Source organism: Aquarana catesbeiana, linkage group LG06 (assembly GCF_042186555.1).
Source record: "Aquarana catesbeiana isolate 2022-GZ linkage group LG06, ASM4218655v1, whole genome shotgun sequence".
NCBI lineage: Eukaryota > Metazoa > Chordata > Amphibia > Anura > Ranidae > Aquarana > Aquarana catesbeiana.
Genome location: NC_133329.1, coordinates 125350606 through 125482714, shown reverse-complemented (window position 1 = coordinate 125482714; position 132109 = coordinate 125350606). Strand labels below are relative to the sequence as shown.

The following is a 132109-nucleotide window of genomic DNA, read 5'->3' as shown; positions in this document are numbered from 1 at the left end:
GGCAAAATTGCTAGCAACAATCGCTCTTAAAGTGACACTAAACTCTGGTTCAGCCCCGGGAAGGATTTACCCACTTCCTGACCAGGCCATTTTTTGCAGTACGGCACTGCGTCACTTTAACTGACCATTGCGCGGTTGTGCGACGCTGTACCCAAACAAATTTGACGTCCTTTTTTTCCCACAAATAGAGCTTTCTTTTGGTGGTATTTGATCACCTATGTGGTTTTTATTTTTTTTGCTATAAAACAAAAAAAAGACCGACAATTTAAAAAACAATATTTTTTACTTTTTGCTATAATAAATATACAAAAAAAAATGTAAAAAAAATTTCTTCATCAGTTTAGGCCAATATGTATTCTTCTACACATTTTTGGTAAAAAAAAAAAAAAAAAAATCGCAATAAGCTTATATTGATTGGCTTGCACAAAAGTTATAGCGTCTGCAAAATATATATATTTATGGCATTTTTATTATTTTTTTTTTTTTTTTACTAGTAATGGCGGAGATCAGCGGTTTTTAGCAGGACTGCGACATTGCAGCGGACAGATCGGACACTTTTGACACTTTTTTGGGACCAGTAACATTTATACCGCGATCAGAGCGCTAAAAATGGCCACTGATTACGCTATAAATGTCACTGGCAGGGAAGCTGTTAACACTAGGGGGTGACCAAGGGGTTAAATGTGTTCCCTAGGGAGGTGTTTCTAACTGTGGGGAGAGTGGACTGAAAGAAAAAACGGATTCCGTTTACATCCGTTTTTTTGCCCACTTCTGTTTTTTAAATAGAACAAAAATGCACATTTGTTCTGTTTCAAGAAAAAATGACCTGCACTGGAATGCATTGCTGTCCGTTTTTCATCCATCTGTTTTTCATCTATCTACAGAGGGATGAAAAACGGATAGACAGAATTCCCATGGGAAAAAAAAAAAAGAATTTTGGGTTGAAAACAGAAGAGTAAGGCCCCTTTCACACGAACGGACCGTTCAGGTCTGCCTGTCAGTTTTGTTGGCGGACCTGAACGGGCGCTCCATGCTAGTCTATGGAGCGACGGATGTCAGCAGTGACATGTCCGCTGACATCCGACCCAGTCCGATCCACCAGACGGATCAGACGCCCTATGATCTTATCCGTCCCTGGCGGATCGGATCGGGTGAGATCTGACGAAAACGGAAAACATGCTATCCGTTTTCGTTCGATCTCTCCATAGCGACCAGCGGCGCTTGACAAGCCCCTCCCCGCTCAGTGAGCAGAGAGGGACCTGTCATCCACCGGGTCAGCGGAGATCAACGGAGATCAACGGAGAGATCTCCCGCTGAGCTGGCGGACAGAGGCGGACTCCGTGGCAGCGGATCCGCCCTGTGTGAATGAGGGGAAATCTTCCAATGGGGACACTAGTTGGGGGCCCCAGTAACACCCAAGGATTCTTTCACTTGGGAGGAAATTCCTCTCACTTCCTGTTTTCGCTATGGGACAGGAAGTTAAAGCGGAGTTCCAGCTTGTTTTTTTTTTTTCAACTAATCTGATACATAACGGATTTATTAATAAATGTAGGTTTTCTAATTTGTTTTCTTTATAAAAAACTCACTCTGCTCTTCTCAGCGACCATGCTCCCATCTTTAGTGTGGGCATCTGAAGCCCATTCGTTGTTTCTTCCGGGATACGGCACTGCTGGCTACCTAGCACACACCTCCCGATGTCGCGCAAGCACATATTGTACGAGTGGTGCTACAAACGGCGGATGCCCATTGACTCCTGGGATTGATGACACTCATATCCCGAAAGCCAATGGGCGGGCGGACATGACATACCGTGGTGAGGTACAGCTGAAGTGACATTTTCGTCTTAAAAAATAAGGTACTTACATTGAATGAAAAGAAGAAGAGTCCAAGGAGACATTTTAAAGGGATCACGAACGTTAGGGCGCAAAATTTAAAAAGAAGGTGAAACTCTGCTTTAAGGCAATTCTTCCCAATGGGACACAGATGGCAAAAAAAGCTGACAAGAGTTATAACCCTCCCCAACTCTATCCAACATGAAAAAAAAGTTTTGCCTTTAGTTCTAAAGGCAGGTTTTTTTTTTTAATCTTAATGAATTCTATGCATTAAGGTAAAAAACCTTCTGCATGCAGCTCCCCCCCATACCCCCTATATTCTTAGCTAAAGCCCGATCTCGATTCAGCGCTGTACACAAGAGCAGTGGCTCTTTCAGCTCTCTCCCTCCTAAGTGGCAGTAGTGGGAGCTATTGGCTCCTGCCAGTAAGGTGAGAGTAGGGGGCAGGGCCGAGCTGCTCTTTGTTTGTTAATGGACACTCAGCAGGGGGGAGGAGTCAGAAGTGCTGGAGGGGACCCAGAGATGATGAGGATCCAGGCTGCTCTGTGCAAAACCACTGTACAGAGTAGGTAAACATACCCCCTAACATTTTGAGATGGGAATGAGGGGCACGCCCCCTGTCACACCCCCTTAAAGGATAATTAACCAAAAAAAATTTAATTAAATCCACAAGGGCTTTTTTTTAACCACTACTATTCCTTTATATTGGCTTTTAAAATGTACAAATGCAGCAATTTAGAAACTGGAGGAAAGGTTTAGCACTGATAAACACTTTTTAAAAGATAATAAGTGCATTTTATATGAAACTATATAGATCAGATCAAAATGAGGGACAGATGAGGAGGAAAGAGGAACAGAGGGACAAATCAGGGACAGTCCCTCCAAATCAGGGACAGCTCTGGACCCCCTGCATGTTACACAGACCCCCACACAGCGCTGGATCCACTGCATGTTACGTAGACCCCCCACAGCTCTGGACCCCCTGCATGTTACACAGACCCCCCACACAGCTCTGGACCCCCTGCATATTACACAGACCACCCAACACACACACAGCTCTGGACCCCCTGCATATTACACAGACCCCCCCCCACACACACAGCTTTGGACCCCCTGCATGTCACATAGACACCCCCCCACAGCTCTGGGCCCCCTGCATGCTACACAGACCCCCCCTAGCCCCTCTCTACCTTAATCACCTAGCAACCAATCACCTGAGAGAGGAGAGAGTACTTTCTTTTCCCACACCTCTCGGCCGGCTCTGGGTGTCACCTGGGTAGTGGTATGTTCCACACCCGGTCCGGGCTCCCACAGCTTGCCTCTCCTGTCCTGGCTCTCCCTGCCTGTCACCACGCCACTGCACTGCCTGATCCCGCCCCTCTGTCACCGCTTCACTCCCGGGGGGCGGCTTGACAGCCCCCACAGTGTGTGGCACCCAGGGCAGACCGCCCCGCCCCCCAGTTGGTACGCCACTGGTTATAACCCCTATCAATTTTGTGTCCCATTAGGATAATTTCCCTTCAAGTGGTTGCAAAGGCCTTCTGTTGTTCTACTCCCCCCACACAACCCCCCCCCCCCCGAAATACTCACCTGAGCCCCCTCTCAATCCATCAATGTGCACAAGAGCCTTGGCTGTCCTGGGATTCCGTCTCCTCATGCCATTGGCTCCCACTGCTGTCAATCACAGCCAGTGAGCCAATGAGGAGAGAGCAGGGGCAGGACCGAGTCACTGGTCAAGGGGGAGGAGCCAGGAGTGACGGCGGGGGACCTGGGAAGAGGAAGTTTTGGGCTGCTCTGTGCAAAACTATGGCACAGAGCAAGTAAGTATAACATGTTTGTTATTTTTTTTCTAAAGTGGAACCTTTAATATCATTTTCACTTCCTTTCCCACAGCCAAAACAGAAAGTTAGAGGAAATCCCTCCAAATCAGGGGAATACCTGGTTTTTAACCAGGGTGACCAGAGCTAGAGACCTCATTTGAAGATTTCCCCTTTATTTCTGTTCCAATGACAACCCAAATTTTGGGGTTTTCTTTTACTTTCACTTTCAGTGATAATGGTAAACAGGAAAAATAGAGAGAGTGAATCTTCCCAACAGGGGGCACATACATAGTTACATAGTTAGTAAGGTTGAATAAAGACACCAGTCCATCCAGTTCAACCTGAGTAAGTATGGGTGCATGTCTACAATCATCCCTATTTTATTTTAAGGTACCCATATAGCGCCGCCAATTCACACAGCACTCCACACATACATGGTACACCCACATCGGCCCCTACCCTCAAGGAGACCACAATCATATACTAGGGCCAGTTTTGAACAGAAGTCAATTAACCTACCAGCATGTCTTTGGAGTGTGGGAGGAAACCGGAGTACCCAGAGGAAACCCATGCAGGCACAGGGAGAACATGCAAACTGCAAGCAGGTAATGTCATGGTTGGGATTCGTCCCAGCAACCCTTTTTACTGCTAGGCGAGAGTGCTACCCACTATACCACTGTGCTGCACTACAACAGCAATGAAAAACCTTACAGATGTTCTAATACCTCTCCACTCTGTCCAAAACTAAAAAAAAAATGTTTACTAGAAACAAGGAAACACTTGGGGAAAGAGGGGAATGCTGCACACCCCGAATATTGTCAAAAAAAAGGGAAATTTTCCCCCAAATGGGAAGGGGTTTTCTAGGCAGCAATGCGATAGAAGAATGATATCATAGGATAATGGGATTGCTGAACTTTATTAAGATATAGGTACAAGAATGACAGTAAAGTAAAAATATGAGCAATGATACAGGAAATATATAAACAGCATAACCGCACATGGGAAACTAAACACATTTGTACAAAATATTCAAGCGCTCGGGTAGATCCTGACGCGTTTCGACCCCATCGGGTCTTCTTCAGAGACTATGTATGCGCTGTGGGGAAATTGCATGTATAAAGACACATCAATATAACCGTACATGAACAGTTATGAATAATTAATGTAAAAACTGATAAACATCTTGAGGCATAGTTACCAATCACATGTGTGTAGCCATTTCTCCTGAACCTGAGGTCCTCTAAAATTCCCACTACTCGGTACCGGCAGGGGTCCCCGGCTAGCCGACACATCACCGGAGGGAGCTGAGCACAACTGCGAGACTTGCGGAGCGTTACAATTGTGGAAAAATTCCCTGAGATCGGTGAGGGGCATGACGGCGAGCAAGCAGCACCTACAATCAGGACATCAAGTAAGAGCACTGTCAGTGCTTGTTGAGAAAGCATAGATAGAGAATGTAAAATATATATAGGGATTGATAAATATGGTATGTGTAATTTTAGTTGGATTTAGCTGTTATATCTGATAGTAGCAACCAGCGGTTGAAAGATATTTATGGTAATATAAAAGTAAATAAGAATAATAAATAAGAATAGTTCAAAATAAAGAGGTGTCCAAAAGTACCTATATATCAGTGAGCATGTTAATGGAACTGAGTAGGTGAAATGGAAAGAGGGATAGATGAGAAGAAAAAACTTCTCACTCACTGTCATTTCCTCTTTTACCATTTTCCGCTGACTGTTACCGCTTCCTTGTTTCCTTTTTATCTTCTTCCTTTTTTTTCTTCCTTTTTCTTTTACTGTCCTATTTCTATCCTCCCTCTCCTCTTTTTCTTTTTCTCTATCATTTTCCCCCCTCCCCCTTCTCTCTCACCTCCCTACCCCCCCCCCCCCCCCTTTTTTTTTTTCCCTTTCCCCTCACTTGTTGGGTTTCCTTTTTCCCAGCTTCCTTTCTGTATCCTTCTTTTCAAGTTTTTTCTTCTCATCTATCCCTCTTTCCATTTCACCTACTCAGTTTCATATTTATCAATCCCTATATATATTTTATATTCTCTATCCATGCTTTCTCAACAAGCACTGACAGTGCTGTTACTTGATGTAACTAGGGTAACTAGGCCTCAAGATGTTTATCAGTTTTTACATTAATTATTCATAACTGTTCATGTACGGTTATATTGATGTGTCTTTATACATGCAATTTCCCCACAGCGCATACATATTCTCTGAAGAAGACCCGATGGGGTCGAAACGCGTCAGGATCTACCCGAGCGCTTGAATATTTTGTACAAATGTGTTTAGTTTTCCATGTGCGGTTATGCTGTTTATATAGTTCCTGTATCACAGTTAATATTTTTACTTTACTGTCATTCTTGTAACTATGTCTTAATAAAGTTCAGCAATCCCATATCCTATGATATCATTCTTCTATCGCTTTGCTGCCTAGAAAACCCCTTCCCATTTGGGGGAAAATTTCTCTTTTTAAAAAAAAAAAAAAAAAAATGTTTTGCCTTTAGTTATACTTTAAAAGAGAAGTATGGGTTTTCTTTTTTTTCAGAATCATACTGACCTAGGTGGATGCAGCATCGCCCCTTGATGCTGCATCTGTCCCCTGCCAGCTCTAAGACTGAGAACCGAGCGATTAAAGATGGCCAATTGCTTGGTTCTCAGAGCTCTGTGAGCTGAGAGCTGGTGACTGTCAGCCACCAGCGGCTCTCTGCTCTGCACCACCCCCCTCCTGACACTCACTGGAGCTCTGGGCAGTAGAGGGCATGAGAGCGGCCGGCATAGGCTGTCAGCGACTCGCATAAGGTTGCGGTCTTTCCCGAGCCTGGACCGGTTCTGTGACGTCAGCCGACAGTGGTAATCAGCACGCTGTCTGCTGCAAACAGGTCACAGGAATGCAGAACGAACTGCACTTCTGTGATCGACAGAAGTACAGCCAAACGAGCTTTAGCTGTACTTCTCCTTTAAACATGCAAACGGGCTTTTTCCCACAACTTTCCCATAAATACTAACATTTGAAACTATGCAGTCATTTAGACAATGGATATACAATTTAGAAAATCATACAAATTATCTTTTCTAAATAGTATATTATACAGATCTCTACATTAGAACTACAATGGATCCTGCTAATGTGCGGCAACCCTTGCTGCCCCTTCTGGAAAGCAATCCGCAGTGGATCGCTTTTCAGATGGTGTTTTTCCCATTTTAACCCTAAAAAGGCTGAATCACCATGCTACAATGCATGCAGTTGCAGGGAGGTCAAGATATGGCCCCATACTTAAATGGGTTGCGTTCAGTAGCGACTTGCAGTTTAGCTGTTGCCATGGTTTAACTTTTTCCTGTGACCATGAAGCAAAACATTGCAGGCCATGGCATGTGTGCAGTCCTTCTTCAGGTACATGGTCGTAGGGTAAAAACTGCAGCTCATCAACCTGCTTTTACCACCCCCTGGCTGTTCGTGTGAATGAGCCCCAAGAGGGATAGCTGTATAAGATAAGTTAGTTTTGGTACCAGAATAGGGACTGAAGTTCTACTTGTCTGGGAGCCATGTGTTAATGTCCATCTTGTGACCACGATGTAAGGGCATAGTCATACTTTTGCAGTGCATCAACGTGTGTCAAAATGCATTACCGCATTGCATTTTTGTATGCTGCCATTCATTTTAAATGATACGTTAACACACGTTAACACAGAAATAAAGTCCTACAACTTTTAACCTCTTCTTCTCCTGAGAAAATTACAAAATCCAGCTCTCACTGTAAATTCCCAGTGAAACACCTCTCCAGGCTGTGAGAATTTGCAGCTAACAAATCCCGGATGACACCCCCACATGTAGCAATAACTCTCGGTGGAGCTGCTGGTTTAAGTGGGCTTGTTACCTTCACTGTCAATACCTCTGTTTCACCGACACCGGATCTAGGGTTCCATTGAGTTTACCTCTGGACGATATAAGCACCAAACATTTGAGTAGGTTTTCCAATGCTTTAATAAAACGAACAAGGGAAGTAGCAGGAAAGAGGTAGTAGGAAAGCTGCTGGAAAGCTCAAATACCTTTCTGTTGTATTTCTTCAGAACATTCCTTGTAATTCCTTGTAATCTTTGCCCGCCTGGCTAGACATCTCTCACTTGCCTAGCAGCCAGTACGTAGCACGAACAAAAGTCTCTGCCACAGACTTATCTTGAATAAAACCCGTACGATCCTCTGCCACAGGATGTATTGGTTTGTGATGAACGTTAGATATAGTACTTGAACCTTTAAGCCAACCCGGCAATACTATACTGTAAGATTACTTCGGAATGCGTCCTCCAACCGAGTCACCAGGCTCCTCTCCAGACCAGCACTCTGCATGATCCTTCCATAAAGGGTCCTCCCCTGGGATCTTCTCGGTTGTCCAGCTTCTTCACTCGGGATAGACAGCTCAGGACCATTCCTCCGCTGCTGTGGTAGGCCCCAGACAGGCTTCTGGGCCCACCCACACGCCGCAGCGTTGCGGGCCTCTGGAACGGAGGACCACGAGGTGGTATTCCTAATGCATACCTGTCGGCCAGGAGGGCCAGAAGGTGGCTGAAAACGAACCCTAAAACATGGTGTCTGTCCCATAAATATCCTCTCCCAGAATGGAACTCGGAGGACCACCACCACCTAGTTGTCTCCGGGACAGAGGAGCACTCATTCGCTTCAACACGTTGCTTTTCCAACACCTGCCGATGGTGACAACGACACCCACCGGCACAATGTGGAACTTCATGCAACGTCAGCCAAGCTGGAACAGAGGCAAATCTAACTTCCTATAACAAGTGACCCTCTAAATGTACCTATCAGCGGTAGATAAAAATCTACCAGTGCTACACATATGTACAACAACCCAAAAACCACCTGCATAACAGTGCACCACTATCAGTGAATCCCTGTTGGTCAGCTGGCTTGGGGGAGTGCATGCTTGCGTGCACGGGAGTGTATGTGGTTGTGCACATGTATCACGGTATATGTGCAGATGTGCATGCATGCCCAGAATCGGCATTGGCACAGGACAGACTATTTAAGGGATGCTCCAACAGTGCTGACTGGTCTTCAGCTGTATCCTGTGCCCTGACTGTGTCCTGTATATGATTCTTGATAACGACCCAGTTTGCCCCTGACCTGATCTTGTATTCTGCTTTTACTATCGCTTACCAGTTCCTGACCTCGGCTCCGCCTGCTTACTACTGACCTTGGCTTTCTGTGTGACTACGCTTCTGCCTCTGATTTGGCTCCACGCTATTATGGTGTGCCTGCTCTGGCTGCATCCTACATCAGGTCTAGTCATTCCTGTGTGTTGCTGGGAGCGTCAATGGACTCTGCCTTCTGAATCTGCAGTGCAATTGAAGAGTTCCCCTATATCCTCAGTAGAATCTTCTCACGTGTTGCTGTTCCTGACCAGATGTCCTGCTGGATCTTCTGAGCCTCCATCTCCAGCCGAAGGTTCTGTCATCTACCAGCACTTGTATTCCTCCTGTCCCTTGTCACTATCTGTCTCACTTCCAGTGGTGGTTTAGTCAAAGATACAAGAGGCCAACCTTGTCATTTCAGTCTCCTATCAGGTATGTGACAACCACAAGGCGCAGGTTTTAAGTGGTTTTAAAGGATGAAGGTTTTTTTTACCTTCATGCATTCAATGCATCCAGCGAATGGTGGTCCTTGATGGCACTTCCCAACTTAGCTATGTTCCACTTCTACACTGCGGGCCTTTTTATGTACTAGGCCTCCAGCCGTGGCACACCAGCTCAGAGACAACCCATCACCTATAGTGCAACCACTACCATTTTCCACCTAAACCATGTTAACTGGAATACACCAGAGGGCACATACCAGCAATGAGTCCCCCACACTTCCATCTCGTAGGTTATCTTGCCACCATCAAAGACCACCGCCGCCACAGCTAAGAAGGGTGACTCCTTACCCTTGAGAGCCCCTCCACACTCTCAAAGCCCGCTGAAACCCATCCTGCAACTCCAGGGACCACAAATCAATACCCACCGCAGACAGTTGAACACCGTCCCTCCTGAAATAAAGCCCGGTATGCCTCTCCAATTTCCTATGGCGAATAACCAAACACCCATTACGAATCACAAAATGGCCCACATTTTATTCACTTTAAAACAGGCTTTGTTGATTCTGTCAAATGACCTTGCCAATCGCCAGGTTGTCCTGGCCACAATGTCAGACCACAAGACCAACATATCTGGGAAGGCTGTCCTCAGCCTAAGGAAGTCAAACTTGACTTCCTTGATGAGCTCCCACATGGACCAAACCCCCAGATCATTCCCACCGACATGGAGCACCAAAAACGTCCGGTGGTCTGCCCAGACGTGCAGGAAGATGCACTTCCGGCGCGACCCTACTCCACATCATACCCGGCCGGCCTAACCAATGAATACACGCCTTCCCCCTGGAAATCCTTGCTGCCTGCCATTAGGCCTAACGTCTACATGCCTGGCCCCCCAAAACACATATGAGTAGCCCATGATCCAGACGAGGCACAGCTGGTCTCCACCTGAAAGAAAGGAACAAAAACACCACGGGATAACTACAAGACAAACAACACCCCACTTGATAATCCGCGATATATGCATGCCTGCCAAACATCCCCCCCTTTTACTCTTGTTGTAACTCTACTCAGCCACCAAATGCGGGCAAATGTAGGTACAAAATCTCCTAGAGTCCCATCTACCAATCCGCTTAACAGCCGCATAGTCCAACCCACATCCCGCGGCCTCTGTTACTGCCCCAATATGGAAGGAGTGCGAAGCATACTGTGTGAAATCCAAACCCGTTGCTTTAAGGCATTTTCTAAAAGCTGACACAAACTGGAACTTGGACAGTGTAGACCCGTCCCTGTGCAATAAAAATGGCCCATCCGAAACCGGGCGAACTCCTAGGAACTCCCTTACAACCCCCACTGGGCACACAGGAGAGCCAGCCGTACTCCGACACCCTTACCACCCTGGTCCATCTTGGACCGGCATAGCAACAACCCAATGCTATCCCCACTGAAAACCACATCCTGATCCCATAAGCCCCCCGGAATCCTCTTAGATGGGCTGACTAGTTCACTAATCCTGAAGACTCCAAAAAAGGCCAGCGAAAATGCCACTTAAAACAAGGAAATCTCGTAAGCCAACGCACACAATGAACCCAACTGAAGAAAAATTGTCTGCAGGTTACTAAAGGACACAGCAGTGGGGCCACCTGGCTGTGCATCCACTCAGGGCCCCTGGTAGCGGCAGCTGGGACAATAGCTGATCCACATCAGCCATGGCAGGAGGACTACAGGTGACCCTAAAACTGCTCCTGTCCACAGCTTCCCCTGCAATGCTGCCCGGGTCACCCCCCGTCCCATTAAATAAACTAACCCCCTCCTCTCATTCCTTTTCCTCCAATCACACTACACCCCCACTTATACCCTATTCTCCTTAACCCCTTGTTGTCTCCCTTATCACTCCTGTCATGCCGGCCCTCTGCTAGCTCCTCTTCTCTCCTCTCACTCCAGGCCTCACTTTCTGGGTGCAAGGCAAAGTAACTCTGTTCTTTACAAGAAACTGCTACTTACAATGGGCCTACAGTGTTTTATGCATCTACACTCCCAATAGCTGCTCAGCGGTTTTCCCAAACACAGCTACAGTTTGTTTTTCTGCACTCTCTCCAAAGGATGGGGCCCTGAAGAATGTAAGTGTCAGAGATTGTTGTATGAAAGAAATCTTCCGCCTCATACAAGTAAACATTCTTTGTAATGTTCTGTTCCCGGTGACAGATTAGTAGTTAGTGGAAAGTGGAGGCAGATAAAAGAACTATGGCATGTGGTATCCCTTTCCTAAACACTCCTCTAGCACACCTTTTAGCTGCTGGTTCTCTTGGGGCCCCTGTATAAAATGAAACGTACCCACCTTCTTCCTGGGGTTCTTCTACATGAAAACACTTCTCATCACAGCAACAGAGACAGCACTGGGGCTCAAAGCAAGCACCTTAGGATTAAGCTGAGATGACATGCTGCTTTTGAGGTTTCTCTTGTGCGTGGAGAGGTCTTTCCTTAACCTCAGAAGTTCCAGTGGGTGATCTCTCCAGTTAGAAGACCAGAATTAGTGAGAGATGCAGACATTATCTCAGTACACGGCATATCACAAGAGGCCTATTCTCCTGAGTTGACTGTCGGAACCAACTTCCATTGTCTGTGCAATACTCCTTTTGTGATGGGGTCACTTTGGGCAGGAGGCTTGTGGAACCCAGAATCCCTTGGAGAGGTTGGGAAACCCTTGCTTCAGCTCCCCATACACCTCCTATGTCTAAGACATCCTGTGTATATTAGGGGCACAGGGTGACCAAAAAAATGTGGCTTGGATTACTTAAAATGAAACAGTAATATTTATCCACCATACCTCCCAGGAAATATACAAAGACTATTCTGGTTTATTTGATTCTGAACTATACGTGTTAATTGAAAGAGCTGATCACATTGACCTCTGTACAATGTAGGAGACGGTCCGTCTGCTACTAGGGGCTCCTGCTATTATGTGAAGATGTCCTGTGTTTATGTTTATGATAATGTGTGTTGTGTCTTCTGAGCTAAAAGACGGCAAGTCTGCTCTGAAAGGTCATACCTCTGAGTCACCTAGACTGTTTAAATTATTAGTTAATTAGCTATGTTAATTCTGTTTCTGGTTACAGGTTGCTAGGGTAATATGATCGGGGGGGGGGGATGTCCTCCTGATGTAAATATGTGTGTGAGTTTGTCCAATAAAGGATTCCATGTTGCAGTTTTGTAACTGAGCTAGTCTTGCCTGGTTCTTGCAATATATGTGCTGTAATATCTGATATCTGAAGGTTCAGACTGGAAGAGGCTGTATACCGACAGGAGCACTCAAGCGGAGTGCGACAGGATCCGTTACAGTGGTGGCAAGCAGTGGGATGCTTCCTGCAGTCTGGGACATCCAAACCTCCACCAGTATCCAAGGTCCGGATAGCAGAAGAGGAGAGATACAGATACCAGCTGCCATGGAGGAGGAATTCGGAAGGAGGTTGTGAGAGATGCAGATACAGCACAGAGGACCAGTATCAGAGCAGGTCCTGCTGGGATGGTTTGATTCTATCCGCTGCAAACTCTGGAATTAAACGCTATCCCGTGAGCAGCGCCACCAGGGAAAAATTCTCCCCTCCATCCAGGAAAGGTACTGGTCGCAGTATGGATTGCAGGTCCTGTTTTTGGGAGAAAAAACACACAAGGAGGAGACAGCTGAGTTAAGTAGGCTGGTCTGGGCAGAGATGCAGCTGGATGAGAGCTACAGAGCCCTCCGGTGGCATGTATTCCAAGCATGCCCTTGGATAGAAGGCTTTGGCTACGGCAGCCTGGGACTGTTGGATGTGAAGCTGTCAGGGGACCCTAACTTTGAAAGTGATTTGGTGTGGTGGTTGGACGAAATCATGGATTTTAGAAAAGAAATACTGAATGTCTCGGAAGTGCACTGGAAAATATAGAGTTTCTGGCCATGCAGGAATGGGAGCTAGAGATCGCCTACATACGGCTGCTAGACTCTGCTCAGCGCCAAGGCTGGGCTCCCTTTGCCTGGGACTATCAAGAAGTACCAGCCGACAGTCCTGAAATTTTGGCTGAAGTGTCAGCAATGGGGCATAGTAACAGTGTGCTTTGCCCATCTCCACCCATTGCTATGGAAGCGGAGGTCTTTTGGCGGATGCAGCAAGTGTTGACTGACCTTGATGAACCTGTTTCTGCACAGGATGAGCTTGGATGGAGAAATGCGTCTGTCCAACGGCAGTTTAAGGCCTTGGGAGAAGAGGAAGCTGTCCTCATTCCCCAGACATGGATCACAGAAAGCAGACAGCTAGCACTAAAGAACTACCTTATTTTGTTGCTACACTAAAAGTGGCCCACAGTCCCTGTCTGCAAAGGGCATCTACCTTGGGCATGGCTGAGCCAGCATCAGGCCTACCAAATCAGTGCCTGTCCATTAAGGGTGCACGGGTGCCACCCACTCTATCACTCCACCCCCCTATAAGTAGAATGGATAGATTCATGCATTGCAGGAATCTATCAATGGCCGCCGTGGCCACCAGCTATTCAGGCGTCTGGCCCCTTTTTGGACGCCGGGCGTCTGAATTACAGCAGTGGAGGTGTTTTTTGAAGCACCTGATTAGAGCCATAGGCTCTAATAGGCTTCAAAAAAGGTGGACTCAGAGCGCACATAATTGCGCTCGGAGCCCACCCAGGTGTGTTAGAAAAGCAAATTAATATTTACTTTTCTAACACTGAACCGCATCTCCACCAATCAGGAAGCGCGGGTCTAATACCCGTCATCTGATTGGCTGAAGGCACAGGCGATCCTATTGGACGCCTAGCAGAAGGCAAGAAGAGACACATGGGAAGCATGGAGGCCCCAGGAGCCGTCGCCTGACCTGCTGCCCGTCCCACAGCTTGTCGCCATCACCTGCTGCCTGCCCCGCCACCAAGATGGGGTAAATGCCGGTCAGACAGCGAGCGGCCAGGTGCGGGGGGGGGCACAGTGAGGCTGCATTTGATGGGGCACAGTGGCTGCATTTAATGGGCACAGAGGCTGCATATGGTGGGCAGAAAAGCAAAATACTCTTGCGCACGGGTGTGTAAGCTAAAGATCCCAAAGGTTCAGGAAGGACTATGGATTTCGGCCTTGCTGCTCTTAAGGATGGGATATCCTAATGCCAAAAATGAAAAAGAAGAAAAAAGAGCGCACCAGCCTAGTGCATTATCCTTTACAGATTTATTGATTAAAAACAAGATAAAATCTACTCACAAAGGTTGAAGGAACAAATCGCATTTGTAAATTGCCATAGCGGTAATAAATCCAGTGGTAGCAGTTTTCCAGGTCCCAGGAAGGAGGCGTACGGACTACTGCTGGCTAACGCGTTTCGAAGGTTACCCTTCTTCATCAGAGCCTTCAAGGCTCTGATGAAGAAGGGTAACCTTCGAAACGCGTTAGCCAGCAGTAGTCCGTACGCCTCCTTCCTGGGACCTGGAAAACTGCTACCACTGGATTTATTACCGCTATGGCAATTTACAAATGCGATTTGTTCCTTCAACCTTTGTGAGTGCATATGGTGGGCACATAGGCTGTATATGATGGGCTCAGTGGCTGCATTTGATGGGCACAGTGGCTGCATTTGATGGGGCACAGTGGCTGCATTTGATGGGGCACAGTGGCTGCATTTGATGGCCACAGTGAGGCTGCAATTGATGGGACACAGTGGCTACATTTGATGAGCACAGTGGCTGCATTTGATGGCCACAGTGAGGCTGCAATTGATTTTATTTTTTTTCAGTATTTTTCTGCATTTTTCAATTTGTTTGCGCTCCCCCAAAAATTTTGAGCACCAGCCACCACTGAGTATGGAGTGATACTCAGAAGAGAGGAAGTGATGTACAGGAGGATAAATTGAGTGATGTATATACCGGATGTATATATAGTCCCAAATTGCAATGTTCTGTTCACTCGGGCATCACATAAGTCCCCATCCCTATCCAAGTTTAATACCCCTCAGAGACATCACAGAGAGATCAGAGCAAGAGAGACTTCAGAGAGAGAGAGATCAGAGACAGAGATATCAGAGGAGAGAGGGAGAGACATCCGAGAGAGAGAGAGACATCAGAGAGAGAGAGGTACCAGAGAGAGAGACATCAGAGAGAGAAACATCAGAGAGAGACATCAGAGAAAGAGCGAGACATCAGAGAGAAAGAAAGACATCTGAGAGAGACACATCACAGAGAGAGAGAGGCACCAGAGAGAGAGACATCAGAGAGAGAGACATCTGAGAGAGAGACATCACAGAGAGAGAGAGGCACCAGATAGAGAGACATCAGAGAGAGAGGTATCACAGAGAGAGAGAGGCACCAGAGTGAGAGACATCAGAGAGAGAGGCACCAGAGAGAGAAATATCAGTGAGAGATATAAAAAAATAGAGACATCAGAGAGAGAGAGACATCAGAAAGAGAAAGACATCCAAGAGAGACATCAGAGAAAGAGCAAGACATCAGAGAGAAAGAAAGACATCCGAGAGAGAGACATCAGGGAGAGAGAGAGAGGGAATGACATCAGAGAGAGAGGGAGAGACGTCAGAGAGAGAGAGATCAGAGAAAGAGAGAGACATCAAAGAGAGACATCACAGAGAGAAAAGAGAGACATCAGAGAGAGAGAGAGACATCACAGAGAGATAAGAGAGACATCAGAGAGAGAGAGAGAGAGAGATCACAGAGAGATAAGAGAGACATCAGAGAGAGAGAGAGAGAGATCACAGAGAGATAAGAGAGACATCAGAGAGAGAGACATCACAGAGATCAGAGAGAGAGCAAGAGAGACATGAGAGAGAGAGAGAGAGAGAGAGAGAGAGACATCACAGACAGAGATATCAGAGGAGAGGGAGAGACATCAGAGAGAGAGAGAGAGGCATCAGAGAGAGATCAGAGAGAGTCATCAAAGAGAGAGACATCACAGAGAGATCAGAGAGAGAGAGCAAGATAGACATCAGAGAGAGAGAGAGGCACCAGAGAGAGAGAGAGACATCAGAGAGAGAGAAAAAATGTCCCAGATTTCTTCCATGTTTACAGAATGTGTCCCTCCTCCCATATAACACTTCCAAATCTTCAGCGTGTTCTCACAGTTTGTGGACATCTCAGGGCTTCCGGTGAATCCAGCCAAAAACAAAGGCTCTCAACATCTCGCTTCCTCCTGAGCTAGTCTCCTTTATCCAATCCAACTTCCCTTATCTCTTGGCACCCCAGACAATAGACTATCTAGGTATAAATATGGACCCCACCCTTACCTCCCCTATGTCAGGATGGAACTTTCCAACCCTCTTGTGGATAGATCATTAATGTGATAAAGATAACATTCTTCCTAAAGCCCTCTACTTTTTTTGGACCATACCTGTTCATGTACCTGCCTTTTTACCTATGACTCTTGCAGAACCAGATAATTTCCTTTATTTGGGTTTACACCCCCCCTTGGGTCCCTTGACTACTACTCGGGCAAATTAATGTTCCCCTTTAGCCTATCCTCTACAACCCACTGTTGCCCTAGGTTTAAATCAACCAAAATCCTTTACGTGGTAGACTTCACATGGTTTCACATACATCCACCACTTTTTGATTTCCTGCATCTTTCCCACCTGAGCTTCCTTTAAAGGACATCTTGACACACCCATATGAGAACATTTTTGTTACTTATAACTGAGACACTAGATTCTGGCCCTACAAAAACTTGACGATTTCCTATATACTAAAACATATGTGTCTACATTCCCCAGGGTCGCTCAAACTTATCTATACATTATACTCTACATTGAATGCTAGAGGCTCCCTTTCTTTTCTACGTTACCAATCGGGAAAGGGATCTTGCGGTGTCTTTGGATTGGGAAGACTGCTAACATGGGAATGCAGCCCATGTATGGTTCTAAACTCACATCATTTTGGTCCAGATCTTTTGGACTGCTTCAGTCCATTTATTATTCCCCAAAGATGCCCAGATGGCCCTTTTTCACCGAACTGATCCTGGGCTTCTTTTCATGTCAGCAAAAATTGGTAACCTACATATATTTAGCTGCAAAGCAAACTATAGCCGCTCTGTGCAACCTGTTGACCTGGGTCTGTGGAGGATTTCAATCCCTCCCACATTTCTCTCTTCTCCTATTCCCCCTTTCTTGTTCCCTCCTTCCATTGGTTTTCCTCTCATAGCTTAACGTTCCTGGTATCACCCGGTTTTTAACCACTTAAGGACCGAGCCTCTTTTTGAGATTTGTTGTTTAGAAGTTAAAAACAGTTTTTTTTGCTAGAAAATTACTTAGAACCCCCAAATATTTTACATTTTTTTCTAACACCCTAGAGAATAAAATGGCGGTCGTTGCAATACTTTCTGTCACACCGTATTTGCGCAACGGTCTTACAAGCGAACTTTTTTGGAAAAAATACACTTTTTTTATTAAAAAATAAGACAACAATAAACTTAGCCCAATTATTTTTTATATTGTAAAAGATAATGTTAAGCCTGATACCAAACATGTCACGCTTCAAAATTTCGCCCACTCGTGGAATGGCGACAAACGGTTACCCTTAAAAATCTCCATAGGCAACGTTTAAAAACTTCTACAGGTTGCATGTTTTCAGTTACAGAGGAGGTCTAGGGCTAGAATTATTTCTCTCAGTCTACTGATCGCGGTAATACCTCACATGTGTGGTTTGAACCCCGTGTTCATATGCAGGCGCTACTCACGTATGTGTTCGCTTCTGCATGTCTCGGCGGGACAGGGCGCATTTAAAAATAGTTTTTTTCCTTATTTTATTTACCTTTTATTTTTGCACTGCTCTTTTAAAAAAATGGTGCTCACTTTTTTTTGTAAACATCCCTTGTAATAGAAAAAAAGCATGACAGGACCTCTTAAATATGAGATCTGGGGTCAAAAAGACCTCAGATCTTATATTTACACTAAAATGCAATAAAAAAAAAAATTGTCATTTAAAAAATTTTTTTTAAAAATATGGCCCTTTAAGAGCTATGGGCGGAAGTGACGTTTTGACATCGCTTCCGCCCTGCAATGGTATGGAGACGGGTGGGGGTCATCTTCTCCTCAATCGTCTCCATAACCAGCATGTGAAAGGATCCGATCGCCTCCGCCGCTGTTGACGGCTCTGGTAAGCCGCAGAGGGCACCGGAGCGTGGCGGAAGGAAGGGCCTCTCTCCAGCTGCCGAGAAAAGTGATCTTGCGGCGAATCCACCACAGAGACCACTTTTATCTGAAAGCAGACCACCGGCCGAAGGAGAGGATACTTTGCTAGCTGCTGCCATAACAACGATATTGCTCTTCAAAGTTAGGACGTACATCGGCGTGCGGAGGTCCGTAAGTGGTTAAAGCACTTCCCTTAATGTATGACACACATGTATTGTGAACATGACCTTATGCACAGTTGTTTTTGACTGTTATTGTATCAAAAGTGTTGTGTCTCTTGCTCCTTCACCTATTTTGTTCAATTACATGTCTCTGATGTGTCCAGGTTTACTGATGATGTCACATGCCGATATTATGTGGTCTTCCCATTTCCCCCTTGTGCAGGCTTATCATTTAGGATGATTATAAAATAAAGCTTTGAGTGATAAAATAATGAGAAAATAAAGCTTTGAACTTTTTTTACTTTATATAGCCAGGTTTCTTTTCTCCATAGTCATCAAAGGTCATTACAGGATGTAGAACTCTTTGAGCAACAGATTTCATATCAGTGTGCAGCACCAACTTCCTCCTGTTTCAGGCAGCCAGATAGCTTTTGTACACATGATGTCACACACCAATCCTCAGTACAGCAGTATATATACACTGCTCAAAAAAATTAAAGGGACACTTTTTAATCAGAGTATAGCCAGAGTATAGCCAGAGTATAGCCCATCCATTAGGGGCGCAGGGGCACCGCCCCCCTAATTCATGCGTCTGGCCCCTAAGCTACATGCAGGGCACTGGACGCATGGATTCCAACGGGGAATCCATGCAGAGCACTGCACCCTGAGCCCACCCAGTTGTGCGTCAATAGCGAATTAATATTCGCTATTATCTTCTTGATTCTCCTCCCGGCCAATCAGGAAGCGGGTCTTAAGACCCGATTGGCCGAGAGGAGAAGCGATCGTATTGGCACCGAGGGAAGGAGGAGGGAAGCCGTCGAGGAGGAAGCTGCTGTGAAGCCGCCGAGCAGCAAGGAGCCGAAGCTGCCTAGATGGGGTAACTGTGGGGCTGGTGGAAGGGGAGTGGACAGACGAGCGAGCGATGGGGGGGAGGGGTTTTGACACTGAGCGACTGACCGACAGGTGGTGTCTTGTTTGCCGCCCCCCTTCAAAATATACAACACCAACCACCACTGGAGTATAGCCTCAAGTCGATTAAACTCCTGGGATATTGATCTGGTCAGTTATGTAGCAGAGGGGGTTGTTCATCAGTTTTAGCTGCTTTGGTGTTAATGAAATAACAACAGGTGCACTAGATGGGCAACAATGAGATGACCTCCAAAACAGGAATGATTTTACAGGTGGAGGCCACTGACAGTGTTTTTCCCTACTCATTTTTTTCTAACTGTTTTTCACTAGTTTTGCATTTGGCTAGGGTCAATGTCCCTACTGATAGCATTAAGGCAATACCTGGACCCTATAGAGGTTGCACAGGCAGTCCCACTCCTAAGGGGTGGCACATCAATAAATAACATTGCTAGAAGGTTTGCTGTGTCTCCTAGCAAAGTCTCAGAAGCATGGAGGAGATTCCAGGAGATACCGGTAGGCAGTTATTTTAGGAGAGCTGGACAGGGCCATAGAAGGTCCTTAACCTATCAGCAGTACCAGTATCTGCTCCTCTGTGCAATGAGGAACAGGATGAGCACTGTCAGAACCCTACAAAATGACCTCCAACACGCCAATGGTGTGAATGTCTCTGACCAAACAATCAGAAACATACTTCATGAGTTTGGCCTGAGGGCCCGATGTCCTCTAATGGGCCCTGTGCTCACTGCCCGACACCGTGGAGCTTGATTGGCATTTGCCACCGAACACATGAATTGGCAGGTCCACCACTGGCACCCTGTGCTTTTCACAGATGAGAGCAGGTTCACCCTGAGCACGTGACAGATATGAAAGGGTCTAGAGAAGCCATGGAGAATGTTATGCTGCCTGTAACATCGCTCAGTATGACCGGTTTGGTGGTGGGTTAGTGATGGTCTAGGGAGGTATATCCATGGAGGGACGCACAGACCTCTACAGGCAAGTCAATGGAATCCTGACTGCCATTAGGTATTGGGACGGAATCCTTGGACCCGTTGTCAGACCCTACGCTGGTCCAATGGGTAACTCCTGGTGCACGACAATGCCCAGCCTCATGTGGGGAGAGTGTGCAGCCAGTTCCTGGAGGATGAAGGAATTGATACTACTGAATGGCCCCTGTGCACGCCTAACCTAAATCCAATAGAACACCTCTGGGACATTATGTTTTGCGCCATCTGACGCTTCCAAGTTGCACCTCAGTCTGTTCAGGAGCTCAGTGATGCCCTGGTCCAGATCTGGGAGGAAATACCACAGGACACACAGGCATGCAATACAAGCATGTGAGGTCCATACAAACTATGGAGTACCATTTTGAGTTGCTGCAATGAAATTTAAGCAAAATGGACTAGCTTGCTGCATCATTTTTTCACTTTGATTTTCATAGTGTCTTTGAATTTAGCCATCTGTAGGTTGATAATTTTCATTTCCATCAAACGATGTGGCATCCTTTTGTTCCTAACACATTACCCAGTCCATATCAGTATAGATATCCAGCATGATATTTTTCCCCATTGAAATCTGATCTAAAGTGTTCCTTTAATTTTTTTAAGCAGTGTATTAATACTGTGTATGTACTAACAACAACATAGAAGAATGACAATTCCCTCAATAGGTCGAACAATCATTTAAATTAACACTGTGCAAGTGGAGGTGTTCCACAAATAATAAAGTTCTTATATCCAGTATCTAAAGTGCCTATTAGTCTTCATTCATATGTGCACAGTGAATTATTACTCCTCCATACGCCACTCCACAGTGCATGTAGGTAGTTTCCACTCCCACAGGTCACCAAACGAACCAGACAAATTTGCTTGTCATTTTACTGATCGGCAAACTGCACTTAAACTTTTATCCTCCTTAATGGCCCGAGGACTGTCACCTCCTCTGATACTTTCCTTCTCAGTCCAATTCCCCCATTGTAACTTCACCAGGGATCTGAAATAAAAAGAACTTGCATACCATAATCCTGTACCTCATTTTTATTAAAACTGACTCAGAATAAAATAACACTCACAAAAACAATAACAAATAGGCTCATCAAAATCTATAAAACCATCAGCATCAGAACTGCCAATGCCGGTAGATGCAGATGCAGCATCTCAACCAGTCTTTGATCGCATCACTTTTAGTTTGCCACTTCTGATAAGTGTCTGATGTCACTTCCGGTTGCCATGCAGCCAAGTCTGATGCATTTCGTCATTACGCCTTCGTCAAAGGGGAACGTCATGTTGGCCTGTGGGAGTGGAAGCTACTTATATGCACTGTGGTGTGACGCATGGAGGAGTAATAATTCATTGTACACTATGAATGAAAACTAATGGACACTTTATGATTCTGGATATATGAACTTTATTGTTTGTTGAACAACTTCACTTGCACTGGGGGATTTTTTGTGCTTGTTAATTTAAATTATTGCACTACCTTTTGAGGGAACTGTATTTTTAATATGTGGTTGTTAATATTATTGATTTAAAGGTGGCAGCAGTTGATTTTCTTTGAGTAGCATCTCACCCAGTCTTCGATTGCATCACTTCCGGTGTGTCATTTCTGGATCAGCGTCTAAAGAAGTTTGAGTTGATGTACTTTAAGCCTTTAGGCACAGGGTTTATAAGTTTATGGCAGTATATATATATATATATATATATATATATATATATACACCTTTGTGCTCTTTCTCCCCCCGGATTTGGTCTTGTCAAATTGCCAGACTACTTGTCACTATAGAGGTGCTTTTATGTAAGATTTTGGACCTAGAATCAAAATTATATACATACAATCTTCGTCTATATCCTCCGTAGCCTCCCTGGCGGTTTTCCCGAGTGTGGCTCGGGGTTAAAATTCAGTACCATTAGCGGTAACCCCGAGCCACACTCGGGATCGCATTGCAGGATCCTGGGGCGGCGTTACTTACCTTGTCCCCGGGATCCTGCGATGTCACCCGCAGTGTCCGAGGGCTCCGTCCTCCTCCGAAGCCTCTCCGTGCCAGGCTCCGTTCCCTGCGAGCAGCGCGACGCACGGGGGCGGAGCCTGGCGGCAAATTCAAAAAAATGTCAAAAGCATAACACATACAGTACTGTAATCTTACAGATTACAGTACTGTATGAAATGATTTCACATCCCTTTTGTACCCAGTGCTTTGTCCCATGCCCTGCATGCAATTTTACATGATATACACTGTTCTTTCTGCCTGGAAACTGGAGATTGTCCATAGCAACCAAAAAGTGTCCCTTTATGTCAAAAGTGGCTTTAGACCAGATAGAAAACAGCGATAGTAAATTAGAACACTTGCAGAATTGAGCGATAGTGAATTGTGGGGAAATTTATTTTATTACTATTTTTTTTTTTTTTTAATTATTTATTTTTATTTATTATATTATAATTTATGTTTTTGTGTTTCAAACTTTATCATACCCGGGATATCTACTAGACTCTGGTTTGGACAGATTTAAGTGTGTTATTGTTAAGATTTACAGACCTACAATATAAAACGCCAAATTTCCATGCAAAATAATGGTACCGCTTTCAGCACCTAAAATCCGAAATAATCATACCGCCAGGGAGGTTAAAAAGTAAACCCATGTTAAAGAAATGCAGCCCTCATCCATGAAAATCCAATACACTGCATCAAGTATATAGTGATGTATTACTGTAATTATGTTGGAGACTGTTGGCAGAAGTTGTTATTTATTGCTTGTGTAATAACGTACATGAGCTTTTTTTATACTTTTATATTCATTTTCAGCTTTACTTAATTAAATAAATACATACATTTTAATATGATGGATTGAATTATTGATATCATTAGGGTACGAAGCTAGTCCCATATTGTGTACTGGAGGTAATAATATTGGAGGAAGATTCCATAACCTCTAACATTCTGATGTACTTGATGTTTGGAAGCAGGTTCATTGGAACAAAGAGTGTAGGAGACTCTAAAAATTTACTTTGTCAAGCATGTATTCATTGTGTCACTTCTACATTCATATTCCCATCATCCCTCCACTGCCTCATTTGCCCACCAGAATTATGTGAACTACCTGAAGCACGTGACCCTTTCTCTTTCCTTTCACAATGCAGCACTCATTGCCTGAGAAACCAATAATTTCCGTGTTGTTATGTGGGGATGGAGCCTAAGAGCTTTGTAAGCTCTGACCAGCTAAGGCAGCGGCAGGCCTTTTTCTCAAGAAGGGGAGGTCAGCTAAGGTGGGCATCAATTCCAGAGCATATAGGCTATCCAGCATCTTGCTATCCAGTATTTTGTCATTAATAAACTACTGGTTCCTTTTAAGTTCGTTTATAATTTTTTTTCATACTTTCTGTTTTGTTCGTAGCTAAGAGCCATCTCATACTAGCAATCCTGTTGTGGGTGACAACTTGCCAGGATAGGACAGGATGCATCTAGATCGCTGTGTAGAGCAAAGTAAATACTCCCCTGCTTGCATCCATTGCTTTTTCGTTGAATAAGCAGTCCAATGCTCCATTGCATAGAAAAACCCTGCAGAATGTGGTTTTCTGTTCTGGGCAGCATTGGAGCAACCTGTGGAACCAGACTAGTATATACTCTGTTATACACATTGATAATGTTGCAGGCAAGTTGTTGCTTACAGGAGGATCACTGGTGTGATACCAGCCCTAATTTTTTTCATTTTTTGTTCCAAAAGTATTTTGTTCACAATTTCTGTATCTGTTTTGTTTGCTTTGGTCATACATGCCTTACAATGTAAATGTTCATTCAATATGTCTGATATTCATCAGTGGGGCCATGATAATCAATTTTACTTTAATCAAGTGTTGTCCTCATGAAGGACATTACAGGAAACAGAGATACCAAAGATTAAAATATCTGACTATTGGGTCATTCACTAGACAAGCCTTTCTCCAGGGTTTTAGGGCTCCTTCAAAAGGTTCTAGGGGTTCTTTGAGTAGTAGTGGATTAATCTTTAACCTAAACTGACTACCACTGTAAAGGGGCTTGTTTCACCTGTTTCATTTTATGATAATTATTAAAAATAATTATGTCATATAAAGCAGGGGGTGCTTTTAAATGATCTGCTCTGGGAGATGTTCCTATATCTTTGACATATTCACAACACTTATGTATCATAAACTGTAGATGCTAGCTGAAAATTATTTTATCGGGTAAATTTCCATTTTAAAAACATACAATATCAAGTTAATATTCATTCCTTGGAATGAGATCAACTATTATGCAACAGAAACTGAACCAGACAAGATTTAAAATATGCCTAGTCCAAGATTCTACAATCTTCAGGAATCTGAATGTGTTATACGTGTATGTTTGTATCATTACTTGGCACATGTGTACATGTTGTTTTTTTTTTCAGTTTTTCCGAAGAATTTTAAATGCTAAAAAAAACAAAATCTGCTTAGCATCTGTCTTTGGTAAGAAAGTTTACTGAAAAAATAGCTGTTACAAATGGCTTTGATATAATTTTTTTTTATTGAAGTAAAGTGCTTTTGCAATACAATTAACACTAAATAACCAGCAAAACAAGCATAAAACATTCTTCATGTTAGCTCTGACAAAACCTTTCTGTGATTTTCATTATAGTTTTCATCTGTTCTACAAAAAACTGCCCAGCATGCATATCTTTGTCAAAAAAAGAGAACTTGAAGCTTTCCCTTTCAGGGGCTTTTGCACACAAGCCGCTTGATCCTGTTAGGCAAAACTGGAGACATATCCCCCCCAGGCAGCCACTGTACTCGTAAATACTGTACAGAAGTTCTATTGTAGCACACTCCTAGATAGATGCTAGGATTAGGTAGTTTAGTGCTGTCTCACTGTGTTCAGTGGAGCCGTGTTTTTGTTTGCTAGGTGAATTTAGCTTCTGTCACTGTCACCAGTGTGGGTGTAATTGTTGTATTAGGTAAATTTAGCTGTGCTCACCATAATCAGTGCAACTAAGTGTGATTAGTTAGGTCTGCTCAGTGTTTCAGCTACTGCTAGTTTTGACTGTTTCCTCTGCTTTTCAAAGAACCGGAGGACTCTCTGAAACATAGGTTTGAATCAATGCAAATAGCAGCATGGATATTGAATAGCCAATCTCAGGGAGGGTGGCCATGAAGGCTGCTGGGAGTCTATATAAATACTCTGAGAGGTCTTTTCCTGCAGAGGATCAGTTTAACCTGGGGGGATGTTGCCATGTGCTTGTTGTTCATGAGGCCTCAGGTGGGCGACCTGAGGGCCTGGATGCTGAAGCTACAGAGAGCTGACTGAGAAAAACAACAAAAAGAATACCCCTATACTGGTTTTTGAGGAGAAGAATGACAGCGAGTGTGTGCCTGGCTGCGGGGCAATCCCCTGGGAACGAACCTAGGCTATTTTTTAGCTGCTCCTTAGGGAGTAAACTGCCTAAACGGAGGGAATATGGCTTCAGTTACACTGCATGGGCTCAGACGACCCATGTGCAAGAGCCCTATTAAAAGAGAATTAAAGAGAAACTCTGTTGCCTTATTTAAATATTCAGTCATTGAATAAAGATTAGAATAAATATTACAATATTAATAATATTTTTAATATATAAGTCAAGAAAAGTTTAACTCATAAGTTTAAACAACACCTTTCTTGCAATCCTGATATTTTATCAGAACAGGGAACTGAATTCTCTGTGAATATTGTGTAACACAGCCATTCTCAACCAGAGCTCCTCCAGAGGTTAAGAGTTCCTTAATCTTTGGCTGACTGAGCTCCAATCTGATGGTGCTTGAAAAATTCTGGGTCCAACCCCACTTGGTAGATCTTTTTAGCTGTATATAAGGGTGTCACTGTGACCACCTCTGTAAGGGCGGCAGTCATCCTACTGACCACCAATGCAAGGGGTTCTTCCCAATGACCCTCAATGAATTCATTATAGTATGGGTTCCCTGAGACCTGAAAATTAATTCAAGGGTTTCTCTGGGGTAAAAGTGTTGAGAAAGGCTGATCTAATACAATTAGTATATATTACTTATATTGCTGTATTTGTGGTACTCGATGAGAAGCATTCTTATTTAGCTTTTTGGATTTTTTTTCAGCTCAGTAAATATAACTGCCTGTTATTGACAACAGATAACAATAGCAGTCTATGGAATGCGTACACACAGCTTTCTGTTTTAAAAGATCCTCCATGCCTGTTGGTTTTTTGCTAAATGATCAGTAGCACCTGCTATAGCCAGCAACACTGATCGGGTGTGTTCTGATGGCAGGGAAGTCCCCCTTCAGAACACAATAGCGTGACAGGAGTGATTCCCCCATCCACATCAAGTGTGTGGACAGGGGAATCAGGTCATTTTATTTCGTTCAACTCGCTGGTTGAGTGGACAAAATAACAGAAAAACCACACAAAAGATTTTGAACCAAACCATAGCTAGAAATGCAGATGCAAATATGAGTTTTATAGTATGAATCACCAATTAGTAGTGTCAGTGAACAATAAAAGAAATTAGCATTTTCCTATGCGTCTCTAAAACAAAAAAAGGCAATTATCAAAGTTCTATAGCCACATAGTCCATGCTGAATTAAAAGTGTATCAGTCAAAAACAACAGCATTTGCGGTCTTAACAATAATCCACCAAGCACATGTTAAGAAAAAAAATTCCAGTTAGCATTTTCACAAAGAGGTTACTGCGGTGACCAAAAAATTTCAAGATGCAGGATGGAAAGTGTTTCTCAAAAGGAATTTCTAAAAGTGTATGTAATTTTCTTTTGGTAAAGTCCATTTGTTTCAAATGAAATACTTTCGAACGACATTTGTCAAAATGAATGTACAGAGAATGTTTATACAAATTCGCACAAACATTTGTTCAAAAATCAAAAAATGTAACTCTATGATGGGTCTCTATGATCTATAAAGAACTCCAGCTGAATCTAGAGTTTTCACATAGCAGTGAGCATTACATTTACAGCTAATTCCCCTTTGTGGATTTAAATATTAATAAATAAGTTTGAAAGGGGATATAAAATAGATACTAAGAGAGCTTGAAATTACCTTTTCACTGCTACAAAAAAGACTTATTGACCTATTGGTGCCCCAAAAGATGCATCTGCAGACACTTTTAGGAATGTTACATGATTATCTTTTTTACAAACTTTTTAATGCTAAAAAATACAATATGTTTATTGTTATTAAATACAAGCTCTTAACAAGAAATATATTAAGTATGTACACTAAAAATGATTGTATCAATACTGTAAGGAAGAAAGAGAACTCTAAATGGAAAAGATGTGAAAGTTTCATTATTACTTCCCCATGATGAGCTGTATTTAGAAGATGCACGTGTATGTAGGATGGCCCCACTTCTGCCCCAGTTGAGGTGCCAACATTAGTATTACGCTAAAAAACACCTCAATATTATACATGGACATGCGGTCCCAAACATGTTTATTATGGTTCCAACATCCCACAATGACATTTAGAGTGTAGAGAACAATAGGAACTTTTTCAATACTCAAAGACTAAAAAGTCAGAGGTCATGGGCACACAAGGTAGACCAAGGGGTTTGTTTATTAAAGCTAGAGAGGTCAAAATTAGTCACATTTCTGCAGAGAAACCAATCAGCTTCTAACCTCAGCTTGTTCAATTAATGGTAATAAAACATGGAAGCTGGTTTCTCTGCAGAATTGTGCCTAATTTTGCCATCTCTAGCTTTAGTAAATAAACCCCCAAGTCTGGGAGTGGAGAGGCTGCAACTGGCAGTTGACCCACTCTGTGCCCAGTGCCCCAAGAACTGACCACTAGAAGATTAGACAACACTGTCCATGTTATTTTTCCTGTATTAAAATTAGATTGCCTTTTTCTTGAAGGGAGCAGTCTGCATTATATGCAGTTCTGCAATTAGATTATACAGTACACCAATCAAGAGCCTCCAAGGATAAGTAAGATGCATCCTGATTTTTTGAGCTACAAAGAGTCTTGTGGCTCCTTTCAGCAGCTGCTGCCCTTCCAACCTTAATTTTGCTGCTGGAATTGGTCAAATGTCTGGAGGTGGCCAGATAAGTGAGAACAAAATAAGGCTAGGTTCACACAAAGGGGTTCATTTACTAAAACTGGAGGGTGCAAAATCTAGTGCTTCTGTGCATGGTGGCCAATCAGCTTCTAGCTTCAGCTTGTTCAATAAAGCTTTGACAATAAAACTTGAAAACTGATTGGTTTTTATGCAGTGCTGCACCAGATTTTGCTCTTTTCAGTTTTAGTAGGTCAGCCCCCTAATGTTATGTGAACTTGTGTTTTTGTGCACGTTTTTTGGTGTGTTTCTGCTCTACACACATGGGGCAGCCTATTCATTTTAATATGCTGCCCTACGCAGGACAAATTCGCCAAAGAAGCTCATATACCTTTTTGGACATTGACCTTAATTTGTGTTTTAACCACACATTATGACGCAGTATTTGCGCTTTTTGATGCACGTCTGCTTGCCATGTGTGGGCTGCTATTAAAGTGGAGTTCCACCCACTTTTACAACTCTTCAGCATCCCTCACTAAACTGTGCACTGTAAACGAATTGGATATTTTAAAAAAAATTTTCTCAGCACCTACTGTATATCTGTTGTATTCATTTTTCACTTCCTCCTCCCTGGCCGTGGCCCATCGCATCATTTCCGGTTTGCAATGCCTTCTGGGAAGGGGCGGCAACTTCCTCTGACACTGCCGTTGCTATGGAAACCTGACCTGAAACCTATTACACTACTTGTGCTGCACTGAGCATGTGCAAGATCTGCAAGGATGAGATCCAGGAAAAAATACAGTCTGGCTTCAGATGCCCACACTTAAGATGGTCACGGCCTGCTGTAATTTTATAAAATAACAAACTACTGCTATAAACTAACAAAACGGAATACATTAAGCTTGTGTATTATAGGGGTATTTTTATTTAAAAAGTATAATTTCGGCCGGAACACCACTTTAACAATTAACCACTTTCTGCCCGGCCTATAGATAAATGACGGCGGGGTGGTGGCTTTCCCAGCCTGACTGGACACCATATGATGTCCTGTCAGGATACGCCAAATGCGTCGCCGCAGGGCCACGCAGAAGATCGATCTGTCACCATCTGTGGTCATGACACTGCTGATGCCTGATAAGAATACCAGCTCACTTCTGGTACCATGTGACCGCCGTGACAAATCGCAGCAGGTCACATGACAGTTATACACAATTGATGGCTTCCTTTCATGCCATCCACTGTGTACACAGTTGCTAGCTGTGATTGGTCAATTTAATCACATGGTACAGACAGGGTCAATCACAGCCCATCTGTATTATGGGGTGGCAAAAATATGAATGCAAGCTACTCACTAGGGGTTGAACCTCTGGGGGAATCTAGGATGGAAAAGGACCTGGGGGTCCTAGTAGATGATAGGCTCAGCAATGGCATGCAATGCTGCTAACAAAGCAAACAGAATATTGGCATGCATTAAAAGGGGATTAACTCCAGAGATAAAGCGATAATTCTCCTGCTCTACAAGACTCTGGTCCGGCCGCACCTAGAGTATGCTGTCCAGTTCTGGGCACCAGTCCTCAGGAAGGATGTACTGGAAATGGAGCGAGTACAAAGAAGGGCAACAAAGCTAATAAAGGGTCTGGAGGATATTAGTTATGAGGAAAGGTTGCAAGAACTGAACTTATTCTCTCTGGAGAAGAGACGCTTAAGAGGGGATATAATTTCCATTTATAAATACCGTACTGGTGACCCCACAATAGGGATAAAACTTTTTTGCGGAAGGGAGTTTAACCACTTGATTCCCCGCCCAAAGTTAAATGACGTCCACAGGAGGGATCTCCCATCCTGGGTGGGCGTCATATGATGTCTTTGGCTTCCCGGCCGTCTAGGGGGCGCGCACGTGCCCGCTGCATCACTAGGGAGCCCATGCGCATGCCCGGCGCCCGTGATGTCCGCCGGGCACCCGCGATTGCTAGTAACAGAGCAGGGTAAACACACAGATCAACATCCTGTCAGGGAAGAGGAGACCGATCATGTGTTCCCAGTACAGTTAGAATCACTCCCTAGGTAACACATTTAACCCCTTGATTGCCCCCTAATGTTAACCCCTTCCCTGCCAGTGACATTTATACAGTAATCAGTGCATTTTTATAGCACTGATCGCTGTATAAATGTGAATGGTCCCAAAATAGTGTCAAAAGTGTCATATATGTCGGCCGCAATGTTACAGTCATGATAAAAATTTGCAGATCGCCGCCATTACTAGTAAAAAAATAATAATAAAAATGCCATTAATCTATCCCCATATCTGCCCATTTTGTAGACGCTATAACTTTTGCGCAAACCAATCAATGTTCGCTTATTGCGATTTTTTTTACCAAAAATATGTAGAAGAATACACATTGGCCTGAACTGAGGAAAAATTTATTTTTTTTTGTTTTACATTTATTATAGCAAAAAGTAAAAAATATTGTGTTTTTTTCAAGCTTGTCACTCTTCTTTTGTTTGGTAAAAATAAATACTGCGCTTACACTAATTGGCATAAGCTGCGACTAGAAAGTAGTAAACCATAAATCATATAAAAATCAAAAAGTCGCGCTAGAAACTGAGGGTGACAACAGGAGGTGTCAAAAAAATCTCATAAAAATATGAGGGTGAGTGATGATCACTGAGTGAATAATAAAAAATTTTGTGCTTATCAATGTAATTAAACACTGTGAAAATAAAAGATAAATCTGAAAATGGCAATTAGTTGATGGGACACAGATATTGACCACTATGTCCGAAAAGAGTAATCAATAATAAGTGACACAATCACTAACAGATGAATATCTCAAAATAACAAAAAAAGTGATAATGTGACACATCTATGGAAACTATACCATAATTCATATAAAAAAACAATACAGAGATGAAGAAAAATAAACCCAAAAAAAGTCCATAACTCAAATGAAAAAATAATGATTAAAGTCCATCCATGCTAGATGACATGCATGAAACCAAGTTTGTCTCCAAGTGCTCTGTGAAAATGGAACATAAACTTGCTGTGATGACAGTAGAGTGCGCAGATAGACCTCCACCTCTTAATAAAAATGCTGCCTCTTACCAGATGGAATTGGTCTCTTACTAACAGGAGACCTAAAAGGCGGATGGCTGCAACCCCAGCCAGGGATCTTTAAAACAGGCGCTTGGCGTCCAAATCCAGGGACTCTCTCCAACTCACATCAGCATAAATGGAAATATCCCAATGTAAAAAACAAAGTGCTCCACATAGCATAAAATCCAACGTTTTATTGAGTGTAAAAATAAAGGTTGCACTTACAAAACCATTGTAGTTAAAAAGCGTATATGCGAAAGCCGGCCGGCTCCAAAGTAACCCGTGTCTTCCGGGTATGTGAATAGCGGTGTCGTCGGGACGTAGCTCCTCCTCCCTACGCCGTTTCGTCACAACAGGACGTGGTCACGGGTTCTTTTGTTTATAGTGCAAGAAATAAAAGCCGCAGAGGTGATCAAATACCACCAAAAAAAGCTCATTTGGGTACAGTGTTGTATGACCGCGCAATTGTCATTCAAAGTGCGACAGCGCTGAAAAAAATTAAAATTGGCCTGGGCAGTAAGGGGGGTGAAAATGCCCTGTATTGAAGTGGTTAATATAGCACATGGCCACTCACTAAAATTAGGAGAAAAGAGGTTTAACCTTAAACTGTGTAGAGGGTTCTTTACTGTAAGAGCGGCAAGGATGTGGAATTCCCTTACACAGGCGGTGGTTTCAGCGGGGGGCATCAATGGTTTAAAAAAACTATTAGATAAGCACCCGAATGACCACAACATACAGGGATATATACAATGTAATACTGACATATAATCACACACATAGGTTGGACTTGATGGACTTATGTCTTTTTTCAACCTCACCTACTATGTAACTATGTGATTAGCTTTGACCAGTCACAGCTAATCACAACAAAACAGACTGAATGATTCAGTTTCATTCAGTACAATGCTTTCTTATAGCAACATAATTCACTGCTATAAGCTAACATAAAATACTGATCACTTCCACAGAGTAGTACAATGTTACTATGGTAACATTATATTGCTCTGGTTACAGCGTGTTAAAAAAAATGTAAAAAAACAAATAAGATAAAAATTTCATATAAAATAAAAACAACAAAAATATATAACTTTTTTTTTGTCGTACTGTCACCAGTCAGTCTCCCTGATCACTGTCACACCAGTTATATGATTACGCTGTACTGCACTGGTGACAGTATGTAAAAACAAAATTATGACTTTTTTTTTTCTTCTTTATTTTCAAAAAAATTTGGACAAAAAGTTACAACTTCAAAAAACCCATCATTCCTCTTACTAAATGCCTTGGACTGTCTACATTCCAAAAAGGGGTCATTTGGGGGTTATTTCTACTGGCCTGGTATTTTAGGGCCTCAAGAAATGAGATCAGTACGAATTTATTTATTTTTTTCACCAAATAAATGTAGCAGAATACATTTTGGGCTAAATTTATGAAGAACAATTATTTATTTGCAAAAATTTTTAACAGAAACAAAAAAAACCCTTTTTTTTCCACAATATTCAGTCTGTTTTCATTTATTTGGCAAAAAAATAAAAATCCCGGTGGTGATTAAATACCACCAAAAGAAAGCTCTATTTGTGTGAACAAAATGATAAAAAATTTAGTTTGGGTACAATGTTGTATGACCGCGCAATTTCCTATTCAAAAGGCGACAGCGTTAAAAGCTGAAAATTGTCCTGTGTAAGAAGGGAGTATAAATGCCCGGTATTGAAGAAGTTAACCACACAACATGACACAGTTTTTGCACTTCTTGATGCGGGTCTGCTTGCCATGTGTGGGGTGCTAGTAACAGTTATTGACATGCAATTTTTTTTTGTTTTTGTTTTATTAAAAATTAAAATTTGCTGATGTCTGCTCTCACCCTCGTGCCCTTGGAAGTGACCCACATGTACATAATGGTAAAAAAATGGTTCTATACCCAGGTTAGAGTTTTACCTTCCATATTTCCACTGAGATTTGATGATATGAAGGTCACTTTTTCCCACACTCACCAAGCATTCTTTGCAAAACAAATTTTAAGATTGTTTTGTGATTTGAAGAAAGAAAACAGCTAAGACTGCTCTTGGATACAGCAAGATATTAAATATGGGACAGACACTGACTTTGATTTACTAAAGGAGTAGAAGCCCAACTCCAGGGAAAGTATAAATAGCCCCTTGCAATCCTCCTTGTGTCCCCTGTGCTTCAGCCGTGGACTGTCTCTTGGTGTCCTCATGTCCAATGCAAGGCTATGGACCCTGCATTGGTGGTGATGATGTCAGAGGACCTGCAACATAGGCTGGAAGAGGCTGCGGGGCTGGTCTAGAAGCATGAAGGAAACCTGAGGGAGCAGAAGATTGCATATCTAAAACTTTCCAATACTTAAAGCGGGGTTCCACCCACATATATATTTTTTTTCTTTTAGGCATCCCCTCTGCTTGTATGTGTTAATATACATTAACGTATGTATATATTTAAATCACCTTCCCAGTGTATTTTTTTTTATAATTTACTTACCTTATTTTCGTGTTCCTGAGCGATTCCATCTTGATTGTGGGAATGTGAAGCCCTACCCAGCATGCACCTCCCGATCTTGCGCATGCGCATTGTAAGTCGGGCGTATCGCAGCGTGTCTCGTTGCCATCACAACGGGCGGTGATGGAGGAAGGTCCCACCCTGTTGTTATGGCAACGAAGATAACAATCATCTCCTAGATTGTAAGCTCTAACGAGCAGGACCCTCTGATTCCTCCTGTATTGAATTGTATTGTACTTGTACTGTCTGCCCTAATGTTGTAAAGCGCTGCGTAAACTGTCGGTGCTATATAAATCCTGTATAATAATAATAATAAGCAATCAATCTCCAGCATTTCGCATAATTTCCTGGTTTGAAAGAATGCATTGCTAGCCTTCAGCGCTGCCCACTGACTCCTGGGAAACGATGACACACATCTCCCAGGAGAACAGGCGCCGCAGAATATGACGTAAATCGATGCGGCCCAGAAGTGGCAGATTAGAAGGGACCCCATAGCAACAATGCTGACAGAGTAAGTACAAAAAAAAATGTTTCCCAAATGTTGTTGTTCATGCTGTATTAAGCTGCTGATTTATGTAAAGATTATATTATGGGTGGAACTCCGCTTTAAACAAGCATTTATCCACTGCAGTGTGGGGGTAGCCCCACTTCAAGAGAGCCTTTTTACTTTCCCTGGAGTTCAGCTTTAAATTAGGTAAAGCTATGTTCACTTTCAGTAACCAGTAATGTGCTTTTTTAATTTCCCTCAGGACTGGGTATTCCCATTTGAACACAGGTTCTCCCTTTTTACTAACATTCACTTTGCTAGGTGAATAGCCTTTACTTTTTTAGAAGGTCAACACCCCTGAGTCACATCCAGGGACAATAAGTTATTTGGCTAAATAAATAAACTAAGAACAAGGTGGTTAGGCTGGCCATACACGGTTCAAATTCCTGTTGAACCGGCTGAGATTCGAACCGTTAATAGGCAGGCTGAATGTACCAAGCCAATCAACTTGGGTACAATCAGCCACCCGTATTCTGTTGCGATTAGGCCAGTGTTTCTCAACTCCAGTCCTCAAGGCGCACCAACAGGTCATGTTTTCAGGATTTCCCTCAGATGAAACTGCTGTGGTAATTACTAAGGCAGTGAAAACTGATCAAATCACCTGTGCAAAATAGTGGAAATCCCGAAAACATGACCTGTTGGTGCGCCTTGAGGACTGGAGTTGAGAAACACTGGATTAGGCAATAGCGACTGCTAGTGATAATCACTGTCTTCTCCTGGCAGGGACGGCTTGCCCCCCCTTCCTGGGAAAACAATTGCTAATTCCCCTGTCAGCGCTGTCTGTGTTGATGGGGGAGTCGTGGTTGCAGGAAAGAAATTTGCACTGCGTATAGCCGGCCTAAAGGCCCCGTACACATGATACGAAAATTTGAATGGAAAAATTCGTAGACGAGCTGTCTGCCAATTTTTGAATTGTTAGTACGGTGCTTTCGACAGCCGATTTCGCTTTTTCGTCAGACAAAAGCTGGATGTGAAGACTATTTTTTGTTGGATGTGAACTCAACGACTGATTTTCGTTTCATTAGTACGGTAAATTTTCGTATGGTGAGTAACCTCTTCACTTTCGACATGTCACAAAAACTGACGCTCGGTCGTCCGAAAATCTAAGCGTATGTACGAGGCTTTAGTCTCAGATAACCACAATATGCTCCAGTAATTTCTTTAATTTAAGAAACATTAGCCAAAACTTGAGGTTATGACTTTATACAAACTGATCATCAGTTCTAAGCCCTCTCCCTTAACTTATCTGCTACCATTTACATTATGAAAGGAAGAATAAATGCGTCCATGATAATGAAATAAATAGGTTTTATTTACTAAAGGAATAGATGCTGGTCACTTAGCAAAGTGAATGTTCCATCTGCATAGTGCATGTTCATTTAACTTAGAAAATATTGCTGTCAAAATTTTAAAAAGATACGGCCGTGCAGGGATCCGCCCACCTGACTGCATCATTCATTCGCAGAGTTCTGTGCATCCTCTGTGCATCTTGCAGCCTCTGCGGCTGTCGGCTTGTAGGTCTCAATGAACTACCAGGGCGCTGTCTAGGTAGTTCATTTATGCTTCCTGTCAGTGTGTAGCTGCCTGCCCGTACAAGGTACGAACAGACAGCTAACACTGACAATCTGCATGAGTCCTGCATTGCACCAGCAATCTGCTGATAGTGGGAGCAATGCTTTACAGGCTTCCAATAAAAAAAAAGAATAAACGCACATTTTTTACCTACAAAAAGATGGACATTTGTTTTATTTTTTTTAAACGTGAACTTACCTTTTAAGTGAACGTTCACTTTGCAAAATCAACATCTGCTGTACCAAGTGAGCTCATTTTTTTTATTTAGTAAACCTCCCCCAATATTTATAATATCACAAAAAAAGGGCTGCCAAACAGATTTACCCAGCAACACTGATCTTGATGAAACTTGATATTTCTTAAACCCAGGCAGTAGAATTTGACCTGGTGAATTAGGAATTTAGCTTCACTTGATTGTCCCCTTAATCTAATAAGTAGAAATTCCCAAACATCTTTAACTGTTGCGTTAAGGTAATGCTATCTTCATGTATGAGTTGCCATCTTTATCTGCATCCATTTGCTGTATTAATAAGTGTTTAGTTTGCTGGTCTGGACCCAGGGCCTCTAAATCACAGAGAGGGAAAAAATAGGACAAATTCTCAAATGTGTCAAACTTTGTTGAAGGGCATTTTTGGCTAGTGAGCTTTTTGTTACTTGCGAGCTTTTCTTGAAAGAACTGAACATCATCCAGATGGCAGGGAAATATGAAGCCATTGAGAGGCACTTTATTTCCGTGCATGTTTTTCAGGTTTCTTAAATGCTCACATATGTCAAAAGTCAATGCCAAAGGAACACTTTCATGTGTTACTGCCAGGTCATTTTCAAGATAAGTGTCCACTGCTATGTTTAAAGCATCAAAAGATGTATCTGAAAAATCTTTAGATGGATGGTATTTTTCCTTTGTTGAATTTAGAAAGTTCTCCAACCAATATTGGGTTGAGGCAATGGAAAGTTCACATTTTTCGCTGTTGGTAATGGTTTTGTTGGTATTGTTATCTGTAACATTAATTAACTTCTTTGTTTGTAGATATTCTGCAATATTTTGGCAGTGACTTTCCCCCAACTTATATTCTCCCTCATTTTCAGACACGTCCATAACTGAATAGTCACTGTTTTGGAAAATAAGATCTTCTAAAGGTTTGTATCCTGGCTCAACCACAGAGCAGTTGGTTGATCCTGTGGTTTTATTTTGTTGAACTGCTTGGTCAAAACTCTGATATTCAGTAACTTGGCATACTGAAGTCAGATCACCTTGTTGAACTGCTTGATCAAAGCTTTGGTATCCGGACACCTGACACCCAGAATCTGGTTCACCTTCAAGAACTGCTCGGTCAAAACTTTTATATCCGGATATGTGGCAGCCATACTCTGGATCATTTACTTGGACAGCTTGATCAAAACCTTGATATTCAGATACTTGACAGATAGATGTTGGGTTAGAGTTGCTTTTATAGCATTGTAATGTAATTTCAGAAACCTGTTCAGGGTTTGGTCTTATGATTGATTGAAAATGGTAATAGTTCTGTGAAAAATAATTTTTTGTATTATAATAGAGAATACTTTTTGGAGTAAGAAGGCATTTGTGGCTGTTGCATTTGGAAAGCACTATGTTTGATAAATTGTCCAGACAAAAAGTTGTGGATGGATCAGTTATGAAATCTTTTCTTGCATACAGAAGATTGGCAAAGCTGTTATAGGCAAAACTTTCTAAATGGTCTCCTTTTGAATATAAACAGTTCTTCTTGACACTACCTGGAGAAGTGTATGGTATAGAGTCTCCTTCATTGTCAGGCCATTGGTCAAAGTATGAGGTATTGAGCCTATCTATGTCTAAAAAATCAATTGGAGAATCCTCAGAGCCATAACTGCTATATCCTGATTCCCGATATGCTGAGACATTTGAATTGCACCTTTGTGTTTCCTTTTTGCCAAAACTGTCCATCCAGCCTGAACCACCAAATAAGGTTCCTGTGTTAAAATTTCCAAATGTGTCCACCTTTATGCCTGATGAATCACAAAGTATATCAAAAAACATCCTGGCAATAGACAGGTCTCCAGGTTCCATTAGGTGATCCTCAACCATATATTCCATTTTGTCTTCTTGAACTGGGTTTTCACTTTCCTTTATGAGGTACATTTTAACACATCTCTCAATATCTTCATCCTCAGGTTCAAAAAAAATGGTTTTATAGCAATGACCGCCACAGATATTGACATAGTCTTTGTCATTTTGCTGCTGGGTGAGCTTGTCACATCTGGACTTGTGGGCTTTGAAGATTCTGCTTATAAAACTTGCACTGAGAAGAGAAGGAGGTGTGTTAATCTATCAAAAAAATGTAATTAAACTTTAGGGGTATTAAAATATTTAGGGTGTAACATGGTTACAAACATACCCCCCAACACCCCCAAACTGATCCCACCCCCCGCCCTGAGAGTATGTGAAGGTTCTTCTCCCCTGTGACAGTTGTCAATTTTAGTTTTGCTCAGTACACACAGCATGTCCTTCATGTCATTTATTTCTAAATTAATGAGTCACAAGTTCCATTTGCTACTGTTACAGATAGACTCAATAGTACATACAGTAATCACCAAATTCAAAGGGGTTTATTTACTAAAGGCAAATAGGCTGTGCACTTTGCAAGGTGCAGCTCTGCTAACTTCCATCATCCAATCATGTGCAAGCAAAAATGCTGTTTTTTAAATTTTTCTTGCACGTGATTGGGTACCATTTGCAAAGTGAAGATTTACCTCATTTACTAAGCTCTGGAGCAACTACACTTGCAGAGTGCACAGTCTTTTTGTCTTTAGTAAATCAACCCTATAGTCTATTGACGCTTTCTCCTCCCAGGTAACTGAAAGTTTGTACCTCGGTACGGATAGAGCTCCAAGGAGAGTCTGCATTGCGCCCCCGATCCACTGATTGCAGTTGAAATGCTTTACACGCTCGGTTGCTTAAAAAATATAAAATGCACATTTGTTTCAGTTAGGCTACTTTCACACTGAGGCGCTTTACAGGCACCACAGCACTAAAAATAGCACCTGCATAGTGCCTGTAAAGAGCCTCACCTGTTTCTCCAGTGTGAAAGCTGCAGAAGCGCTTTGCGGGCGGTGTTAACCCTTTTTCAGCCTCTAGCAGGGGTTAAAACCACCCCACTAGCGGCCAAATAGCGCGGCAAAAACGACGGTAAATCGGCACTAAATATACCGCCAGCACCTGCCCGCCCCAGTGTGAAAGTAGCCTAAATATGAGTGCATTTAATATTATTTTGCAAAAGGTGGAGTTTGGCTTTAAAGGCATTGGATAATATGGAGCTTAGACTTACCAAGATGCTTTTGTTGCAGATTTTCCATCTGGATTTAAAGGTTGTTTCTAAACAAGAAAATAAATACATTATTTTGCCATGAAATATAAAGCGTAAAAGCAAATTCAATGATCATACAATTGTTTTGTTTTGTTTGTTCATGTAGTGTTCTATGAAGTGTTCTCTGCATAGCTCTATAAAGATAACTACAGGTAGTTCCCAAGCTACGAACATCCGAGTCACGAACGAATCCTACTTACGAACGGAGGTGGCGTGACGTCACTGCCGGCCACTTGCTATCCACACTGGTCGGCGCAAGACACATCCCACACTGCAGTACTGCATGGCCACAAGAGCCCCAAATAACATGACTGCATGCGCAGAAGCACCCGGAACATCCCACATCACTGAACAGGCTGGAGTTACACTTGCAGATGTACAAACAAATTCGACATAAGAACAAACCTACAGTCCCTAACCCATTTGTAACACTTCGACTGCCTGTATGTGTTTATTCACTTGCATTCTGCCTTGCTAGAAAATTAGATTTCTTCAGGAAGAGTTAATTTCCTAGCACAGGCCCCTCCCTCCTTGCACAACACAACCTTCTCCTTTTCCTAGAGTGTCCAATTACTGTCTGAGCTGGCCTAGATCCTCTACTTATTGCTTAACTTCCATCCATATACTTTTAAGTAGCTGCCAAGGGAGGAGTGAATTGGAATGTAATAGAATGTCAGTTGAATGCCAGCTTTGAGTCTGCTGGGGCTGTTGACATCACAAACAAGATGGAATTTCTACACAAGGGAGGCTTGTGCAAGTAACATCATAGCATAAAATATGTTAAAAGCACATATCCTTTTATAGGAAAATGGATGTTGAAATGATTGGTCCCACTGAGATAAATCTATATTTTTCTTCTTTGCTGGCAGGACAAGAACGCTATGTCTCTGCTGCAGAGGAGACTTTTAAAATAGGCATAGTTTAGGGAGGAGACTGCCAAGCCTGCCCTCTACCCAAGAAGGATGCCCACAGAATGTGGACTGCAAGGATTGTAGGAGGTTTAGTTTGGACAGACTGAGATAGCTGTATGAGATGGAAAGAGGAGACTGCAAATCCCATAAGGCACTGGGGTAAAGAAGAGAAGAGGAGAGGTGGTTCCCTGCTGTTTTCCCGGGACAAGGAGAGATCGTGTGGAGCCTGTTCTGAAAGGACTGATTGCACATTCAGTTGCTGGCAGACTGCTCACTGCTGTACATGAGAGGGAGGAAGGCACAGCCACAGAGATCAGGGACATTGGAGACAGCCACGTGTGTTGGTGGAGCTCACTGCCTGTCCAAGGAGGAAGGGAGCTGTTGACACAGACCAGCTATGTTTCACCACCTTGCTAACACAGGAGTTGGTGAGAGACCACTTGCCAAAACCACATTACCTCTTTTATCTAAGGGACAGTGTTGTCTGCAAGTCGATCCTTGTATCAATTCTTAAAAGGACAGTAACCTAAGTACTTCAATGTTGGAGTTGGGCCCCAATGAGCTGGTCAGCGGAAGAAGGGGCAATTATAGACTGCTAGACTGTCATGGTTGTATATTGCTCCCTAGTTAGGACTGCCTCCAGTATAGGGTATTTTTTTTATGTTCACCTATTTGCCATTTATATTGTCTTTGCTATAGCTTTCTGTATTATTGCCATTGTTTCATATTTCTTTTCCCATTGGGGTACTGCCTTTCCATCCACATTAAATATTACCAATTGTGTTAGTGTGTGTGGTGCTATTTTGTTGGAAGAACAACAATAATCTGCTTACATACTGTGACTGTGTATATGCATTATACCTATCTATCCAGCAGGTGGCACTGTAGTATAATAGTGTGTTATCTATGCTAAGGTAGTCAGAGGAAGTACCATCCTTATTGTGTTATATGCACTTGTTTGTGTTCTCTTCCTGTTTCTAATGCTGTAAGACATAATTAACATCCTCCATAAAAGTAAAGCCATTTGTGGTATCCAAGAAGCTTCTAGCGCATGATGCCATACTCTGCATGATAGGTTATGGGCCCAGGCACCCAGCAAACCCAGCAGCACCCAGAGGCACTGGAAAGAATACTCAGTGAGTACAGCAAGTCAGTGAATACTGTATACAAGCTACTGAAACATGGTAAAGGTGGTTCAGATGTGAAGTTTGCAGTTGCAAAGCTAAACAATGCCAATTACCAGCTATGGAAGTTTAAACTACAAATGTTTCTTAGCAAGGATGACTTGTGGCAAGTGCTGAATAAAGACAGACCCACAAACGGAGAGAAGGAGGAATGGGATAGAAAAGATAGGCAAGCAAAAGCGATTATAAGCTTACTAGTGGAAGATGACCAGCTTATCCACATAAGAACAGAGAAAACGGCCAAAGGTATGTGGACTTCATTACAAAAGCTGCATAAGCGTTCAAGTCTAAACAGCAAACTGTTTTTGCTAAGAAAGTTGTACAAGATGAGACTTGAAGAAGGCCAGCAAATGTGTGACCACATGAATGCTTTGCTAGAGATCATAGAGCAGCTACGCTTAATCGGAGAGGACATAGAAGATAATCATATTGTTGCCCTGCTCCTCTGCAGCCTTCCAGAGACATATACTGCTTTTATTGACGCTTTAGAAACCAGAACTGAGCAGGAGCTGATACTGGAATATGTCAAAGGGAAATTAATCAATGAATATGACAGAAGGAAAGAAAATATGCACCATGACGACAAAGCTCTTAAGATGTACAAAGGCACAAAGCACAACAAAAAAGCAATGCCTGTTTACGCAGTAAGAAGACCGGTCACTTAAAAAAAAGCACTGTCCTATCTGAAAAGCCAAACAGCGAAAGCTAGAGCTATCAACAAAAGAAAGGATCAAAGCAGCCACAAAGGAAACTGCAGACACATCATGGAGTGGCACCTTTAAAGTAACACAAAGCGGTAAGCCACACGGCTGGTGCATAGACTCAGGTGCGACAAGCCACATGACTAGTGATGAGACTTTCTTCACAAACATTGATTACAATGCAAAAGACAAAGTTTTCCTAGCAAACGGGAAAAGCATCACATCCGAAGGTAAAGGCCAGGGCTTCTTGAACTGCATTACACCACAAGGCAAGCACAGTATCCTTGTAAAGAAAGTTCTGTATGTTCCAGAACTAGAAGGCAGCCTTCTATCAGTGAAAAGTCTTGCAAACAACGGTCTCACAGTTAAGTTCCAGGGTGATGAATGGGCAATTCACAATAATAAGCGATTCCTTGCAAAAGGAAAACTGGATGATAAACTATACAGGCTCATTACCACAGACCAGCAAGCCAATATAGTCTATAACGACCTATACAACAAATGTATTCACTTATGGCACAGGCGGCTGGGGCACAGAAGTCCAGAAGCTATACAGGACAGCTATACAGCACATTATAAAGAGAGGCTTATCAGAAGATATGACGATATTGCCTTGCAAGGTGCTCATGAAATGCAAGTGCTGTATTGAAGCAAAAGCCACACATGCTCCCCTTCCACAGGCTTCTCAAAGAAAAACTACCCACCCCCTGCAGCTCATACACAGTGACGTATGCGGTCCAACGAAAACTCCCATGTCAGGCGGGAACAGATATCTACTGACTTTCATTGATGATTGATCATTGACAAGAATGAAACATCAGAGAAACTTCAAGAGTTCATTGCCCTATCTAGCAAAAATTTCAATGGAAACCAGGAATAATACGCACCAACAATGGTGGAGAATACATAAGAAAAGAAGTGGCCTCATGCCTGAAGAGACGTGAGGGTTATTTACTAAAGGCAAATCCACTTTGCACTACAAGTGCAAACTACAAGTGCAAAGTGCACTTGAAATTGCACTGAAAGTGCACTTGGAAGTGCAGTCGCTGTAAATCTGAGGGGTAGATTTGAAATGAGGGGAAGCTCTGCTGATTTTATTATCCAATCATGTGCAAGCTAAAATGTTGTTTTTTATTTTCCTTGCATGTCCCCTTCGGATTTACAGCGACTGCACTTCCAAGTGCACTTTCAGTGCAATTTCAAGTGCACTTTGAACCTGTAGTTTGCACTTGTAGTGCAAAGTGGATTTACCTTTAGTAAATAACCCCCAAGGAATAGTACACCAGACAACCACACCATACACTCCTGAACAAAATGATGTAGCAGAAAGGAACAATCACACTCTAATGCCCCGTACACACGGTCGGACTTTGTTCGGACATTCCGACAACAAAATCCTAGGATTTTTTCCGACGGATGTTGGCTCAAACTTGTCTTGCATACACAAGGTCGCACAAAGTTGTCGGAATTTCCGATCGCCAACAACGCGGTGACGTACACCACATACGACGAGACTAGAAAAGGCCGGTTCAGAACCAAGCGCGGCACCCTTTGGGCTCCTTTTGCTAATCTCGTGTTAGTAAAAGTTTGGTGAGAGACGATTCGCGCTTTTTCACACTCGTGGCTTTCAGATCGTTTTCTGCCGTTCAGTTTGTGCTTGTGGGTTTGTATCTGCTCTTCAGTGCGTGCAGTCAGTTCGTATCGGAGTTTTCTGTGCGATCTTGCCCGCTCGTTGCTGTTTTTCAGGTCGCTCTTCACAGGCCTTGCTGTTTTTCAGTGCGTTCTGTTACTTCGTTCTGAGCAGCCGACCGTTTTCTAGCCATGTTTCGTATGCGTACTCTTTGTAGAGTTCGTGCTGTGCGGGGGCTTGGTGTTGGGGTCCTGACCTTAACACAAGTCCAGTCCATGAACAGGGTGGGGAGGAGTTCATGGACCAAGAATTGGTTGCTTCAGCGTGACCAGTTCTCTCATATGCCTTTGCTCCGTGAGATCCGTGAGAATAATCCTGATGATTTCAGGAACTTTCTCAGGATGACGGACCCCGTGTTTCACCGTTTGTTGGCTTCGCTGACCCCCTATATCAGCAGGCAGGATACCTGCATGAGGCAAGCCATCACTGCGGAGCAGAGGTTGGTCGCTACCTTGCGGTATTTGGCCACAGGGAGAAGTCTGCAGGACTTGAAGTTCTCGACAGGCATCTCCCCCCAGGCTCTGGGGATCATTATCCCAGAGACCTGTTCTGCCATCATACAGGTCCTGCAGAAGGAGTATATGAAGGTAAGATTTTTATCCTTTTATATCACATTTTATTGTATTGAATGTTTGATAATATCTTGTATTTCTTTCCTCATTCCCTAATTACCATGCTTGTAATATGCTGTGAATGTCCCCTTTGTCCTCATGCATTCTGGATTTTTATGTAATTATTATTTTATGTCCTTCATACATATTTGCCCTTCAATAACCTCCCCAACATGGTGTCTCCTGCCCTATATTCACCTCATGTAGTCACTTAACAATGTATTTTATCAGCTCTATAGTAGTGCTTTACCCCAAACACCCCTTAAAATGTTTGGAAATGTGATTTTTGATTTCAATTCAGGCAGAGTGCCAGAGGGTTTTTTTTGTGGTGTCCCCCAATTTTTTTTAACCCTCCCTCCCCCAACTGCTAAGTCAGCTGATCCCAATTCTCTATCCTCAATCATCTATCTGCTGACTTTGCCAAACCCATACACACTATACCCATCTCTTTAGTGCTCAGATTTATGGATGAATTCCCCAAAGCATGTAGTGCAAGGGCCTGCCTGTATACTTTCCAATGGTACTGTTTAAAGTTTTGTTATTCTATTATTATCTTGATAGGTAATAGCAGAATGTCCAAATATCCTCAAGTGTGTACAGTGTGTATTTATATCTTTGTATTATGACACTTCTTACCTGTCCAGTGGGCTGCCAACAGTGTAACTAAGGAGGGTCTGTTACAAGTAATACCCATTATTTAGGCATTCATCTCTCAATGAAGTGAAGAGGGTTACCTGTCCAAGAGTTCCCCCCTATAATGTTAGAAATGGCCCATGAGAGGGGGGGAGGGGGAATATGATAGGTGTACCTTATACTTTGGCCTTGTTAAATTCCCCTTAGTAAATGCTATCTGGAGGTTGCCACATAATGTTTGTGTCTAATCTGCTTGCCATGTATCTTTGAAAAAATAGTAATGTTTATTGTTTTTTCCTCAACAGTTTCCTTCAACGCCACAGGAATGGCAGACTGTGGCCTCCCACTTTGCCCAGCGGTGGGACTTTCCTAACTGCGGAGGGGCAATTGTTGGGAAACACGTCCACATCGTCCCACCACCCAACTCGGGGTCGTACTATTATAATTACAAAGGGTTTAATAGTATAGTGATGTTGGCGGTGGTGTCGGCTAATTACGAGTTCTTGTATGTGGACGTGGGGAAGAATGGCCGGATGTCCGATGGTGGAGTGATCGCCCAGACGGAGTTCTACAGGAGTCTCCAGAATGGCAGCTTGGACTTGCCACCTCCAGAGGACAATGTTGAAGGTCTCCCATTTGTGTTCGTTGCTGATGAAGCATTTGCGCTGGGGGACCACCTGATGCGGCCATTCCCGATGAGGACCCTCACCCCGGAACAGAGGGTTTTTAATTACCGGCTGGCCAGAGCCCGAAGAGTGGTGGAGAACACATTTGGAATCCTGGCCAGCCGGTTCCGATTATTTCTGACACCCATCCATATGGCGGAGTATAAACTGAACCATATAATACTTGCCTGCTGTGTTCTCCATAATTTTTTAAGAAAACATTCAGCCAACTATGCTGGCTCAGTTGGGCCTGAGGCCGGAATCCCTAATCCATCAACACTGACGGCACTTGAAAGTGGCCGTCCTGGCTTGCCCTCCCTGAATGCCCGTGATGTCCGGTTACGCTACCTGGAGTTCTTTGCGGGTAGGGGGGCTATCAATATGCCAGACAATCTGTGACACCTTTTTCAAATAAAAAACAACCAAAAGAAATTCTTTGTGGACATTTACTGCTTGTGTTTGTTTTAGCTGACCCTGACAGAAATGTGTTGAGTGCAGAAAATGTCGTGATTGGGTAACCTTATAAAAAACAGTGTTGGCTGGTACTTCCTAAATGCAAAAACACATTTCACTACAAGTGCACTTGCAACTGCACTGAACCTGCACTTGTAGTGCAAAGTGTATTTGCCCTTAGGAAATAACCCCCATTTTTGCATAAAACAGCAATTACATCACCCCAAAAGTGTTGTAGTGTTGAGACAATAATCCACACATTCTTGAGTAAGCCACTTTTTTATACCTGCACAATCACATGTGCATTTCCCAAAGGTTTTTAAAACAAACCAACATGTTTGTTGTATAACAATGTTTGCAGTAGCATTATCAAAAATCGAAATATCCATTTCAGATAAAACAGGCCTGTGTAAAACCAACAAGAAAGCCAAAAAACTTGAACTTACAAAGTTCACATATGGTAAAACCTGAAGGCTATATCAGACATGAGTATTTAGGAACTGTGTTTGATATAGCGTTCAGATGGGGGGAAATCACCCCTGGAAAAGCCAAATTTGGAAGATGCACACCAATTTACGAATGTCAACATGTGCTATCTGCCATCAGGGGGGATCAAGGGACGTGTTTTGGGGGAGCAAGCCCTTCCTCAACGCGACTTTATAATTGAGGAAGGGGTTGCACCCCCAAAACGCGTCCATTGATCTCCCGTGATGGCAGATAGCACATGTTGGCACACTGTGTGCATCCTCCAAATTTGGCTTTTCTAAACATTGAAAAAATTTTCGTAAGATAAAACAGGTGATTTTGTGGGGTTTAAATTCGCCCCAAAACATCAATGATGTTATTATTTTTTTTAATAACATCGCTGATTTGTTGCTGGATGTTTTGCAATTGGAGATTACACCCCATGATCTCCCCGATGAGTATCTGGGCACTTTCAGATGTAAAGCGTTCTGGATCACGATCACCTAAAAAGAGATAAAGAACAAAAAAAAAGGTCTCAAAAATCTGCCAACATCCATCTCTTTTACCTGAGCCTGTGGTCGCAGACACTCACCTGTTGTGGTGCCAATCTCCACCACGTCTTCTTCTTCCTCCTGCTCAGCTTCTTGGGTTGGTATTTCCCCTTCTTCCAGAGGGGGGGGGTCTCTGGTCTCCTGGGATGAGGGGTGTCCTCCGAGTCTTTTCTCCCCTATGTAAAACAAAAATGGTATACTTAGCACACAGATATTTGAAGGCAGAACTAGAAATAGGAAACATTGCTTGGAAGTGGGGTACAATTGTCTATTTTAGCCGAGTTCCAAGATGTATATTTTTTAGTGTCCTTTGTCAAGCTGCAATACTTTACCTGTTTGGTACAAGCTTCACAGATGGAGACCCCCCTATAGTATACACTGGAGCACCTGTGTGCCCCCCTAATAAAAATGGTGTTCTGGGGTCCCACACTAGTGCTCCAGTGTCCAGATGTGAAAACAGCTGCTCAGTGTCCACTCCTTACACACAATCTAGTTTGCATTTCATTCTAGTAACAAACCCATCTACACAAACAAATATTTGGCATCCAAGTAGGCCCCCAAAAATGTGTGAAAATGCATATGGCCTAAACAATGGTGTTCTAGAGGCCGAAAGAAAAATGTTTGATACGAACGAATAATGGGCCCATGAACATTAAAGTTGACCTTTTTAAACGTTACAATTAATAAAAGCATATGGAGCAGAACGAACGGAATAAAGACAGAAAGAATAGGAACACAGCACAACTACTTACTTTTTTGCAGCACTCTCCGGATCTTTCGGTACTGCTCTGGCTCTCTCAACTTCAGGTCCGACCACCGCTTCCTGAGCTGATCTTTAGATCTTCGGACCCCGAAATTCCTCTCAAGACTCCTGACCACTTTCGCCATGATCTTGGCCTTTCGGATGTTGGGGTTGGGGTAAGGCCCATATTTTCCGTCATAGTCGGACTTCTTCATGATGTCGACCATCTCCAACATCTCCCCAAACGACATATTTGTGGCCTTAAAACGTCTCCTTCTGGATCGGGACGTGCCTGGATCCGGGCTTTCCTCCTCCTCCATGTTGCTAGAATTAGCAGGCACCTGCTGTAACTCCACCATGTGCTCTTCACCCACTGCGCCGAGCGAAAAGGGGCGGGGAATAGACTAGAAAGAACGTCAGGGGCAGGCGGAGTTACACGCATGCGCAGTGTGTATAAAGCGTAACACGCGTGCGTATTACATACGATCTGTGAGCGGAGGAAGGAGCATTGGACGCGCCGATCGTAAGAACGAAGGTAAGAGACAAACTTGTGCCTATACTGCTTCTAGATTGAGGCCTATATTGTAACAAGATTAGGAGAGTTTTGTCTGACATTAGGCTTTGTCTTGTGTTGTGTCTTGCAGTGAACATGGATATCTTAATGAAAGACAATGACTTCATGTCAGTATTCGTAGAGATGCTAAGTGAGCTGCCCTGTCTGTGGGAGATTACCCACCCCCATTTCAAGAACCAAGCAAAGAGGAAGGCAGCACTGGAGCAATTGTGTGAAATTGTGAAGCAGGTGATCCCCACGGCAGACATCACCTATTTAAAGATATTAATTGGTTGCCTGAGGAGCACATATCTAAGGGAGCGCAAGAAAGTCCAGGATTCACAGAGATCCGGAGCAGCAGATGACATCTATGTCCCCAGGATGTTGTACTACGACAGGCTGCATTTTCTGGCAGGCCAGACTGAACCCAGGCCATCCCTCTCCAGTCTTCCTTCCACGCTTCCTTCCCCCCCGGCTGAGGCTTCTGACGCCCAACCTGGGCCTTCCAGGCCACATGTGGAGGAGCCCAGATTGAGCCAGGTATAGCATTCCTCTAAATATTTCTGCTTGTCCAATCAATGATGTTAACTAGATGTTAGTTGGGAGTACTAATTTAGGATTGTGATTGATGATGCAAAACATTAAACCATGTCCCTTTTTCATACACAGGGAAGTCTCAGCCAGGAGGTGGCTGGGCCGAGCCGGCTGGCTGATCTGCAGGTCCCTCCACCCCCCCTGAAAAGAGAAAGTGGCAGTAGGACGAGTACCCTAGAGGAGGCTGCTATAGCATTCTTTTGGAGGGCTACAGAGGTCCTGGGAGCACCCCACACCATGGAGGAGAACATTGCTGCCTTCATAGCATATAAAATGCAGAGGATGGAGGAGGGCCAAAAAGTCTTGTGTGAGGCCCTCATATCGGAGGCTCTGGAGAAAGGTATGAGGGGCCAAATTACACCTCACACACATCTTGGGGATGGTCCTCCTCCTCCTCCTGCAGGTCCTCCTCCTCCTCCTCCCTCTCCTCCAGGTCCCCCCAGTCCTCCTCCAGGTCCCCCCAGTCCTCCTCCTCCTCCAGGTCCTACTCCTCCTCCTGCCACATCTCCAACTGCACAGCCACAGCCGGGAAGGAAGCGTGGAAGGAAGACCAGGCAGTGATTGCCCTGGGTTCAGTCTGGTCGGCCAAAAAATGCAGCCTCTTGTGGTACCACAGCCTGGGGACACAGATGTCATCTGCTGCTTTCCAGATCTCTGCAAATCCCGGACCAGACTGCCCTCCCTTACATATGGACTCCTCAGGCCACCAATTTTGATGTTGAAGAATTGATGTCTGCCGTGGGGGTCCCAGGCTTCGCTAATTTCTCCTGTTGATCCAGTGTTGCCTTCCTCTTTTTTTGTTCTGATCCCTTAATAAAGGATTTTTGTTTTGAATTATACTCTCCTATGTGTTTTACTTCAAAAATGACAGTTTGTTTGTGAGGATTCAGGTACATTTCAAATATACAATGTGAAATGAACAAGGGACACCAACAACAAACAATATCCTGGAGATTAAATAATAAAAGATATCAATGGTGTTGGGGTAACTTGACACACAAAACACACACAAAAATATTCAGGAGTAAAAATAAAAATAACATTGAACAAAGATCAGCCTTGGAAAAAATCCAAACATTAAAGAAAAAAAAAGGCTGAAAATCCAAAATAAAAAAAAATTAAAAAATCTAAAACTGTCAGATGTGACAACTAATAACAATATATTCAGGGAATCCCACAAAAAAAACACAAATAAAACTTTGTGAGAAGTGTGTGTGAATATGAGCAGCAAAATGACTTAATTCTTGTCACATTATAAAGAAGAAGAGAGTGCGCTGTATTAAACCATTTTGAACATTGCAGCGTGACGAAAATGCTGTATCCATTGCGAACGCTAAGTTTTATCTCCTGCTCTCCAACTTTGTGTGTCGGAAAATCCGATGGAAAATGTCCGATGGAGCCCACACACGGTCGGAATTTCCGACAACACGCTCCGATCGGACAATGTCCATCGGAAAATCCGACCGTGTGTACGGGGCATTATAGAAATGACCAGATGCATGTTGTCGGATGCCAACCTACCTCACAAGTACTGGGGAGAAGCAGTCATGACTGCAACCTACCTTTAGAACAGACTACCATCAAGAGCCATTAAAAGTACTCCATTCGAAAAGTGGCATGGATCAAAGCCTAGCATAGGGCACATCAAAGTGTTTGGATGTAAAGCATATGCCTATATTCCAAGTGAAAAGTGATCCAAGCTGGAGAACAGAGCCATAGAGGGCATTCTAGTAGGCTACAGTGGGCGAACTAATGCCCCGTACACACGGTCGGACTTTGTTCGGACATTCCGAAAACAAAATCCTAGGATTTTTTCTGACAGATGTTGGCTCAAACTTGTCTTGCATACACACAGTCACACAAAATTGTCGGAAAATCCGATCGTTCTGAACGCGGTGACGTAAAACACGTACGTTGGGACTATAAATGGGGCAGTGGCCAATAGCTTTCATCTCTTTATTTATTCTGAGCATGCGTGGCACTTTGTCCGTTGGATTTGTGTACACACGATCGGAATTTCCGACAACGGATTTTGTTGTTGGAAAATTTTATATCCTGCTCTCAAACTTTGTGTGTTGGAAAATCCGATGGAAAATGTGTGATGGAGCCTACACACGGTCGGAATTTCCGACAACAAGGTCCTATCACACATTTTCCGTCGGAAAATCTGACTGTGTGTACGGGGCATTAGAGTTACAGAATCCTACACCCAAAGACTGATAAAGTGACAATAAGCCGCAGTGTTTATTTTGATGAGAACCCATCACCAGAAACATAGATCCCTGAAAGCTGTGAAGTGAAAATGCCAAGCAAACCAGAAGAAAAGGTCGACCAAAGCAAACCTGTGCAGGAGTCAGAGCAAGAGGTGGAACTCACAATGCCTAAACAAAGTTCCCCACCAGATCCTGCTGAACTGCCTGAAATTAGAAGATCCACTCGGACCATAAAGGGGATACCACCCCGCAAGCTGTCATACACTGTCAAAACACACAGCATACTTGAACCAACATCCTGGGAAGACATAGAAAAACTGCCAAAACGTGAAGCCAATAAATGTAGAAAGGCAGCAGAAGAAGAATTAAAGTCACTTCAAGAAATTAAAACCTGGACACTCACAGAGCTCCCTCCTAACCGCAAAACTATAGGAAGTAAGTGGACTTTCAAAGTAAAGTCAGATGCAGAAGGGAATATCTACAAATACAAAGCCAAACTAGTTGCCAAGTGTTACTCCAAGAAATTCGGTGAAGATTACGATAAAACATTCGCTCCCGTTGTAAAACACTCCACCATCAGAGCGCTTCTTAGCGTTGCAGCCAGGAAGGGCTTGCAAGTGAAACACCTAGACGTTAAAATTGCTTTCCTATATGGAGACATTAAAGAAGACCTCTACATGGCGCAACCACCAGGGTTTGAGCAAGGAGACCGCATCTACGGTCTTAAGCAATCTGCAAGGATGTGGAATGAGAATGTGAACAAAGTGCTTACCAGAGAGGGATTCTCAAGAAGTAAAGCAGATCCCTGTCTCTACTCCAGGAATCAAGAAGACAGATGGATATACAGTATCTCACAAAAGTGAGTACACCCCTCACATTTTTGTAAATATTTTTTTATATCTTTTCATGTGACAACACTGAAGAATTGACACTTTGCTACAATGTAAAGTAGTGAGTGTACAGCTTGTATTAAAGTGTAAATTTGCTGTCCCCTCAAAATAACTCTACACACAGCCATTAATGTCTAAACCGCTGGCAACAAAAGTGAGTATACCCCTAAGTGAAAATGTCCAAATTGGGCCCAATTTGCCATTTTCCCTCCCCGCTGTCATGTGACTTGTTAGTATTACAAGGTCTCAGGTGTGAATGGGGAGCAAGTGTGTTAAATTTGGTGTTATCACTCTCACTCTCTCATACTGGTCACTGGAAGGTCAACATGGCACCTCATGGCAAATAACTCTCTAAGGAGCTGAAAAAAGAATTGTTGCTCTACATAAAGATGGACTAGGCTTTAAGAAGATTTCCAAGACCCTGAAACTGAGTTGCAGCATGGTGGCCAAGACTATACAGCTGTTTAACAGGACAGGTTCCACTCAGAACAGGCCTCGCTATAGTCGACCAAAGAAGTTGAGTGCACGTGCTCAGCATCATATCCAGAGGTTGTCTTTGAGGTTGAAGGGGTGGGGTGGGGGGTCAGCCTGTCAGTGCTCAGAACATACATTGCACACTGCATCAAATTGGTCTGCTTGGCTGTCATCCCAAAAGGTAGCCTCTTCTAAAGATGATGCACAAGGAAGCCTGCAAACAGTTTGCTGAAGACAAGCAGATTAAGGACATGGATTACTTGAACCATGTCCTGTGGTCTGATGAGACCAAGATTTGGTATTTGGTTCAGATGTTGTCAAGCGTGTGTGGCGGCAACCAGGTGAGGAGTACAAAGAAAAGTGTGTCTTGCCTACAGTCAAGCATGGTGGTGGGAGTGTCATGATCTTGGACTGCATGAGTGCGGCAATGGGGAGCTACAGTTCATTGAGGCAACCATGAATGCCAACATGTACTGTGACATACTGAAGCAGAACAGGATCCCTTCCCTTTGGAGACTGGGCCGCAGGACAGTATTCCAACATGATAACGACCCCAAACACACCTGCAAGATGACCACTGCCTTGCTAAAGAAGCTGAGGGTAAAGGTGATGGACTGGCCAAGCATTATCAAATGGAAGGTGGAGGAGTGCAAGGTCTCTAACATCCACCAGCTCCGTGATGTCGACATGGAGGAGTGGAACAGGACTCGAGTGCCAATCTGAGAAGCTCTGGTGAACTCCATGCCCAAGAGGGTTAAGGCAGTGCTGGAAAATAATGGTGGCCACACAAAATATTGACACTTTGGGCCCAATTTGGACATTCACTTAGGGGTGTACTCACTTTTGTTGCCAGCAGTTTAGACATTAATGGCTGTGTGTTGAGTTATTTTGAGGGGGCAGCAAATTTACACTGTTATACAAGTTGTACACTCACTACTTTACATTGTAGCAAAGTGTCATTTCTTCAGTGTTGTCACATGAAAAGATATAATAAAATATTTTCAAAAATGTGAGGGGTGTACTTACTTTTGTGAGATACTGTACATCCTTATCTATGTCGATGACATTATAACTTGTTTTGAACAAGAAGGGGATTATAATCAGATAGTTCACAAGCTGAAAGAACATTTTGAAATCAAAGAGCTAGGGAACATTAACTACTCTCTGGGAGTCCAAATAGAGAGAGAAGATGGAAGTTATCTTCTCAACCAATCTTAGAAAATGTTTGAAATCTTGGAACATTTCTATATGCAAGGTGCAAAGGGAGTGAAAACTCCTATGGAACCAGGCTATCGAAAGAGCAATGAAGCAGAAGACTTGCTACCCAACAATGACATGTATCGCAGAGCAATCGGTAAGCTGCTATATTTTGCCACTGTGACAAGACTAGACATAGCCAAAGCAGTCGGCATACTATGCGGGAAAGTTTCAGCTCCCTGTCAGTGCAACTGGAACAGAGTAAAAAGAGTGATGCAGTACCTCAAAGGAACAATTCAGATAAAGTAACGGTTACCAGCAACATCCATTTCAAAACTGGTCGGATATGTGGATGCGTATTAGGCCGGTGACTGCCCAGACCGCAAATCCACAAGCAGATCTTCCAGTATTGGGAAGGAACCATAAGTTGGTCTAGTCGAAAGCAAGCAACTGTCGCTCTATCTTCAACTGAAGCAGAGTACATTGCAGCAGCATACACGTCAAGAAGCGATATGGATTTGTCAACTTATTGTGGACATTGGGATAGACATGTCAAAACCAATTCCCATTTTGAAGACAACAGGGATGTATAAAACTTACGCAAACAGAAAGGGTCAATCATAGGACCAAACACACCGACGTCAAGTATCACCTACTGAGGGGCAATCAAGAGCAGGGTGTTATTGACATTCAATACTGCCCATCAGAGGAGATGACTGCCGATGCACTCGCCAAGCCTTTGTTGAAGGAATTCATAGTTATCTCCAGAAGAAGCTGAATATAATTTGACAAAGCACATGCTGTTGAGAAGGGGTGTTGGAAGAACAACAGCAATCTGCTTACATTTGTGACCGTGTATATGCAATATACCTTTCTATCCAGCAGGTGGCGCTGTAGTATAATAGTGTAGACATGTGCAGAATGAAAAAATTGTTTTGTTTCGTTTCGATTCGTTATTTGACATAAATTTGTTTAGTTAAATCAGTTTCATTTGTTTCATTCGTTTTTGGGATCCGTTTCGTTTATTCGTTTTCTAATCGATTCGAAAAGTTTTTGCATCAATTTCAAATAGTTTTTGAATTCGAAAAGTTTTCAAATCAATTTCAAATTTGAAAAGTATTCAAATTTGAAAAGTTTTCGAATTTGAATCGTTTTCTAATTCAAATCGTTTTCCAATTTCCAAAAAGAATACAATAGAATAGAAAATAAAGGAATAGAATAGAAAAAAAAATGTTTTCTATTCTATTCCTTTATTTTCTATTCTATTTTATTCCCTTTGGAAATTGGAAAAACTATTCGAATTCGAAAACTATTCGAAATTGATGCAAAAACTTCTAATCGATTTGAAAATGAATAAACAAAACGAATCCCAAAAACGAATGAAACGAATTTGAATTTCGTTATTTCGGATTCGTTTCAAGTAGATACTATTCTAATTCGGAAATTCGGATACATCCAAATTTCCAAATAATGAAAATTCGCTTGAATTTTAATCCGGAATGAAACGAATGTCTATAATAGTGTGTTTTCTATAGTAAGGTAATCAGAGCAAGTACCATCCTTATTGTGTTATATGCACTTGTTTGTGTTTTCTTCCTGTTTCTAATGCTGTAAGACATAATCTAACATCCTCCATTAAAGTAAAGCCGTTTGCTGTATCCAAGAAGCTTCTAGCGCATGATGCAATACTCTGCATATTACAGCACAGGAACAGGAGGCCCAAGAAATGGTGGCTCCTTCAGGGGTAAGCACTAAATTAGTGTGTATGGCCAGATTTAGAGGGAGGGTCTGTCTGTTATAATGCATCTGATCATTACAAGTAGAAACATGGAATCAAAGGCACATACTGATGACGTGACAACTGTAGATACTTTATCAGCAACATCCATTTCAAAACTGGTCGGATATGTGGATGCGTATTAGGCCGGTGACTGCCCAGACCGCAAATCCACAAGCAGATCTTCCAGTATTGGGAAGAAACCATAAGTTGGTCTAGTCGAAAGCAAGCAACTGTCGCTCTATCTTCAACTGAAGCAGAGTACATTGCAGCAGCATACACGTCAAGAAGCGATATGGATTTGTCAACTTATTGTGGACATTGAGATAGACATGTCAAAACCAATTCCCATTTTGAAGACAACAGGGATGTATAAAACTTACGCAAACAGAAAGGGTCAATCATAGGACCAAACACACCGACGTCAAGTATCACCTACTGAGGGGCAATCAAGAGCAGGGTGTTATTGACATTCAATACTGCCCATCAGAGGAGATGACTGCCGATGCACTCGCCAAGCCTTTGTTGAAGGAATTCATAGTTATCTCCAGAAGAAGCTGAATATAATTTGACAAAGCACATGCTGTTGAGAAGGGGTGTTGGAAGAACAACAGCAATCTGCTTACATTTGTGACCGTGTATATGCAATATACCTTTCTATCCAGCAGGTGGCGATGTAGTATAATAGTGTAGACATGTGCAGAATGAAAAAATTGTTTTGTTTCGTTTCGATTCGTTATTTGACATAAATTTGTTTAGTTAAATCAGTTTCATTTGTTTCATTCGTTTTTGGGATCCGTTTCGTTTATTCGTTTTCTAATCGATTCGAAAAGTTTTTGCATCAATTTCAAATAGTTTTTGAATTCAAAAAGTTTTCAAATCAATTTCAAATTTGAAAAGTATTCAAATTTGAAAAGTTTTCGAATTTGAATCGTTTTCTAATTCAAATCGTTTTCCAATTTCCAAAAAGAATACAATAGAATAGAAAATAAAGGAATAGAATAGAAAAAAAATGTTTTCTATTCTATTCCTTTATTTTCTATTCTATTTTATTCCCTTTGGAAATTGGAAAAACGATTCGAATTCGAAAACTATTCGAAATTGATGCAAAAACTTCGAATCGATTTGAAAATGAATAAACAAAACGAATCCCAAAAACGAATGAAACGAATTTGAATTTCGTTATTTCGGATTCGTTTCAAGTAGATACTATTCTAATTCGGAAATTCGGATACATCCAAATTTCCAAATAATGAAAATTCGCCTGAATTTTAATCCGGAATGAAACGAATGTCTATAATAGTGTGTTTTCTATAGTAAGGTAATCAGAGCAAGTACCATCCTTATTGTGTTATATGCACTTGTTTGTGTTTTCTTCCTGTTTCTAATGCTGTAAGACATAATCTAACATCCTCCATTAAAGTAAAGCCGTTTGCTGTATCCAAGAAGCTTCTAGCGCATGATGCAATACTCTGCATATTACAGCACAGGAACAGGAGGCCCAAGAAATGGTGGCTCCTTCAGGGGTAAGCACTAAATTAGTGTGTATGGCCAGATTTAGAGGGAGGGTCTGTCTGTTATAATGCATCTGATCATTACAAGTAGAAACATGAAATCAAAGTCACATACTGATGACGTGACAACTGTAGATACTTTATCCAGTCACACTGACTTCCTGCATAGTGCCTGATTGTTGCCACACTACTCTGACAGGTTTCACCTTTAGGGGGCTTAATTGTAGTGGTAGATCATTACAGGTTGAACCAAAAACCAGCACTCTGATCCTACAAGACTAAAATGTATACTATAAACAATCCCCCCAATAGTATTCAAATAGTCTTTTTGTCCATGTACACATGAATTGATCAAAACACACTATGGTTGTAATAACATGTCAATCGCACGTTATTGGGATGATAGTCTATTTTGAAGATTTCACGTGTACACAGACAAAATACTATTATAGTGGGGGAATTGTTTATAGTATACATTTTGGTCTTTTTTTTTTCAAAAAAAACTGTTTCTATTTTAAATCGAATACATACAGTCCAAAGATCAACATTTAGTCCATATACAGCAGTTATATACAATCCAATATACAATGGAAGCATTTCGTATTAACCATGGTCACCATCGTCATATATCATACATCCTGAAGCTAGAGCCCATTTCACCGTACAACCAAAGTCTGAGATAGTTTGCCTCCTACCCATGATCCATCAGTAATTCAGTAGGGTACCTGCATTTAGCCCACATTTAATCTCAAGAGTCGGTCCATGATCAGGTCATCCGGGGCAAGTGTTCCCAACCATGGGTCCCATAACTTCTCAAATTTTCCAGAGCACCCCCTATGTTGGTAAATGACTTTTTCCATTCTCAGTGTATTACCTACAGCAGTGATCCATTCTTTGATTGTGGAGGGTGAGTCAGACATCCAATGTAGCATTATCAGTTTGCGGGCCATAAAAAGGGTCCTTGTGAGAGCTTCTCTAGTGTGATGTTCCCATTAAAGCTCATCTAGCAGATTCAGTATACAATATTTGAAGTCTAATGGGACTGACACCCGAAACACTATGTTCAGGGTGTCTGTCAACCCCGTCCAGTATACGTGTAGTTTGGGGCAGCGCCACAACATGTGTATCAGGTCCCCATGATCCCGTTTGCATCTAGTACATGTTGATGAGGGTAGTAATCTCATATTATACAGCCTATGGGGTGTGCAGTATACTCTCAAGAGTGTGTATAATTGTGTCAGCCTATGTGTCACATTCAGGGAGCATATGGCCACTGTCTGTCGAGCTTCCTCCCACTGGTCCTCATCTAGGGGGCCTACATCCGCTTCCCACTTCCTTTTTACTGTCAGGGGGTGCTTTGTGAGGTACTGTACATTTTGGTCTTTTAGATCAGAGCACTGGTTTTTGCTTAAATTTTTTCTACATCGATATGCTGAAAAGGGCGTTTCCAGGTGCTTGGGGTACAATATTTGGTGTTGCTAAATTGCATCCAGAGTGCTGGATACCAGACCGTTTTAACAAATCATTACAGGTGCTGTATAAAGAGAAAATCTGCAACTTACTAACCATGAAAAGAAGTCAACCTAAGGACAATGCTAGGAGGCTTGACATTGTGCCTTCAACCCTGTGCACATTTCAGGCAAAAGCAGTAAGCAAAATACACAAGAAGTAAAAAGATCTACAATGATCCATACAGGAACATAGTTCAGAATGCTCCCAGAGTTCCCATGCTTGGCATTGCTTAAATAATTTGCCACTTTTAGAAAAAAATATTTTTTATAAAGTTTAAATTCAAAGTATCTTAAGTAGCAGTTTTGAAAGTTGTATTAATTGTTTTGAAAATTTTTTTTTTTTCAAAAAATGTGATCTTAAGATTGTCTATGTGCAAATTCGCCCTTCTTTTGACTTTTAAACTTTAGTCTAATATTTAAAGAGGACAAATCATTTATTTCAAACCTGATGTGAAAGTCAGTATTATCATGTCACAATTATTTGGAAAGAAAAGCCGCTTTTTTCTCCTGAGCTCCATCATAGGACGTAATGACTAGGCAAAAATCACATATCTGAGTACCGGAAGCACTGTGAATGTTTCCCGTCATTCCAGTCTGCGGAGATTTTACTGTTTTAGCCCCTTTCTGGGAAACTGGCACTGGTACCAGTGGGTCAGAAAGAAACAACCAGGGAGCAGAGCTTCCCCATGCACATGTAAATTTACTAACTCTACATTATCACACAGTTATAAGATTTTTTTGCACAAAGCTGACCTTTTCAGATTTATGTATAAATACATCTAAAAGGCTGTAGTGTTACTTTAATAAAATTAATCTTCTGGTTATCCCTAACTCACCTGTAGTAGTTTGCTCTGGGCAAGCTTGCTTTTTGCTGGGTTGGGGATATTATTCCACCAATTCTTCTTGCATCTGAATATAAACATAAGAATATAAACGGTTTATTACTACTCTTTGTGCTACTAAAATTAGAATGAGAAAAAAAGGTAGTCAATTTAAGGATGCATATATCTCAAAAGTTACCAAAAATTTTAAACTAAAAAGGCTAAAAGAGAAAGAAAGTGCGTTTGCTCCCTTTCCCAACCTCCTCTTAGGTTTAAACAAATTAAGTGGCATCCAAAAGTCACTTTTTATTAAACGTATTTGTGCATAAAGGAGATGGGAGATATCTGTTGGTTTAGTATACTGTGTACTCAGGTGACTAAAAGTGACCTTGTCAGTTCAGCAAAAGAAAGGTCTTATACTTACCCCTACAACACCACGTGGCCCACCTCACCATCACAAAATTGCAGCCTCCATCAGTCAATTTAGCTTTTGACATTGCCAGGAGTGTCAGTGTCTTTATCCACCAACCCCTATGTCACTTTAGGACTCCGTAGTGATGTATGGGTCACAGAATGGAACTACAGCATACAAGGACAGAAGTATCCAACCCTGGGAGTATCGGATGCAGAATAGACTTATGGAGACTGCAGAGAGGAGTATAATGCCTGGTACACATGATCGGACATTGATTGGATATTCCGACAACAAAATCCATGGATTTTTTCCAACGGATGTTGGCCCAAACTTGTCTTGCATACACACGGTGACACAAAGTTGTCGGAAAATCCGATCCTTCTGAACGTGGTGACGTAAAACACGTACGTCGGGTCTATGAACGGGGCAGTAGCCAATAGCTTTCATCTCTTAATTTATTCTGAGCATGCGTGGCACTTTGTACGTCGGATTTGTGTACACACGATCGGAATTTAACCGATAGGATTTTGTTATCGGAAAATTTTATATCCTGCTCTCAAACTTTGTGTGTCGGAAATTCCGATGGAAAAAGTCAGATGGAGCCCACACACCATCGGAATTTCTGACAACACAATCCGATCGCACTTTTTCCATCGGAAAATCCGACCGTGTGTACGGGGCATTAGAGCTCTTCTATTGCAGGAGGCTTTTATCTTGATTTTTTCATAACCTGACAGGGTCGTTTTGCCCATTCGCTTCAAAGCTCAGCTCCTGATCCACGTATACTTACCTTACTCACGTTCCAATGCTGCTCTGTTACTCTATAGCAGTGGTTCTCAACCTGGGGGTCAAATGATGATTTGCCAGGGGTCACCAAATCCTTGGCTGTTTCTGAAGCCCGCACCTCTCTCCCAGCCTTTTTGTGGCTGCCCAGCAGGGCTGTCCCTGGAGCCTGCAGCCGCCCGCCGTCTGGAGGAGACCCTATCTCCTGATTTTGGCATAGGTGTCACTGCTACGAGACACCACAAAGTCGGAGACACAGTGAGTAACACTACCCGTGATTATATTTGCCATTAAAAGTCCCCACTACAGTTCTCAGATCAGCAGATCAGCTTGATCAAGAGCACCTAAGTTGGCTGATCAAAACTCCCCGCCAACATTGCCACTCATCCTATTCCCCCCACCGCCCCCCCCCCCCCCCACCAAGGAGTAAGAGAAGGAATAAAAATAGAGCATACATAGAAGGGATAGGAAAAGAGGGGGAGGAACAAAGAAAAAGGGAGAGAAAGAATAAGAAAAAACAAGAAAGATGGCTAGAAAGAGGGATGGGGAAAAAAACAAGAAATTAGGATAGAGAGAGATAAAAGGGAAAGAAAGGAGAACAAAGAGAGAGTGGTACATCCTAAAATGTACCATAAGGGGTTTTAATACTGTACGAGTGGAAGGGACTCGGGGAGCACTAAATGTCCATGGGTTAGGGGTGCAAATTACTTGTCTTGCCTTGGGTGCTGACAACCCATGCTATGAAAATAATTTTACGGTTGGAGGTCTCCACAACTTGGGAAATTTGATCAAGGGGTCACGGCACTAGAGAGGTTGAGAACCACTGCTCTATAGTCTTAACAGATATATACAAAATTATACATAGTCCAGAACGCATAGTACAGTAAAAAAATATAGGAAGGTACTGAGCTGAATAAAGTCTTACTGCAATATTTTAAAAACTCTTGGTCCTGCTGCTCCAAAGTGATAGAAAGAAGCCTACAACTACAACAATGAGAAAAGGAAGGGGGTGGGAGCACAGACCTCATCTATTACCTAAGGCACAATTATTATAATAAATGTAATATTGCTTTAAAGCAAGCCTCAGGGTCCAGCAGCTTAACTCCCGAGCTATAGCCAACAGCAGAGGTACCATATTTTCCGGCATATAAGACGATCTTTTACACTTAAAAAAACGTCCAAAAAGCGGGGGTTGTCTTATACGCCGGATATAAAATGCAGCCAGCTGTATGTCAGCCCGCCGGATGTGCGGTAATACTGTATGTATTACCGCACATACATACAGTATACACCGCTGAGCCAATTCCAGCGAGCGATGTAGTCTATTAAAATACAGAGCCTGCCCAGATTGGAGTAACAACCTCTGCCGAGAGGCGCGGGCTGATGATGTTACAGGCTCTGCCAATCCGAGCAGGTGTTTTATTCATTAATAGAATATATCGCTCGCCGTGATTGGCTCAGTGCGGTATGGCTCCAGCAAGAAGAAGGAAATAAAGGAAGTATGAAGCCTCGAAAGGGGGATTGTCTTATACAGTGAGTATAGGCAAAAACTGTAGAAAAACAGTAAAATTAGGGGGTCGTCTTATACGTCCGGTCGCCTTATACACCGGAAAATACGGTAAGAGAAACTTTCCGGATAATGTAATTCTCAGCGAGATCGAAGACACCCTTTCCATTTTTTGTGATGTTATTGAGTGGTGTCCAATGATGCTAGCGAGTGTAATATTACATTTTTAATAATGAATGTGCATTTATTAGTACAAAAGGCTTGTGCACCCTCTGTGGTCTTAATCCTGTGTAAGCTTTAGGTTGGATGGTGTTGGAGTTAACCAGTGGCGGTCCCTCCATTAGGGGAGCAGGGGCGCCACCCCCCTATTCCATGCGTCCGGCTCCTAATCTACATGCAGGGCGCCAGATGCATGGTTTTCAATGTTTTTTGTTTTTTTTGTAAAGCACATGATTAGAGCCTGAGGCTCTAATCGGCTTCAAAAAAGGGTGGACTCAGGGCGCCATGAGCAATCCCAGTTGTGTGACAATAGCGAATTAATATTCACTACTGTCTTCCTGATTCTCCTCCTGGCCAGTCAGGAAGCGGGTCTTAAGCCTCGATTGGCTGAGAGGAGAAGCGATCGTATTGGTTGCCAAGGGGAGGAGGGAGCCACCGAGAAGGAAGCCGCTGCGAAGCCGGAGACCCAGGGTGAAGACGCCGAGGAGGAAGCCACCACCGAGAAGGAGGAGATGCAGGAAGGAGCCAAAGCTGCTAGATGGGGTAAGTGCGGGGCTGGTGAGGGGACAGACGAGCGAGTGAACTTTGGACTGACCGACCAACCGAGAAAGGGGGGGGTTGGCATTGGGTGTCTTGTTTACCGCCCCCCCCCCCCCCAATTATACAGCACCAGCCGCCACTGGAGTTAACACAGAATTGATGGTGTGACCCCCCCCCCCCCCCCCATTGCAGTGTGACAATTGGCCCTTTATGCCAAAGTACTGCACAATTGTAAGAGGTCACACATTTCCCTACACCAAAAGCTCTGGGTGCTTGTTATGATGCAGGAATGGAGCATCAGGGGCAGTCTACAGTGCCAGGGTTTTTAGTAGCAGGGATAGAGCTGTCAATCCAGAAAGCAGTGGAATTGACTAGGTGTGGCCAGATGCTAACTGACAGGCTAGAGCAGTGGTTCTCAACTCCTGTCCTCAGGACCCACTAACAGGCCAGATTTTAAGTATTACCTTAGGGAGATGCAGACTAGAATACTACAATCACTGGGCAGCAAATTATATCACCTGTGATGTGTTTCAGTTATCTTGCAAACCGGCCTGTTGGTGGGTCCTGAGGACAGGAGTTGAGAACCACTGGGCTAGAAGCTTGTGAATCAGCAGTGACAATACTAATATCCACACCATCGCAACATCTTCTCGCCCACTGTAGGGCAAGCAGGAACTGCTGGCCAGGTAGCCCAATGCCAGAATGGGATAATGCCCCATTGTGCACAGCTCATTTTAGGTACTAAGCATAATAATGGTTATGATTACCTGGTAAAGCAGACATAGAGCACAATAATTAGGCATATCAACACTAAACATGTGATCGGAATAATGATATTTTTCAGATCCAGTATAGTAAGTCTGTAATCTGTAAAAAAAAAAAAAAAAAAGGGAACAGGAAAATTATTACAATTTAATGACAATTTTAATATACATTTTTAATTTCCCAATAATAAGTAGAAAAGTGTAAAAATATCTACACACACTTCTGACAAATTTGATGCTATTTTTGATGCTATTTTGTTCTGCACCAAAATATCTCCATCACCTTTGTGGTTTTAGGCCTCGTTCGATTACATCCCTGTCCTATGCAGGGCTGTGTTTTTCCGGTACAGGGATGCACAGAAGTTAAGTGCATCACCATGTCGGCAGTCCTATTGTATTCTATTAGGACACAGTGGCTACATGGACAGGGGGTGATGAGGCATAGATCAGTCTTCAGAGGGCGCAGCTCGTGTGAATGAGCCCTTAGCGATAGATCATACCCAAGGCAACCTAGTGCAATGCTTTTGCACAGAGCAGCCCCGATCCTCCTCTTCTGTGGTCCTTCGCCAGTGCTCCAGGCCCCTCCTCTTCACTTTCCATGGCCTGAAACACTCGTGGACATCGCTGGGCAGAGAGGGACCTCAGGTAAGTATGAGGGGGGGCTGCTGCACACAGAAGGCTTTTTGTCTTAATGCATAGAATTCAATAAGATAAAAAACCTTCTGCCTTTACAGCCCCTTTAAAGTTTTTTACCTTAATGCATTCTATGCATTAACCACTTCCATACCAGGCACTTCCCCCTTTCCTGTCCAGGACAATTTTTAGCTTTCAGCGCTGTCACACTTTGAATGACAGTCATGCAACACTGTACCCAAACTTAATTTTTATTATTTTATTCCCACAAATAGAGCTTTCTTTTGGTGGTATTTGATCACCTCTGCGGTTTTTCATTTTTGCGCTATAAATGAAAAAAGGCCGCCAATTTTAAAAAAAACAACCGATGGGCACTGATAGGCAGCACTGACGGCACTGATAGGGGTCACTGACAGCACTGATAGGCGGCACTGATGGGCACTGATAGGTGGCACTGGATAGGCAGCACTGATGAGGAGCTACTGACAGGCATTACTGAGTGGCACTGATTGGTACTTTTTTGGGCACTGATCGGCACTGTTGTGGGCACTGACAGGCGTTTATTTTGGGGACAGGCTAGCAGGTGTTGGGCACTGATTGGCAGCTGATGGGCACCTTTCGATTGGGGCTGCGCTGATAATCAATGTGCTGATCATCAGCACAGACCCCCCCTCTGACAGGGAGAGCCGCCGATTGGCTCTCCCAGTCAGGGTGAACCGAGGGAAGACATTTATTCATGCGATGATTATTCACACGATGATCACCTGTGATTGGTCACAGCTGTTCATGTGGAAAGAAGCCTCTGTCAGAGGCTCCATACCACGATTGGAGTTGCGGTGTGTCAGACTGATCTGATGTGGGCCGGCTGTGTTATCCTGATCACTTCATATGACGTCCGGTCTGGATATCACAACCACTTTGCCGCGGTCATTCTGTGATATGGTGGGCAGCAAGTGGTTAAGGTAAAAAAAACTTCTGTGCTGCAGGATCCCCCGCCCCCCCCTTATTGTTATCTAAGCCCAATCACTGATGTGCATAAGAGCTCTCTGCTGTCTCCCTCCTCATTGGGCAGATTGATAGGAGCTGCTGTCAATCAAATGATATGATGAGGGAGCAGGGGATGGGGCCGAGCCACCTGCTCTGTGTCAATAGAGAGATCCCACACTGGTGCCCCCTTAACGTCTAAAAAAACAGCACAGCAGTGGCGCCACTGGTTGCCGCTGCTGTCAATCAAAGTCAGACAGCCAATCAGGGGAGAGAGGGGGCGGGCTGGGTTGGGGCTGCGTGACTGAATGGACACAGGGAGTTGTGACTCGGCTCGGGTGCCCCATAGCAAGCTGCTTGCTGTGGGGGCACTGAACAGGAGGGAGGAGTCAGGAGCAAAGAAGTGGAACCCGAAAAGGAGATGGATATATAAAAGGGCACAATGGCGCCGCTTGTTACACCTTCACCATGCTGAATGATCTCTTGGGCGGCGGTTGTCACAATGTAGTTATATACTAATGGTATGTGCTTGCTGTTTTCTTGTTACTTTCCTAGCCTTTATGGTAGTGACTAGGGATGGGCAAACGGTTCGGCCCACACTTTCGCTGTTCGGACGTTCGACAAACAGCCAAACAAACGGGTTGTTCGACCGTTTGTTGCCCCCCCCCCCAAACCGACCACAATGCATTGCGGCGCTGAACAGTGCATTGCAAGCCCTGATTGTTTGAAGCAGTGAAAGCTTCAGCCAGTCAGGGCACAGAGCACTGTCAGAATCATGACTGGACACTGTCATCATGACTTTATCCAATCATAGCTCATTCTCGCCCCACAGTATAAAAGTATTCTTTCAATGGCAACCATTTTTAGTGAGATTTCGGTGTGGAGAGAGATAGAACAGGGCTCTGTTCAGTGCTATTAGTTAGTGTGCTATACTGTGCTATTTTGCTTCAATTGTGAGTGTAGTGAGGAGGACCATCATTCAGCTTTGCATAGTGTGCAGCTAGAGTAGGGACAGCCCAGATAGTTTCACTGTAGTGTAGTGAGACCGTGTCATTCATACATACATTAGTGTAGAGTAGGGACAGCTCAGATAGTTTCAGAGTAGTGTAGTGAGACCATGTCAGTAATCTTTACATTAGCGTATAGCTAGAGTAGGGACAGTTCAGAAAGCATCAGTGTAGTGATGGTTGAACACCATCTATTTGATTGCGTTACTGCCAGTTTAATGCCATTTACATCTGTGTGGGTTACTGCCAGTTTTACGCCATAAAGTTTTGTATGCGTTACTTCCAGTTTAACGTCATATAGTTCTGTGTGCATTACTGCCAGCTTGACGCCATATCATTTTGTGTGTGTTACTGCCAGTTTAATGTCATATAGTTTTGTGTACGTTACTGCCAGTTTAATGCCATATAGTTTTGTGTGTGTTACTGCCAGTTTAGCGCCATTTACTTTTGTGTGCGTTACTGCCAGTTTAACGCCATACAGTTTTGAGTGTGTTACTGCCAGTTTAACGCCATATAGTTTTGTATGTGTTACTGCCAGTTTAATGCCATATAGTTTTGTGTGCGTTACTGCCAGTTTAACGCCATATAGTTCTGTGTGCATTACTGCCCGCTTAACGCAATATCATTTTGTGTGTGTTACTGCCAGTTTAACACCATATAGTTTTGTGTGTGTTACTGCCAGTTTAAGGCCATATAGTTCTGTGTGCATTACTGCCAGTTTAACACCATTTACTTCTGTATGCGTTACTGCCAGTTTAATGCCATTTACTTGTGTGCGTTTCTGCCAGTTTAACGCCATATAGTTTTGTGTGCGTTACTGCCAGTTTAACGCCATATAATTTTGTGTGCATTACTGCCAGTTTAACGCCATATAGTTCTGTGTGTCACTGTACGCTTAGCACATTATATTGCAGTATATTATAGTGTATCCGTGGAGTGTGTCTGTGTAGTGTGAGTACTCAAATTAAAGTGCACCAAACACCTCTTTACATTGATTAACATGCATCTACGTACAGATTTCAACTTCTTCTTTACATTTGCTTATAAGCACCGCCCCCTCCCTCCAAATAATGTCTGGGAGGACAAGAAGAAGCAGACATTCCCTTGGCACTGTAAGGGGGCCAGCAAGAAATGTGTCCACAGGCAACGCTGGACGTGGTGGTCAGTCCTCAGGCAGGGCATCATTTCCTCTGTTTAGTGAGTTTGCCCGTGCTATCCAGCCACAGCATGCAGAGGAGGTGGTGGACTGGCTTACTAAACCTTCCTCATCCTCCTCATCCTCCGTCATGCAAGCAGAGACAAGTGTGCAGTCCCCCGCAGTTGCCAGAGTGAATAAACCTGCCTCCTTGTCCACATCTATTCCTGTCATAGCCCCAACATCAGCCATTGAGGAGTCAACTGAGTTATTTGACCACAGTGTCAGCCACTTGCTCCTTGATGATGCCCAGCCATTACTGGATTCAGATGTTGGTTCTGAGGTTGAGGATGACAGGAACATGAGCCTAGAGAGAGAGAGGGACACTGGTAGACAAATTGTCATTCATGTACCCCAAGCCACAGTGTATTACCAAGTTGTCTCCAGTGGTAATGATGAAGATGGAGGAGATGGAGATCATGATGATGATGATGATGATGAGGTCACTGACGCGAACTGGGTGCCAGATAGAGCAGAGGAGGAAACTGAAGGCACAACCCCAAGGAGGCCGACATCAAGAAAGAGTAGAGAGCTGCCACCCTATTCCATCACATTCTGCAGCTGTTATCTCCCGGCCCACTCCCCAAAGCTCAGCTGTCCGGGCCTTTTTCAGCACATCTGCAGCAGATCCCACTGTTATTATCTGCAAACTGTGTCTCAGGCACATCAAATGAGGCAAAAACACCAACCATTTGTGTACCACATGCTTAACAAGGCATTTAACATCCAACCACTCAGCCTGTTGGCAAGAGCACCTAAAAGCCACACAAAAGGGGCACAAATCTATCCCTCCTTCTCCTCCTCCTTACACACTTCAGTCTTCCCCTGCTGTACCGAGTCATTACCTCTCAGTAGCCTCCACTGACAGGGATGATGGTATAGCACAGGTTGTGCCAGGTCCTAGCAGCACATCTGCCAGCAGCACACCACCAGCTGTAGACTGTAGCCGGCAAATTTCTCTGCCCCATCTGCTGCAGCGGGACAAAAAATACAGTCCCTGCCACCCACATGCCCAGCGTCTAAATGCAAGCTTGTCAAAGCTGTTGGCTCTCCAACTTCTGCCCTTCAGCCTGGTGGATTCTGCCCCCTTCCGTGAATTCACACAAAGTGTTGTACCACAATGGCAGGTTCCCAGTCGCTACTACTTTTTACGTACGCCCGTTCCATCTCTCTACCATCATGTGGAAGGGAATGTTCTGGCATCATTGGGCAAGGCAGTCAGCCGTAAAATCCACCTTACTGCTGACACATGGTCCAGCAAGCATGGGCAGAGACGATATACTGGGTAACGCTGCTTGCAACTTGAAAGGATGCAGGACAGGGCTCGGTGCTGCAGCTTGTTGTGCCCCCACGTTTCCATACAGCTAGTGGTGATGATGCCAGACCTATGAGTTCTACCCCCTCCTCCTCCGCCACCTCCATGCCCTCCTCTGCAGAATTGTCCAATGAACATCAGGTACCCCCTAAGCATTCAAAGAGCTATTCTCAGAGTCAAGCTAAAAGGTGCCATGCAGTGCTTCAGCTAGTGTGTTTGGGGAACAGGAACCACACCAGAGCAGGGATTCTTCCAGCTCTGCAGGGACAGGCCCAGAGGTGGTTCACACCATGCCAGCTGGAGCCAGGAATGGTGGTGTGCGATAATGACTCAAACCTCCTGTCCGCTCTTAGACAGGGAAAGTTGACACATCTGCCATGTCTGGCACATGTCCTCAATTTGGTGCTGCAGCGTTTTCTAAATATGTAGGATTTAGGGTTGCAAAGATGTGCTAAAGCTGTCCAGAAGAGTCTATAGCCATTTCAGGCTGTCATACACAGCCAGTGCTCGGTTGGCTGAAAATTAGCGGGAAATCCATCTGCCCATAAACAGCCTGATTTGTGACATGCCCACTAGGTGGAACCTGACTTTGTCAATGCTGCAGCGGCCATACATGCAGCAGAGGGCCATCAATGAGTACTTGTGCGAATACGGCACAATGACAAGCTCAGACTGCCTCAGCTTTGTTTCCCCACGCCAATGGCTGATCATTAAGGATGCATGCACTGTATTGTCACCATTTGAGGAGACCACAAGGATGGTGAGCAGTGACAGTGCATGCATCAGTGACACAATCCCTGTTATGATGGGTGGCATTATGGAAAAGGCACTGGAGGCAGAGCAGCAGGAGGAAGAGGAGGACTTCCTTTCCTCTCAAGGCCCACTTTATCCAGACACCATCATTCCTATGTCACAGAACACACAGGAGGAGAGAGGGGAGGAGGATGAGGTGGAGGATTATGGCACTTTCATAGTCTTCGAAGAAGAGGAAGACATGCGTCAATCTCTAAGAGATGGCTTTCCAACCCCAGGACCCTTGGGAGTAGTATGTGGCTGGGAGGAGGAAATTCCAGATTCTGTCATTCTGAGTAACCCCGAGGAGTCTGCATCTCAAGCCTCGGGAAATTTGAGGCGCGTGGGCAACCTCATGCTTCAAAGCTTGTGAAAGGACCCAAGAATACGTGGCATAAAGGAGAAGAATGATTACTGGTTGGCCACGCTCCTTGACCACCGTTATAAGGGGAAGGTTTCAGAACTCATCCCGTCCCCACAGAGAGTGCAGAAGATAAAATCTCTTGAGGACACATTAAAGAGGATTTTATTGAAGGTTTTTCCTGACTCCAGTAGGTTACAGTGTCGTGAAAAACGTTGTTTTGAGTGTTCTGTTAGTCAAGAGAGGAGTGTTGGAGAAGGCGTCCGCCTAAGTGAGGCATTTCAGATTTTTTTTAGTCCTCACTGCCCAGGGCTGTCAGCTTCCACATCTCATCGGCAGCATCTGCATCACATGGTGGACGATTACCTCAGGGTCAAAACAGAGATGGAGAGCTTTCCAGCTGACGATCCACTGACTTACTAGGTCATGAGAATAGACCACTGGCCAGAACTTGCCCAGTATGCTATTGAGTTGGGCTGCCCTGCATCCAGCCTGCTTTCAGAATGGGCATTCAGTGCTGCAGGAGGTTTTGTTACTGATCATAGAACGCGTCTGTCCACAGACTCCGTGGACCATTTGACTTTGATAAAAATTTATCAGTCCTGGATTACCATCTATGAAGCCCCTGATGCCGATGTCATTGATTAAGTCTTTTTGGGATGTGGAATCTCTGCAGGACTTAGATGGGAAGGCGCAACCGACACCCAAAGACCAATTTTTATGCAAAGTGACACCAGAATGTATTCAAAAACTCTCTAATCTTGTTCCCATCATACACACTGTCTCCCCAGCTGTTGCTGAGCAAAATAAGGGCAGCTTGCAGGGAACATATCTTTTTTTTTGGCTTTATAAATGCAATTAGTGCTGCAGCAGATTCTAGACATGGTACAAATCTGCCACTTTACATGTAGACTAAGAGGACCCCCCAGGCACTATATTGGAAGGAATTTTTCATTTTTAGGCTTTCACTTTAAAAATAAAAAAATCACTGCTCATTTAAAAATGATGTTTTTCACAAACTTTTTTTTTATTGATACATGTCCCCCAGGGCAGTACCCGGACCTATAACCATTGTATGCCCAATTACCTGCATATAAGCCTTCAAAATGGGCACTTTTGATTTTTGACGTTCGGGTCCCATTGAATTTAATGGGGTTGTTGAGTCCGAACTTTCGCAGTGTTCGGAAGTTCTGGTGAAAACCGAACGGGGGTCTGTTCGGCCCATCCCTAGTAGTAACCTAAAGTCAGGCTGTGTTACAAATGTTTGATTATGGGATTGTCCCTTTCTTTTATAGATCAGGATACATCACTACCCCTGCTGCATCACAGCTGCAGCTATTGAGAACCAATGTTCTCTAAATGCTTTGAAGTTCTGACTGTCGTATAGGATATACAGGCTTATTATATGCCTCACCTCTACCCAGTTTATCATACTATCTCTGTAATCACTGCCGAACCGGGTTCTTTATTGTATCCACTAATATGGGTAAATTAGATATTCCCATGTTATAGCTACGATTCTTGCTGTATAGTTTGCAAATGTTTCCAACACCTTCAGTATTTAACTCTATATATCTCTACCATCCATTATGATTATATAGACCAGTTATACATGTGATGGCATATACTAAGTTTAAATTTGTTTAGCTTTCTTATTATTTTTTCAAACTGTATGAAAGACTTCTGTCCTGTCACAATTATCCATGGCTACACTGACTTTTTGATGGTATACATCCACCCATTATCACATCATCCTCTCAGTTGCAATCCGTCTCCTCTGCATTGGGTTCGTTTGGTCCCTATCTTGTGTGTGGGTTGACAAACAGTCAGCATTTGTTACTTCAATACCTGTTATATATTGAGTATTGATGGGCACTAGTCTTCCGTTTTAAAGATTTATTGTTGTTTATTATTGTTGTTTATTCAATTTATATAGAATGTATGCCTAAGCTCCTGAAGAAGCGTTCATACACGTAACATGTAGAGCCGAGCTACTGCACATTTTGGTCTACTCATACCAAGCCAGCTAGAACAATTATTATTGTCTCAACAAGGACATCGTTATGATCATTCAGGATTCATTCTTGGTGTATGGGTTATGTGCTGAAATAGTATACAGGGAATTCCTACTTTGCAAAGTTTTTGAATCATTGTTTGTCTGGATGTCCTTTTTTAATCAATTCGTAATAAAAATATATTTTTCTTTAATACCTTGTACCTCAGTGCCTTTAAAGTCCAGTACCATTTTCTCCAATAATATCTTCAAATGAATGGGATGCATATGTATTTTCTTGGTATCCACAGTACCACTCTGTGGTGATACCTTAAAATTCTCTATTTCATCTTGCAAACCTGGCCAGTTAGTGGGTCCTGAGGACAGGTGTTGAGGACCACTGATCTAAGACTACCCTTCCACAGACTAACAATGCTGCTGTGTAATTTTACTGCAGAGCAAACAATGTTGTCACCAGTGGCGGTACGTCCATAAGGGCGCACGGGCGCCACCCCTCTCTCCAGCCACCCCCTCTATGACCATTTGATGGGCACAGTGGCAGCATTTGATGAGCACAGTGGCAGCATTTGATGGGCACAGTGGCTGCATTTGATGGCGCAGTGGCAGCATTTGATGGGCACAGTGGTTGCATTTGATGGCGCAGTGGCAGCATTTGATGGGCACAACGGCAGCATAGCGTTTGATGGCACAGTGGCAGCGTTTAATGGGTACAGTGGCAGCGTTTGATGGGCACAGCGGCTGCGTTTGATGAGCACAGTGGCTGAGTTTGATGGCACAGTGGCTGCGTTTGATGGGCACAGTGGCTGCGTTTGATGGCACAGTGGCAGCATTTGATGGGCACAGTGGCTGCATTTGATGGCGCAGTGGCAGCATTCGATGGGCACAATGGCAGCATAGCGTTTGATGGCACAGTGGCAGCATTTAATGGGCACAGTGGCAGCGTTTGATGGGCACAGCGGCTGCGTTTGATGAGCACAGTGGCTGAGTTTGATGGCACAGTGGCTGCGTTTGATGGGCACAGTGGCTGCGTTTGATGGCACAGTGGCTGCAATTGATGGGGGTTTTTTTCAGAATTTTTCAGTTTGTTTGCACCCCCCAAAAATTTTGAGCACCACTGGTTGTCACCCAGGAAGTAGAAAAATAGCAGCTCTACTGGCAGGTTGAAAAGATAATAAAACAATGTTACAGTGAGGGTGCAGGGAATGACGAAATGATTGCAGTAATGCTAGTGACACAATGCATCATACAGTATATGCAAATTTTCATTTTGTCTATAAGTTTGGTCAACTCACATCGTATTCAACCGTTTTTGAATCATAAAGGTTATCAGTAAAACCACCATCATCTCTTTAAAGCCTTGTGCACACTGGGCATTTTGAACACTGCTTTTAGAGGTGTCTTGTGGTTTTTTTTCTGCCTCTGAATGCCCCTCAATGTTAGCCTATGTCAGTGTTTCTCAACTCCAGTCCTCAAGGCACCCCAACAGGTCATGTTTTCAGGATTTCCCTCAGATGAAACGGCTGTGGTAATTACTAAGGCAGTGAAAGTGATCAAATCACCTGTGCAAAATAATGGAAAACCTGAAAACATGACCTGTTGGGGCACCTTGAGGACTGGAGTTGAGAAACACTGGCCTATAGGCATGTGCAATTCGTTTCGTTCCGAATTCGTTTTTTAACGAATTTCGACAAATTCGTTAATTTGGGAATATCCGAATGAACGAAAACCCATTTAACGAATTTTTTCCGAATATTTGTAAATTCGATAAAATTGGACATTCGTAAATTCGGGCATTCGTACATTCGTACATTCGCAATTTACATTCGTACATTCGTGCATTCGTACATTAGTAATCTAGTGAATTAGTAAATTTGTAAATTCGAAAATTCGGAAATCTGAAATAAAAGTTAACTAATAATAACTTAACTACTAGTAATTACTAGTAACGTTTAATTTATAGGTATTGTAATTTCCTTTTAAATTTGGCTGTTCGTGAACGTAACACATACAAATTTATCCAAAGTTATGAATGATACGAAAAAACAGAATGGAACGTAATGAATTAATAATAATAAATAAATAATAATAACAATGTTTTATTATTATTATTGATTATTAATTTGTTCCATTTGTTTAGATGCAGCATTCGTTTTGGATAATTCGTAACTTCGGTTAAATTCGTATTTGTTACGTTCACTGACAGTCAAATTTGAAAGGAAATTACAATACCTAGAATTTAATAGTTAGTTACTATTTCAGATTTTTGAGTTTTCGGGTTTTTGGATTTTCAAACTTCGAATTTACAAATTTCCGAATTTTCTAATTTACAAATGTACGATTTTACGAATGTACGAATTTACGAATGTACAAATGTAAAAATGTATGAATGTACGAATGAACGAATGTACGAATGAACGAATGTACGAATTAACGCATTTACGAATCGCGATCATAACGAATGACCCAAAAAACGAAAAAAATAATAAACTAATTAAACGAAAACGAAAATGAACGAATTTTTTGGCGGTGAACATGTCTACTGGCCTATGTGTCCATGCACACATAGACGTTTATGGGTGTCTAAAGGAAAAAAAAAAAACGACTGACGCGCATAAACACGTATAAAAATGCATTTAAGTGCTAGAATAAATTAATACATTTGGCCAGAAAAAATTCTGGCCAATTAAATGAATACATGTCCAGACGCTTGATGCACTTAAACGTGTTTCAAAAAACCTTGCTGTAGACGTGTTTTTAACGCTACTTTTCTTCTGCCAGGAAAAAAAAAAAAATACCCTAAATTGTTACCATTTCTCCACTCAGCTTCTGAGCTCCATTCGCTCCAAGGTCCACTGAATCCTTGGTTTTCTGTTGGCTTGGTCCTGACCCTCACTACATATTCTTCCCCTCGTTTTAGTTGTCGTTTGTGGAATTCATATCTGCACTCCAAATGTGTAAGCCAATCCTCTTTTGCCTGAAGAACAGATTTAACCAGTCACATCAAATGTTACACTATATGTACAGATGCTACTTGGATGAAACAAATATACACATTAAAGCGGAACTGAAGTCAAAATGAAACAATTTGGAAGGAGGCAGGCTATTTTTTGCACAAGGGTCATGTAATGTCTATTATACAATAATAAAAAATGACTTGCCTGCTCACAGTGTTTTGTAGACTGTACACTGACATGTGCATGCGCAGCTCAGTTTACATTTTTGCCGCAGTGCCTGCATGCTAGGGTGACTGAACTCCCGCGTTATCCTGCACAGGCCAATCACGAAAGCCAAAGACTAGCAGCTGGATGAATTAAGAGGAGGTAACTATTTGCAGACTTTAGTTCCACTTTGAAGCCCCTGGGGAATGTAAAATCCTCCCTTACAATGGGGATGCCCATCCGCTGCAAGGGAAGAATGCTCATTTAGGTTTAGGAGCTTGAAAAAGAAGTTTTATTTACCCAAAACTCTTCTCCCCCAGCAGCCAGCACTCCCTTCTTTTACCCAAAGTTCCCATGATGGACTGTACCTCAGTGTACTGTTGTCCAAAGCAGAGCTATGGGGTCTGCATTGTATTGACAAATATCAGAGGAGCTGTAACTGCCGCTATATAAGGGGAAAAAGCTTGCAAGGGCTGATCTAGCTGTGCAGAGGAAACCTGAGGGAGCAGAGTAGGGGGTAAGTAAAAGTGCTTTTCTATGTCCCATAAAGCTAAAGCATTTAACCTTTGCGGTGCAAGGGTATTCCTAGTGCAAGGGAGGATTTTTTTCAGTTCAGCTGTAAATATTAAAAACATATTTTAATTTTACAAGGTCATAAAAACATAAAATTAAACAATTTTAGTGCTCATTCATGTTGTTGTAGCTACTTCCACTTCACCCTAAAAATACCAGTCAGCTGGTTACATTCATCGGACGTACACAACACAATTGCTTCATATTTTGCAATGTTAATAGGGTGTTACTCTTTACATGTTTTGCAGACTATATGATCATTTTCTTTAGGAGGTGTGAAGATACACTATACTACAAAAATTATTGGGACGCCTGCCTTTACACGCTCATGAACTTTAATGGCATCCCAGTCTTAGTCTGTAGGGTTTAATATTGAGTTGGCCCACCCATCACAGCTTCAACTCTTCTAGGAAGACTGTCCACAAGGTTTAGGAGTGTGTCTATGGGAATGTTTGACCATTCTTCCAGAAGCGCATTTGTGAAGTCAGGCATTGATGTTGGACGAGAAGGCCTGGCTTGCAGTCTCCACACTGATTCATCCCAAAGGTTTTCTATCGCAGTGCTTCTCAACCTTCCTAGTGCCGTGACCCCTTGATAAAATTTCCCAAGTTGTGGGGACCCCTAACAGTAAAATTATTTTTGCTGGTCGCGTTTGCTGGCACAGTGGCGGCGTTTGCTGGCACAGTGGCAACAATTGATGGGCACAGTGGCTGCACAGTGGGACGTTTGCTGGCACAGTGGCTGCGTTTGGCACAGTGGTAACAATTAAAGGGCACAGTGGCTGCGTTTGATGGCACAGGTGGCAACGTTTGCTGGCACCATGGCGACAATTTATTGGCACAGTGGCTGCGTTTGGCACAGTGGCAACAATTAAAGGGGTCAGTGGCTGCATTTGATGGCACAGTAGCTGCGTTTGATGGCACAGTGGCAACGTTTGCTGGCACAGTGGCAACGTTTGCTGGCACAGTGGCGACAATTGATGGGCACAGTGGCTGCCCTTGGCACAGTGGCAACAATTAAAGGGCACAGTGGCTGCGTTTGATGGCACAGTGGCGGCATTTGCTGGCACAGTGGCGACAATTGTTGGGCACAGTGGCTGTGTTTGATGGCACAGTGGCGACAATTGATGGGCACAGTGGCGACGTTTGCTGGCACAGTGGCGACAATTAATGGGCACAGTGGCTGCGTTTGGCACAGTGGCAACAATTAAAGGGTACAGTTCCTGCGTTTGATGGCACAGTGGAAGCGTTTGCTGGCACAGTGGCGACAATTGATGGGCACAGTGGCTGCATTTGATGGCACAGTGGCGGCGTTTGCTGGCACAGTGGCGACAATTGATGGGCAAAATGGCTGCATTTGATGGCACAGTTGCAGCGTTTTAATGGGGGTTTTTTTCTGATTGTTTCAGTTTGTTTGCGCCCCCACCACTGATTTATATATAAACGTTGCGGTTGATTCCTCAAAAGTGGTTATTCCGTGCCAGTGCTAGATACACAAAGTGTATAGCTTCCAAACATGTATCTAGCACTGGCACGGAATAACTACTTTTGAGGAACCAACTGGGACGTATATATATATATATATATACTACGTATATATATAAGAACACCTGTGACTTCTGGTAAGTCAGACACACAGGAAAAGCTGACAAGACAACATTTTTTTTATTATGGAGATATATATATATATATATATATATATCTCCATAATAAAAAAAATGTTGTCTTGTCAGCTTTTCCTGTGTGTCTGACTTACCAGAAGTCACAGGTGTTCTTATATATATATACGTCGTATATATATATATATACGTCCCAGTTGGTTCCTCAAAAGTAGTTATTCCGTGCCAGTGCTAGATACATGTTTGGAAGCTATACACTTTGTGTATCTAGCACTGGCACGGAATAACCACTTTTGAGGAATCAACCGCAACGTTTATATATAAATCAGTGGTGGGGGCGCAAACAAACTGAAACAATCAGAAAAAAACCCCCATTAAAACGCTGCAACTGTGCCATCAAATGCAGCCACTGTGCCCATCAATATATATATATATATATATATATATATCTCCATAATAAAAAAAATGTTGTCTTGTCAGCTTTTCCTGTGTGTCTGACTTACCAGAAGTCACAGGTGTTCTTCTTCTTCAGCAAGTTTCGTTGCCTCCCTCTTGGTACACTCGTCCGCAGCAAGCGGATTTCGGTGGGTGTACAAAGATGTCCGCTTGCCGACTTCTAAGTCTAAGCCTTACTGCGGACGAGAGTACCAAGATGGCGGCGACGGAACGTCACTTCCGTGTAGTCCCTCCTCTCCAGGAAGTGACATCTCGCTGGCCGAGACGGACGGACTCAGGCAGTAACTTCGGGTCTGTCTCGGCCAGCATTCGCGACCCCCTGGAGAATGGGCAATCGACCCCCCAGGGGGTCGCGACCCCCAGGTTGAGAACCGCTGTTCTATCGGGTTGAGGTCAGGACTCTGTGCAGGCCAGTCAAGTTCCTCCACCCCAAACTCGCTTATCCTTGTCTATATGGACTTTGCTTTACTTCCTTCACCTCTCCCCTAACCTCTTTACATAAGTGTTAATGTAGCAGCACAGGAAGGAGTTATGGGGAAAACTCTAGAATGTCATTTTGAGTGACAGATCTGAGTCTGCTGGGGCTGCTGAAATCAAATTAAAAATGGCAGCACCCAGCGGCAGGCCATTTGAATGTCTACATAAGGGAGGCTTTTACAGGTAAATACATTCCGGCAACTTGATTGCTTCTTCTTAAATCTTTATTGAGCACTAACAGCAGTTAGTTAGTCATATGAGGAAGGCTCCGACCGAAACATGTTAGCACTTTAGATGTCGCACTGCTGTTAGTGCTCAATAAAGATTTAAGAAGAAGCAATAGAGTTGCCGGCATTTCTTGCTATTTTGATGTTTATGGAACACAACAAGCCTGAGCACCGTTATTCAGCTCATCATTCTACAATCATGCAGTAGAGCTTGGGTGAGTTTTTGTCTACTTTACAGGCAAATAACATGCCTAAAATATGTTAAATGCACATTTAATCTTATGGAAAGTTTTTTGTTGAAATGAATACTCTGGTGGCAGGATCTCTTTAAAGGAGATGGTGGAGCCAAATAAAGAAAAGGCAGTTTAGATGCTGTGGTCAGTTCTATGTGATGCAATGTGCCCAAGAAAACAAAACTAACTGAATTTTACCACTTTTCTGCCTTGCTTGAAGAGGATCTGTACATGATAGGACAGCCTGGTTCGGATAAAGTTGCGCTCATAACCGATATTCCATTGCACTAGAACGTTCTCTTCTTTTTGAAATTCAATTCGGACATTTGATGGAGCACTTGGCTTAACTGTGCAAAACATACAATAAATAACATTGTTTCCACAGAAATAAGCAAGTTACAGAGGAAGTGAATACAGCACTAAGATAAGATTAAGACTATTGCAGTGAAATAGTTGTTTCTCAAGTATGGTCAGTTTGTTGTTAAAGTGATCCTGCACAGAAAAGATTAAAACATTTGGAGTTTTCGGGAGAGGTCAACAATGGCAGCATAAATATTTCTTTCAATATAACTTTTCTTTAAAGAGTAACTGTAAAAAAAAGTCTGTCTTGCAAACAGTATTATAAAAGGGTGCACTAATTGGGGCCCCCTTTCTTTAGATTGTGGCCTCCCCAGCCCCATTTTATAATATTAGTGATTTTCTACTATTATAACTATAGGCAGTGGTATAGGGAGTGCTGTCTCTAAATGGTAATGAGCTGTTCCATTGGGATCCAATGGGAACACCCAGAAATTTCTGGAATTCCAGGGATAATGCATAAAAGGGGCTGCAGAGGCTGGGACTTCCTCTTTGACCCATCCAGCTGAAGAGCTATCTGACCCCGTGAGTTCTCTGTGCAGAATTTTTTTACCTGTCATGAAGTTCCTGGTCCGCCGGGTCTTGGAGAAGGTGGGTGAAGAGGGGGGCAAAGAGTGGCTGCGCAGGTGCCTGGCACTGGTGTCGGGAGAAGAGCCAAACACGTCGGAGGGAGGAGACAGGAGTCTGGAGAAGGGCGCAGAGGGAGAGGGGAGGCGGCTTGGTCAAGAGGAGGAGCGCGGCGGGCAGAGAAGGGGACTAAGGAGCCGTATACCACCGGAGTGACAAGTGCAGGTCTCTGAGGTGAGAAGGGAGGACCGTGCACCGCCAAGCAGGGGAGCTGAGGAAGTCGGAGGAGTGGCTGGGCGGAGCCGCCGTGCCAGCAAGAAGAGGCGAACATATTCACCGTCCCTTGCCAGGAGAGGTGGAAGAAGATGGGGAGCTAGGCGCCCAGCAGCAAGTGAACCGAGAGGGTGGCTGCCTTCACCACCTGTTTGTGAAAACACTGACAGACCCGCTCTGCTGACAGAATGGAATAGTGAGGAGAGAAGCAGTGAGAATGGCTTCAGGCATATGCAGCAAGAGCTTGATCCTGTAGAGGCACGGGAGAAAGCAAGTCAGAATGTACCAGTTAACCCCTCAGGGCCTGGTGAGTTGCTGCATTACTCTGCATTATTTGAATTAGTGGGCTCTCTCTCTGCTCTAGTTAAAAATCTTTCTCCTTTAGCGCAGACTTTTGCAAATGCTGTTACTCCTGTCTTTGCAAACGTTACTGAACCTATTAACCCTTCTTTTGCTTCTCTAGATGTATTATCCATTCCCTCCCATTCTCCTGTTGTCATTCCCACGAAGGTTAGGAGTTTAGATAATGTAAGTCCTGTATTGCCCATACACACGCCTAACATGTCTGGCAGGCTGGGGGTACCTGAAGCTTGCTTAAAGGAGACCATGCCCTGCGAAGTTTCTCCATTGGGATATCATTTACCCTTATCGGTGAAGGAAAAAATATGGAAAGGGGAATTTGTGTATGTGTTGTCCCTCCTGCCCTCTCACAATGAATTTGTGAGCAAGGCCAATAAAAAAGGGGATGAGAAAATGGAGGACAATAGGAGCAGGCCTGTACCCATGTCATTTATTAATTGGCTGCAAGCTTATTGCATTTTCTCTAGCGTTATGGCTGAGAGATGCCCGGAGTTGTGTGGTGGATTGTTCCAGCATTTGGATCATGTGCTGGAGGCATACAGGAATTTTGGTGGCTTAGGGTGGTACTCGTATAATGAATCTTCCTGGCAGAAACTTTCCATTCACATCGCTCTTAAGTGGGGAATTAAGGATGTGGGACTGTGGCTAAATTTGATCCTGTCTCCTAAACAAGAGGCGTTTAACCACTTGAGCCCCGGACCATTATGCTGCCTAAGGACCAGAGGTCTTTTTCCAATTTGGCACTGCGTCGCTTTAACTGCTAATTGCGCGGTCATGCAATGCTGTACCCAAATGAAATTTGCATCCTTTTCTTCCCACAAATAGAGCTTTCTTTTGATGGTATTTGATCACCTCTGCAGTTTTTATTTTTTGCACTATAAACGGAAAAAGACCGAAAATTTTGAAAAAAAATGATATTTTCTACTTTTTGTTATAAAAAAAATCCAATAAACTAAATTTTAGTCATACATTTAGGCCAAAATGTATTCGGCCACATGTCTTTGGTAAAAAAAAATGTCAATAAGCATATATTTATTGGTTTGCGCAAAAGTTATAGCGTCTACAGACTAGGGTACATTTTCTGTAATTTACACAGCTTTTAGTTTATGACTGCCTATGTCATTTCTTGAGGTGCTAAAATGGCAGGGCAGTACAAAACCCCCCCAAATGACCCCATTTTGGAAAGTAGACACCCCAAGGAAATTGCTGAGAGGCATGTTGAACCCATTGAATATTTATTTTTTTTGTCCCAAGTGATTGAATAATGACAAAAAAAAAAAAAAACATTTACAAAAAGTTGTCACTAAATGATATATTGCTCACACAGGCCATGGGCCTATGTGGAATTGCACCCCAAAATACATTCAGCTGCTTCTCCTGAGTACGGGGATACCACATGTGTGAGACTTTTTGGGAGCTTAGCCGCGTACGGGGCCCCGAAAACCAAGCACCGCCTTCAGGATTTCTAAGGGTGTAAATTTTTGATTTCACTCTTCACTGCCTATCACAGTTTCGGAGGCCATGGAATGCCCAGGTGGCACAAAACCCCCCCAAATGACCCCATTTTGGAAAGTAGACACCCCAAGCTATTTGCTGAGAGGCATATTGAGTCCATGGAATATTTTATATTTTGACACAAGTTGCGGGAAAGTGACACTTTTTTTTTTTTTTTTTTGCACAAAGTTGTCACTAAATGATATATTGCTCACACAGGCCATGGGCATATGTGGAATTGCACCCCAAAATACATTTAGCTGCTTCTCCTGAGTATGGGGATACCACATGTGTGGGACTTTTTGGGAGCCTAGCCGCGTACGGGGCCCCGAAAACCAAGCACCGCCTTCAGGATTTCTAAGGGTGAAAATTTTTGATTTCACTCTTCACTGCCTATCACAGTTTCGGAGGCCATGGAATGCCCAGGTGGCACAAAACCCCCCCAAATGACCCCATTTTGGAAAGTAGACACCCCAAGCTATTTGCTGAGAGGCATGGTGAGTATTTTGCAGCTCTCATTTGTTTTTGAAAATGAAGAAAGACAAGAAAAAACTTTTTTTTTTTTCTTTTTTCAATTTTCAAAACTTTGTGACAAAAAGTGAGGTCTGCAAAATACTCACTATACCTCTCAGCAAATAGCTTTGGGTGTCTACTTTCCAAAATGGGGTCATTTGGGGGGGTTTTGTGCCACCTGGGCTTTCCATGGCCTCCGAAACTGTGATAGGCAGTGAAGAGTGAAATCAAAAATTCACGCCCTTAGAAAGCCTGAAGGCGGTGCTTGGTTTTCGGGGTCCCGTACGCGGCTAGGCTCCCAAAAAGTCTCACACATGTGGTATCCCCGTACTCAGGAGAAGCAGCAGAATGTATTTTGGGGTGTAATTTCACATATTCCCATGGCATGTTTGAGCAATATATCATTTAGTGACAACTTTGTGCAAAAAAAAAAAATTTGTCTCTTTCCCGCAACTTGTGTCGCAATATAAAATATTCCATGGACTCGACATGCCTCTCAGCAAATAGCTTGGGGTGTCTACTTTCCAAAATGGGGTCATTTGGGGGGGTTTTGAACTGTCCTGGCATTTTATGCACAACATTTAGAAGCTTATGTCACACATCACCAACTCTTCTAACCACTTGAAGACAAAGCCCTTTCTGACACTCATTGTTTACATGAAAAAGTTATTTTTTTTTGCAAAAAAATTACTTTGAACCCCCAAATATTATATATTTTTTTAAAGCAAATGCCCTACAGATTAAAATGGTGGGTGTTTCATTTTTTTTTTCACACAGTATTTGCGCAGCGATTTTTCAAACGCATTTTTTGGGGAAAAAACACACTTTTTTAAATTTTAATGCACTAAAACACACTATATTGCCCAAATGTTTGATGAAATAAAAAAGATGTTCTTAGGCCGAGTACATGGATACCAAACATGACATGCTTTAAAATTGCGCACAAACGTGCAGTGGCAACAAAATAAATACATTTTTAAAAGCCTTTAAAAGCCTTTACAGGTTACCACTTTAGATTTACAGAGGAGGTCTACTGCAAAAATTACTGCCCTTGATCTGACCTACGCGGCGATACCTCACATGCATGGTGCAATTGCTGTTTACGTTTGACGACAGACCGCCGCTTGCGTTCGCCTTAGCGCGAGAGCAGGGGGCGACAGGGGTGCTTTTTTTTTTTTTTCTTTATTTTTTTTTTGCTTTTTTATCTTATTTTTAAACTGTTCCTTTCATTTTTTTTTTTTTTTTTAATCATTTTTATTGTTATCTCGGGGAATGTAAATATCCCCTATGATAGCAATAGGTAGTGACAGGTACTCTTTTTTGAAAAAATTGGGGTCTATTAGACCCTAGATCTCTCCTCTGCCCTCAAAGCATCTGATGACACCAAGATCGGTGTGATAAAATGCTTCCCCAATTTCCCAATGGCGCTATTTACATCCGGCGAAATCTAAGTCATAAAATGCTCGTAGCTTCCGGTTTCTTAGGCCATAGAGATGTTGGGAGCCACTCTGGTCTCTGATCAGCTCTATGGTCAGCTGGCTGAATCACCGGCTGCATTCTCAGGTTCCCTGTTGAGACAGGAGAGCCAGAGAAAAACACGGAAGACGGTGGGGGGGGGGCTTTCCCTCCCACGGCTTGTAAAAGCAGTCTAGAGGCTAATTAGCCACTAGGATTGCTTTTACATGAAAGCCGACCGCTGGCTGAAAAGAATGATACCAAGATGATACCTAAACCTGCAGGCATCATTCTGGTATAACCATTCAAAGTCGTGAATGGCGTACCTGAAGACAAAAAAATGGTTAACAATAAAGCACAGTAAACGATAAAGTATAAAAAATTGCATACCTGAAAAGCAAACATGATAAAACATAATAACAATAAAACATTGCAGAATAGAATACAGTAAAAAAGAGCAGAACAAGAGAGAGAGAATAGAGAGAGAGAGAACAATAAAACGACAACTATTTTTTTTTATTTTATATATATTTTTTTTTTTTTACACTTTTTTTGTAACTAACTTTTATAACTGTAACCGGTTCCAGGTTCGGGTCTCTCAAAATGCGATGGCATCTTGGGAGACCCTGTGAAAGTGTGCCTAGTCTGTGCAATGCTGTACCCTAAGCTAATACTCAACTAATGAATGGTAGCGTTCAAAACATTCACCAATGCAAAGACCAGGATTGTCAGGACAGGAGGGACAATAATAGAGGGTGTCACGCCTATATTCGCGCTTGCTGCAGACACAACATCTTTTTTGGGGGTTCGTTGGGTAGGGGTACTCGGGAGGACATAAAGAAAATGCCTCTCATGCAGCCGACTGCATTTGGTTGGGGATGTGAATGGGGGAAGTACGGGCGCTGCAGAAGCGGTGGGTTCCCAATTAGGATTGGCAAATGCAGCAGGAAGGGCACTATGGGCACGACGGGCCTGTGTTTGTCTTCTTGGTGGCAGCGGGACACTACTTGTGCTTGCCACCTCACCAGCTTGAACTGCACTTATGGGACTCGCCACGTCACCAAGTGTTACTGCAGTGCTGGTTTGACTATGACCGGGGTGTACTAGGCCGCTGGCGCTTGCCAGTTCAATAAAAAGCTACCAAAAAAACTGTTAGCGATCGCAGGGATCAGGCCTGACTCTGCGAACGCTGCAGTTATGCGTTAAGTGTTTTGTAAGTGACAGTGATCAATCGATACTGCACTTGGGTGGGCTGGGCCGGGCGGAGGGGCAAAATGCAGGTGCTAGCAGGTATCTGGGCTGATCCCGCTAACACTGCGTTTTTGGGAACCCTAAACTGCTGGGGACGCCAGTATAGATCTGATCAGATATTGATCCGTTCAGATACTATACCACTAAGGGAGGTGTACGGTGCGTGCGTGGGTGTTAGCGGTACTGGCGCTAATCTGACGCTGCTTGGGGCTGGTGCTTGCCAGTTCACCAAAATACTACCAAAAAAACTGTTAGCAATCGCAGGGATCAGGCCTGACTCTGCGAATGCTGCAGTTATGCATTTAGTGTTTTGTAAGTGTCAGTGATCGATCGATACTGCACTTGGGTGGGCTGGGCTGGGCTGGGCCGGGCGGAGGGGCAAAACGCAGGTGCTAGCAGATATCTGGGCTGATCCCGCTAACACTGCGTTTTTGGGAACCCTAAACTGCTGGGGACGCCAGTATAGATCTGATCGGATCAGATATTGATCCGATCAGATACTATACCACTAAGGGAGCTGTACGGTGCGTGCGTGGGTGTTATCGCTACTGGCGCTAACCTGACGCTGCCTGGGGCTGGTGCTTGCCAGTTCACCAAAATGCTACCAAAAAAACTGTTAGCGATCGCAGGGATCAGGCCTGACTCTGCGAACGCTGCAGTTATGCGTATAGTGTTTTGTAAGTGACAGTGATCGATCGATACTGCACTTGGGTGGGCTGGGCGGAGGGGCAAAACGCAGGTGCTAGCAGGTATCTGGGCTGATCCCGCTAACACTGCGTTTTTGGGAACCCTAAACTGCTGGGGACGCTAGTATAGATCTGATCGGATCAGATATTGATCCGTACAGATACTATACCACTAAGGGAGGTGTATGCTGCGTACGTGGGTGTTAGCGGTACTGGCGCTAATCTGACGCTGCCTGGGGCGACGCATATCACCGCCGGGCGATCAGGGGGCTAAACCTTTATTCGGTAATAAACGGCGGGTGCCCTGACACTATAAAAAATAAACAAACTAACCAGCGTCACCCGTAACAGTTATACGGTGATCAGTGGTGAAAGGGTTAACTAGGGGGCAATCAAGGGGTTAAAACATTTATTCGGTAGTATATGGGGGTCCCTGTCGCTATAAAACGCTGACGGCAAACCTAAATATTTAGGTCCCTAACTAGCGTCACCAGCGACACTAATACAGCGATCAGAAAAATGATCGCTTAGCGACACTGGTGACAGGGGGTGATCAAGGGGTTAAAACTTTATTAGGGGGGGTTAGGGGGGTATCCTAGATTTAAAGGGGGGTAATACTAACTGTCCCAACACTGTAACTGTCACAAACTGACACCAATGCAGTAATCAGAAAAAAAAAACAAAAAAAACTGCTGGTGTCAGTTTGTGACAGGGGGGGGGTGATTGGGGGGGGATCGGGGGGTGATCGGGGGGGGGGATCGGGGTGTTTAGTGTGCCTGGCATGTTCTACTGTGTTGTGTAGTGTTGGTGCACTCACATACCTGTCTTCTCTCCTCGGGCCGGAACGGAAATTACCGAGCCGAGGAGAGATGACATCATTTCCTTTGCTGCTGTTTAGCATACAGCAGCAAAGGAATGATGTGATTGGCCGGCGGCGATCGCGAGGGGGGGGCCACGAACGGATGGCCTCCCCCTCATCTCCAATCGCCGGGGGACAAAAGACGACCGCCTCAGGAAACCGGGGGGGGGGTCCGATCGGACCCCCCACCTGCGGAAGGCAAATCACGTATATGTACGTGATTTTGCCTGTCCGTGCCACCTTGCCGACGTAAATCGGCGTGAGGCGGTCGTCAAGTGGTTAAGCAGCCTGCAGTTAACCCCTTGAGTTTGGCTTACAGAATGGGCTACTGTTTTGCTTTCAATGAAAGCCAATGTCGTTGGGGTGCTTCGTGTAAGTATAAGCATGAAGGCTTACTGTTATGGGGCGCACCCAGTGATAAATTGTTTTAAGAAAACCGCCAGAGCAGGAACCAGTCAAATGCAAAGAGATATTTTTCCTAAAAGACTGCACATCAGTGAGGCTGGAAAAAATGCGACCTTGGCTGGAGCGGTACCCAGACAGGGAGAAGGCTCAATTTCTCATTGAGGGTTTTGCTAATGGTTTTCTATTACCTTCTTTTTCAGGGGAAGGATGCATGATTGTTAGAAATCAATGCAGCTTTTTCCACAAATTGTCAGACAAAAACTTTACAAAGAAATAGCAGAAAGGCAGGTGGAAGGTCCTTTCCAGCTGCCTCCTTTTCATAATTTTCACATTTCCCCTTTGGGAGTTGTTCCAAAGCGGAAGTCAAATGAATTTCGCATAATCCATCACCTGTTGTTCCCTAAAGGTGATTCCCTAAATGATGAGCTGGATGATGCTTTGTGCTCAGTTTCATATTCGACTTTTGAGGGCGTGGTTGTCAAAATCCGTTCTTATGGCCCAGGGGCCCTGCTGGCCAAAGCCGACATCAAATCGGCTTTTCGGCTATTGCCAATCTCACTCTTGGCTTTTAACGCTTTGGGTTTTTACTTTGATGAGTGTTATTTTTTTGATAAAAGTCTCCCAATGGGTTGCTCAGTGTCTTGCGCTTATTTTGAGACCGTCTCCACGTTTTTGCACTGGGTGCTTTGTGGCGAATCGGGTATGGATAGTGTAGTCCATTACCTGGATGATTTCTTATTCATTGGGCCACACGGCTCAGCCGCTTGTGGCCAATTGCTGCAGACTTTTCGTGGCATCTCAAGCACTTTTGGAGTGCCTTTAGTGGAGGAGAAAACATTGTTGCCTACCACCTCTTAGGAATTTTTAGGCATATTAATTGACACACAACGCCTGGAGTTTAGGCTGCCCACTGCAAAAATCCTGAAACGCAAGTCTCTGATTGCCAAGTTTCTTAGTCGGCGTAAGATCATCTTGAAGGAACTGCAATCCCTTTTGGGAGTCTTGACCTTTGCTTGCTGGACTATGCCAGTAGGGCGTATCATTTCTCGTAGACTGTATCTTTCAATTTCAGGGCTAAAGTCACCCTTTGCTCATATAAGGCTTTCTAAGTCGTCAAAAGAGGATCTTGCTGTATGGACGAGATTTCTTGATTCATTTAATGGTCATTCTTTTTTCCAGTTGGATTTAATAGTTGCACCTGATTTTCGCTTATTTACAGATGCTACAGGCTCCAAAGGATTTACTGCCATTTGGAGAATGTACTGGTGCTGCGCAGCGTGGCCGGAGTCTTGGCATAGTAAGCAGGCTACAAAAAATGTGGTTTTACTTGAATTATTCCTGGTCCTGGTGGCTCTTGAGTTGTGGGGAAGGCAATTTGAGAATAGACGTATCCTTGTTGAAACGGATAATACAGGTGTTCTCCTCCCCATAAACTGCCTTTCATCCAGCTCTTTGTTTCGAGTTGCAGTTTTGAGACAAGTGTTTTTTCTATGTTTAGAATTTAACATATGGCTAGAGGCCAAATATTCTATTTGATCGATTTAGCTGACGGGCTGATCTCGTTTTCAGATGAACAGATTTTGTTGCTTGCTTCCAGAGGCGGACGAAGAAGGTCTTGCTTGTCCAGAACACTTATTGGATATCATCTAGACCTGACCACAGCAGCTATACAGAGCTCGGTGGCTCCAAAAACATGGGCTTGTTATTCAGCCGCATGGCACATGTGGATGGGATTCACAGGGACTCTAGGTTTGGAGGTCAATAGCCCCTCTGAAAAGGCCATTTTGGCGTTCATACAATCACTCATGGAGCAGCAGTTTTCGTATAGTTATGTGTCCAAGACATTGGCTGGTATATCATTTTTCTTACATGGGTACCCAGCTTGTGTTTCATACTTTTCTGTGAGACAGGTACTTAAGGGGTACAGGAGGTTGCACTTTACTCCTGATAGCAGAAGGCCGATTTCAGGACAGCTTCTACGCCATCTTTGCGAGTGTTACTAAGTCAGTGTGTTGCTCAAGTTATGAAGCTCTGCCTTTTTACAATGGCATTTGTGGTTGCTTATTTCGGGGCATTCTGGATATCAGAATTATTCCATGGCTCCAAAAAATGCAGATCTGGCATTAGTTATGATAATGTTCTGTTGGAGCAGTTGCTGGTGCGCTTTTTTCTACAAAGGTCCAAAATGAATAGCCTGGGGTGGGGGGTCTGCATCTCATTGCAGACACAGGGCGATAGTTCTCTATGCCCAGTGGCTTTGGTGAAACAGTTGGTATTGCTTAGTCCCCAAGTGGGAGGGCATTTTTTCATACGTACAAATGCGTTGCCATTCACTAAGTACCAGTTAAATTTTGTGTTGCATAAATGTTTGGGACACCTGGGATTAAGTAATTACCAGTTCTCCCCCCACTCCTTTATAATAGGTGCAGCTTCAGAGGCCGCCAGAAGGGGTTTAGCGGTGCACGCCATTAAGGAACTAGGGAGGTGGAGGTCAGACTGTTTAAAGTGTGTGTAACACCTAACCTTTTTCTTAAATTTTTTCCAGGTTTGAGTCAGTGTGTATGGACACTCGGGCATTCATACATATACTGGGTGCATAAGAGAGTGGCTCAGTGCAGCTATTCGGTGAACCTGTCATTGTTGCCGGAATGCTTTACATTATATTGGAGAGGCATAAGAGGCCTTCAGTGGTTTCAGCTGTATTTCCACCTTTCTAGGATGTACCAAGTTGGGCCTCCACCGTCTATTTTAGTTATTCGTTTAGGGGGCAATGACCTAGGAAATATCAGGACGTTAGATTTGCTGTTTAGGATTAAGCAAGATTTGCATCGATTTAAATTAACATCACCGGATACGGTGATTGTATTTTCCAAAATTGTTCCTCATCTCGGTTCTCCTCCTCACAGCAATAGGTGATGGAAAAAATGAGGAAGAGGATCAATAGAGCGATGGTTAAGTATATGCCTTTGATTGGGGGGTTGTCAAATAGACATGTCGACCTGGAAGGTGACATCCCAGGTTTTTATAGGCAGGATGGGGTCCACCTCTCAGAGGTGGGGCTGGATATATTTAATCTAGATCTACAGTGTGGTATAGAGATGGCCGCGGCTTTGGGGGTGGGCCGTGCTTGAGGTCTCAAGCTTGGCTGGTGGGGATGTTTATATTCTGGTATAAGTTGTATTATTTTGCTCGAGTTCTAACTCTAATAACTGAGCGACTGTATTGATGTTATGCTGAACATGGTTCTGTAATAATAAAGTTAGAATTTTGTCAATTTTGATAAATGTTTTAATCCAATAAAAGAGCAGCGGCCATTATTTGCCATCATTTCTTGTTCTCTTTATTATATTTATGGTGGTTGGGTAAGATAATTGTAGGGTGGGTGTGACCTACAATCTCATGATACAAGGGGGACACTAATTGGGGCCCCCTTTCTTGAGATTGTGGCCTCCCAAGCCCCATTTTATAATATTAGTGATTTTCTACTATTATAAGTCTAGGCAGTGGTATAGGGAGTACTGTATCTTTAAATGTTAATGAGCTGTTCCATTGGGATCCAATGGGAACAACCAGAAATTTCTAGAATTCCAAGGATAATGCATATAAGGGGCTGCAGAGGCTGGGACTTCCTCTTTGACCCGTCCAGCTGAATAGCTCCTGCCCACGTCGTGTGCACTTCCATGCAGATCGGTCACCCTGGATACCTTGGGGGGACGTTTATATTCTGATATAAGTTGTATTATTTTGCTCGAGTTCTAATAACTGAGCGACTGTATTGATGTTATGTTGAATATGGTTCTGTAATAATAAAGTTAGAATTTTGTCAATTTTGATAAATGATTTAATCCAATAAAAGTGCCGTGGCCATTGTTTGCCATAATTTCTTCTCTTAATTATATTTATGGTGGTTGGGTAAGGTAATTGTGGGTGTGTAAATAAACTTGCAGATCCCCAAAGCGTCACTTACTACAAACACTAAACGCTCCTGGGTGCCGTTGAATCAATATATAACAATTGTATCACTGACACTGATCAGTATCACTGAAAAAAACATATATACATACACCAAATCTAATTGCAGATCTATAAAAAACAGCTGCTGCCATAAACACTTCCTAAAAGAGAAGCTAAATAATGGAATTAAAGTGATCACAAAATAAATCTCTGCGAAAGGCAGCGCTATTAGTGTTCTTAAATAATCAACTAGATAGTGTCCTTCTGTTGAATCGGTTAAACAGTTCAAAATGAAATACGTGTCATCCAAGAAGACTTAGTAACACTGTTACAAATTATCCTTCCCAGTCTGTAGTGCATGGGATCCCTGTGGGTAGGTGGATGTGACTGAAGTGATGGAACTCAGATGATGTCCTAGATGACGAAACGCGTCAGGGCATGGCTATACAACTGCCTTTGATACATTCAGCTCATGAAGTTTGGTCACTGTTTGAATACCGCGCTGTTCTGCTACCAGTCATCCCCACGGTGATTTTAAAGACAGGGGCTGTGTAATATATGCTTTAAGTACCTCTTTTTCTTGTGAGTGTATTTGCTACAGGGGGGTGACTTTTTGATCAATAAAATTCTTTTTATCAACAATATTACACTATGGAGCGCTTTCTTGTCTTTACATATGAATGAGCTGCTCCGAGTAAAAGACCGTCCCTCCTGTCAGTCATCGTCCTTCATTCACCGGATGCCAGTGGACGCCAGTGATTCCTTTGGACGACATCTATTTGAAATGACCCCAGCTTATCTGTATGCTGTTTTACCCACCATGGTCTGGTAAGGTTTGAATCTATCAGAGAATTCACTTGCGATATATATGTGTATTGAAAGCCGAGGGAGTTTATATGTCCGTTCCATCACTTCAGTCACATCCACCTACCCACAGGGATCCCATGCACTACAGACTGGGAAGGATAATTTGTAACAGTGTTACTAAGTCTTCTTGGATGACACGTATTTCATTTTGAACTGTTTAACCGATTCAACAGAAGGACACTATCTAGTTGATTATTTAAGAACTATTCTCCTAAGCGCGGAATATCGTCATTCATTATTTCCACTCGCCTCAACTTAATTTGAGGGTATGTACATCCAAATCGGAGGACGGGTTTAGGAATTACAGCTCTTAAGAATAGCCAACCCCCCTTTTCAAGGAACCAAAAGTAATAGGACAATTGAATCAAAAGCTGTTTCATGGCCAGGTGTGAGCTACTCCTTCATTAGTTCTTCATCAATTAAGCAGGTAAAAGGTCTGGAGTTGGTTCTAAGTGTGGTATTTGCATTTGGAATCTACTGCTGTGAACCTACATCATGTGTTCAAAGGAGCTGTCCATGCAAGTGGAACAGGCCATTGTAAGGCTTCAAAAACTAAACACATCCATCAGAGAGATAGCAGCAACATTAGGAGTGGTCAAATCAACAGTTTGGTACATTCTAAGGAAAGAAGAACGCACTGGTGAACTCAGCAACATAAACAGGCCTGGATGTCCACGGAAGACAACAGTGGTAGATGATCGCAGGATCCTCTCTATAGTAAAGAAAAACCCATTCACAACATCTGTCAGGAAAGGGTTCACCCGTTGGTGGCGCTGTTGGTGCGTGGATTGCAGTACCAGTGTCCACCAGCGGGTGTTTTCTTGCAGCCAGGATCTGTGATAAAGGATTTCAGTTGTTGGTGGCACTGTCAGATCCATGGGCCATAGTACCGGTGTCCACCAGCGGGTGTATTCCGGCAGTGTGGGGCAGGCAGCACCTCCTGCGCTCAGGTGTTACGTGAGGACAATTACTGGCAGTCTCATAAATACCCGGCAAGCCCTCACATGCTTGCCTTGGTATCTCTCTCTCTGCGCCCTGACCTCGCTGCCTGTAATCCTGACCTTGAGCCTGCATCTGACCTAACCTGACCTGATCTGATCTGATCCCTATTCCAAGCCCATCCTGGACCTGTCCCTCCTGTTTCCTATTTACCTTGGATCCCTGCCCTGCAGCCTATCCATCCTCTCCCTGTCCTGTTGGTTTCCCGTCCTTACCCATCTGCTGATCTCCCTGTGTATGACCTTGGCCTGGCTTTTGTTTACGATTCCGGTATCTCCCATTTATTGTATATACTATTTGTTGTTTGTGGGTCTGTGGTTGGTTGTGCACTGTTTGTATTCACTTACATGTCACCTATTTTAATAAACACCATTATCATTCACTTACATGCGTTTTGGTTTCCTCTGTGTAGTCCACACAGTCTGGTCTACTAATTTCCTGATAACATCTAGACAAATGAAGAACACTCTCCAGGAGGTGGGCATTAGGGATGAGCTCGATGTTCGAGTCGAACAGGGTGTTCGCCTGTTCGCCGAACATCGAACAATATGGGGCGTTCGCGGGAATTTCGAGCGACACGGAATGCCCCATAATGCACTGTCAGATCGCAGTGCATTAGTATCTGATGATTGGCCAAAGCATGCATCTGACCTGCATGCTTTGGCCAATCACAGCGCGCACTGCAGAGAGAGCCACAAGGGGTGCCTTGGCCTTTGGCCAACCATGGCTCAGGGGGATGTCCTCCAGGGGTCAGCTTAAGGGCAGCCGCCCTATTGCATCACAACCCACAGCTCCACAGGTGCAGGGCGCTGCTGACTCTCCGCTGACTTTTAAAAATTCCTTGGTTTGGGCCTTTTTTGACACATGTGCAGCAGATCGCACCGTTGCTGTTTGCAACCTGTGTCTGAAGCGGATCAAGCGTGGCCAGAACAGCAGCCGCTTGAGCACCAGATGCTTGACCAGACATATGACGACCTGCCATGCAGTCCGTTGGCAGCAGCACCTGAAAGACCCACATCATAGAAAAAGGCAGACACTCCTTGCTCCTCATCTGCGATCTCAAACCCTACTATACCTCCAGTCCTCTCAAAAACCTGCACAGAGAGGAATGAAGGTATAGCAATAGGTGTCACAAGTACTTGCAGCCATTCTGCTAGCAGTACACCACCATCTGATTTTAGCAGGCAGATTTCCTTACCACAGTTGCTAAACCGTTAAAAGAAATTCGGTCCCAGCCATCCACATGCTCAGCATCTAAATACTAGCTTGGCCAAATTGCTAGCACTGCAACTGCTGCCTTTTCAGCTGGTAGACTCAGGCCCCTTTTGTGAATTTGTGAAATGTGCTGTACCACAATGGCAGGTTCCAAAACGCCATTTCTTTTCACGTAAGGCCATTCCAGCTCTCTACTGCCATGTGGAAGGCAAAGTTTTGGCATCGTTGGACAGGGCGGTCAGCAGTAAGGTTCATATTACTGCTGACTCATGGTCCTGCAGGCTTGGGTAGGGAAGTTACCTTTCCTTCACGGCGTACTGAGTAACTCTGCTGGCAGCTGGGAAGGATACAGGACAGGGTTCAGTGTTGGAGCTTGTTCTGCCACCACGCCTCCAAAAAGCTAGTGGTGATTCTGCCATAACATCTGTTTGCTCCCCTCCCTCTTCTTTTTCTTCCTCTATGGCCTCTTCTGCAGAAATGTCCTCTGAACCAGCAGTGCTCCCTAAACGCTCAAGGGGCTACGCAAGAAGTCAGGCAAAAATATGTCATGTGGTGCTTGAGTTGGTCTGCCTACTGGACAGGTGCCAGACTGGGGCAGAGATTCTGCAGGGGCAGGCTCAGAGGTGGTTGACGCCACGCCAGCTTCAGCCAGGAATGGTTGCATGTGACAATGGCACCAACCTTCTCTCCGCCCTCCGACAGAGACACTTGACCCATGTTCCATGTTTGGCACACATCCTGAATTTGGCGGTGCAGCGTTTCTTAGCCATGTACCCAGGCATACAAGATCTTCTGAGGCAGGCCAGAAAAGTCTGTGGTCATTTCCACCAGTCATACAATACCAGCTGGCTGACATTCAAAGGGAATGCAACCTGCCCATCAACCGCCTTATTTGTGACACGCCCACTAGGTGGAACTCAACGTTGGCAACGCTGCAGCGGCTGCACACACAGCAGAGGGCCATCAATGAGTACATGTGCGAGTACGGCACCAGAACAGGGTCAGGGAAGCTTGGCTTCTTTTCGCCATGCCAGTGGCTACTGATCAAGGATGCATGCACTGTCCTGTCACCATTTGAGGAGGTCACAAGGATGGTGAGTAGTGACAATGCATGCATCAATGACACTGCCCCTCTACTCTTCCTGCTGGAGCACATGCTTTGTGGAATCATGGACAGGGAACTTGAGGCAGAACAGCGGGAGGAAGAGGAGGACTTCCTTTCCTCTCAAGACCCCCTTTATCCAGATAGAATTTCTGCGGGTCCACCAAACACACAGGAAGAAGAGGAGGAGGAGGAGGATTGTGTCAGCATGGATGTTGAGGACAACATGCAGCTGTTTTCACAGGATGTTTTTTTCGTCTCCAGAAACCCAAGGAGTTGGCTGGGAGGAGGTAGTTATGGATAATGTGATCCTTAGTGACCCAGAGGACTCAGAATCAAATGCCTCTGCAAACTTACGCTGCATGGCCTCCCTGATTCTGCAAAGCCTGCGAAAGGACCCTAGCATTCGTGGTATTAAGGAGAACGATCATTACTGGCTGGAAACCCTTCTTGATCCACGTTACTTTATGAGGTTGCAGAACTCATGCTGCCTTTGCAGAGGGAGCAGAGGATGAAACATCTTCAAGAGGGTTTGAAGAAAAGTTTGTGTAATGCATTTCCAGACCCTGAGAGGTTATCATTTCCTGGTGCTGGACAACATGTTTCTGAGGCCTCATTCAGTCAGAGGAAGAGCGGTGGAGAAGATGGCCGCTGACCGATTCCTTTAAAGAAGTTTTCAGTCCTCAGCACCAAGGTCTGATAGGTTCAAGCAACCATCACCAGCGTCTGCATTATATGGTGCAGGAATATCTAGGGGCAAGAGCAGACTTGGAGACCTTTCCAACAGAGCATCCACTGAGTTACTGGGTCTTGAGGTTGGACCACTGGCCAGAACTTGCTCAATATGCAATTAAACTGCTGGCCTGCCCTGCATCCAGTGTGCTTTCTAAAGGCACATTCAGTGCTGCTGGAGGGTTTTTAACAGACCAAAAAGTGCACCTGTCCACAGACTCCATTGATAGGCTCACATTTATAAAAATGAATCAGTCCTGGATCAGCAGCTATCAAGCACCTGATGCTGATGTAACTGATTGAATTTGCTATGGATCTGGGATCCCACGAAAACTGCCTATGCTGCCTAGCCTATTCCTCCTCAATCATGATGATGCTAGCTTCCAACAATATTTTTGGTTTAGGGCACCACCACCAACCAAGGCCCAATTTTTCTGCCCCTGTTTAACAGGGTCATGTAATTGAAATAATATTTAACAGCAGGGCCCCTTCCTGTGCCCAACAAGAGTAACTGTGAGACCAACACCTAGGGCCCAATGTTTCTGCCCCTGTTTAACAAGGGCATGTAATTACAATTTTTTAACCACTTCCGGACCGCGGGGAGCTAATACAGAGGGTTAACCACAAGGTGCAAACCATTCATAAGCCTGAAGAATAGAAAAGCCAGAGTAGACTTTGCCAAAAAACATCTAAAAAAGCCAGACCCGTTCTGGAAAAGCATTCTTTGGACAGATGAAACTAAGATTAATCTGTACCAGAATGACGGGAAGAAAAAAGTGTGGAGAAGGCTTGGAACAGCTCATGATCCAAAGCCCACAACGTCATCTGTGGTCACATGGTAGAGCTTGCAGTGTGATGGCATGGGCATGCATGGCTTCCAGTGGCACTGGGTCATTGGTGATTATTGATGATGTGACAGAAGACAGAAGCAGCCAGATGAATTCTGCAGTGTTTAGATATATACTGTCAGCCCAGATTCAGCCAAATGCAGCTAAGTTGATTGGAGGGCGCTTCACAGTACAGATGGACAATGATCCAAAACACACTGCAAAAGCAACCCAGGTGCTTTTGAAGGACAAGAAGTGGAATATTTTGCAATGGCCAAGTAAATCCCCTGATCTCAACCCAATTGAACATAAATTTCACTTGCTGAAGGCAAAACTAAAGGCAGAAAGAGCCACAAACAAAGAACTGAAGATAGCTGCAGCTAGAGCTTGGCAAAGCATCAGAAAGGAGGAAACCCAGTCTCTTCAAAATATTAAAAATTAACATTTTATTTATGAATATATTCATTTGTCCAATTATATTTGAGCCTCTGAAAATGGGGGGACTGTGTATAAAAATGGTTGCAATTTCTAAAATTTGTACTTGATATTTATATTGAACCCCTTGAATTAAAGCTGAAAGTCTCCACTTCATTTGAATTGTTTTGTTTTAATTTTACTCTGGTGGCATACAGAGCCAAAAGTATGAAAATTGTGCCTGTGTCCAAATATATATGGACCTAACTGTATGTAATTGAAATAAGACAGCAAATGTGATATTGCTTATGGTTCAGATTTGCAGGGTTGTGGCCAACTTGAAGGACGTTTATTTCTTATATCTCTAGGGCAGTGATGGCGAACCTTGGCACCCCAGATTTTTTGGAACTACATTTCCCATGATGCTTGACTACACTGCAGAGTGCATGAGCATCATGGGAAATGTAGTTCCAAAACATCTGGGGTGCCAAGATTCGCCATCACTGCTCTAGGGGATCCTATATATCTGGGGTGAGATACCCCTACATGACTTCCCAGTACTAGCTAACATGGGTGATATAACAGTTTTGGGTGGAGTTGCCCTTTAGGTACGTCCATATATAATCAGTCTACTAGTGCCTCTGCAATTACATAAACAAGTGATCTCCTTTGTTAGGCTGTTTTGAGAGTCTTATAGGTTAAAAACTGCATGTGCAACAAAATATTGATATATTTGATGACATGTGAGATTGTACAATGATTGTATCTGTCAAAGTTTGTAGCTTTTATATAAATGGTTATATTATCTTTTTGGCCTCCACCCAGAGAACCAACAGTTCTTACTTACCTGTGGAGCAAATGTGAATTGTTGTATTGCCAACTGGTTGTCCATGTGATTCCACTTCTATTAGATAGATATCACCATGTACAAAAAAAGGTCGAGGAATATTGCATATACATTTATTAGGCACCGCAGAACCATCCAACTGCTCATTTTGCAGGTCAAGACACGTGCCTCTGCTGAAATGATATACATCCAAAAATAAGTTTTTTGTGGCTAAAATTAAATAAATGTAGTACACAACTTACATTAGTAGAAGAGTTCATCATAGGTATTTTATATATATTCTGTAACTCTTGTTTTTGAACTGGATTATTCTTCCACCTGCTAGGAGCATGCCCCACATTTTAGATGACATCCTCACCACCCACATTTTCTGCCTAGTATCTGTTCTCTCTACACATGCATTGCTTTCTTCTTGGTGATATCCGCACACACAGCTCACTCTCCAGCATCAAAAGCACCAGTTAGATCTTCACCCCAGTATGTACAGATCATTCCCCAGTGACAGTTTCAATTGATGCCCCAGCAGGCACACTACATTCCCTAGTATCCACAATACCAGAGAGATCTACACCCCAGCACACACATCTTACTCTCCAGTATCCATGCCACCAGGTTACATCCTTCATTCTAGTATGTGCAGATCGTTCCCTCTCCATTTCACCTGAAATTGGCACCGCAGCATATACAGCACGTTTCTTCTTAATATCCCCACAACCAGTAAGTTCTGCCCTCAAGCACACACAGCTACGCTTCAGTATCGACACCCCCAGGTAGAGCTACACCCTACTATGCACAGTTCTCTCCCGAGTGTCCATATAGCCATTGATATTTTTACCCCAACACACATATAGCACACTCCTCACTGTTAGGGTCCGTCTGGACAGGCCTTTGTTCGCTTCAAATGAGTTTTGCATTCCCATACAACTTTGATTGGAGCAAGTCTAATGCAAGTCAGGAGGTCAACTGCAGGTCACATGTATCTGTCATAGTATTCTGAATGACCTCAGAAGCATTGAAAAAATGGATGCCAGTGACATAAGCCCAAAGCCTGCTGACACAGGCCCTTAGCAACACCAATGAGCATGGCCAGTTTTACATAAATTGAGGCTCTAGGAAAGAGTCAAATAGGGAACCCCTTGGCTGGAATAATTCAGGCCCTTTGATGCAACCCCATTCAAAAAATGCACTACTCCCATTCTACTTCTACTCTACTCCCACATCCAACCAATGCTGTCTACCAGTACAAAACGAATAATAAAAACACAACTGTGCACCACAATCCAACAGTATTAACCACTTAAGCCCCGGACCATTTGGCTGGCCAAAGACCAAAGCACCTTGTGCGATTCAGCACCGCGTCGCTTTAACTGACAATTGTGCGGTCGTTCGACGTGACTCCCAAACAAAATTGACGTACATTTTTCCCACAAATAGAGCTTTCTTTTGGTGGTATTTGATCACCTCTGTGGTTTTTATTTTTTGTGCTATAAACAAAAAAATGGCGTCAATTTTGAAAAAAACGCATTATTTTTTACTTTTTTGCTATAATAAATATCCCCAAAAAATATATAAAAAAAACAGGCTGATACGTATTCTTCTACATATTTCAGGTAAAAAAAATCGCAATAAGCGTTTATTGATTGGTTTACGCAAAAGTTATAGCGTCTACAAAATAGGGGATAGTTTTATGGCATTTTTATTAATATTTTTTTTTTTTTACTAGTAATGGTGGCAATCAGCGATTTTTATCGTGACTGCGACATTATGGCGGACAGATCAGACACTTTTGGTGCTATTTTGGGACCATTCACATTTATACAGCGATCAGTGCGATTAAAAATGCATTGATTACTGGGTAAATGTGACTGGCAGTGAAGGGGTTACCACTAGTTGTCGCTGTACTGGTTAAGTGTGTCCTAGGGAGTGATTCTAACTGTGGGGGGGAGGGGCTGTGTGTGACACGACACTGATCACCGCTCCCGATTACAGGGAACTGTGATCAGTGTCAGTGTCATTAGGCAGAACGGGGAAATGCTAATGTAAACAAGCAACTAATGTAACAGCTAATGTAACTATTTTTTCAACCTTACCAACTATGTAACTATGTACATCCTGTGCACTCCCTCACTCTTGTGGTAAATCAAGCAGCTCACCTTGTATTAAAACCTCACTAGGTCCTATACTGTACACTTACATAAATCCCATTCGGCAGCTCTACTGCCCGCCAAATGCAACACGTGGTTTAATATTTGCTGCAGCATATGTGCAGCCCTGGGTAGCTGCATGCCTTTCTTTAGGTAGGTGGTCAGAGAGGTGAGGTAAAACCAGGGCTTAACCACCTGCTTTTACTACCCCCCTGGCCACATGTGTGAATGAGCCCTTACAATTACAAATTACTTATGTAATGATTGCTTATACAAATAAGTGTATGGGAATGTATCTGTGATTCTATTTTTTATTTTCTTGTAAGTAAAAGAAGAGTTTCACTGTGAACTTACTTTCGATCGTCGTGTATTTTCTTATGTGCATATGTTAAGGCAAAATCTTCTCTGCAATTGCTGCTTGAACCAGCAATTTCCCAAAAACAAAACATTTTCTGATCAAAATCATTGAGGCACTCCAAATTTTTAATGGTTGGAATGGTTTGAGCTGGAATGAAAGAAAGACGGCATATTATTAATATTTTCAATTTCAGACATCTACAGGCTGAAGGAACATCCATAAACTCAAGCATCTTTTATCATGAAGCAAGGGTAAAATTTAAGTTCTCCCTGCAAAGGGCCTGTGTGGGACCGCAGATGGAAACATTATATCCCAAAAAAACAGAAAAGTGGGAGATAACTGGCCATCCTCGTGTATTCAATCACTGCAATGCCCACCTGACAGCTGCACACACATTGTACATAGAATTGTGAAGGATTAGGATACACTTGCAGGGAGATTTACCAATAACTAAAATCTTCTTGAGCCATGAGATCCTCCAACTGCCTCGGATGCTTATAGGAACCCGAGCTCTGCAATAGATCATTGTTGAATGTCTTTCCGTCTTTGCTCCTGTTTTCCTGATCCTAATATTCATTCTGGCCTTGTTATCAACTTGGCTTCCACCTGACTTGGCTGACCTGCTTTTGGATTACTCCTGTCTGCCTATGTTTGCTACCCATCTACATTACCAACCTCGGCCGTGACTTTTGACCAAAATTCTGCCCATCGGCTTTGTACCTTGCAGCTTGCACATTGCCGACCTCTGCTTGTTTCTGACTCTGAAACTGACCTCTGACTTGGTTTGATGCCTTGTCACTCAGCTGTTACTGGAAAAGGCTTGTAATTCAACTTTGCTTTTAACTAAACTTGGCGTTTCCATGGTGTACTACCAGCTGTCTCAACTTCCAAGGGTGCTCAGAAGGGAACTTTGCAGGAGGCCAGTCTCGTCATCTTGGGCTCCGCATGCAGGTACGTGACAACTAGCTATCATTATTGCCTGTGGTCTACCTAAAGATGATCTTTTCCCCATTATAGGTTTTGCAGCCTTATTCTGCACTGTGTTTCTGTGTAAAGGCAGTCATCTTGTTAGAGACAAGGCTTTGCTTCCCCATGTTCGAGCATCCAGGAAGAACAGTGATCAGTACAATAGGGACATCACCAAATCTCGCTCCAAATCTCCTGATACTAGCAGTGAGAGGCAGCAGTGCCATAGATCTCACAAAGCAGATATTCAGCTATAACTCATAAGACACAGGAGTGCTCAGGCCCCCTCACATAAAGGGAAGCATGCTGATAATTTTCAGGAGGAATTCCAGACAAGCAATAATTTTTTCAGGATACTGCTTAGGCACAATTAAGATTTCTAAATGTTCCCTTTAACATAGAAAATCTTCAGTTTTTTTAGATCAGGTTCATTTGAACTTTTGCTTTGCAAGAGGAAAAGGCTAATTTCTGCACGAAAATGATGTATTCCTGGTTGTCTGGCAACAAAGGTTCTGTTGATTGTGGAAGCAACTATGATGGAGGTAGGGTCAGCAATACTGGTTTTATGACAATGATGTAATTTTTAATGGGGTAAGGGAATGTGGAAACATTTCTATTTTTTTACACTTTATACGTTTTCTAAAAAAATTGTAATGTGTTAAACTGCACTTGACCTGTCAAGTAATCACTTCTTTTTGGCTTTGTCTATTTAGCCTCACGTTTTGTTGTTAATAGTGTTTAGGTTACAAGTTGGCATCCATAAAGTGAAGGATGAATCGGTGCACACAAAAATGATAGCGAGGTACTCCCAGCGGGCTCATTTTTAACCATCAGCATTACCTGTCCTGTAAAAGGGACAGTGTCAAACTGTCAATCCAACTTGGGGGTTACAAAGTTGAAGCAGATACAGGAAGCTGAGGCTACAGTTCCTGTCAAACTTGCATATCTGAGAACCTCCTTGATATTGCTTTCAGTGGGATGGAAACAATGGTCAAGTTTGTGCTATCTGTAGCTCTGTGGAGCTTAATATATGCGACCCAATCTGCTGGTTGAATAGGATCTGAAACCCTTTAAATATCCACCTTGTTTTTGCTTAGAACAATTTTGAGGTCAAAAGTCCCTGTGCCAGCAACCTTTGGATGATTGACTAAACAGTTACCAAATATTCAGCAATAGGACACCTTTCAATGGAATTTCACACACACACATATATGTATATATATATATATATATATATATATATATATATATATACTCTCATGCTATTGCATAGGCATTGCTTTTAGGGAAAAGTAGGGAAGAGTAGGGAAGAAATCAAACCCCTGTTTATATTGCTGTTTTTGTCCCTGCTGGGGGGGGGCCACCCACTGTCAGAAAGCAATGGGAAATCCAACATTTTAGAGGTGGTAAAATAAACTAATAGGGGTTTTAAGATTTCCTTACTATCCACCACAGATAAACACAATCACTAGTGTGACAACTGGGCAGGGCTGACACCATTCCCTACTATTTGAGTCCAGAAAAAGACATGTATTGTGGGGCCCACAAAAGGAAATAAAATTAGGTGCTCAGTACATTTTTGGAGGATCAACATGTATTTTTCTTGCCTCGCAGACCATGACTTGCAACACTGCTTATTTGGAACAATTTATATGTACGTATTCCAGGGAGATCTACATCTTGTTTCCCTTTGCCCCACCTACTTTTTTACTATCTGGGCAAAATATTAGATCCTATTTGGTAGCTTTTTAAGCCTTTTTCAGATATGCTATGCGTTTACTCCTGATGAGTGGCACTTGGCCATGAAACGCGTCAAGCCTATCAATGTCATCATGTTCCCAACACATAGCTTGACCTTAACTGTGATTCATTTGTATCGTATAACCCATTTGTATCCATTACCAATAAGCATTTGGCTTTTTACATTAATTACTTCTATGAGATACTATGCAATTTCAGATGCATGCATGTGTATATACATATGAATCCTTCTTTTCTGTATGCCATTGCCTTGTATATAGATAAACATACTCATGTTCAACCATGTATCACATGTTCATGAGGTATGCTTTGTTTACATGTCAATTAAGCAATTTTATAAATTCTCCTACCACGTGTCTTGTGCCCCACTCAATGTCCCAAAAACCCCTTTCTTATTTATGTATTTTTCTTTATTTGCAGGGTCTTTAAGGGCTAAAACAATGGGAGATGTGCATGTATTGCAGAGATGTACTGCAATTGTCTTTTGGGGTTTTTTTTTGGCCTCACATATACTTTAAGTATACTTACATCTGCTTAATGCAGTTAGTGATATGGCAAACCATATTAGGTTGATCTGTTTTATTCTTTTTAGTCCCATCTTAAGCCTTGGTGGGGTCTTCTGTTCGATGGGGTCCTCTGTTCGGTAGGCTGTGTTGAGACCTGTGTGATACATATAAGAGTACTTAACCACAAAAAAGTAATCTGACCTGAGTTCCTGCAATTGTTTATTAATTCAAATACATGGTAAGGCACCTTCATACATAAAATAACACAATGTACACTACCGTTCAAAAGTTTGGGGTCACATTGAAATGTCCTTATTTTTGAAGGAAAAGCACTGTACTTTTAAATGAAGCTAACTTTAAACTAGTCCTAACTTTAAACAAATATACTCTATACATTGCTAATGTGGTAAATGACTATTCTAACTGCAAATGTCTAGTTTTTGGTGCAATATCTACATAGGTGTATAGAGGCCCATTTCCAGCAACTATCACTCCAGTGTTCTAATGGTACAATGTGTTTGCTCATTGGCTCAGAAGGCTAATTGATGATTAGCAAACCCTTGTGCAATCATGTTCACACATCTAAAAACAGTCTAGCTCCTTCCAGAAGCTACAAAACTGACCTTCCTGTGAGCAGATTGAGTTTCTGGAGCATCACATTTGTGGGGTCAATTAAACGCTCAAAATGGCCAGAAAAAGAGAACTTTCATCTGAAACTCGACAGTCTATTCTTGTTCTTAGAAATGAAGGCTATTCCATGCGAGAAATTGCAAAGAAATTGAAGATTTCCTACAACGGTGTGTACTACTCCCTTCAGAGGACAGCACAAACAGGCTCTAACCAGAGAAGAAAAAGAAGTGGGAGGCCGCGTTGCACAACTAAGCAAGAAGATAAGCACATTAGAGTCTCTAGTTTGAGAAACAGATGCCTCACAGGTCCCCAACTGGCATCTTCATTAAATAGTACCCGCAAAACACCAGTGTCAACATCTACAGTGAAGAGGCGGCTGCGGGATTTTGGGCTTCAGGGCAGAGTGGCAAAGAAAAAGCCATATCTGAGACTGGCCAATAAAAGAAAAAGATTAAGATGGGCAAAAGAACACAGACATTGGACAGAGGAAGACTGGAAAAAAGTGTTGTGGACGGATGAATCCAAGTTTGAGGTGTTTGGATCACAAAGAAGAACGTTTGTGAGACGCAGAACAAATGAAAAGATGCTGGAAGAATGCCTGACGCCATCTGTTAAGCATGGTGGAGGTAATGTGATGGTCTGGGGTTGCTTTGGTGCTGGTAAGGTGGGAGCTTTGTACAGGGTAAAAGGGATTCTGAATAAGGAAGGCTATCACTCCATTTTGCAACGCCATGCCATACCCAGTGGACAGCGCTTGATTGGAGCCAATTTCATCCTACAACAGGACAATGACCCTAAACACACCTCCAAATTGTGCAAGAACTATTTACAGCAGAAGCAGGCAGCTGGTATTCTATCGGTAATGGAGTGGCCAGCACAGTCACCAGATCTGAACCCCATTGAGCTGTTGTGGGAGCAGCTTGACCGTATGGTACGCCAGAAGTGCCCATCCAACCAATCCAACTTGTGGGAGCTGCTTCTAGAAGCGTGGGGTGCAATTTCTCCAGCTTACCTCAATAAATTAACAGCTAGAATGCCAAAGGTGTGCAATGCTGTAATTGCTGCAAAAGGAGGATTTTTTGATGAAAGCAAAGTTTGATGTAAAAACAATGTTATTTCAAATACAAATCATTATTTCTAACCTTGTCAATGTCTTGACTCTATTTTCTATTCATTTCACAACGTATGGTGGTGAATAAGTGTGACTTTTCATGGAAAACACAAAATTGTTTGGGTGACCCCAAACTTTTGAACGGTAGTGTATATCTTATTTTCAATCATTTATAAGTCTTGAATTGTATTTTTTTACTTAATTTTTTTCTTTTTAACTTTAACTTTCATATAGGGGAGGTTTTTTCCACTGCAGGGTGAGGAGGTGGAGAACTAATTGGGGTTTTGATGTTGTTATGTACTGTTGTGTCGCCATAAGGCGTAATACATTTTGTGGAGGTAACTCTGACTGGGTGTATCTTGTCTTACCTGTTTTTTGTGTAGCAAGGTCCCCGGCCTCTTTCAGTCTAATGCCGCGTACACACGAGCGGACTTTACGGCAGACTTTGCCCAGTGGACTTTTCGACGTACTTTACGACGGACTTTTTGAATGAATGGACTTGCCTACACACAATCCACCAAAGTCCGTTGAATTCGTACGTGATGACGTACGATCGGACTCAAACAAGGAAGTTCATAGCCAGTAGCCAATAGCTGCCCTAGCGTGGCTTTATGTCCGTCGAACTAGCATACAGACGGCGGACTTTTCGACCGGACTCGATTTCGATGGATTAATTTAAAACATGTTTCAAATCTAAGTCCGTCCAACTTTTGAGAAAACAAAGTCCGCTGGAGCCCACACACGATCGAATTGTCCGACCAAGTCTGCCGTAAGTCCGCTCGTGTGTAAGCGGCATTAGGAGAACCTCCAGGGCCAGAGATAGCTGACATCCTTTTGTATATGGTGGGTTGCAAGGCATAGTGGGAGTAATGCAAGTTAGATTCATGGGCGCCAGACACATCTTGAATGCAAAGAGAATTTATTTCTCTTAAACAGAACTTTGGGAGAGAGGGACACCCTTAGGTAGTTGCAATGTTAATTGGCAGACTCCGAGACTTCTACAAGAAGATAGCCATGCGCGGAAAGGCCTCCAGCAAGACACCACATCTGCATGTGTAGGAGTGCTGTCTCCTATGGCAACAGCCTTTAACAGTTTCTAACACAAGTGTAACAGTTCCTTCACTTCCACTACAATCACTTCTTGTAGTTCTTCAGCCCACTGAGCTCCCAGTCTCTCTGTCTAGACTAGATGATTCACTAGCCACTGAATCCCTTGAGCTCTTCCAAGCTTCACTGTAGTATCTTCCTCAAGCGCCACCCCCGCTTCCCTGTTGGGTCCCTAGCTTGGCACTCCAGATACTTATCAAGCTTCACCCCACTGGCCTGCTCGGTCCCTGGCTTGACACACAAGGCTGTTCTGCAAGCGTCACCTCTGCTGGCTGGGTCCCTGGCTTGATACCCGCCGAAGTTTCCAGATTCTTCACTGTCCCCGGTTGGTGAGAATTCTGCTCCGGTACTTGCTTCAGCTACTCACTGCGGTCCCTAGTAGTAAGGTGGTTGGTCCCTTAGTGGCGACAGCTTCCCCTCTACCTCTGACCATGACAGGTTCTCCGGCCAGCAGAACCATCACTTCTGGTTGGACTGCAAGCCGCAATCCCAACCCTGCACTGCTCTCTTGGTTCTGGATAGGCCCTCAGACAGCCTGGCAGCCAGTTTTGGATAGGCCCAAACTCCAGCCTAGCAGCACGGGCAATACAACACACGTCCACCCAGACAGCTGTCCAGGTGGCACAGAACCCTGATCACCTGACTCCACCCAAATATATAGGTTCCCCCAGCAGGCCAAGGGATTTAAGAAATCCCCTGTCCATTGGCTGAGGTACCCCATATACTCCTAATCTGTTCTTGCTTTGCCCTTGTCTTAGCTAATGCCACCAGGTACCCGGCCACCCAGTGGCAGAAGAGAGAAGTGCAACAATTTCAGACTTGGGGTGAACTCAATTGACCCTAAACACTTAGCCAAGGTAGCTATACCTGGCTGGTAAATTTAGAAGCAACCCTGCCTAAACACCAGGATGCTACATTTGTTTTTGAGTTTTTTCTTACATACATTTATAGATTACACCCCCCTAGTACTACTAGGTGAGTACCCCACTGAATAATATTTAGAGCAGGACTCCCATGTCTCTATTACAGTAATTTTTGATACTACATTTATAATGACCTTATAGACACGGGTGTACCAGGCTCACCAATCAACATCATCAGGTTCTATGTTACGTTTTTTCTCTCATGCCAATTGATAGGACAGTTTGGGGGACGGAGCAACAAATATTCGCATTGCAAGGTCAGCGCTCAGTTTTTGAAGAGAGCGTAAGTAATGTAGAATTTGTTGCAGATGGAAACTTTCAGGGGTGACACACCTAGATGCTGCACAAAGTATGAGGGAGGATATATGCCCTTGTGATAAAAAAATTGCCCTATCTTTTATAATCCCTTGTTCATCCACCATCAAAACTGGTGAGATTGTAGGCCTGGAGGAAATAAGGGGTTATTGAACCGGAATGTGGGGCCACCTCCTACACCTCCTACAGGAAGAATCCCATAGGAAATGAGAAAGTGTTGGGCTCAAGAGGGCTTTGCGATGTGTGGAAGGAAGCCAAAGCACCAGTTCTATAGGTAGAGGGGAGCAGGCTTGGGCCTCTAAAGACACCCAGTCCAGCCCATAATAGAAACACACAAATAGAATGCATGAAGGTAAAAAAAACCTTGAACCTTTACAACCACTTTAATTTCAATTTCTAAGGACTACACATCCAGTAGTACCTTGCTGCCTGCATGCAGTGATTCCTGTGTTGACTCAGCCTCCTGAAACTCCTCCCCTCATCACCTCTGTAGTTCACAAGGCAGACTCTGTGAATTCTGTGACACAGCATTGCCTACTTACAGGCAGTGTTGCCAACCGCCCGTGTCTTTACGGGTAGCCCGTAAAAACTGGGCAATTTTTCAGTGCCTGTGAAAGCCCATAAAGAGAGAAGCCCACCAGTGAAAAAAAATCCGCTTTTAGACAGTGACGCTCTCGGCTCGCGGATATCCCCATCGGACCTGCGATCACGCTCACTGAGCTTCTGGTGGGCACGCACAGGCCGCCTCTTAAAGGACAATGTACAGGTACGTTAATCTGCCTGTACGTGCCCTTCTGCCGCGAGGCGGTCGGGAAGCGGTTAAAGGACCTTTTTTTTTTTTTTATGACAATTTTTTTTTTTATTGCATTTTAGTTTAAATATGAGATCTGGGGTCTTTTTGACCTCAGATCTCATATTTAAGAGGTCCTGTCATGCTTTTTTTCTATTACAAGGGATGTTTACATTCCTTGTAATAGGAATAAAAGTTACACAATTTTTTTTTTTTAAAAAGAGCAGTGTAAAAATAAAAAATAAAAGGTAAAATAAATAGGGAAAACATTTTTTTTAAACGCGGCATGTCCCTCCGAGCTCGCATGCAAAAGCGAACGCATACGTGAGCAGCGCCAGCATATGAAAACGGTGTCAAACCACACATGTGAGGTATCGCTGTGATCGGTAGAGCAATAATTCTAGCCCTAGACCTCCTCTGTAACTCAAAACATGCAACCTGTAGAATTTTTTAAACATCGCCTATGGAGATTTTTAAGGGTAAAAGTTTGTCGCCATTCCACGAGTGGGCGCAATTTTGAAGTGTGACATGTTGGGTATCAATTTACACGGCTTAACATTATCTTTCACAATATAAAAAAAAAAAATTGGGCTAACTTTACTGTTGTCTTATTTTTTTAATTCAAAAAGTGTATTTTTTCCAAAAAAAGTGTGCTTATAAGACCGCTACGCAAATACGGTGTGACAGAAAGTATTGCAACAACCGCATTTTATTCTCTAGGGTGTTAGAAAAAGAAAAATGTATAATGTTTGTGGTTCTAAGTAATTTTCTATCAAAAAAAAAAAAAAATTTAACTTGTAAACAACAAATCTCAAAATCTCAAAAAGAGGCTCGGTCCATAAGTGGTTAGGGGAGCACGTTTTCTGAGCTCTCCCCCAATGTCTATTATATCTACCTCCCTATCCGTACCCATTACCTGCTTACCAGGCACAGCCTCCTCTCCTGCATGACCACCTCATGTGTCAGGCTGTGTGGCACTACAAATCCCAGCATGCCAGAAGAGGGGAGGCAGCAGCGATATCACAGATCAGGTTGTTTTTGTATAGTGTGTGTTTATAAAATCTATGATCATTTATATATTTGATTATTTATTGTGCTTGATGGTCTTAAGGTGTTTATCATTCATATATGTTTAAGTAAGTAGTGAGCAAATTTGGTGTGGAAGCGCACTGGAGTATTTTTATTTGTTTATAATGGAAAGGCAGAGTAGTGGAGTGATGGGGAGGTGGATGGACAGAGGGATGGAAACCGTGAGGAGTGAGTTAGGCCCCTTTCACACATGCGAACCGTTTAGGTCTGCCTGTCAGTTTTTCAGGTGGACCTGAACGGAAGTTCCATGCATCTCTATAGAGCGAAGGATGTCACCGCTGACATTTGATCCGCTCCGCCAAATCCAGACAGATGGGAACCCTATTTTCCATCCGTCTGGTGGATCAGATCGGGTGAAAACGGACAGGCTGATCCATTTTCATCCGATCCCCCATAGAGGAGAGCAGAGATCTGACAGGTCCATCTCTGCACAGCGAGCGGAGACGTAACTGTCATCCGCCGGCTCAGCTGGGATCAACGGATCGATCTCTGCTGAGCAAGGGGAGTCCGTGAAAACGGACATTACTGTGTGAAAGAGCCCTAAAGGATGGAAGTATAGATTGGGTGACAGAGAGATGGATGATGGTATAGAGCAAGGCATGCAGGGATGTAAGCAAGACAGAGAAATGGAGTGATGGAGCAAAGGATGGAGGGATGAAGTTATGGAAAGAATGAGGGAGAGACAGAATAATAAAGGGATGAATGTGATGGAGGATAGAAAAGGTGGAGGGATATAAGGCACAAGGATTGTTGGATGGACAGTATGATGGAGGGAGGGATGCAGCAAGAGATAAAAGGATGGAGTTATGGGAAGATAAAAGAAGGGAGGGATAGAGTAACAGAGGGATGGAACTGATGGAGGGTGAAGAGGTTGGAGGGACCTGCAACAGAGGGAGGGATGGAGACAGGAGGTGAAGGAGGGAGGGATGGAGACAGGAGATAAAGGTGGGATGGAGACAGGAGATGAAGGAGGGATGGAGACAGGAGATGATGGAGACAGGAGATAAAGGTGGGATGGAGACAGGAGATGAAGGAGGGATGGAGACAGGAGATGATGGAGACAGGAGGTGATGGAGGGATGGAGACAGGAGATGAAGGAGGGAGGGATATAGACTGGAGGTGAAGGAGGGATGGAGGCAGGAGATGAAGGAGGGATGGAGGCAGGAGATGAAGGAGGGATGGAGACAGGAGATGAAGGAGGGACGGAGACAGGAGATGATGGAGACAGGAGGTGATGGAGGGATGGAGACAGGAGGCGATGGAGGGATGGAGACAGGAGATGAAGGAGGGATGGAGACAGGAGATACAGGAGATGATGGAGACAGGAGGTGATGGAGGGATGGAGACAGGAGGCGATGGAGGGATGGAGACAGGAGATGAAGGAGGGATGGAGACAGGAGATACAGGAGATGATGGAGACAGGAGGTGATGGAGGGATGGAGACAGGAGATACAGGAGATGATGGAGACAGGAGGTGATGGAGGGATGGAGACAGGAGATGATGGAGACAGGAGGTGATGGAGGGATGGAGACAGGAGATGATGGAGATGAAGGAGGGATAAGGACAGGAGGTGAAGGAGGGAGGGATGGAAACAGGAGATGAAGGAGGGATGGAGACAGGAGATGAAGGAGGGATGGAGACAGGAGATGAAGAAGGGACGGAGACAGGAGATGATGGAGACAGGAGGTGATGGAGGGATGGAGACAGGAGGCGATGGAGGTATGAGGCAGGAGATGATGGAGGGATGGAGACAGGAGATGATGGAGACAGGAGGTAATGGAGGGATAGAGACAGGAGGCACTGGAGGGATGGAGACAGGAGATGAAGGAGGGATGGAGACAGGAGTTGAAGGAGGGATGGAGGCAGGAGATGAAGGAGGGAGGGATTGAGACAGGAGATCTTTAGAATTGGGGACATAAATTCTTGTGATCCTGATGGCTACCTGGGATTTCCTCTCACTTTCTGTGGTGGCTATGGAACAGAAATTAAGGGGAAATCTCTCCAGTGGTGACATACGTGACAAAATCTGATGGGTTATAATAACCCGCCCTTACTATATCGACAATAACATAAGAAATGTGTTTTGGGTTTTTTTTTTTACCTTAATATCTGTCTTAAACCACTGTACTAACTGCATATTGTACTTGTTTGTAGTTTAAGTACTGAAATTTGCACTGAAAACTGTAATTCTGTAACTTTTAGAAAATGCCAGTAAAAACGTTGCTCTGCCAGTAAATTTTCAGTTTTGTGTCAGTGAATTTCAGTCTGGTAGGTTGGCAACACTGCTCACAGGGCATAGTGAATAAGTGTCATGGAATTCAAGGAAGTAAATGTGTGGAGGTCTTTAAAAAGTAAGTCTACAAAGTTCATTAGATTATTCATTCAGATCAATAAGAGTAGGCTAGAAATATAATTGAAATAGAGTGTGGAAATTAATATATGATGTTACATTTTGACCATACCATGATACACTTTAATTGCCAAAAGGGTTATAAGGTAATAACCCTTGCATATTAAATGATTGCATTTGTTATTGTAAAAAAAAAAAAAACAGGAATAGTAGCAGAAGAAAAAAAAAACACTTGTGGGTTTAATCATCTGTCTTCTTATTTGATCATAGTTTGCATAACTGAAGGTGTGGCAGTTACTTGTCCATACATAAATCATAGACATCAGGTTCACATTAGTTTGTCTCTTAAAATCTCATCTTCTTTTAGCTGTCAATAAAAAATATTGATGCAATCTACGTAGGTGTAATGTACAGTAGTGATTGTCATCTCCATCTAGCGACTGATTTGCACACTATTTCAATGTTATCGCAATAGAGCACGCGCACAAGAAACCTGCGAGGGGGGCCCCCGAGGTTCCGGCTGCCTAGGGGCCTCCACAGAGTTTAATCCGGCACTGGTCCACCACAGTGAGACAAGACATTACATGAATATCATGAATACCCAATATAACAAAACATGTGAATCAGTGGCGGCTGGTTTAAATTTTTTTGGAGTATGCCACCCCCCCCCCCCCCCGTCTGTTGGTCAGTCGGTAGCCATTACCCCATCACCGGCGGCTTCCCCCTGCTCGGCGGCAGTGGCTTTCCGTTTTCCTGCTCTCCATCACCTGCACAGGGCTGTATGCTTATCTAAGCCATACTTCCATACATGTTTCCAGAAATATTACATTTGGGGGACATTGTCCCACTACGCATTCATCCCTGTGTATGAGTACTGCTTGGATGTGTATACAGCCATGTACAGTCGAAGCTTATCTCTGCCTCTTATTGATTATGACAGGCTGCTGCTGCATTCTGGAATATTTATCTTTAGTTGACGCCCAAATACTGAATAGTTCTCTTTATATGTTGCCCTCTACAGTGTGATGCCCCCCCCCCCTTAGCATTGCTGCAGTCACAGATAATGCTTTAATGCTTTCATGCACATAAAATCATGATTAAAACAACACTAAAGCTTCATACACACGATCGGATTTTCCGAGGGGAATTGTGTGTTGACAGACTGTTGGCCTAAAAATCAGACAATTGTTGTCGTATTTTCCACGGACAAATGTTGGATAGCAGGCTTATAGACAACTGTCTATTGTCAGATTTTCCGATCCTGTGTACACAGGTCCGTCAGACAAAACTCCCAAGTACAAACACGCATGCTCAGAATCAATGCTCATCAAACACAACATTAGCAGAAGGTGCCCAAAGGGTGGCGCTAAATAGCTGAAAAACCACGTAGCACGTCACTACGTTCGTATTTTTTGGCCGACAATTGTGTGCCGTTTGTATGCAAGTTGCTGGCCAATGCCCTTTGGACAAAAGTCTGACGTTTTGTCTGCGGAAAATCTGATTGTGTGTACGAGGCTTTAGGCTGACCATACTTGGTGAATTTCGAAAGAATTTTCTGTTGAAAATCAGAAATTTTTTGAGTTTTGTGATCCGATGGTGCCACCATTGAATTCAAAATTCGTCCAACCAAGCCTTCACTTCACTCCTTCTCCCATCATTCATTAGAAAATCGTTCGTTTTTCAAAAAATGTACAACATGCCTGATTACTCATATTCTATAGCCGCACGAAAATCGGCTGTTGCTGCATCCCACTAATGGTGGGAAATTCAAACGAAAATGATTAGATAAGATTTTCTAAAGAAAATTATTTCGAAATTCGACCCATGTATGGCCTGCCTAACTGTAGTCACTCATATTTTAATATAATTTGCTAATAGAAAAATAGAAGAGTGACGGCAGAAAGAAAAAAAATAAAAATAAGTGGCCCATTATGGCTGCTCCAATTTTTCTTTTTTTTTTTAACTTTTTTGTCTTACCGTATATACTCGAGTATAAGCTGAGTTTTTCAGCACATTTTTTTGTGCTGAAAGTGCCCCCCTCGGCTTATACTCGAGTCAAGCACTTTTCTGCAGCAGAAAATGAAATTTTCCGAACAGACTTTGGGGCTCCTAAGTGCTAGTAACTCCAAATTTGGTGTCCAAACCGAGTGGAAATAGCACTAAAACATATCCAAATTTGGGGTTCCTAGCACTAAGTTGCCCCGAGATATGGGGCCCCAAATTTAGTTCAGAAAATGTCAAGCACTTTTCTGCAGCAGCAGAGAATGAAATTTTCTGAACCGAATTCGGTTCAGAAAATTTCATTCTCTGCTGCTGCAGAAAAGTGCTTGACATTTTCTGAACTGAATTTGGGGCCCCGTATCTCGGGGGCACTTAGTGCTAAGAACCCCAAATTTAGATATGTTTTAGTGCTATTTCCACTTAGTTTACACACCAAATTTGGGGTTACTAGCACCAAGTGGCCCCAAGATACGGGGCCCCAAATTCGGTCAACTGTGTCCATCTGCAGCAATGTCATTTCGGGACCCTTTGAGTCCAGAGACCCCAAATTTTGGCTGCAGCTAGGTGGCATCTGGGAACCCTTAACTACCGACTTTGAAGTTCTGGGGCCCTATGGCTGCAAATGGGCACAGTGAGGCTGCATTGTTGACCCTCTTTTCCACTTACAGTAGCTACGCATTTCTCACCCTAGGCTTATACTCGAGTCAATAAGTTTTCCCAGTTTTTTGTGGTAAAATTAGGTGCCTCGGCTTATATTTGGGTCGGCTTATACTCGAGTATATACGGTAGTATACAGTAGATCTATGTTTGTTCAAAGCATATCCAAATCTTACTTTTCACTGACTTCAAATATGCATGGGACAAACATATTTTTATACTCAGACAAAATATTAAAAAACAAAACTTCATAAACAATACTTGTAGAATTACAACGTCCCTAACAATGCATTTGATTAACATCCAATGACGTTAGTTCTTAAACGTAGTTTTAGCTAAATTTGGCTTACAGTATTTAAACCTGCCCTACATGCTTCAAATTCCTCTCATTCAGCCCCAGGGACAAAATGACAGAGATCGGTACATTTTCCCATCCACACTAAGCAGCACGGATAGAGAAATGTCATCTGCCGACTATTGTATTTAGCAGCTTCTGTTCTGATGGCTACTAAATACCTTCACAGTTGGGATGAGAATTTTGGACCATCTATTTTGTCGAAGGATGGGGAGGGGATGGTTGAAAGGGCCACCCACTGATTGAATTGGGGTCTATGCTGCAGTAATCAACCAAAATCCAAGCAGTCAAAAAAAAGAAAACTTTGTGGTGCTGCAACCCCTGAATTTAGTGTCCACTGGGACAGGTGCAGTAGTCTATGCAACAATATACGCTATACCAAAGACAAACATGAAGAAAGTAGAACATCTGGCACTGACTTGACTGATGATAAAATAGTTCAAGCTTTATTCAATATCCATCAAGACATAAAAAAATAAATTGACGTGTTTCTCCCCCAACTTTAAGGCCTTAGTCATAATAAAATATACTCATTGAACAGCTAAAAATATATAGCCTCTCTTGACTGTTGCAAAGTGTGCAGACCGCAAGCAGGGAAATCAGATGCAGCTGATGATTATCCCTGTGAGTGGTTTCTCGCAATGAGAACAAAATAATAACACAATTTAGCAGTGAGATAACAAACAAATAAGTGTATGTAATATTATAGCTTCAAACAAAATAATATCATGATAAAGAAAAACACAAAACAGAAAAACCACAAAATATGTATCTTGAGTTTATCAAAAATAGCCACAGACAATAAATTTAGAGATAATATTTCAGAAATTAAAAAGGAGAAGGGGAGGTTGGTGAATATTTCTGAGATTCGTTGAACCCTAATGCCAAAATTATTTCAAATGCCTCTCGTCTCTTCAAAGAACAACATTGTAGTGACATGGCAGGCTTTACGTTCTTTGAAATTGAAAGGGTTTTTAAATACAGTGAGAAGGGGAGATCACCTCCTCAGGTTGCTTGAAAGGGAAGCCTGGTGGATATTTAACCACTTCAATACAGGGCACTTTCCCCCCTTCCTGCCCAAGCCAATTTCCAGCTTTCAGGGCTGTCGCTTTTTAAATGCAATTGTGCGGCCATGCTACACTGTACCCAAACAACATTTTTATCATTAGAGCTTTCTTTTGGTGGTATTTGATCACTTCTGGGGTTTTTATTGTTTGCTAAACAAATAAAAAAATACCAACAATTTTGAAAAAATACTGCTCATTACTGATGGGCACTGATGAGGCTGCACTGACTGGCACCAATGAGGTGGCACTGATGAGGTGGCACTGATGGGCACTGATAAGCAGCACTGATGGGAACTCATAGGTGGCACTGATATGCAGCACTGATGGACACTCATAGGTGGCACAAATGGGCACTCATAGGTGGCACTGATGGGCACTGATGGGCACTGAAAGGCTGCACTGAAGGGTACATATGGGTGTGACTGATGGGCACTGATAGGCGGCACTTATGGGCACTGATAGGCGGCACTGATAGGTGGCACTGATGGGCACGGATGGGTGGCACTGATGGACACTGATAGATGGCACTGATGGGCATCACTGATATGGAGGCACTGGCAGGCATTGCTGATGGGCACTGACTGGCATCATATGTGGCTATGGGTGGCACACCTGGTGGTCATCAGTGGTGGGCATCCCTGGTGATCCTAGTGGCATACCTTGTGGTCCTGGGTGGGCATCCTTGGGGGAGGGCTGCGCTGATAATCAATCAGCACATACCCCCCCTGTCAGTAGAGCTGCCGATCGCCACAGTGCGTGCCAGCTTGTTATCCTGATCACGTCATATGATGTCTGGTCAGGATAACACAATCACTTTGCGCATGTCATATTGCTATATGGAGGGCGGGAAGTGGTTAAACTCCAAACTAGGGTCCCATCAGGATTCAATTGGAGATGGGATTTGGATCTGCACTTGACTTACCTGCTGTGTATGATCTCCCCTTCTCCTTTTACTTTCTAAAATCGAATCCCTAAATCTTGTCTGTGGCTATTTTTGATATACTCATATTTTGTGTTTTTTTTCTTTCTTTTTCTTTATCATGATATTATTTTGTCTGAAGCTATATTATTACATATACTTATTTGTTTTGTTATCTCTCTGCTAAATCATGTTATTATTTTGTTCTCATTGCGAAGGAACCGCTCACGGGGTTAATCATCAGCTGCATCTGATTTCCCTGCTTGCGGTCTCTATCCTTTGCAACAGTCCACAGAGGTTATATATTTTTAGCTGTTCAATTAATACATTTTATTATCACTAATGATGGCTATACACTAGTCGAAAAATTGTTAGAAAATGTGTCATTTGGAACGTTCATTCGTTTTTCTTGTCTAGTTAAAGGGCACAAATAGAAAATCGGTTTTAACTTTTCAGAGCCGAAAAATCGAAGGAACAGGTTGGAAAATTCTGCCAAATGACCAATAAATGGAAAGGTTAATGTTTCTCGCCAGTTAAAAATGAAACTGCACTGTGCGTATATGACAAAACGGACATAAAAAATGATTAATTTATGTCCATTGATCAAATAATCGATCAAAATTCAGTCATTACATGATGGCACTATCATTTGCTCTTAGGGCCCAGTATTTGTAATTCAAAAACGATTTTTCTTATAGTGTATGGCCAGCTTGAGACGCTAAGGTTGGGGCAGAAACGCATACATTTTTTTTATATGACAGATACTTTTATGTCTTGATGGATATTGAATAAAGCTTGAACTATTTTATTATCAGTCAAGTCAGTACAGAATGTTTTACTTTCTTCAAAATCCAAGCAGTGTATGGCCAGCTTAAAAATCTTGGCCTGCTGAACTGGCCAAGATTTGAACCGTCTATGACTGGCTTTAAAGAAAAAAAAACTTATCAGGAAAGTTTGCAGGAGCTTGATAAATGCAGCTTGAAGGGAAAAGAGGGACATGATTAAACTCTAGACATGTGCACTGCCGAAAAAAAATGTGTTTTTTTTTGTTTTCGTTTAATTTATTTTTTCTTTTTTCGTTTTTTGGATCATTCGTTATGATCAATATTCGTTATTTCAAATAAATTTGTAAATTTGGAAAAAAATGAATTAGTTACGTTCTATTCGTATAAATGTGGTATTCTTTATTTGGATAATTCTTAAATTCGGAAAAATTTGAATTTGTTACGTTCCATTCGTATAGATGCGGCATTCGTTATTTCGATCATTCGTACATTCAGATAAATTCGTATTCGTTACGTTCACTAGCAGCCAAATTTGAAAGGAAATTCCAGTATCAATAGTTTAATAGTTTATAACTATTATTATAGTTTTTATTAATATTATTATTTATTAATAATAAATAATAATAATAATAATAAAAAACTATACTAATGGTTAATAAACCTAATAATTTGAATACTTCCGGACCGCCCACCGCACATATACTGCAGCAGGGCGGCCTGGCTGCGTAAAACAATGTACCTGTACGTTGTTCGCACTTCCTGGTCTCGGGCGCGCATGCACGCCGCCAGCAACCTGCTCCTGCTGTGATTGGATACAGCGAGAGCCAAACAGCGGGTCCGGCGGCCGCGATGGCCGCTGGCCACCTGCGATCATTTGGTTGAATGACAGAAACATGTAAACAAGGCAGACCGTCGTTCTGTCACAGAGGAAGAGAGAGATCTGTGATTCCTACTAATCAGGAACACAGATCTCTCTCTTCGTCTTGTGTCAGCATCCCCCACACAGTTAGAGAGCACACATAGGGAACACATTTAACCCTTTGATTGTCCCTAATGTTAACCCCTTCCCTGCCAGTGTCATTTATATGCCCCGTACACACGGTCGGATTTTCCGATGGACAATGTCCGATCGGAGCGTGTTGTCGGAAATTCCGACCGTGTGTGGGCGCCATCGGACATTTTCCATCGGATTTTCCGACACACAAAGTTGGACAGCAGGAGATAAAATTTTCCAAAAACAAAATCCGATCGCGTCAATTCCGACCGTGTGTGGCCTGTTCCGACGCACAAAGTGCCACGCATGCTCAGAAGAAATTCCGACACGGGACAGCTCGTTCTGGTAAACTTAGCGTTCGTAATGGATAAAGCACTTTCGTCACGCTGCAATGTTCAAAATGGTTTAATACAGCGCACTCTCTTCTTCTTTATAATGTGACAAGAATTAAGTCGTTTTGATGCTCATATTCACACACACTTCTCACAAAGTTTTTTCGTTACTATTTATCGGGATTCCCTCAATATATTTTGATTTCTCACATCTGACAACGTATTTTTTTTTTTTTGTTTTTTTACTTTAATGTAGAATCTTTTTTTGTGTTTCTCTTTTTATTTTTTTTTTTTGGTGATTTTGATTTGTACTCCCGAAAATGTTTGTGTGTTTTTTGTGACAAGTTCCCACAACACCATTGATATGTTGTTCTATTTAATCTGTAGGAGATTGTTTGGTGTTGTTGTCCCTTGTTAATTTCACATTGTACTTTAGAAATGTACCTGAATACTCACCAACAAACTGTCCTTTTTAGATGAAAACACACACAGGAGAGTAGAATTTACCTAAAAATATTTTATTAAGGGGTCACAACTATAAACAAAGAGGGAGGCAACGCTGGAGAAACTGCAGAAGTGGGCGAAGCCTTGGACTCCCAGGGCAGACATCAATTATTTAAAAGCAAAATTGGTGGCCTGAGGAGTCCATATCTAAGGGAGTGCAGTCTGGTCCAGAAGTCCCAGAGATCTGGAAAGCAGCAGATGACATCTGTGTCCCCAGGCTGTGGTCATACGAGAGACTGCAGCTTCTGTCAGACCAGACTGAACCCAGGGTCATCACTCTTTGGTCTTCCTTCCACGTTTCCTTCCAGCCTTTGGCTGTGGTGGTGGAGTTGTGGCAGCAGGAGGAGGAGGAGGAGGAGGAGGATGATGGTCCATCTCAATGACATCCGTCTTGGGTGTCAGTTCCCCACTCTCCCCATTACGAAGGACTTTATAAATCAGGTCCTCAGAAATCTTGCGTTGGCCCTCCTGCATGCCCTGCAATTTGGTGGCAGCCATGCAGGCAAAGGCCTCTTCAGGACTGGGGAAGGCTCTGAGGGACGCCGAAGCCTCCTGGATCAGCCTTTACGCTGAATCCTGCACAGGACTGGGAGTGGCCTTCCTGGCCCTTTTATATGGCAGGCGGAGGGGAGGGACCTGAGACTCAGTCAGGCTGCGACTTGTGCCTGGCTTCTCTTGGCTGACACTTAGCCCCGCCTCCTCCTGGCTGCCACTAATCCCCGCCTCCTCCTGGCTGACACTAATAATCCCCGCCTCCTCCTGACTGCCACATTCCACAGCCTCCTCCTGGCTGAGGTCTTCCTGTGTATGAAAAAGGGACATAGTTTTAGTATTGTTTTCATCAATCACACACAATTTTCACCTCCTGACTGCTGCAAATTCAATGTTAACAAATATAACAGACTATCCTTCTGAGCCCAGCATTTTGCATTCTTGTCCCAATTTTGGGTGCCCACTACTGTGTATTGATATGTAAAACACTTTATGAAATCAGCAATTAGTGATCAATAATAACATCTAGTAAACATCATTTATTTATTGACCAGAAATCTGTAGAAGAATGCTATAACTGACTCAAGCTGGGCTCCTCCACTTCTTCCTGGCTGGAAGGCCCAGGTTGGACATCGGAAGCCTCAGCTGGGATGGAAGGAAGCGTGGAAGGAAGAGTAGAGAGGGATTCCCTGACTTCAGTGCGGTCTGACAGAAATCGCAGTCTCTCATAGTACCACAGTCTGGGGACATAAATGTCATCTGCTGCAGCTCCGGACCTCTGGGAATCTGTGACCTTCTTGCGCTCCCTAAGATATGTGCTCCTCAGGCCACCAATTTTAGCTTTCAAATAAGGGATGGTTGCTGTGGGGACCACCGGCTTCACCAACTCCAGCAGTTTCTCCAGCGCTGCCTGCCTCTTCTGTTTGTGATTATAGTGGGGGTGTCTGACCTGCCACAGACAGGGCAGCTCTCTGTACTTGTCAATAAACAGGGGCAGGAAATTGTGGTCGTTGAACCCATCCATTTTCTCTGCAAGACACAACACAAGACAAACCCTAATGTCAGGCCAAACTCCCCTAATCTTGTTACAATATAGGCTTCAATTTCGAAGCAGTATAGGCCCAAGTTTAGATCCTACCTTCGTTAGCACGATCGGCGTCTCCGATGCTCCTTCCTCCGCTCACAGATCGTACGTAAGACGCGCGCGTTACGATTTATACACACTGCGCATGCGTATAACTCCGCCCGCCCCTGACGTTCTTTCTATTCTATTCCCCGCCCCTTTTTGTTCGGCGCAGTGGAGGAAGAGCACATGGCGGATAGACAGCAGGATCGTGCTAAGTACAGCAACGAGGAGGAGGGGGAGTAAAGGCCGGAGCCTGAAACGTCCCGATCCAGAAGGAGATTGAAGGACTCAAATATGTCCTTTGGGGAGATGTTGGAAATGGTGGACATCCTGAAGAAGGCCGACTATGATGGAAAGTATGGGCCTTACCCCAACCCCAATGTCCGAAAGGCCAAGATCATGGCGAAAGTGGTCAGGAGTCTGCACCGGAAATTCGGGGTACGACGATCGAAAGATCAGCTCAGGAAGCGGTGGTCGGACCTGAAATTACGAGAACACGAGCAGTACAGAAAGATCCGGAGAGTGCTGCAAAAAAGTAAGTAGTTGTGCTGTGTTCCTATTGTTCTTGTGTTTATTACGTTCGTGCTGCTCCATGTGCTTTTAGGAACTGTTGTACAGTTTAAAATGGCAACTTTCATGTTCATGGGCACATTATTTGTTCGGATCACACATTTTTTTTTCGGACTATAAAATACCATTGTTTAGCCCATATGCATTTGGCCACCATTTTGACGCCCTATACTTGTCTTCAAAGAATTGGGTTGTGTAGATGGCTTTGTTACTAGAATGAAATGCAAACTAGATTGTGTGTAAGGAGAGGACACTCAGCAGCTGTTTTCACATCTGGACACTGGAGCACTAGTGTGGGACACAAGAACACCATTTTTATTAGGGGGGCCACACAGGTGCTCCAGTGTATACTATAGGGGGGGGCTACATCTGTGAAGCTTGTACCAAACAGGTAAAGTATTGCAGCTTGACAAAGGGCACTAAAAAAGCTACATCTTGGAACTCTGCTAAAATAGATCATTGTACCCCACTTCCAAGCAATGTTTCATCTTTAGAGTTCTGCCATCAAATATCTGTGTGCTAATTATACCATTTTTGTTTTACATAGGGGAGAAAAGACTCGGAGGACACCCCTCATCCGAGGAGACCAGAGCCCCCCCCCCTCTGGAAGAAGGGGAAATCCCCCCAACACAAGATGAGCAGGAGGAAGAAGACGTGGTGGAAGTAGTCACCACAACAGGTGAGTGTCTGCAACCACAGGCTCAGATAAGAGATGGATGGCGGCATTTTTTTTAGACCTAATTTATTTTGGGTTTCCTCTCTTTTTAGGTGATCGTGAGGTTGTGGATGAAGATCCTTTCACATCCGAAAGTGCCCAGATCTTGATCGGGGAGATCATGGGGTGTAATTTACAATTGGAAAACATCCAGCAAAACATCAATGATGTTATTCCAAAATATAAAAACATCATTGATGTTTTGGGGCGAGTTTAAAGCCCCTCCAAATCACTTTCTTCTTTTGTCTGCTACAATGTGCGAAATGTTTTTGTGATTTTTCCCAAAGCCAAATTTGGAGGATGCACACAGTGTGTCAACATGTGCTATCTGCCATCACGGGAGATCAATGGACACGTTTTGGGGGTGCAACCCCTTCCTCAATAATAAAGTAGCGGTGAGGAAGGGCTTTCTCCCCCAAAACACGTCCCTTGATCCCCCGTGATGGCAGATAGCACATGTTGACATTGGGAAATTTGTGTGCATCTTCCAAATTTGGCTTTTCCAGGGGTGATTTCCCCCCATCTGAACGCAATATCAAACACAGTTCCTAAATACTCATGTCTGATATTGCCTTCCAGTTCTACCAAATGTGAACTTTGTAAGATCAAGATTTGTGTCTTTCTTGTGGGTTTTACACAGGCCTGTTTTCTATAAAATGCACATTTTGATTTTGGATAATGACACCACAAAAATTGTTATACAACAAACATGTTGGTTTGTCAGAAAAACCTTTGGTAAATGCACATGTGATTGTGCAGGTATTAAAAAGATTGCTCATCAAGAATGTGTGGATTATTGTCTCAACGCTACAACGCTTTTGGGGTGATGTAATTGTTGTTTTATGAGAAAATGGGGGTTATTTCCTAAGGGGAAATCCACTTTGCACTACAAGTGCAGTTTCAGTGCAGTTGCAAGTGCACTTGTAGTGAAAAGTGTCTTTGCATTTAGTAAATAACAGCCAACAGTGCTTTGTATAAGGTTACACAATCACGACATTTTCTGCACTCCACACATTTCTGTCAGGGTCAGCTAAAACAAACACAAGCAGTAAATGTCCACAAAGAAGAGCCTGGGGGGAGATGCCTGTCGAGAACTTGAGGTCCTGCAGACTTCTCCCTGTGGCCAAATACCACAGGGTAGCGACCAACCTCTGCTCCGGAGTGATGGCTTGCCTCATGCAGGTATCCTGCCTGCTGATATAGGGGGTCAGCGAAGCCAACAAACGGTGAAATACGGGGTCCGTCATCCGGAGAAAGTTCCTGAAATCATCAGGATTATTCTCACGGATCTCACGGAGCAAAGGCATATGACAGAACTGGTCACGCTGAAGCAACCAATTCTTGGTCCATGAACTCCTCCTCGCCCTGTTCATGGACTGGACTTGTGTCAAGGTCAGGACCCCAACACCAAGCCCCCGCACAGCACGAACTCTACGAGGAGTACGCATACGAAACATGGCTAGAAAACGGTCGGCTGCTCAGAACGAAGTAACAGAACGCACTGAAGAACAGCAAGGCCTGTGAAGAGCGACCTGAAAAACAGCAACGAGCGGACAAGATCGCACAGAAAACTCTGATACGAACTGACTGCACGCACTGAAGAGCAAATACAAACCCACAAGCACAAACTGAACGGCAGAAAACGATCTGAAAGCCACGAGTCTGAAAAAGCGCGAATCGTCTCTCACCAAACTTTTACTAACACGAGATTAGCAAAAGGAGCCCAAAGGGTGCCGCGCTTGGTTCTGAACCAGCCTTTTCTAGTCTCGTCGTACGTGGTGTACGTGACCGCGTGGTTGTCAAACGGAAATTCCGACAACTTTGTGCGACCGTGTGTAGGCAAAACAAGTTTGAGCCAACATCCGTCGGAAAAAATCCTAGGATTTTGTTGTCGGAATGTCCGAACAAAGTCCGACCGTGTGTACGGGGCAATACAGTGATCAGTGCATTTGTTTTAGCACTGATCACTGTGTTGGTGTCGCTGGTCCCCAAAAAGTGTCACTTAGTGTCCAATTTGTCCACCGCAGGGTCGTAGTCCCGCTAAAAACCGCTGATCCTTGCCATTACTAAAAAAAAAAAAAAAAAAAAAAAAAAAAAAAAAAAAAAAGGCCCTAAGTCTATCACATAATTTGTAGACGCGATAACTTTTGTGCAAACCAATCAATATACACTAATTGCCATTTTTTTTTACCAAAAATATGTAGCAGATTACAAATTGGCCTACAATTATGAAGAAATTTGATTTTTTACATACTTTTATTGGATATGTTTTATAGCAGAAAGTAAAAAAATTTAGTTTTTTTTTTTTCAAAATTGTTACTTTTTTTTTTTTTTGTTTATAGCGCAAAAAATAAAAACTGCAGAGGTGATCAAATACCATCAAAAGAAAGCTCTATTTGTGGGGAAAAAAAGGACATCAATTTTGTTTGGGTACAACGTCACAGGACCACGCAATTATCAGTTAAATTAACACAGTGCCATACTGAAAAAAAAATGGCCTGGTCATTAAGGGGGTAAATCCTTCCGGGGATGAAGTGGTTAATTATAATAGAATTTTTTTTGTTCTTTCGGATTTTCGAATTTTCTTTCTTATTTTCGGATTTTCATTCTTTCGAATTTTCGGATTTTGGTTCTCATTTTCGGATTTTCGTTCTTTCAGATTTTCAAATTTTCGGATTTTCATTCTTTCGAATTTTGGTTCTTTTAGAAAATTTGTTTTAGAAAAAATTTGTTAAACGGTCTTTCGTTAATTCGGATGTTTCCGAATTAACGAATATGACAAATTTTAACGAAAAACTAATTTAGGACAAAACAAATTGCATATGTCTATTAAACTCTACATTAAGGGTGTAAAAAAAGTTCAGGAAGGTAGTATTTTCAGTAAGAAGCTGAGATCAAGAACATAGGAAGATGACCTCAAACTAAGGAAAGAGTAGATGATACTTGAAACTGGTTTCCAGCAGAGGTAGAAGGCTGGACACAGCAACACTCTATGCTAGAGTCTCGTATAAAGTGGCTGATTAGCCAGCTTGTGGCCAAAACTCTGCAGAAATGCTGATCCCTGGGTGCACAGTGCACAGTGTCAGTCAGAGATGAGTGCTTATATGTAAACAGCCCTGGTGCTGGGCTTTGATTTGTACAAAGTACAAATCTGACAGCTGCTGCTGGTCACACAGGCTGTCTGAATTTAGCCATTTTGTCTCCACACTGCCCGATTTAACCCTGTAAATGTCGCACCACTGCACTGCACTTGTTTGCATTGCATGCGGTTTGCGGCACAGCCTCATAGACTTGCATGGAGTGTGTTCGGTGGCGGTAACCAGGATGTGAAATGCTTCATTTTTGCCACAGCTGCAAAACACACTATGGCAGCTGTGGCATGTGTACAGGCATAAAGGCATACCCCACTTTGAAGTACACAATGGGGTTTATTTACTAAAGCTGAAAAGTGCTAAATCAGGCTCACTTCTGCATAACAAACCAATTAGCTTCTAACCATGGCTTGTTCAATTAAGCTTGGGTGTTAAAACCTAGAAGCTCATTGGTTTCTATGCAGAAGTGAGCCTGATTTTGCACTTTCCTGCTTTAGTAAATAAACCCCATCTTTGTGTACTGTGGGGTAAGTAGGGTATGCCTGTACAGCCCTTAATAGCTGTGTGTCTTTGTTAAGAAGGATGGTTGAAAAACAGTAAAAATTACGACTTTTTTTTTTTTTCTCTCTTCCAGCTGATCTCCTGCAGTCTGTTAACACCTATTTCTCTACAATATATATATATATATATATATATATATATATATAGGAAAAAAATCAGATGGGATTGCTGCACTTAAAAATGTATTCGAAAATTTCAGATTTCATTCGGTGTCAAATGCATAACAGTTTCAGGCTATACAGATAACACCCTTCTTCAGAGCAAGACACATACAATTATAATGATCTTTACAAGCGTATTTATACACTTCTGTCTCATATAGGATCAGTTAATCAATCATTCAATACCAATCAGGATAATTAACAAATAAAAGAAACATATAGGCATGTATGGCATCATGGGTCATTTTTCCTATTACATTCGATGTGCGCTAAGAAAGAACAAAACACCTATAGTGAATAGCTGAAAAAACAAAATATATATACAATGAAATTTTTTTTTTAAATGAAAAAAGATGTTTATAAAAGAAACATTACTAAAAATAAAAAAATAAAAAATAAATATGAATCAAAATCGGAGTTCAATCCATTGGGCCATAATGTATTTAAACGGTTTATCCATTGAACCTTCCGATTTCTAAGGGTTAATTCCCTGTTTCCTCCACGTCTGTTCTTAGGTATACCATCTATAACCATAAATCTTAATTGAGAAACAGTATGTTCTTTCGACATATAAACATCTTTTTTCCATTAACATTTTTTTTTCATTGTATATATATTTTGTTTTTTTCAGCTGGTTATATACATGTATTCACTATATGTGTTTTGTTCTTTCTTAGCGCACATCGAATGTAATAGGAAAAATGAATGCGCCTGATGACCCATGATACCATACCATGTGCACTTCACCTTGTTCTACATATATATATATATATATATATATATATATATATATATATATATATATATATATATATATATATTTTTTACAGCTGGTCTCCTGCAGTCTATTAACACCTATTTCTTTCCAATATTTTTTTGTCTCAGCTGATCTCTTGCAGTCTGTTAACACCTATTTCTTTGCAATATATATATATATATATATATATATATATATATATATATATATATATATATATATATATTAATGCTACCCATTAGTGCTTGTTTCCTTTTCTGTGTCTCAATGGATGGATGGCTATATATATATATATATATATATATATATATATATATATATATATATATATACATATTTTGAGAATATGTCGGTATTGGTCCTCCTGATGTTCTAACTCTTTTGCTTTTTAGATCATCAACTTAATTGTGTGTATGTATAAATATACACGTACACATGTTCTATTGTGTTTCTTTTCTATTCTTTTTTTCTATTATTTTGTGTATGTTGTTGTTACCATACACTTCTGGCAGTGGATCTGAACCAAACTCTTCACACCAGATTTGATTGTATATATTGTCTACTCTAGTAGGGTTTTCTTTGTGATACTGGCTGAGTACTGTTTTTAATTGGTTAGTTTACCTTAATGATGACACATTAGAGCTGTATATAGGTGATTGTGGTGACTAGTTCCAATAGGTAATGACTAAGGGCTAATATTTGTAGGAAACACATCTACCTCTTTGTCCCCAGCTCCATCTGTCAACCACTTGTCATATGACGCTTTAATAAAAGGATTTTTGGAAGCGCAGCCGTCCGGAATCATCTCCTTTGGTTTTACTGCCCGCTGGCCGCATGTGTGAACAAACCCTAAAGGGGTTGAGAACTGCGACTCAAAAACCAACGAACATTACGTTATCCAAGCATACAGTATGAAAATCATATTCCTGTTTACTTATTGCATCTGAACATTTGAGGGAACCTTCGTCACTCCTTTAGTAAGTCAGCCCTGAATCAGACAACCGCTAGTGAATTTTAACATGCTTTGGCTAAAACAGCTCTATACTCTGACAAAAATGCTAATAAAAAAAATAAAAAACACAAAAAAACACATAAAAAGGTGAGAATTTTTTCCCCCTAAAAATAAAGTAAAGCTGTAATTACTTTGGATACCCATTTACATGCCAACATAAATCCCGTTGTTTTAATTCCCTTCCCTTGCTCATGATTGGGTATTCACCTCATTTACAAAGCAACCTTTAGTAAATCATGCCAGCACAACTTCTCCACAGTGAGAGGCATATCTGTCATCTTCTCACCCCTGTGCAATCCGTCAGGATCCCCTGAAACAAATACAGCTAACATGCTTATCGTTAGAGCTGATCTCCTGAAATCACTTGTGCCCATACACAGTCAGATTGTTGCACGATTACATCTGTTCAACGCAATTCCTCTAATCATACACGAATCTCATTAACTTTCTCAAGTTATCGTTACTTGAGACAAACACTGATCTATAGTCAGATGACATTGGGTAAACTTACATTACAATCTGCTCGTCGAGCAGCTGTCGCCTGGATCAAAAGCGCTTCGCAAAATCGTTCTTCACACCTTATATCGCTCCATGGGCTGAAACGGTGTTTTACAACTCTTATCTGCACATCACACGTATTTCCTCTTCAGCTCTTAGACAGGCCTACTGTGTTCAATTCTTTTTTCTTTCCTTCTGTACTTTGTGATCACACAATTTCCCAGCACTGACATATATTGTGGGCAGGACAGTATGCAAATCTGCTCTCCTCCAGCTTGGAAAGCTGCTGCATGTCTCTTGCATACCGGAACCCGCCTAGTGGCCCTTTTCCATAACACATTTCCTAGGAAGAGAGATATGACATTTCGAAACTAGTATTATTGGGAACAAAGTTCACTCACAATGGCAGCTGGGCTCAGCCAAATGTTTTCATTAGAAGTCCCTTGAAGTAAATGAACCTGGCAGAACGTCTAGGAGCCAAGTAGCGAGCATGACTTGGATGAGCAAGGATCTGGCACTGAAACATAGAAAAGTGATGGCAGAAAAAAGACCAAGAGGGCCATCAAGTCTGCCCATTGTTATATATATATATATATATATATATACAGTATATATATATATATATATATATATATATATATATATATATATATATATATAGGAAATGGTAATGAAATTCAGCGCTGACTAATAAATGGACTTAACAAAATAAATGCAAGCAGGCACTAAGGTCAATTCAAAGAAATACCTCAAAAGCATAAAACATATAAAAAGTGCTGTGCAAATAAAAGTCCTTAAGTAAATTAATGTGTGAAAATGCAGTGACAGAATCAAAGGACATAGACCACCAGTGACAGTATGCACGCTGAGATCAATAGCTGGATGGTGACAAATCCCTCCACCGGGCATGGATGGCCCCTCACCTCAGATATTCGACCTGAAACAGGTCACACCGCTTATAACCATAGATGGATCAATCTGTGTGGTTGTTGATTCCTCCTTCACTCCCCAACACACGGTACAACAGCGGATGTTACATATAAAATAAAGGGCAGAACATAGTGCACTCTGTGGCTACTTTATTGAATAAAAAAGAAGGACAAATAAATAAGACACTCACAGAGACCGGCACTCCGATCCGAGTGCCGGCTGACAGGCGTGTGATCGTGTCTGCGAATGACCGCGGGTGACGTCAAGCGCTCCTTCCCCCGTATGCGTTACGTCCTGTGGGCGGGACTTCATCGGCGTGGGGCGGGATGCGCACTGACGGCCCGCACTGTTTATGTTTAGTGCCATGGTGACGGTAGCACCAATCAAAGGATCAGAGGCAATAATCAGGGAGTCTGGCACCTCCCATCACCGCATCATAACCCATGGTTGCTAATGCACTCCCCTTACAAGCGGGAAAACGAAACCTACAACACCGCCAACGGCAAACAAATGATAAAAGAAAAAATATAAAAAGAACTTTTCCTGCAAAACCCGGATGCCAAACCTCATTAAGTACAGTAAAGAAGTTCATCTTAAATTTAAAATTGCAGTATTTACTCTTAAACACGCATAAACACATGCTGCAAATTTGCATGTAAAAAAGTCGCATAAAAGAAAATCGCATATATACAAAATATATGGACAATATAAAACAGTATATATAAAAAAACTTTTTTATATAAAAAAAGACATCAAACCACGGTCATCGACTAAACACGATCACATGTACAAAATCTGATAAAAAAAAAAAAAAAAAAAAAACAAAAAATCAAAAATCACCATAATAAACAATTATCTATTAGAAATGAAACAATTCAAATCAAATTCAACATTCATTCCAAAGGGGGAGAGAACTTTTGTCTCGTAAATCCAGAATGATTCCCTATGACTAAGCTGCCTGATGTAATGGCCACCCCTCCATTGTCGCGGAACCTTTTCTACCCCCCAGAATTTTAGACATCTGGGGTCACGTTGATGGCAAAGGCGAAAATGCCTAGACACACTGTGGGTCTTGACCCCCCGTTTGATGTTACTAATGTGTTCACCAATTCTTACATGAAGGGCTCTTGAGGTCCGGCCCACATACTGGAGGCCACAATCGCACTCCAGCATGTAGACCACCCCCTCTGATGAACACGTAATCAGACCTTCGATTTTATAGCTCTTTTTCGTTACATACGAAACAAACTCCTTCCGTCTCTTAATATTCCTGCTGGCCTTCCTGCATGTGGCACATTTACCACATGCGTAAAAACCAGATAAAAACCCAAATAGTCTACTGGTGGCAGTTTTGGGCGGGTCAATGACCCCTGGTGCTACCCGATCACGTAAGGATGGAGCCTTGCGATAGATGAACCGAGGTTGATCGGGGAGAACTGGTCCAAGGGTCCTATCTCCTTTGAGAATGGGCCAATGTTTAGCTATAATATGTTCTAATTTTTTGTACTGGATATTATAATCAAGTATAATGCGATAACTTGAAACATTAGCATTATCTTCAATGGATTTGACCTTGTCTGCTACCACAGTACTCCTATCAATTGCCAATACCTTGGCTATCTCTGCATTTACCAGAGCTTGGGAATACCCTTTTTCTTTAAATCTATCCGCAAGTACCTGCGACTGCACCAGGAAGTCATCATCTGAAGTACAATTACGGCGCAAGCGGATAAATTGGCATCGTGGTATATTGCAAAGCCAAGATTTGTGGTGACAACTGGTCAGAGGGATATATGCATTCCTATCAGTTGTTTTGAAATGATTCCTAGTATGAAAGACTCCCTCCCCCTTAAAAATTTCAAGGTCAAGGAATATAATCTGATGGTGGCTAATTGTCCAGGTTAATTCGATGTTTTTGTTATTGGCATTCAGCCCATCCATGAAGGTTTGCAGACTAGGCATGTCACCCTCCCAGACCATAATCAGGTCATCAATGTATCGTCTGTAACAAGACAATTGCGGTGGGGGGTCTTGAAAAATAGTGTCCTCCTCCCAGTGGGCCATAAAAAGATTGGCCACACTTGGAGCGAACCTAGCCGAACCTTTTTGTTTTGTTTTTTTATCAGATTTTGTACATGTGATCGTGTTTAGTCGATGACCGTGGTTTGATGTCTTTTTTTATATAAAAAAGTTTTTTTATATATACTGTTTTATATTGTCCATATATTTTGTATATATGCGATTTTCTTTTATGCGACTTTTTTACATGCAAATTTGCAGCATGTGTTTATGCGTGTTTAAGAGTAAATACTGCAATTTTAAATTTAAGATGAACTTCTTTACTGTACTTAATGAGGTTTGGCATCCGGGTTTTACAGGAAAA

General features: G+C 43.0%; 1 protein-coding gene across 2 annotated transcripts; it reads right to left on the bottom strand.

The window, feature by feature from the left end:
* Window positions 1–24962: 24962 nt before the first annotated feature.
* LOC141148903 (uncharacterized) lies at window positions 24963–129107 on the bottom strand. Of its 2 annotated transcripts, XM_073636753.1 has the most exons (11): window positions 128810–129107; window positions 103905–104036; window positions 100646–100796; window positions 98148–98320; window positions 79169–79317; window positions 75037–75202; window positions 63931–64030; window positions 59715–59787; window positions 47455–47589; window positions 39511–39557; window positions 24963–38484 (listed from the first exon to the last, which is right to left on the bottom strand). In XM_073636753.1, exons 2-11 carry the CDS (start codon window positions 103972–103974, stop codon window positions 36654–36656), a joined length of 2895 nt encoding a protein of 964 aa, XP_073492854.1. In that variant the 5' UTR covers window positions 103975–104036; window positions 128810–129107; the 3' UTR covers window positions 24963–36653. The 2 variants fall into 2 exon arrangements, with proteins under 2 accessions (XP_073492854.1, XP_073492855.1); XM_073636754.1 differs by lacking the exon at window positions 47455–47589 and having other exon boundaries at window positions 128810–129103.
* Window positions 129108–132109: the final 3002 nt, after the last annotated feature.

Bases quoted from the DNA above. Each gene is read 5' to 3' on its own strand.
- LOC141148903 (XM_073636753.1), bottom strand. From the start codon at position 103,974: ATGGGACTAAAAAGAATAAAACAGATCAACCTAATATGGTTTGCCATA. The intron at 100,797-103,904 runs GTAAGTATACTT...CTTTCATTCCAG, and splicing joins ACTAACTGCATTAAGCAGAT to CTCAAACCATTCCAACCATT. The intron at 59,788-63,930 runs GTAATCATAACC...GTTTATATTCAG, and splicing joins CTCTATGTCTGCTTTACCAG to ATGCAAGAAGAATTGGTGGA.